The sequence below is a fragment of the Bubalus kerabau genome, chromosome 12 (genome assembly GCF_029407905.1).
Source record: "Bubalus kerabau isolate K-KA32 ecotype Philippines breed swamp buffalo chromosome 12, PCC_UOA_SB_1v2, whole genome shotgun sequence".
NCBI lineage: Eukaryota > Metazoa > Chordata > Mammalia > Artiodactyla > Bovidae > Bubalus > Bubalus kerabau.
This window is the reverse complement of record NC_073635.1, coordinates 61,335,080-61,479,258: the sequence shown is the minus strand read 5'-3', so window position 1 is coordinate 61,479,258 and position 144,179 is coordinate 61,335,080.

Sequence of the window (144,179 nt, the reverse complement as noted above, 5' to 3'; positions counted from 1 at the left end):
CAGTGATTTTGGAGCCCAAAAAATTAAAGTTTGACACTGTTTCCCCATCTATTTTCCATGAAGTGATGGGACCAGATGCCATGATCTTCGTTTTCTGAATGTTGAGCTTTAAGCCAACTTTTTCACTCTCCTCTTTCACTTTTATCAAGAGGCTTTTTAGTTCCTCTTCACTTTCTGCCATAAGGGTGGTGTCATCTGCATATCTGAGGTTATTGAGATTTCTCCTGGCAATCTTGATTCCAGCTTGTGTTTCTTCCAGTCCAGCGTTTCTCATGATGTACTCTGCATGTAAGTTAAATAAGCGGGGTGACAATATACAGCCTTGAAGTACTCCTTTTCCTATTTGGAACCAGTTTGTTGATCCTTGTACAGTTCTAACTGTTGCTTCCTGACCTGCATACAGATTTCTCAAGAGGCAGGTTAAGTGGTCTGATATTACCATCTCTTTTAGATTTTTCCACAGTTTATTGTGATCCACACAGTCAAAGGCTTTGGCATAGTCAATAAAGCAGAAATAGATGTTTTTCTGGAACTCTCTTGATTTTTCGATGATCCAGCGGATGTTGGAAATTTGATCTCTGGTTCCTCTGCCTTTTCTAAAACCAGCTTGAACATCAGAAAGTTCACTGTTCACGTATTTCTGAAGCCTGGCTTGGAGATTGTTGAGAATTACTTTACTAGCCTGTGAGATTAGTGTAATTGTGTGGTGATTTGAGCCTTCTTTGGCATTGCCTTTCTTTGGGATTGGAAGGAAAACTCACCTTTTCCAGTCCTGTAGTCTCTGCTGAGTTTTCCAAATTTGCTGGCGTAATGAGTGCAGCACTTTAATAGCATCATCTTTCAGGATTTGAAATAGTTCTACTCTAATTCCATCCCCTCCACTAGCTTTTTTCATAGTGATGCTTTCTAAGGCCCACCTGACTTCACATTCCAAGATGTCTGGCTCTAGGTGAGTGATCACACCATCGTGATTATCTGGGTTGTGAAGATATTTTTTGTACAGTTCTTCTGTGTATTCTTGCCACCTCTTCTTAATACCTTCTGCTTCTGTTAGATCTATACCATTTCTGTCCTTTATCAAGCCCATTTTTTGCATGAAATGTTCCCTTGGTATCTCTTATTTTCTTGAAGAGATCTCTAGACTTTCCCATTCTGTTGTTTTCCTCTATTTCTTTGCATTGATCACTGAGGAAGGCTTTCTTATCTCTTCTTACTATTCTTTGGAACTCTGCATTCAGATGCTTATATCTTTCCTTTTCTCCTTTGCTTTTCGCTTCTCTTCTTTTCACAGCTATTTGTAAGGCCTCCCCAGACAGCCATTTTGATTTTTTGCATTTCTTTTCCATGGGGATGGTCTTGATCCTTGTCTCTTGTACAATGTCACGAACCTCAGTCCATAGTTCATCAGGCACTCTATCTATCAGATCTAGTCCCTTAAATCTATTTCTCACTTCCACTGTATAATCATAAGGGATTTGCTTTAGGTCATACCTGAATGGTCTAGTGGTTTTCCCTACTTTCTTCAATTTCAGTCTGAATTTGGTAATAAGGAGTTCATGATCTGAGCCACAGTCAGCTCCTGATCTTGTTTTTGTTGACTGTATAGAGCTTCTTCATCTTTGGCTGCAAAGAATATAATCAGTCTGATTTCGATGTTGACCATCTGGTGATGTCCATGTGTAGAGTCTTCTCTTGTGTTGTTGGAAGAGGGTGTTTGCTATGACCAGTGCATTTTCTTGGCAAAACTCTATTGGTCTTTGCCCTGCTTCATTCCGTATTCCAAGGCCAAATTTGCCTGTTACTCCAGGTGTTTCTTGACTTCCTACTTTTGCATTCCAGTCCCCTATAATGAAAAGGACATCTTTTTTGGGTGTTAGTTCTAAAAGGTCTTGTGGGTCTTCCTAGAACCATTCAACTTCAGCTTCTTCAGTGTTACTGGTTGGGGCATAGACTTGGATTACTGTGATATTGAATGGTTTGCCTTGGAAACAAATAGAGATCATTCTGTCGTTTTTGAGATTGCATCCAAGTACTGCATTTTGACTCTTTTGTTGACCATGATGGCTAGTCCATTTCTTCTGAGGGATTCCTGCCCACAGAAGTAGATATAATGGTCATCTGAGTTAAATTCACCCATTCCAGTCCATTTTAGTTCGCTGATTCCTAGAATGTCAACATTCACTCTTGCCATCTCTTGTTTGACCACTTCCAATTTGCCTTGATTCATGGACCTGACATTCCAGGTTCCTATGCAATATTGCTCTTTACAGCATCATATCTTGCTTCTATCACCAGTCACATCCTCAAGTGGGTGTTGTTTTTGCTTTGGCTCCATCCCTTCATTCTTTCTGGAGTTATTTCTCCACTGATCTCCAGTAGCATATTGGGCACCTACTGATCTGGGGAGTTCCTCTTTCAGTATCCTATCATTTTGCCTTTTCATACTGTTCATGGGAGTCTCAAGGCAAGAATACTGAAGTGGTTTGCCATTCCCTTCTCCAGTGGACCACATTCTGTCAGATCTCTCCACCATGACCCACCCGTCTTGGGTGGCCCCATGGGCATGGCTTAATGTCATTGAGTTAGATAAGGCTGTGGTCCTAGTGTGATTAGATTGTCTAGTTTTCTGTGAGTATGGTTTCAGTGTGTCTGCCCTCTGATGCCCTCTTGCAACATCTACAATCTTACTTGGGTTTCTCTTACCTTGGGCGTGGGGTATCTCTTCACGGCTGCTCCAGTAAAGCGCAGCCGCTGCTTCTCACCTTTGACAAGTGGTATCTCCTCACTGCCGCCCTTCCTGACCTTCAACTTGGGATAGCTCCTCTAGGCCCTCCTGCGCCCGTGCAGCCACCGCTCCTTGGATGTGGGAAATCAGTCCTGAATATTCATTGGAAGGACTGATGCTGAAGCTGAAACTCCAGTACTTTAGCCATCTGATGTGAAGAACTGACTCATTTGAAAAGACCCTGTTGTTGGGAAAGTTTGAAGTCAGGTGGAGAAGGGGACGACAGAGGATGGGATGGTTGAATGTCATCCATAACTCAATGGACATGAGTTTGAGTAAACTCTGGGAGTTGCCGATGGACAAGGGGGCCTGGAGTGTTGCAGTCCATGGGGTTACAAAGAGTTGGACAGGACTGAGCAACTGAACTAACTGATAACTTAAAGGTGGCTTCCCCAGTGCTTCATTGGTAAAGAATGCCCCTGACAATGCAGATGATGCAGGAGACAGGTATTCAATCACTCAATCAGAAAGATTCCATGGACTATGAAATGGCAACCCAGTCCAATATTCTTGCCTGGGAAATCCATGGAAGGAGGAGTCTGGTAGGCTACAGCCATAAAGTCATTAAGGCATCTGACATTATTTAGCAACAAAACAACAATAGCTTAAAAAAGATTTTTCAGGTAGATATATCCCATAAATTATTTTTTTCTAAATTTGTTTAATATAAGTAAATGCGGGCAAATGAGATTAAATCTGCTGAGAACTTTTATTCCATAGATTAGGATCCTTCCTTGAGGAAATGATATTAGCTTGTTTGCCAGGAATTCTGTTGTTTGTATGTATACAAGGAGATTAATTAAGCTACCTTCTTTTTATTCCAGAAGTGATCCCATAGTAAAAGGAGAGGATCAACAGCTCATTGTTTAATGCAGGAACTGCAAAAGTTGGGACAGTGGGAATATGTATAAATTTGGATTCGCCAGAGAAATATAACCAATCTAATCAGTCAAAAGAAAAGCTTTGAAAGCAAAAATTGAATTTTCTGGAAAAGAAATTCTGCAACCTTGAGGCTACCCAAGCTCTGTACCTGCCAGCCTGCTATAGAAGATTTCAAATTTACCAGTCCCAACAATCGCTTGAGCCTATTTCTTAATTCTTTTCTCCAAGAAGGTCAGTTTTTGCTCCTAAGGCTTTTCAGCCAATTGAATGAGGCCCACCCACATTATCTAAGGTAATCCTATTTAAAGTCAACTGATTGTAGGGGGTATACACACATACAAAACCCCTCCACCACAAAACTGAGATTAGTGCTCAATTAAACAGAGTGCCATAGCTAAGCAAAGTCTACACATAAACCATCACAGAATGTGGGTCCTCTGCTGATACAAATGATTCTTTCATTGGAAAAGTATTCAAACCTTTTTCTAAACACAGGAATCTCACTTGATGATGGATTTCTGTTGACAAGCCTAATTTTATGTTATGACAGGTTAGAAACTACTCTGTTTGCTATACCTAGTTTCAATCCGTGCAGAGTCCATCTGGAAACTCATAGTCTACTGGTATTTAAAATATTTTTTGAGAGATATCTCAAAAAATATTGCCTATATTGCCTATTATAGTGTGGCTTTGCTCTATCTGGTTTCCCTGGTGACTCATATGGTAAAGAATTTGCCTGCAATGCAAGAGTTGTTGTTCAGTCGCTCAGTTGTGTCCAACTCTTTGCAACCTCATGGACTGCAGCATGCCAGGCTTTTCTGTTCTTCACCACTTCCCAAAGCTTGCTCAAACTCATGTCTACTGTAGAGTCAGTCATGCCATCCAACCATCTCGTCCTCTGTTGTCCCCGAAGTGCAGGAGACCTGGTTTTAATTTCTGGGCCTGGAAGATACTCTGGAGAATGGAATTGCAACCCACACCAGTATTCTTACTTGAAGAATTCCATGGTTGGAGGATCCCGGTGAGCTGCAGTCCATGGGATTGCAAAGAGTCAGATATGACTGATTAACTGTACTCTATATGGTGGTGCAAGTGGTAAAGGACCCCCTGCCAGTGCAGGAGACACAAGAGACATGGGTTTGATCCCTGGGTCAGGAAGATCCCCTGGAGAAGGGCATGGCAACCCACTCCAATATTCTTACTTGGAGGAGCCTGGCAGGCTGCAGTCCATAGGGTCACACAGAGTTGGACACGACTGAAGTGACTTAGCACACACTCAGCACACACATATGCTATTTTGCATTTTCAAAGGATGGCCACAGTAATATCATCCATCTCACATACATTCTACTTTGTTATCATGACATTTCTCCCATTGAGAATAATTTAAAGGAAAAAGCTATTATATAATTTTATCAAAATATTGGTTTTGGGATGGATAACATATCTTAATGTTAAGATATTTAGCATTTTAGTAATCTAGTACATGTTTTTTAAATTGCAGGTTTTCTCTTTATGTTTTTGTTAGATTTGTGTGTGTGTGTGTGTGTGTGTATATATATATATATATATTTGTAATATGCACATATATATTTGTAATATACATATATATTTGTAATATACATATATAATATACATATATATATATATATAAAACTATCCTTAAAGTACTTAATCTAAAAATTTTAATATACTTCTCTAGCTTTTGGACTCAATTCTAAATGTCACTGTGTTGTGTGCCTATTAGTGTCTGACTCTTTTGAGACCCCATAGACTGTAGCCCACCAGGCTCCTCCAGCCATGGGATTATATAGACAAGAATGCTGGAGCAGACGGCCATTTCCTACTCCAGGCATTCTTTCCCACCCAGGGATCAAACCTGTGATTCCTGTGTCTCCTACAGTGGCAGGAGGATTTTTCACTGTTGCGCCACCTGGGAAGCCGCACATGTCACTATTTCTAAGGTATTTTGTACTAGGTGTTCTCAGGTAGCCCAAACTTTTCTGCTTTATGACTCTCTGTGACTATGAAAAACTCTGAGCTTTTGGCTCCTAGTGTCATTATCCTGTAAACTGGCAAATGCCTCGGTGGAAATGATTTCTAGAACACTATTTATCTCTGTTATTTTACTTCTCTATAGGATTTTATTTAGCCCTTCATTTCATGAATTTTCTCTTATTTTCTATTTCCTTTTACTATTGCTTTATATCAAGGCTTAAGCAGAACACCTTTTTCTCTTTAATGTTAGACATAATTCCCTGAAATTAATAATGCTTTATGTTCCATGTTTATATAAAACAAAACACTATAAAGATGACTGAAAATTTTGTGTGTTGTCAGTGGCTTTGTTACACAGCTTTTTAATCATCCTCATAGCCATACTGGTCAATGTGTTTTCCCATAGGTTTTTTTTTCAAGTAGGGAATCCTAAATCTTAGTCTACTGTATAAAATCTGGCTGCCATGTTCTGGAATATGAGAGGAAAAATGGGACTGAGGGACAGTCCTATTTAACCTTACATCACATATATTCCTTCCTCACCTATATTTAAAATAAACCTCCAGAATCTTGCTAAGTTTGAATATTTATTTTCACTTGGCATCCTGGTTTAGAAGAGGGTATTTAAGAATCTTATTAAAAATCCTTATTAAAAAAAAAAGATCAACTTGTCTGGGTTCAATCTAGTTTTTAATTCAACCTGTGTGAGTTGAGGACTTGACACATCTAAGTTCTGAGCACGGGGGGATGAGGGAAATGGCATGTCTTTGGGGCAGATTGCTTAACTTCCCAGGGGTCCCATTTCTTGTCACTTTAGATTACATCTTTCCCTGGCTTCAGAAAACTGTGTATCTAATTTCTAGCTTCTTCTACTGTCTGTTATTTTATACTCACCTATTTGTCTTTCTGGGTTCTTGATCTTTTATTCCAAATGGTCACTGCAGTAAGTTTCTCTGATGGAAAGGTTACATTACTTTAACTAATCCATCATAATTAATTATAACTCTGCCTTAGACATTCACCTGACATCTAAAGACCAAAAAAAAAAAAAAAAAGCAACAAACATAACTATGCATTTCCAGTTATACAGGTAATACTCAAGTCATGGAGCCTTTTATAACCAAGCCTTTATTTAAAATATAAATAAAAAGTAATACAGAGACAGAAAGAAGTTAAGTCTAAATAAAACACTTTGTCGAGCAAACATGGCATGTGCTGTGTTTTCTTGGCTTCTGTTTTTGTCCATTTCAGTTCCGTTCAGTCACTCAGTCATGTTCGACTCTTTGCAACCTCATGAATCGCAGCATGCCAGGCTTCCCTGTCCATCACCAACTTCAGGAATTTACCCAAACCCATGTCCATTGAGTCTGTGATGCCATCCAACCATCTTCTCCTCTGTCATCCCCTTCTCCTGCCCTCAACCTTTCCCAGCATCAGGGTATTTTCAAATGAGTCAGCTCTTCTCATCAGGCGGCCAAAGTATTGGAGTTTCAGATTCAACATCACACCTTCCAATGAACACCAAGGCCTGATCTCCTTTAGGATGGACTGGTTGGATCTCCTTGCAGTCCAAGGGACTCTCAACAGTCTTCTCCAACACCACAGTTCAAAAGGATCAATTCTTCAGCGCTCAGCTTTCTTTATAGTACAGCTGTCACATCTATACATGACTACTGGAAAAACCACAGCCTTGACTAGATGGACCTTGTGGACAAAGTAATGTCTCTGCTTTTTATTACGCTGTCAAGGTTGGTCATAACTTACTTTCTAAGGAGTAAGCGTCTTTTAATTTCATGGCTGCAGTCACCATCTGCAGTGATTTTGGAGCCGAGAAAAATAAAGTCTGACACTCTTTTCACTATTTCCCTATCTATTTGCCATGGAGTGATGGGACCAGATGCCATGATCTTCGTTTTCTGAATGTTGAGCTTTAAGCCAACTTTTTCACTCTCCTCTTTCACTTTCATCAAGAAGCTTTTTGGTTCTTCTTCACATACTGCCATAAGGGTGGTGTCATCTGCATATCTGAGGTTATTGATATTTTTCCTGGCAATCTTGATTCCAGCTTGTGCTTCCTCCAGCCCAGCGTTTCTCATGATGCATATAAGTTAAATAAACAGGGTGACAATATACAGCCTGGACATACTCCTTTTCCTATTTGGAACCAGTCTGTTGTTCCATGTCCCGTTCTAACTGTTGCTTCCACTTGCATACAGGTTTCTCAAGAGGCAGGTCAGGTGGTACGGTATTTCCATCTCTTTCAGAATTTTCCACAGTTTATTGTGTTCCACACAGTCAAAGGCTTTGGCATAGTCAATAAAGCAGAAATAGATGTTTTTCTGGAACTCTCTTGCTTTTTCAATGATCCAGCAGATTTGGCAATTTGCTCTCTGGTTCCTCTGCCTTTTCTAAACCCAGCTTGGACATCTGGAAGTTCACGGTTCACGTATTGCTGAAACCTGGCTTGGAGAATTTTGAGCGTTACTTTACTAGCATGTGAGATGAGTGCAATTGTGCGGTAGTTTGAGCATTCTTTGGCATTGCCTTTCTTTGGGATTGGAATGAAAACTGACCTTTTCCAGTCCTGTGGCCTCTGCTGAGTTTTGAAGTGTGCTGGCAAATTGAGTGCAGCACTTCCATAGCATCATCACTTAGGATTTGAAATAGCTCAACTGGAATTCCATCGCCTCCACTAGCTTTGTTCATACTGATGCTTTCTAAGGCCCACTTGACTTCACATTCCAGGATGTCTGGCTCTAGGTGAGTGATTGCCCCATCGTGATTATCTGGGCTATGAAGATCTTTTTTGTACAGTTCTTCTGTGTATTCTTGCCACCTCTTCTTAGTATCTTCTGCTTCTGTTAGGTTCATACCATTTCTGTTATTTTATTTAGCCCATCTTTGCATGAAATGTTCCCTTGATATCTCTAATTTTCTTAAAGAGATCTCTAGTCTTTCCCATTCTATTGTTTTCCTCTATTTCTTTGCAATGATCAATGAGGAAGGCTTTCTTATCTCTTCTTGCTATTCTTTGGAACTCTGCATTCAAATGGGTATATCTTTCCTTTTCTCCTTTGCTTTTTGCTTCTCTTCTTTTCATGGCTGTTTGTAAGGCCTCCTCAGACAGCCATTTTGCTTTTTTGCATTTCTTTTTCTTGGGGATTGTCTTGATTCTTGTCTCCTGTACAATGTCATGAACCTTCATCCATAGTTTATCAGGCACTCTATCTATCAGATGTAGTCCTTAATTCCATTTCTCACTTCCACTGTATAGTCATAAGGGATTTGAGTTAGATCATAACTGAATGATCTAGTGGTTTTCTCCACTTTTTTCAATTTAAGTCTGAATGTGGCAATAAGGAGTTCATGATCTGAGCCACAGTCAGCTCCCAGTCTTGTTTTTGCTGACTGTATAGAGCTTCTCCCTCTTTGGCTGCAAGGAATATAATCAATCTGATTTCGGTGTTGACCATCTGGTGATGTCCATGTGTAGAGTCTTCTCTTGTGTTGTTGGAAGAGGGTGTTTTCTATGACCAGTGCGTTCTCTTGGCAGAAGTCTATTAGCCTATGCCCTGCTTCAATCTGTACTCCAAGGCCAAATTTGCCAGTTATTCCAGGTGTTTGTTGAATTCCTACTTTTGCATTCCAGTCCCCTATAATGAAAAGGACATCTTTTGTGGTGTTAGTTCTAGCAGTTCTTGTAGGTCTTAAAAGAACTGTTCAATTTCAGCTTCTTCAGCGTTACTGGTCAGGGCATAGACTTGGATTACCATGATATTGAATGGTTTGCCTTGGAAACAAATAGAGATCATTCTGTCATTTTTGAGATTGCATCCAAGTACTGCATTTCGGACTCTTGTTAAATATGATGGCTACTCCACTTCTTCTAAGGGATTCCTGCCCACAGTAGTAGATATAATGGTCATCTGAGTTAAATTCACCCACTCCAGTCCATCTTAGTTCGCTGATTCCTAGAATGTCGATGTTCACTCTTGCCATCTCCTGTTTGACCACTTCCAATTTGCCTTGATTCATGGACCTGACATTCCAGGTTCCTATGCAATATTGCTCTTTACAGCATCAGGCCTTGCTTCTATCACCAGTCACATCCTCAAATGGGTGTTGTTTTTGCTTTGGCTCCATCCCTTCATTCTTTCTGGAGTTATTTCTCCACTGATCTCCAGTAGCATATTGGACACCTACTGACTTGGGGAGTTCATCTTTCAGTGTCCTATCTTTTTGCCTTTTCATATGGTTCATGGGGTTCTCAAGGCAAGAATACTGAAGTGGTTTGCCATTCCCTTCTCCAGTGGACTACATTCTGTCTGACCTCTCCACCATGACCTATCAGTCTTGGGTGGCCCCACCGTGGCATGGCTTAGTTTCACTGAGTTAGACAAGGCTGTGGTCCATGTGATCAGATTGGCTAGTTGTCTATGATTGTGTTTCTTTTTGTCTGCTCTCTGATGCTCTCAGCACCTACTGTCTTACTTGGGTTTCTTTTACCTTGGATGTGGGGTATCTCTTCACGGCTGCTCCAGCAAAGTGCAGCCGCTGCTCCTTACCTTGGATGTGGGATAGCTCCTCTCGGCCACCACCCTTGACCTTGGACGTGCAGTAGCTCGTCTCAGCTGTTCCATTCCTGTGTTGTTGCTCCACCACTTGGCATTCATTAATTACATTGCCAAACTGATGGTCAAAATTATTTATATTCCCTGTGCCATCCAGTGTCCATAATCATAACCATTCTTTTATCTCATTCTTGCATGCCAAGCCATTATTTCCCCTGTCCTAAATCAACCAGGTCCAGCTCTGAGACAAACTGAAGACCACCCGTATAGCTCAGAGCTCACCTACATTATTCAAATAATCAAATCGTAAGCCATTTCTTCTGCCCTATCCTGCCATTCTGGCAAAGACTCTGGCCTGGGATAACCTTTGTTTCTCCTCTCTGCTTCCTGACCATACCCATGTGTCTCTGTGCCATAGTGAGCCCTCTCCATGCCATGGTGTGCAATTTCCTCTTAGGAAATTTCAGTAAAAAAAATCTTTCAATAACATTAGTTCTTCCACATCATCATTCAGGTGCCTCTCTGAATTAAATATTCTGATGATGCAATTGCCACACTGTCAAAAGAACATTGCTGGTGAGCATGAAATCCATAAAAAAATGTTTTTTTTCAAAAAGTGGGAACTTCATTATAACAAAATTTATATATACTTGTTTTAATCTATATGAAACAAAAAATAATATGAAGACATTTAATCTTAGAATCAAATATTGATCACTACAGCTGAATTAGGAAATATTTGCCAATATCTAATGTATATTGTCACCCTGCTTATTTAATTTATATGCAGAGTACATCATGAGAAACGCTGGACTGGAAGAAACACAAGCTGGAATCAAGATTGTCAGGAGAAATATCAATAACCTCAGATATGCAGATGACACCAGCCTTATGGCAGAAAGTGAAGAGGAACTCAAAGGCCTCTTGATGAAAGTGAAACTGGAGAGTGAAAAAGTTGGCTTAAAGCTCAACATTCAGAAAACAAAGATCATGGCATCTGGTTCCATCACTTCATGGGAAATAGATGGGGAAACAGTGGAAACAGTGTCAGACTTTATTTTTCTGGGCTCCAAAATCACTGCAGATGGTGACTGCAGCCATGAAATTAAAAGACGCTTACTCCTTGGAAGGAAAGTTATGACCAACCTAGATAGCATATTCAAAAGCAGAGACATTACTTTGCCAACAAAGGTCCATCTAGTCAAGGCTATGGTTTTTCCTGTGGCCATGTATGGATGTGAGAGTTGGACTGTGAGGAAGGCTGAGTGCCGAAGAATTTATGCCTTTGAACTGTGGTGTTGGAGAAGACTCTTGAGAGTCCCTTGGACTGCAAGGAGATCCAACCAGTCCATTTTGAAGGAGATCAGCCCTGGGATTTCTTTGGAAGGAATGATGCTAAAGCTGAAACTCCAGTACTTTGGCCACCTCATGCGAAGAGTTGACTCATTGGAAAAGACTCTGATGCTGGGAGGGATTGGGGTCAGGAGGAGAAGGGGACAACAGAGGATGAGATAGCTGGATGGCATCACTGACTCGATGGACATGAGTCTGAGTGAACTCTGGGAGTTGGTGATGGACAGGGAGGCCTGGTGTGCTGTGATTCATGGGGTCGCAAAGAGTTGGACAGGACTGAGCAACTGAACTGAACTGAATTGAATGTAGAAACATGCATTAAAATAAATATGGGAAAACCCTTAAGTTATTCATTCATATCTTAAGTTATCACAAGTTATGCAAGTTATTCCAATAATTTTTTACAACTGTAGTGGAAATTATTTTAAGTAGCTGATAACACTATGTAATGAAGCTAATGAAGCAACCTCTGCATGAAATGTGGATTCTTTATCTCTTTTTAAATACAAGTATAGTCAATATATAAACTTTGATATGTATATATCATGATTTTATTTTGTAGAAACCTTTCTTTCTTCCACTAGTTCCCTCTCTCTCTCTCTCTCAATGTAGTCATTGAATATAGGGGTAAGTGATATTGGAAAGAACATAATAATTAAAAGGCATTACATGCCTGTGTGTTGAGTTGCTTCAGTTGTGTCCGACTCTTTGTGACTCCATAGGTCTTACCCGTCTAGGCTCCTCTGGCCATGGGATTCTCCAGGTAAGGACACTGGAGTGGGTTGCTATTCCCTCATCCAGGGGATCTTCCTGAATCAGGGATAAAATCCATGTCTCTTTATGTCTCCTTCTTTGGCAGGCGGTTCTTTAATTCCAGTAATTTTTTATAAACAGTGAAAGTTTTAAGAAGCTGATACATTATATGATGAAGCTAATGAAGCAACATTTATTTGAATTTTGGACTCTTTAACCCTTTCTTAATACAAGTAGAGTCAATATATAAATTTTAATGTATACAGTTTAAGGAAAAACATACGCTTGAGCAAGATGAGTTGTTTTGTTGTATACTCATTAGCTCTGGGCTTAAAGAAAAAGACAAAATGTTTTATGTGACTAAGCAAAGGAATGTAGGAACAACAACAAAAAAAAGTGTGTCCTTTTCTTCTCCTCAAGAGCTCTAGACCCCTTTTTCCCAGTGGGGGACCCCTGACTTCTTATCAACCTACCTGAGAATGAACTCTCCGATTCCATAGTCACCCCTTTTTCTTTTCTTTTAAACCACTGGCACGACCTGGGAAGCCCTACAAGACATTACACTAATAATTAAATGAAGGAATTTTTAGAAGATAAATATCATCAGAACTGATAGTGTTGATAGAGGTACACATATAACCTTAACTCCATGGTAACTGCTGAACTTCTTTTGGGTCTGGTGTTTAAGTAAGTTTAAGAAGTTGGTTGTACACACACAACTGATGCCCAAGGATTTGGTGTAACACTTAGGGTTGGCCCTTGTGTGGCAGACAGGATACTAAAAAAATGAGGCCTACAAGAGCGGCACCATTAGGGAGTGCAGAATGAGTTTACCATTATTTCTCTTGACTTCACCCCTTCCTTTCTGTCTTCAGTTCTAAACTCTCCTACCTGGAAACATATGACAGACATTTTGAAACATATAATAGGCATTTTGTGTAAACTTAAACTCTGATTCTGGGAAACTAAGCCACTCTACCTCACTGTGACTGACACACAATACCTCAATCCCAAATCAGTGTGGTTCTTCAAAGAGACATTTTTCAGAACCAAAGAAGAATTATAAATGCATGTCCAGAGACTTGCATTTTTTGTGTAAAAAAGTTTTCTTATAAAAAAAAATAGCTCTGTCAAATAGAATAGCTAAAATCTTACATTATGTCTTCTTTAAGTTTTACCTTTCTAAATGTGGGAAGGGTGCTACTTAACACTGCTAATTATGGACGTTTAATACTAATCCACGAGACATGGGGATTTGTACAATTTACTTGATGGTTACATAAAATTTTATGCATATTCATAAGAGCATAAGTAGAAATTAACTTTTGCAATATGTCTGGGTCTTTTAAAATGCATTCTTTGTTGTTCAGTCACTCAGTCATGTCTGACTCTTTGCAACCCCATGGGCTACAGCACACCAGGCTTCCCTGTCCTTCACTATCTCTCAGAGTTTGCTTGAACTCATGTTCGTTGAGTTGATGATGCCATCCAACCATCTCATCCTCTGTCATTTCCTTCTCCTCTTGCTCTCAATCTTCCCAGGATAATGGTCTTTTCCAGTGAGTTGGCTCTTCACATCAGGTGGCCCAAGTATTGGAGCTTCAGCATCAGTTCTTCCCACGAACATTCAGGGTCGATTTCCTTTAGGACTGACTGGTTTAATATGGGCATTGTTTCCACTTTGGTTCAGTTCCTTTATTCCTTCTGGAGCTATTTATTCACTCTTTTCCACTAGCATTTTGGACACCTACTGACCTGGGGGGCTTATCTTTCAGTGTTATATTTTTTTGCCTTTTCATACTGTTCATCAGGTTCTCAAGGCAAGAATGCTGAAGTGGTTTGCCATTCCTTTCTCCAATAAAATACATCCTAATATTCCACTTTTGGAATTTGCTTATTTAAGCAAAACAACATTGAATTAGTTTTGAGTAGTTTCTAGATAATCCAATTAATTATCAAATATTTTGAATAGCCTAAAATCTCTTTTTCTAGATCCAGTTTTCTGACATGATATAAATATCCTGGGGTATCAAAGAGGAATGCTAAAGTATAACTGGGATATTGAACAGTGAACTAAAGCATATAGTGCTGGGAGCCGGCATATTGCATATTGAGTGAGGATCTGGAATAGCTCAACTGGAATTCTATCACTGCCGGGAGCCAGCATGAGGCACTCCGCCCATGACAAAGGTCATGAGGAAGGAGGCTCGGCATACACAAAGGCGGGATCGAGCCTCAGGAGTCCCCCTGGAAATTCTCGAGCATCTACCCCCAAAACCAGAGTCTGCCTACTTTCTGCTTTGTGCTTTCACCTACACCTCTGACTTTACGGGGGGCTGTCTCCCACTACCTCTCTCTGAAAAGAGAGTTAGCTTACAGCTCCAGTTAATAATTCCTGGATGTGACAGTGTTTCAACCTACAAACTCCTTTGGAAATCCTCTAGCCTGCCTGAATGGGTTTTTCCGGCCACATGTGATTGTTCAGAGCCTCCCAACTGTGAGAGGCAGGAGATGTTCTAAACTGCCTAAACACAGATTCCTTTGAGTAGTTAAAAGATTGATTAGAAAATGTATTGGTGAAGGGTTTTTCACTTGTTGGGCCAATGTTTGCTGCTAAGTCTCCATACTCCTTACCTACTGTGTCCTTGGCAGTGTATTGATTGATATAATGGGTGTATAGAAATGTAAAATGCAGCTTTGTCTAATGCTTTTTGGAAGGCTGGTGCCTGACTTTGGAATAATCACCTTTAGAGAAAAATAAGTTTCTTAAAATGTTAACAGGCCTCCGGGCAAGAAGATGATGTCAATCACCTGAACTTTTGCATATGATAAGTTTGAAAGCCTGGCTTCGATTAGGACCAGGAACTGCTGTCCTTGCATGACTCCACCCCTTCCCCCATTATCCTCTATGCACAACTTTAGGTATAAAAATTACTTTGGAAAATAAAGTGCGGGCCTTGTTCACTGAAACTTGGTCTCCCCATGTCATTCTTCCCTTTAACTTCCGGCTGAGCGTCCATCTGGAGCGCGGATGTCCTCTGCGACCATTTATTTGCCTGGGCTTCTAAGACCCACTCGAGAAGGTGTCTAAGGTGGGGCACCTTCCGCTATTCGAGAGGGCGCCTGCGGCCTCCGTGGTCAGAGCTAACCTGGTGTCACGGGTTATATTGATTTTCTGCGTAAACCAAGCCACTCAGCTTCTTTTCTCCACTAAATTTTCCTACTGAGCTATCCTTATTTCAGCCGCTTTTCTCCACTGAATTTCCTCACTGAGCTATCCTTATTCTATTAACTCTTTGTATCCTTAATTAAAGTGTAATTAAGCAGTTGTTCCCTGACCCTCGCCTAGCCGTCTCTCCTTCGAATACCCTGGATCAGCCGGGGCTGGTCCCTGGCAATATAGTATCTTCCAAATGTCTATGTTTAAAGTTTTTGGTATGCTTATCTTATTTATTATGGTTCTCAATTCATGAAAGATGTCAACTTTACTTTAAAACAGATAACAATTGTTTAGTGATGTCATAGAGAAGAAATCTAAGAGAAAGGGTATAATGAGGATGTTCAAGAATGCTGGAGAAAAATAAATTTCTAGGAAAGGGAATTATAAAGTGGATAAAGTGCTTGAGGGCCATGGGAGTTGAACAGATTTCAAAAATGGAAGAGGAACAGAAACATCGAGAAAAACACTGAACATAGGTATCCTAGCAGTGTCTCTTAAGGAGGCAGAAGCTTTTTTGGATGAGTGAGCTGAAATCTTTGAAAACAATTTGTTAGTTAAAGAGAAAGAATTCTTTTAAGGTGTAAAAAACACTGCAAAAGAGAGTGAAAGAGAGAAATGGAAAGACTGAAAGTTTTGCTAAGTAAAGAAAATTCAATTTTCTTGTGGACAGAGGTCCAGTGTGACTATTAATTACATTTATCAAACATCATGAGATATGTATGACACCCTCCCTTATCAATTCCCCTTGTCCCGTTGTTCCTGTTATTACCTTTCCCTCTCCTCTTTCATGAAATTCTGGCATTGGGTCAATATCATTTGGAAATTACTGCTGCTGCTGAATTTCATTTAGAGAAAGTGACAACACACATCTGTGACTATGACATTTAACCTACTAAAAATAAAAGTAAAAGAGCATATTAACAAATGCCATCACCATCACAGGAATAAAGAGAAAACTGGCTCAGGTTATACTGAGAATATTTAAAAACACAAATGTATTATAAGCCTGAAAATAGGCTCTACAGGAAATTATATTTTAGTTCTATGGTAATTTATTCACCTTAAGTGAGGAGTGACCCACTATATATAGTTTATGGGTTTATAATTTTTGTAATTAATTCTTTAAACTTTCATGACACTTTAGTTTCTCTGATTTTCAAATTATTTTACATTCCATTGAAATCATACATTACTGGATGGGGACAATCAGTAATTTATTTATATTGATTTATGTCAGAGAAGGTATTGTTTTGATGTCTGAGGTGAAATAAAGCACTAGGAATCAACAAAAGCTAATTTTGTTACTGCAGTCTTAAATAATTGTTCAATGTGAAGGAAATATGCATGTAATTCAAATATCTCATTCCTATTAATGTAGAAGGTAACTGAATCATTACCACCGTCTCATCAATTGGGCTTTAGAAGCACTTGCCAGATAACTTCATTTATACAGCCAATTTAAACTTTCTTTAGCCTTGAATCATTGAACAGTTGAATTTAGCACTTTGTAATAAACTGGGATTTTAAAAGGAAAATTGTATTGGTTTTTTACTTCTTGACACATACCCTTGGAATGGAAGACTGTTGCATATCAGGAATTCTCCTTCATAGGAGAGATGTAACTTATGATAAAAATAGTTGTTTAAGAGCCCCTTTTGAACAGTTTCTCAGTTGTGCGAAATTCCATGTATCTTAATTAGCCATAGGGTCTAAGAAGTGTATTTGTTTATAATTTCACTTAATATGATTAATGTAAAGCCAACTATAGCATACCATACCAGTTTCTAGACTCGGAACATTTGTATCTCCTCCTTAAAAAGCTAAAAAAATTTAGTTTTTAACATTGAAATAGCTTAGAAGGAAAAAGCAGGGATGTGAATGAGACAGGTCTCATGCATATTTCCTGCTAAAATTTTAGGTAGAAAATTCTATCAACAATTTGCCTGGCTGCTTTCTATTACTTAGCAACATATAATTAATAAAATATTACATATCTGATTTAATCCTGCTGAAAATTCAGTTAGGCTTTTTATTAATCTTACCAGGTCTGACAGAAAGAAAAGGCACAATCAAAAAGTTATTTAAAGATAATTTAATGAAATTCTGTTTACAGCAGTAGATGCAGAGTTATTGTTGTTCAGTTGCTCAGTCGTGTATGACTCTTTGCCATCCCATGGACTGCAGAACTCAGACTTCCCTTTACTTCACCATTTCCCAGAGCTTGCTCAAACTCATGTGCATCTAGTCAGTGATGCCATCCAACTGTCGTCCTCTATCATCCTCTTCTCTCCTGCCTTCAATCTTTCCCAACATGATGGTATTTTCTAATGAGTCAGCTCCTCAGATCAGTTGGCCAAAGTATTGGAGTTTCAGCTTCAGTGTCAGTCCTTCCAATGAACACTCAGGACTGATTTCCTTCAGGATTGATTGGTTTGATCTCCTTGCAGTCCAAGGGACTCTCAAGAGTCTTCTCCAATATCAGAGTTCAGAAGCATCAATTCTTCGGTGCTCAGATTTCTTTATAGTTCAACTCTCACATCCATACGTGACTACTGGAAAAACCATAGCTTTGACTAGATGGACCTTTGTTGGCAAAATAATGTGTCTGCCTTTTAATATGCTGTCCAGGTTGGTCATAGCTTTTCTTCCAAGGAGGAAGTGTCTTTTAATTTCATGGTTGCAGTCACCATCTGCGGTGATTTGGGAGCCCAAGAAAGTAAAGTTTGTCACTGTTTCCATTGTTTCCCTATCTATCTGCCATTAAGTGTTGGAATTGGATGCCATGATCTTAGTTTTTTGAATGTTGAGTTTTAAGCCAGTTTTTTTCACTCTCCTGTTTCACTTTCATCAAGAGGCTCTTTAATTCCTCTTTATTTCTCCCACAAGGGTGGTATCATCTGCATATCTGAGGTTATTGATATTTCTCCTGGCAATCTTGATTCCAGCTTCTGCTTCATGCAAGCCCAGCAATTTGCACGATGTACTCTGTATATAAGTTAAATAATCAGGGTGACAGTATACAACCTTGATGTACTCCTTTCCCAATTTGGAACCAGTTCATTGTTTCATATCCAATTCTGACTGTTGCTTCTTGATCTGCATTCTCTGGAGGCAGGTAAGGTGGTCTGGTATTACCATCTCTTGAAGAATTTTCCACAGTTTGTTGTGATCCACACAGTCAAAGGTTTTAACGTAGTCAATGAAGCAGAAGTAGATGTTTCTCTGGAATTGTCTTGCTTATTTTATTATTCAGTGGATGTTTTCAATTTGGTCTCTGCTTCCTCTGCCTTGTCTAAATCCAGGTTGCACATCTAGCTGTTTTTGGTTCATGAACTGTTGAAGCCTAGCTTGGAGAATTTTGAGTATTACTTTGCTAGCATGTGAGATGCGTGCAATTGTATGGTAGTTTGAACATTCTTTGGCATTGCCTTTCTTTGGGATTGGAATGAAAACTGACATTTTCCAGTCCTGTGGCCACTGCTGAGTTTTCCAAATTTGCTGGCATATTGAGTGCAGCACTTTCACAGCATCATCTTTATGGATTTGAAATAGCTGAGCTGGAATTCCATCACCTCCACTAGCTTTGTCATAATCATACTTACTAAGCCCACTTGAGTTTGCACTTCAGGATGTCTGGCTCTAGGTGAATGATCACACCATCGTGGTTATCTGGGTCATTAAGGTCTCTTTTGTATAATTCTTCTATGTATTCTCGCCACCTCTTCTTGATATCTTCTGCTTCTGTTAGGTACATAACATTTGTGTCCTTTACCATGCTCATCTTTGCATGAAATATTCCCTTAGTAACTCTAATTTTCTTGAATAGATCTCTAGTCTTTCCCATTCTATTGTTTTCCTCTATTTCTTTGCACTGAACTCTTAGGTAGGCTTTCTTACCTCGCCTTGTAAGAACTCTGCATTTAGATAGATATACCTTTCCTTTTCTCCTTTTTTAAGCTATTTGTAAGGGCTCCTTCAGACAACCATTTTGCCTTTTTGCATTCCTTTTTCTTAGGGATGGTTTTGATCACCACCTCCTGTACAATGTTACAAAACCTCTGTCCATAGTTCTTCAGGCACTCTATCAGATCTAATCCTTTAAATCTGTTTATAACTTCTACTGTATAATCATAAGGGATTTAATTTAGGTCATACCTGAATGGCCTAGTGGTCTTCCCTACTTGTGTTGTTGGAAGAGGGTGTTTGCTCTGACCAGTGTGTTCTCTTGGCAAAACTCTCGTAGCCTTTGCCCTGCTTCATTTTGTACTCCAAGGCCAAACTTGCCTGTAACTTCAGGTATCTCTTGACTTCCTACTATTGCATTCCAATCCCCTATGATGAAAAGGACATCTTTTTTTGGTGGTAGTTCTAGAAGTTCTTGTAGGTCTTCATAGAACCATTCAACTTCAGCTTCTTCAGGATGCATAGTCGAGTAGACCTGAAATGAATGGTAAGACTCCCAGGGACATTCAGTAACTATAATCTATGACCATACCTAGCTTTACGGGGGAAAGAGTACTTTCCTTAGAGCTTAGCATTACAGCCATTGATGTGCAGTCATCTGAATATCACTGTGACCATAGAGAATGCAGCCATTGACCAAAAATGGCCCAGGATTAACAGAGCAGGGCTTCCCTGATCAGCTCAGTTGATAAAGAATCCATAGGCAATGCAGGAGACCCTGGTTGGATTCCTAGGTCAGGAAGATCCTCTGGAGAAGGGATAGGCTACCCATTCCAGTATTCTTGGGCTTCCTTGTGGCTCAGCTGGTAAAGAATCTGCCTGCAATGCGGGAGTCCTGGGTTTGATTCCTGGGTTGGGAAGATCCCCTGGAGAAGGGAAAGGCTACCCACTCCAGTATTCTGGGCTGGAGAATTCCATGGACTGTATAGTCCATTGGGTCACAAAGAGTTGGACATGACTGAGTGATTTTGCTTTCACTTTCAAATGTCTCTTTCCACCTACAATTTGGCCAAAAATATAACTGATGGTCAAAGGATCTAAAGGTTAATCTAAAGTATAGAGAAGTCAGAAAAGGGTGGAAAATAGTTCTGCACAGCAACTCAAGTAAAGTTATCACAGTAGTATAGTAAAATTAAAAAATAGTACAAATCTAAATACTAAATATTTAAGTTGAGAAAAGCTCATACACATATTGAAACTCTCTTGATAAAAAATTATTTATTAAGGTTAAATGATTGCATACATAATTTTAAGAGATATGCAAATCATAGTTCAAACAATTTAAAAATGTATTATATGTATTTTACTTTCAATAACAGCTACCTAATAGAAGAATAAAATGAAGAGACTCATTGCTACTTCACAAGTTATCTCAGAGTCCATTTCTATAAAGAAAATGGACAATGGAATATATTTCTAAATTTACTGTAAGAACTCTATGTGGTCATTAAACAAAATATTCAGCAAAAAAAATGCAATAAAATCTTAAATATGTGTTATATAATATTGAAATAGCACTAATAGAAGATTTACTTTAGGCAATACATCAGAGCAAATGTAATGGGAATCCTATTACCATAAAATGAATGAATCTTAATTAATTACTATTAAAGTAGATGAATCTGTATCTAAGAAAAGTCAGCAGTACGCACATGAAGATGATGTAGTTTCACTGAAGGATGTAGAATTTAGAAACAAAGGTTAGAAGTAGGCAAGGAATCAAACACAAATATTGAACAATATATTCAGAAAAAAGAAAACATAGTTCAGTGTAAAACAAAAATAAAGACTCTCTCAGACAAAGAGAAACAGGAAATTAATCATTAAGAAAACTGTCTTTCAAAAAATGTTAAAAGAAGTTCTTCAGGAAGAAATAAATGATTTATTTATTTACAGGTAAAAAAAAACAAAAACAAAAATCACTGAGCATCCATAAAGAAAGCAAGAATTTTGGAGAAGGAAAAAGGAAGGTAAAATGAAATATTTCATTCTTCTTATTTTTGAGATTAAAAAAAAAATAAAGTCCACCTAATGACAATAATACCAGTGTACTGCATGTTTTGAGGATATGACTAAGTTAAATGAATGGTGATAATGTAATAAGAGGTGGGAGGGATGAAGTGGAAATAGGCTAAATTAATGCTTCTGCACGACACATGAACCATGTTATTTGAAGGTAGAATTTGATTAGTTTAAAATTTATACTGAAAATTATAAAGAAACTTAAGAAATAAAACACAATGAAGTAAAATTGACTTGCTAAGACAGTAGACAATAGGGAATTACATAAGATACCCAATTAAAACAAAAGAAGGCAGAGGGGACCTAACAATAGGTGTATAAAAAATCATATCTTTTACAAAAAGTGGATTAATAACATCAGAGAATGAAAAATACTACATACATTTTTCAAAAGTATAATATGTTGTTTTCAAATGGTAAAAGTGAGGAACAGATATATATGAAGGATGGAAATACACTCATAGTGGCTTAATAAAGAAAAAATAAATGTTGGAAAAAACAATATTTGAGCCAGTAGGTATTATTTGGGAGAGTAAATTTTATCACGCCATAATACATGATTTATTTAGATATTTTTATAGTTTTAAATAATTCTTTACAGTCTTAACCTAAAAGGTAACAATAAAGTATGTTGCAATTTGACAAATCTCCTGTCTTTCAACACAACTCACACAATTAGATAAGAAATAAACAAATATCAACTGAAAATGTTTTAATTAAATGAAAGATCTTGATTGAAAAACATTCATAGAAATCAGCAATGTGAAAATACACATTTCCAAGCAAGAAGTCATGAACTATGTGTGGAGAATAAAAATATATATTTGAAAATTATGAAAATAATTCTAAACTAATTTCAGTAATTCATTCATTAAAAATAGTATGAATGATAAAAGGCAGACAGTTAATGATATTGTAGCTACATCAATAAAGACAAGATCAGTAGATGTGCCTCCCTGATACATATTGGAGGCCCCCAATAGCGTAGAAGCCTGAGTGATATAAGCAGTCTACCTTTCAGCCTCAAGTGCTAGCAATTGTTGTGCCTTGCTAATGCTAAGTCACTTCAGTCGTGTCTGACTCTGTGGGACCCCATAGACGCCAGTCCACCAGGCTCCCCCATCCCTGGGATTCTCCAGGCAAGAACACTAGAGTGGGTTGCCATTTCCAGTGCCTGATCACAGCTGATTAAATAAGCTTCATTTCAAATATGACACCTGGGGCATGGCTTTGGTTGCATAATAAGTTATTGCAACTATAAACTACTTAAAGAGGACAGATTCTTATTAAACCTGTGCAAATAACCTTGTTGCCATGGAAATACAAACTCTCAACAAGTGATTCCAAATTCTGGAGGAGTCAAGTAGGAAAAAAAAGATAAATGGTTCATTTCTATTTACAATAGCATGGTCCACTACTGCTGTGAGTTATGGACAGTTTCAGAGAAAGGTGTCCCTTGTATCCAGAAAATAAAATGTTAAGACATCAACAATTTTTGTAATAAAAAAGCTGCAGTCATCCCCTATTGGTTCATTTATTTCTTTGTAATTAATTTTTGTTTCATTGGATCTTGGAATATTAATCTCATGGTCCTTTCTCAGTTGATGTTCTGGATATTCTGATTCAGACTAATGGTATGGTCTTAAAACTACTTAAGTGGTGTCCTAAGAAGCTATACCAAAGTACCTGGCACACTGTTTCCAACAGGACTGTGAGACAGTCCTTTGTTGAAGATGCCTTCTGACAAGCAGCTGATTAACAAGCATTGCCATGGAAGCACCCTGTACAAACAAACAAACAAACATCTACCTGAAAGTAGATAACAAGACTCAAAGTGCTATACTTAAATTATGGCTGATGGTTATCAAAAGCGAAAGATCTGTTGAGAACTCAACTACAAGTTTAATATGACAAAAAAAAATGAATAATGCAGTTGACAAGGGAAATTGTTTTCTATGGCATGTCAGTCTATAAGTTTTAGGCAAAATATTTATGATTAACTATATTTTCAAAAAGTGAATATATCAAATTTATAAAAATGGATAAGCATAATACAAAGAAAAAGTATTAAATGTAAAGGTAATTGTGAGACACAGTATATAATTAATATATTAAATACATAGCATAAAATAATATCGGAGAAGGCAATGGCACCCCACTCCAATACTCTTGCCTGGAAAATCCCATGGACAGAGGAGCCTGTTGGGCTGCAGTCCATGGGGTCGCTAAGAGTCGGACAGGACTGAGCAACTTCACTTTCACTTTTCACTTTCATGCACTGGAGAAGGAAATGGCAACCCACTCCGGTGTTCTTGCCTGGAGAATCCCAGGGATAGGGGAGCCTGGTGGGCTGCCGTCTATGGGGTCGCACAGAGTTGGACACGACTGAAGTGACCTAGCAGCAGCATAAATATAATATATGGGCTTCCTCAGTTGCTCAGCAGTAAAAAAAATATCCACCTGGAATACATGAGACTTGCAGAAGATGTGGGTTCAATTCTAATTCAGGAAGGTGACCTGCAGTACGAAATCACAACCCACACCAGTATTCTTGCCTGGGAAATCCCACAAACAGAAGAAACTGGCAAGCTGCAGCCCCTGGAGTTGCAAAAAGTCAGACACAACTGAGCCACTAAACAACAACATTGCTAGAGTATACCAAGAATATATCATCAAATAAGGAAATTCAGTAAGATGGAGTAGGTCATACACACACACACATAAATATATGTATTGGTATATTAATGAAGTTTCATATTTTCATAGTTAAGTGATGTAAATTCATAGTTAAAAACTAATGGCCTAGAGTATACTGGATTCAAAAAAATAAAATGATGATCAAGTTAATATTTTAAAAAATAATTAAATTTATAATTGATGACACTAAAATGTTGTTATGTAATGCGAGAAGCAGCATCAATACTTTGATAAATGGAAACATATTGAAAATGTAGAAACTGACATAACTCTAGTAACTTCCCAGATTCTTACCAACTGAGCTATCAGGGAAGCCCAGTAATTTCCCATGCAGCATAATATTCAGAAATACTTATTTTATCAATCACATTTAACTTCAGAAAGGCTGAGCAGCAATCTGAATTAATGATTAATAATTAATTAATAATTAATTAATGAAACATCAATAATAATTTTAAAATCCCATATGCTACATGCGTGCTTAATCATGTCTGACTCTTTGCGACCTCATGAACTGTAGCCCTCCAGCCTCCTCTGTCCATGGGATTATCACAGCAAGAAAACTTATCAATAGCAATAGCAACATATCAAATAAGCCTATTTCTATCATCTCTCTTTTTTAAAAGTAAAAAATATTTCTAGTGCTCTAGGAGCTGGAATTCTGAAAAACAGTTTTGGTCCAAAAGATACTATTTAGAACATGAATTTGAAAAGGCAAAATATTAAAATTTGTCAGGAAGTTCAAATATTTGATTCAATAAGAGCTTAGTTTATTAAAAAACAATTCTTAGCTACCTATTCAATGAAAATGACAACAAAAGATATTAAAAGTAAATATAGGAGGCAACATGATTGTAAGGAAATGAAGCTCATTCAGAAGTGAGAAGTCTTTGCTTTCTCAAATAATATGATAAAGTCAACATAAAACACAGGAAATTAAACTAAGTCAAAAGATTATTGCATTTTATGCAGATTATTCCAAAGGTAAAGAAAAACCATTTATAAGCTTTTATTAAAATAAGATCAATAATCTGAGACTTTTTAATAAAAAATTAATGGCAAGAATATTTAATAATATTTAATACTAAAGTTCTTTTTGAAAATTTTATAAACTCATCAAATCTTAGCCATTTTTGACCTAGAAAAATAAAAATCCATTTCCATGAATCTTGTACAACTTTACATATCTACTTAGGTTTGTTCTGCACTTTTCTCTGACTCTGGGACAACCAATCATTTCTCTTTGGGACAAAACTACTCTGTTTTTTTTCACCCTTGAAAAAAAAAAAAAGAAAACCCACCATATACTTTGTATATAAAATTGTTCCTTTCTGCTACTAACACTTCTATTCATATATATTATATATAACTTATAACCACAGTAGTTCTTTCACAAGAAAACTTGGATAATTGTGGACTGTCATACATCAGCATTTTATAGAAGACTGGAAAGCTTATGAATATACAATTCACACGTTTTTATAGAAACATATGTCACTTATATTACTGTACATAACATGAATAAGGACATGCACCAATCCAAATAAATGTACTCTATAAGAATAAGACATAAAAAGTACATCATTTTTTAACATTACAAAGTTTGTAAACAGATGGTGCTTTTATATGAAATTATGTATTGCAGTTTTATAAATAAATTTATAATTTTATGAAAGACTATTCAAAGCAGCTACTCTAAATTCTTATGAATTTGACATTATATTTTTAAATTCAGTTAATGGAAGATTTTCCAAGGCAATCTGAGTATAAAATATATTTAATGTTTTATGTTTTATTCTTCTTTTTAAGCAGTAATATTTTTGCTAAACCACATATAATTGTTATCTATTCAAAGCCAAATATCTGCAAATAGCTTTGGTATGAAAAAAACAGTTAACTACCAACTACTTCATCTACCTTATCTGCAGGATTTACAAGTGTTTCTGTATTTTAAAATAATTATGTAAGAACCCTAAAATACTATCAAAAATATCATTTTAATAATTTTATTACTTTTTAAAAGTAAGCATATATATTTTTTAAAAGAGAATTCCATTAATTCATGTTGTCACCAAGGTACAAATGAATCTCAAAAGAAATATTAGAATTAATTTTTTTCAAGTTTACTGCTGAGATGTTCGCAAGCCATATCTAATAGTCTATCTTGGGAATAATTACTGGTAATGGGAATCCTAGGGAAATTATTGCCTGCTGCTGTGAATTAGGAGTGCCACAGGTGGTGTGCATCAATTGGAATGGGTTAGAGGAGAGTAGTAGTCTGAGCCAAAACTGCTTAAGCTTGATTTGTGGAATCATTGTCTCTGGGTGCTTCAGACATAAACTGGCTACTTAGAGCAAGGCCTTTTTTTTTTTTTTTTTTCAAACAAAACAAAATGGTGCATGTATAAAACAAAACAAATTGACCATTATGTTTTTAATATGTAACAGTGAAATACCTTCAAGTTGTGAAAGAAACATACTTTAAGGCAGATTTCTGAGTGAATATAAACTGTTTTTGTTTTTTTTTTGGTATTTTTATTTTTTTGTATTTTTTTAATTTTATTTTATTTTTAAACTTTACATAATTGTTTTAAATTAAGGTTAACAACTTTTCACTTTCATGCATTGGAGAAGGAAATGGCAACACACTCCAGTGTTCTTGACTGGAGAATCCCAGGGATGGGGGAGCCTGGTGGGCTGCCATCTCTGGGGTCGCACAGAGTTGGACACGACTGAAGCGACTTAGCAGCAGCAGCAGCAACAATGGATATTACAAGTCTCTGGTTTGTTTTGCATAGATTTAAAATAATCATTAACAAATTGCATTGATTGGCTAATAGTATGTCCTCCTGTTACATTTCAGGTATCCAGTACGTTTATAAACAGCACTATTTGACTCTATTATTGTTAACTATTTATCACCCTAGTTGAAGAAAATTTATGACTTATCACCAGTAAATTGCCTTATGATGGTCTGATGGCTCACTATATATAAATACCTGGGGATTATTAATTGGGTTTTCTTTATAACAATAAAATGATTATTTCAAATATTTCTAAATGGATTTGTCTTAATCCTATGTTTATAAATTATTTTCAGAGAAAATATTTTAGATAAATATCAGGTCAGTCTACTAATTTAAAGTAAATAAATTTAAAATGCCAAATACAGTATCCCTATGATTGTTGATAACTTTACTTGAAATATAACTTTGAATCAGAAGAAATAATGAATACATGCACTGTAATATTAAAACTGAAAAACTGGAGTACCTATAGACTGGAAAAAATAAAGAAAACAAAACAAAAAACTAGATAAGATGTTGATTCCCATTTACCTCTGCCATTATATCCATTCATGACAAATTAATGCAAAACTAGCTAAATTTTGAGGTCTAAGATAATTTTGGACTGCTTTTCAGAGATAAACTAAGTACCTTTGTGAAAGGAAACTATTGCAAATGTGATTTAAAGAAAAAAAAGGGGGGGGGGAATGTTAGAAAAAATTCATAGGGCTAAGCAAAAATTCAAAATAGTGAGAATAAAAGGTTAAAATCCCATGAGTGATTTTTACTGAATTGCTTCCCATGTTATTTGGTAAAACTGATAAATAATGACTCATTTATGTGACCCACTTGCATGCTGGAAAATGAAAATACAATTCTTGCCATTCAAATAACTTGGTGTTAAAAACGTTTGATTATTTGAGATTAATCTGAGCTGTATAAAGTCAAAGTAGATGTAATAAAACCAAAATGCGCTGAGATTTTTTAATAAGAAAAAAAAAACAACTTTCTGAGACAATATTTTTTCATAGGGTAGTTAATGCAGTTTCTCAGAAGTGCTTAAAAGTACTATCTCAGCTATAACATGATTTAGTCAACATTAGCAAAAGATCATGCAGGGATTAAACCTGAATCGCCTGCATTGCAGGTGGATTCTTTAACCACTGAGTCAATGAGGAAGGCTAAAGTGAAAGTGAAAGTGAAGTAGCTCAGTCGACGTGTCTGACTCTTTGCAACCCCATAGAGTGTAGCCTACCAGGCTTCTCTGTCCATGGGATTTTCCAGGGAATAGTACTAAATGGGGCTGCCATTTCCTTTTCCAGGGAATCTTCCAAACCCAGGGCTTGAACCCGGGTCTCCCGCATTGTAGACAGACGCTTTACCATCTGAGCCACCAAGGAAGTCAAAGAACATAAACTTTAAAAAGGAATTTTTTTTTTGTTTAATTGTAAAGAGAACTTACAACCACTGTGGGGTCTAATGGTAGTGTTCCTATGAAATAATTGTAATTGTTTCCATAAAAATAAGTTATAAAATGATATTAGTAAGATAAATTTAGATAAATACTAATTTTTCAGAGTCCTGTCAGAAAGAAACCTGAGTATTTATTAATAACAAAGGGAATTTAACGCAGAGAATTACAGATGTGGTAGCTTAAGAAGGTGAGTCAGTGTTTGTGAAGAAATTCAGACACAGAAGTCAGGATACTTCTTCAATTCTTAAGACGGAGGGACTGATAGAAGATGGAGTGTTACAAAAGCCCAGAAGCCAGAGTCATTTGCAGAAGCTGAAGTCATGATAGACCTATCTGAAAGGAATTATGCTGTAGACTAAGTTCTTATATTGAAGTTCATATGAAAACCCAGATTCATATGTTAAATCTTAGTCTCCAATGCAGTAGTATTTGTGCATGCATGCTAAGTCACTTCAGTCATGTCCAACTCTTTGCAACCCCATGGACTATAGCGCGCCAGGCTCCTTTGTCCATGGGGATTCTCCAGGCAAAAATACTGGAGTGGTTGCTGTGCCCTTTGAACCCATGTCTCTTAGGTCTTCTGCATTGGCAGGTGGGTTCTTTCCTGCTAGCACACCTGGGATGCCCATTTGGAGATGGGGCCTTTGAAAGATCATTAGGTCGTGAGAATAGAGCCCTCACAAATTGGGTTAGTGTCTTCACAAAAGAATCCCAGAGACCACCCTTACCCTTTTAGCCATGTGTGAACACAGGGAGAAGAGAGTCATGCATGAATCAGAAAGTGGGCTCTCACCAGATACTGAATTTGCTGATGCTTTGATCTTGGAATTCCCAGGCTTCAGAACTAAAAGAGATCATTGTTGTTTAAGCCACCAGATGGTGGTTTTCTTTATTATAGAGTACCCGACAGAGACAACCTACAACCACAGAACTTTCCCTGTTATTAATACTGCTAGAGATGCAATCAAAGGCAAAGAACAACAGAGAAATCCATGGATGCCCCCCTTCCTCATATTCCCCAACTTCCCACACTCACTTTCCATTGACCTAACACTGCCAGATGCCAGCTGAAATCTCTGTTCATCCTGAGATACAGCACAGAGCAGAAGGACAGGACTGTTATTGAGGAAAAAGAAACACAGCTCTAGCAGAAGTATAAAAAACACACAATATTAGAAAGGCAAAAACAAATTTTAGATAAGGTAGTAAAGGCAAGCTTTTCTGAGCAAAAGATATTAAGGTGATTCCTGTAAGGCTTTCCAATTTTTACTTAACTGTTCTTACATTGTTGGATTGGTTCAAAATTCTGGTCTCAGAAACTGTGCTGTAGATGAAGCTAATTTTTTTTTTTCTTTCCTCAATTCCTTCCTCACATATAATTGCTGAGTCAACTTACTAAGAACCTTTACATATATAATATAAAAGCATTTCAAAAAAAAATTAGCAATTTACACTCCCAACAATCTAGGAATGTGTCAGATTTTTAAACCTTCAGTGACATTGGATATTTTTATCACTGATGTATATACGTGCAGTTCAGTTCACTCAGTTGTGTTCGACTCTTTGCGACCCCATGGACTGCAGGACGCCAGGCCTCCTTGTCCATCGTCAACTCCTGGTGTTTACTTAAACTCATGTCCATTGAGTTGGTGATGCCATCCAACCATCTCATCCTCTTTTATTCCCTTCTCCTCCTGCCTTCAATCTTTCCCAGCATCAGGATCTTTTCAAATGAGTCAGTTCTTTGCATCAGGTGGCCAAAGTATTGGAGTTTGAGCTTCAGCATCAGTCTTTCCAATGAATTGGAATATTTACAATTGAGAGCCAAACCCTGCTCCAGGTATAGAAAATACCCTATGCCCATAGAAAATTGAAGACTCTATTAAAGAAATATTTTAAAAAGTTGGAAATTCTACCTGTTTCAAGGTTCTGAAATAAATTGGTTATAGGATATTTATCCAGTTCTTAAATGAAATGTTAAAGGATAGTCCTCCATAAAATGATGATCCTAAGCTTTGATTATGAATTACTTCTAAAATTCACTCTAGAAAGGCTATTTGGCAAAACTAATACAATTATGTAAAGTTTAAAAATAAAATAAAATTAAAAAAAAAAAAAAAGGAAAGAAAGGACAGCTCTTTGGGGTTAGTTACAAAAGAATTCCCTGGAGGCAAAGAATGGTACCACTCTAACTTTTCCACTTTGTCATTATCAGTACAACTAGTATAGCATTATTAGTACTTCCTATTCAACGTATTACTGCTGGATTCCCTCTTATTAGAGGATGGCTAAGGATTTGATGAGACAAGCATTTATTTCCCTCAGCAGTGAAAGCTTTATGATTTGCTGGCTTCTGCAGATTTCACCAATAACTACAGTTGACCTTTATCTCAATGTAGCACTCCCTATTCATCCATAGTGAAATGTACCATGTTGGTAATCATTTTCTTTTGAAATCATTTTAGTTTGTCAAAAGGGCAAGCTTAAAGAGCAGGAACAATCCCCCTTAGAGTCTGTATAGATGGCCTTTCACACTATTCAACCTTTCACTTACAAAGGCCTCTTTAAATTCCAAGTTTCACACCACATGCATCACAGAGAGTACGAAACAATGCCATCTGTCAGTCATTTCTTTTCAATGGTTGAAGGGACGCCCCATTATGAACTGCATGTTTGAAAATAAACCTGCAGAGATAATGTCACTGAAGTATGTCCTTAAAAGGAATTTCCTAATAAATGTGTTATATCATTTAGATAATATTCATGCCAAAATTGATAAAGCCACATATATTGATGGACAGATGTGTTATAAATTCAAAGGACATTCATTGCTCCAATTTCATAATTCAAAAATATTTTGTCTTAAGGATAAATGTTTGTAGCTTCATTTTCAGTTTTTGGTCATCACATTGTACTTTTTCAAACAAATCTGAAATTTTTTTATCTTAATGTAAGTTTATTCTCACTGCGAAAATAAGGACAATTACTTGGAAAAAATTTTACTACTAGGAAAAATGGATGGGAGATAAAGCTTGTGTTGGGTTAGGGAAAGCTACTATATACTGTTGCTTTCAAATAGATTAAATAGAAAAATATATATATATATAAATCCCATCCCTCAGATACTGTGTTCCTACTCATGTCCACCTAGAACAGTACTATTTTACTTGCTTTCATTAACTTACTTGTAAGATTAAGAAGAGTATGATTAAGGGTTCTGTCTCATATGTAGTATGATAATGAACTGAGATGGAATTTCACTTGGGGGCAAAGTAATATGCACAAATCAAATCATGAAGTCAGAATGACCAGGTAAGTGTATGAAGTCATAGGGCCAGTTTAGGATGCAACACAGAAGGACTATAGACACAGGCAGAGAAAAAAGGGATCTGTATGAGTTTTAAGACTTGAGTAGAAGTACTGGGAAAGGACTCTGATGCTGGGAGGGATTGGGGGCAGGAGGAGAAGGGGACGACAGAGGATGAGATGGCTGGATGGCATCACTGACTCGATGGACGTGAGTCTGGGTGAACTCCGGGAGTCGGTGATGGACAGGGAGGCCTGGTGTGCTGCGATTCATGGGGTTGCAAAGAGTTGGACATGACTAAGCGACTGAACTGAACTGAACTAAACTGGGGCCAAATTTTACTAGTGTGAATTACACTCACTATATGAGAATTAACTCTAACTTTTAATTTTGTTGATTTTGAGTAATTTTTGAGAAAAACTAAAAAAAATATTTTTATGTAAGTAATTTGATTTATAACATATACATTTCATGTGTACAGCATTATATTACTACTTCAAGGTGCTTACCTCCAAAAGTTTTATTTCCATCTATCACTGTACACTTGATTCCTTTTACTCACTTCTTCCCTCCTCTTTGATAACCAGTACTCTCTTTTCTATGTGTTTGTTTTTGTTTGGCTTGTCAGTTTTATTTATGTTTTAGAATAATTACCTTAGTTTTATTGATATTTTATATTGTCTTTTTAGTAATTTACTTGTGCTCTGATTTAATTTTTTTCTTATACTAACTTTACATTTCACCTGTTCTTATTTTTCTTGTTACTTTAATTTAAGGTTAGACTGTTTGAGATTTTCTTGTTTCTCAAGGTAGGATTTTGTAGGTTGCCATCTTTCCCCCCACCACCCCAGCTGTTTTTAAAATTGTCATTCACTTTTGACAATTTTAATATGTGTGTCACAGAGAATGTTTTTTTGCATCCAGGTAACTAGATGTTAGCTTGCTGAATTTTTATATCCACTTTCTTTCCCAGATTTGGACATTCCCAGTTATTATTTGTTAAAATAAACCCTCTGCTCTTTTCCCCTCCCTTCTCCTTGTAAGATACCCAGATATTCCCTTCCCTAAAACTTTCAGAAAGATCTTGTAGATTTTCTTTATTTTTTTACTTCTTATTTATCTTTCTTCTACATGTATCCTTTCTAGCTTTCTCTTCAAGCTCTCTAATTCTCTTTTACACAATATGCTCTATTTCCAATGCTTTTAATGCATTCTTCATCTATTAGTTACTCAGTTCCAGAATTTCTGTTGGCTTTAGATTTTTAATCTCTTTAATAAATGTTGCCATTTGTTCATTAATTTTATTCCAGTGCTCACTGAATTACCATTTTGAGTTTATTGGTCACTTACTGAATTTCTTCATCACACATATTTCAAATTCCATATCAGTTACACTGCAGTATTCTGTGATTTTAAGTTTGGTGTCTGGAGAATTGTCCTTTTCTTGCTGTGATACAGTGTTACTGTGGTTCTTCATGGTTCTTGCTGAATTACTTCTCTGCTGGTGATTTGAAGTTTATATTGGCAGTTGGAGTTTTTCTCTTGTTTTCCAGCAGATGGTGCGATAGCATAAGGTTTTAGTTTCTCATAGCTGTGCTGTCTTTGGTTGGAGAGTGGCACTTTGCATCCACTACTGTCTTTGTAAGAGGTATGCCTCTGTGTCTTTGCCATCACTTCTTGCCCTCTGGAGTTCTGGCTGTGTTGCTTCTCCCAGAGCCACTGTCAATCACCAGGATGGTGGGCTATATTCCCTTGCCTCTGGAATTCCCTGAGTTGCAGGCATGGTCTGCCACTGATTGTGGGGTAAGGGGGATATTTGGAGGGGAGCCGGTGCTGTTCAGAAACCTCTACTGTGCCTGTTGTTTTAAGGTTTGAAGGCTCCGCTACTGTGGATGGAGTTCAGGAGCCTGGGGGTGGGCATCTCAACATCTGAGCGGATGGGATCCCAGACTCCATTGCCACTGCTGCCCTAGTTATCTGTGGCTGTGGGTGCCACAGAGGGTCGGGGGCCAGAGTCATGTGTGCTGCCTACCTTGATGCTCCTGGGTTCTCTAAAGCTGTGGGCTCAGCTGTCATGGTCAGAGGGATGAGACTGTAGGCACTTACTCCATTGTTTCCTTGGTTGTGTCTGCTCTGTGTGTTCCAATTCACCCATCTTTACAGGCACTGATGTGTGGAATTCTCCAACATCCTAGTGCGTTGTTTAGAGAAACCTTTGTTAAACTGTGGTTTGTTGTTGTTGTTGTTGTTTTACTGTTCATATATTTAAGGAACAGAAAACGGTGGCTTTCCACTCTACACACTGCTGACTTCACTCCTTGAGAAGAACGTCTCAAGTCAGTAAAGATGGAAATAGAAAATTCATTTACAATTAATTCATAAAAATCACACCTTTTTAATGGAGTTTATAATATTGAATAATAACACTGTTTGGGATAAAGTAAAAATCTTCCAAGACTAGAGTTTGTCAACAAAGATCATGTAATAATGAAGCACTCACTCTATTTCAGCAACTCTACAGCCACATGAGGAAAAGCATCACAGATGTAGAAATGTACAATATAGTTTAACAATCACTATGTAGAAAAAATATATATAGAAACTATAAAGCACAGCTGTTGAGTAACTTACCCCATTTTTATTGGTCGTTCTCAAAAACACATTTGCACAGATACTCTAGAGTTGATTCCCTTTATATTAAGCCAATATAAGTCAAATTGCAAAAATATGTTAGAAGTTATTTCCTGAGATTTCTAACTAACCTCACTTAGATGTTGCACTATATTAATCCAGATCATATTGAATTTTATCTCTAATTCATCATGCTTAAATGAACCATCAGTTTCATATTTCAAAATATTTAGTTGATCATCAGTAAATGTATTTACATGCAGATGTTTTAATTGTGAATAAATTATCCTGATAGAAAAAAAAAAATATATATATATATATCCTATGTATGTGACAGTAATAGTATTCTTGTGTAATAATTCATTTTTATTAATATATTTATACATTCATTCCAAAATATTTATTAGGCAGATATAACATTAAAAGCACTTTCTACAGGCTGAGTGCAAAAGTGTCCCTGAATTCTATGGAATTTAGGTGTAAGGGATAACGTGCATAAAATAAGACACAAATAAATGTGTATCAATGCATACTTTGAAAGAGATTTATTAAAAACTTACTTTAATGTAAGCGATGATGGAAAAATATCCATCTTTTGTTCCTACAATGTTTTGGCTTTGGTATGCTTTACTGAGTAATCAGTCCAAAGAGGCTGAGATCAAATTCATTGAATTTGTTCATGCAGTATTAAATTTAGGCAAATATCAACAGGATTTTGAGAAACAGAATGTGGCCATACTACAATGTTGACTTCAACTCTTCCTCCCACATTAAGTTGCTGAATATAGTAAATAAAAATACGGATTGCACATAACAGTTAATGTAAGTATGCACCATATGTTACATGGGACATACCTATGTGAAAAACATTATTTGTTGTTTACCTGATATTCACATTTAAATAAACATCCTGTATTTTATCTGGTAAACTCATCCCCAGGGTCTCCAAACTAAAGTAGCTGCACAAATCACATATCATTTGGTCCTACCTTAGGAATCCAAGTGAATTTCTTTTTAAGTTTCTCTTATCGATATTTACTTTGGTCCAATGCATTAATACAGTATATGTCAGCAATGCATAGACTTTTCCTTGAACTATAAGGAAATCTAGGGAAGTTGTATCCTCTGTTAAAACCATGAACAGAAAATTAAGATTAACCTGAATTAATTCCATGGCCAAGGTAAAGAGCATTAATCACTTCAGCCAAAGAAAGGTAAAAAAGTAGAACTGTTTTGGAGAGATCTCCATATTTATTAAAGATTCTATTGTGGTGCTTCTTTACGTCCGTTATGACCATTCTTGAGGTGCAAGCTACCATGTTTTTCAAGGAAGGAAGGAAGTGAATGCCTGATTTCCAAACAAGAAATACAGACCCAGGAGTATTCATGATATCCCTGGAATGAGAGAATCAGTAAGTTTGGAGAATGCCTAAGTATTGGCGTTAATCACTCAGTCGTGTCTGACTCTTTGCAATCCCATAGACTGTAGCCTGCCAGTCTCCTCTGTCTGTGGGATTCTCCAGGCAAGAATACTGGAGTGGGTTGCCACTTCCTTCTCTAGGTGATCTGCCAGATCCAGGGATAGAATCTGTGTCTCTCAAGTCTCCTGCATTGCAGGTGGATTCTTTACCACTAAGCCATGAGGGAAGCTCTGGAGAACCCCTAAAGTGTCATCCAATGATTCATAAACACAGATTGGAAATACCTTACATGGGGCCTTCTAGACAGCTGGTAGGCCTCAGAGGTCCCTGTTCAGTTAATAATGGAGTCTAGATCTTGGATTTAGAAAGCATGTGTACTTTGTACTGTTTGCTCACATATTCAGCAAGGCAATATTTGTTTGCCATGGAATGACATGCAAAGGAGTGATCAGACAGGTGTCTTGTAGATGTGCAGAAACTCGGGCCATCACCTCCTGTTTGTGAGAGACTCCTTGAGAAGGCTAGGTCATATCATGATCAGAACTGCCTGGTAGGGGACGAAATACTTAGTGGTCACTATAATTTGAGGTTCATGAAACACTGGAAAAATTTCTCCAGATGTTTTCCTTAATAAGGGGCAATACACAAAGATCACTCATGCCCTCCCTCACCTGTTTCTGTCAGGGTCTAAGATATTTCCTCTCCATTGACAAGTCTGTTGTTCTCTCTCTAAATCACTAAATTTATTTCTCATTCAAATAGCTAATTTTTCACAATCATCCCCTACTTACACCTACATTTGGTCTGAATAGATCAGTTATGATTATTTGGAAGGACGTTTCTATAAATCATTCAGAGATCCATTGTGACTAGTGTAGGAGGAGAACTCAGTGAGGGGTGCATTCAAGATGCTATCTTCATGATCTAAGACCATTCAATCCACTGAGGGAATCAGACGAAGAACCAGAATTATGTTTTGAATAATTATGAATCTTGTAAGGCCCCTTTAGGCCAGGCTGCCACTAGTAAGATGTAGAAACTAGTCCAGTTTGGGGATGCTGTTAAATAAAAGGTTGCTATTAAATACATCCTATCCTAGGCTGAAAATTTGGAATTCCAGACTTTCAAAACTGATTTAGATAACTTATCACCAATTTTGTTTTAATAAATAATTAGGAAGGAATCTGGAAATGAATTATTTCTGTGGACATCCAAATTAAATGACTAGACTGCCTGACCTAGATATGTTAAGGGAGTTCAAGTCAGGGTTCATTTTAGTTGCTTTTGAATCATGGAGCATGGCAGCTTCCTTGAAAACTTTGACCGTGGTTGTGTTGTTTTTTCAGTGAAAGGCATGCTCTGGTCAGATTGAAAGCAGCACTGGTTGCTGAAAGCATGACTTTTTCCTTTCAGGGCTATAATAATATGCCAGAGTTAACTGGTCAGACTGAACCAGTGACACTATAACCTAGAAAACAAGTCTGTAGCAATGACTTCTAAGAAAGTGTAAGAAAGTTCTGATGGAGTTTTCTGTCATGACTCAACAGGAACCATGTGCCATACGGTGTGGCCTCCAGAGCCACAGCAGGTGGCTCACAGATGAAAGTCTCAGTGCTATATAAATAATTCTTAACTGCAGCCCTCCACCCCCAAAAAACTTCCCCAGCCCTATATTTAAATCAGACAAAAACTGAAGAGATGTTATAAAAATGTGACAGCAGGGGGGCGGTCCTAAGATGGTGAAGGGAGAAGACAGGGAGACCACTTTCTCCCCCACAAATTCATCTAAAGGTCATTTTAACGCTGAACAAATTCTACAAAATGACTTCTGAATGCTGGCAGAGGACACCAGGCACCCAGAAAGGCAACCCATTCTTTTTGAAATGAGGTAGGACAAAATATAAAAGATAAAAAGAGAGACAAAAGAGTTAAGGATGGAGACCTGTCCCTGGGAGGGAGTCATGAAGGAGGAGAAATTTCCAAACACCAGGAAACCCTCTCACCAGCGGGTCTGTGGGGAGTTTCGGAGTCTCAGAGGGCAGCATAACCGGGAGGAAAAAAAAAAAAAAAAAAAACCACAGATTATGCACCTAACCCCAACTCTCAGCGGAGAAGTAGCCTAGATGCTCGCGTCCACCAGCAGCGAGTGGGGGCTGAACAGGGAGGCGCGGGCTGCATGCTTAGGGTAAGGACCAGGCCAGAATGCCCTGAAGACAAGCTGAAGGAGCTAACGTGAGATAGCAACCCAAACTGTGGGATAGCGAAAGAGAGAAAGAAAAAAAAGAGAGACAGAGAGCAAGAGAGAAAACTTTCTCACGAAAAGCTCTAAGGCACAACCTGGCCCACTCACAAAACAAAGGACTAAGTGAATACCAGAGGAGAACCAGCCAGCTGCGGACCAGCCCCTCCCCCCACCAAAGGCAGAGAGGCAAGCAGGTGACAGCCAGAGCCGGAAGGGAGGGTCAATCTCGGCTCCAGAGATGGCATCCTCCACCAAACTGTGAGCAGGCTCCCAGTTGCTAACAAAGTCTTTCTGGGATCCTGGATGGTTGACATCCACTAGGAGGGTCGCAGTCAGAGATCATCTATCTCCCTGCAGGAGACACACAGCACACCTGAGATGGCGCTCCAGCTGCGCACCCAGGAAACTGAGCAGCTGGGACAGAGTAGGTGATAAGACACACCGCCCCACCTGGGGAGTGTGTGCTCGCCAAGCACCTGGTCGCCTGAGCTGCTCAGACCTGCTAAGTCACTTCAGTTGTGTCCGATTCTGTGCAACCCCATAGACGGCAGCCCACCAGGGCTCCCCCGTCCCTGGGATTCTCCAGGCAAGAACACTGGAGTGAGTTGCTATTTCCTTCTCCAATGCATGAAAGTGAAAGGGAAGTCGCTCAGTCGTGTCCAACTCTTCGCGACCCCATGAACTGCAGCCTACCAGGTTCCTCCACCCATGGGATTTTCCAGTCAAGAATACTGGAGTGGGGTGCCATCGCCTTCTCAGACCTGGGAAGGGCACAAAAACGCAGGGCCAACCGAGTCTGTGACTTTGTGGAGTACCTGAACCTGAGTGGCTTAGACCTGATAAGTGCACACAACCCAGGGCCCACTTTAGACAGTTCCCCTGCAGAGCACCTGGAGCCTGAGCAGTGTAGACTAGGAAAGCACACATGCCATGAGTGGGGGCAAACCCAGTGTGACCAGATAACTGCAAGCACATGCCAGTGATAATTGTTTGCAGTGTTCCTCCCTCCCCACAGCACAGTTGAACAAGTGAGCCTAAATAAATGAGCAGCTTCGCCCCTTTGTGTCAGGGCAGAAATTAGACACTGAAGAGTCTTGCAAACAGAGGAAGCCAATATAAACAATGAAGAGGGAATGGCTTTGGAAGAGACAGGTGCAACAGATTAAAATCCTGAGGTTAGCATTGACTATATTGGAAGGGGCCTATAGACCTTGAGAAGAAGTATAAACTGGAACAATGAACTATCTGAAATGGAACTGACCCCACATTGCCCTCAACAACTCCAGAGAAATTCCTAGATATATTTTATTTTTAAATTTATTTTTTTTTATTTTTAAGTTCTTTATTATGCCTTTAATTTTCATTTTTAAAACATACAATTACCTTGCAGAAACAAGACCCTATTTTTAAAGCAAATTTCATATATATATAATTTTTGTGATTTTTTTTAATATTGTATGTTTGAGAGTCTAAACTCTACTCTAGATTTTTAATCTTTGGTTTTGGTGTTTGTTATCAATTTTGTACCTTTTAAGAATCCAATCTTCAGTACCCATTTTTACTTAGGAGTGTGATTACTGGCTTGACTGCTCTCTCCCTTTTGACTCTCGTTTTTCTCCCTCAGGTCACCTCTATCTCCTCCCTCCTGCTTCTCTTCTGTACTTAACTCTGTGAATCTTTTGGGGTGTTTCAGGTTGTGGAGAACATGGAACTGATTATTGGCTAGATTGGTCTCTCTCCTTTTGACTCCCCCTCTTCTTCTCCTGGTCACCTCTACCTCCTTCATCCCTCTTCTCTTCTCCATGTAACTCTGTGAACCTCTCTGGGTGTTCCTCACTGTGGAGACTCATTTCACCATTAACCTAGATGTTTTATCATTGATGCTATATGGTTAGAGAAGTCTTGAGGCTACTGTAAGAATAAGACTGAAAGCCAGAGGCAGGAGGCTTAAATCCAAATCTTGAGAACCCAAGAAAACTTCTGACTCCAGGGAACATCAATCAACAAGAGCTCATCAAAAGCCTCTGGAGAGAAGAGGCTCCACCCACCAGAACACCAACTCAAGCTTCCCTAACCAGGAAACCTTGACAAGCCACTCATCTAACACCACCCACAGGCAGCAACCTCCGCAATAAAGAGTATTCACAAACTTCCAACATGCAGAAAGGCCACCCCAAACACAGCAATCTAAAGAAGATGAAAAGGCAGAGAAATATTCAGCAGGTAAAGGAACATGATAAATGCCCACCAAACCAAACAAAGAGGAGGCAATAGGGAGTCTACCTGAAAAAGAACTTAGAATAATGATAGTAAAAATGATCCAAAATCTTTAAAACAAAATGGAGTTATAGATAAATAGTCTGGAGACAAGGATTGAGAAGATGCAAGAAATGTTTAACAAGGACCTCAAAGAAATAAAAAAGAGTCAATCAATAATGAATAATGCAATAACTGAGATCAAAAGCACTCTGGAGAGAACCAACAGTAGAATAACTGAGGCAGAAGATAGGATAAGTGAGGTGGAGGATAGAATGGTGGAAATAAATGAAGCAGAGAGGAGAAAAGAAAAAATAATTAAAAGAAATGAGGACAACCTCAGAGACCTCTGGGACAATGTTAAATGCCCCAACATTCGAATCATAGGTGTCCCAGAAGAAGAAGACAAAAAGAAACCTCATGAGAAAATACTTGAGAAGATAATATTTGAAAACTTCCCCAAAAATGGGGAAGGAAATAGACACCCAAGTCCAAGAAACCCAGAGAGTTCCAAACTCGATAAATCTAAGGCAGAACACCTGAAGACACATATTAATCAAATTAATGAAGATCAAACACAAAGAACAAATATTAAAAGCAGCAAGGGAAAAACAACAAATAACACACAAGGGGATTCCCATAAGGAAAAAAGCTGATCTTTTGACAGAAACTCTTGAGGCCAGAAGGGAATGGCAGGACATACTTAAAGTGAAGAAAGAGAAAAACCTACAACCCAGATTACTGTACCCAGCAAGGATCTCATTCAAATATGAAGGAGAAATCAAAAGCTTTACAGACAAGCAAAAGCTCAGAGAATTCAGCACCACCAAACCAGCTCTTCAAGAAATGCTAAAGGATTGTCTCTAAATAGGAAACACAGAAAAGGTTTATAAATTCAAACCAAAAACAACAAAGTAAATGGCAATGGGATCATACTTATCAATAATTATCATAAATGTAAATGGGTTGAATGTCCCAGCCAAAAGACAAAGACTGGCTGAATGGATACAAAAACAAGACCCCTATATATGCTGTCTATAAGAGACCCACTTCAAAACAAGGGACGCATACAGACTGAAAGTGAAAGGCTGGAAAAAGATATTTCACACAAATGGATACCAAAATAAAACAGGAGTAGCAATACTCGTATCAGATAAAATAGACTTTGAAATAAAGGCCATGAAAAGAGACAAAGAAGAACACTACATGATGAACAAAGGATCAATCCAAGAAAATATAAAAATTATAAACAAATATGCATGCAACATAGGAGCACTGCAACATGTAAGGCAAATGCTAACAGGTACGAAAGGGGAAATTAACTGTAACACAATAATAGTGGGAGACTTTAATACCCCACTCACACCTATGGATAGATCAACTAAACAGAAAATTAGCAAGGAAAAAAAACTTTAAATGATACAATGGACCAGTTAGACCTAATTGATATCTGTAGAACATTACCCTCAAAACAATGAATTTCACCTTTTTCTCAAGTGCACATGGAACCTTCTCCAGGATAGATCACATCCGGGCCATAATCTAGCCTTGGTAAATTCAGAAAGATTGAAATAATTTCAAGCATTTTTTCTAATCACAGTGCGGTAACATTAGATGTCAACTACAGGGGGGAAAAAAACTATTAAAAATACAAACATATGGAGGCTATTACAACATGCTTCTGAATAACCAACAAATAACAGAAGAAATCAAGAAAGAAATTAAACTTTGCATAGAAATGAATGAAAATGAAAACACAACAACCCAAAACCTATGGGATTCAGTAGAGGGGAAGGTTCATAGCAATATAAGCTTACTTCAAGAAACAGGAGAAAAATCAAATAAATAACCTAACTCTACACCTAAAGCAACTATAAAAAGAAGAAATGAAGAACCCTAGGGTTAGTAAAAGGAAAGAAATAATAAAAATTAGGGCAGAAATAAATGAAAAAGAAACAAAGGAGACCATAGCAAAAATCAACAAAGCTAAAAGTTGGTTCTTTGAGAAGATAAATAAAATAGACAAACCATTAGCCAGACTCATCAAGAAAAAAAGGGAGAAGAATCAGATCAACAAAATTAGAAATGAAAATGGAGAAATCACAACAGGCAACACAGAAATACAAAGGATCATCAGAGACTACTATCAGCAACTACTTGCCAATAAAGTGGACAACTTGGAAGAAATAGATGAATCTTAGAAAAGTATAACTTTCCAAAACTGAATCAGGAAGAAATAGAAACTCTTAACAGACCCATCACAAGTACAGAAATCGAAACTGTAATCAGAAATCTTCCAACAAACAAAATCCCAGGACAAGATGACTTCACAGCTAAATTCTACCAAAAATTTAAAGAGCTAATACCTATCCTACTCAAACTCTTTCAGAAAATTGAAGAGGAAGGTAAACTTCCAAACTCATTCTATGAGGACACCATCACCCTAATACCAAAACCTGACAAAGATGCCACACACACACAAAAAAAAGAAAACTACAGGCCAATATCACTGATGAATATAGATACAAATATCCTTAACCAAATGCTAGCAAGCAGAATCCAACAGCATATTAAAAAGATCATACATCATGACCAAGTGGGCTTTATCCCAGGGATGCAAGGATTCTTCAGTATTCTTAAGTGAATCAATGTGATACAGCACATTAACAAACTTAAAGATAAAAACCATATGATTATCTCAATAGATGCAGAGAAAGCCTTTGAAAAATTTCAAAACCCATTTATGATAAAAACATCCAGAAATCAGGCATAGAAGGAACATACTTCAACATAATAAAAGCCATATATGATAAATCCACAGCAAACATTATCCTCAATGGTGAAAAATTGAAAGCATTTCTCCTAATGTCAGGAACAAGACAAGGATGCCCACTCTCACCACTACTATTCAACATAGTTTTGGAAGTTTTAGCTACAGCAATCAGATAAGAAAAAGAAATAAAAGAAATCCAGATTGTAAAAGAAGTAGTAAAACTCTCACTGTTTGCAGATGACATGATCTGTCCTCTACATAGAAAACCCTAAAGACTCCACCAGAAAATTACTAGAGCTAATCAATGAATATAGTAAAGTTGCAGGATATAAAATCAACACACAGAAATCCCTTGCATTCCTATACACTAACAATGAGAAAATAGAAAGAGAAATTAAGGAAACAATTCCATTCACCATTGCAACAAAAAGAATAAAATACTTAGGAATAAATCTACCTAAAGAAACAAAAGACCTATATATAGAACACTATAAAACATTGATGAAAGTAATCAAAGAGGATGCAAATAGATGGAGAAATATATTTCATGGATTGGAAGTATCAACATAGTGAAAATGAGTATACTACCCAAAGCAATCTATAGATTCAATGCAATCCCTCTCAAGCTACCAATGGTGTTTTTCAGAGAACTAGAACAAATAATTTCCCAATTTGTATACAAATACAAAAAACCTTGAATAGCTAAAGAAATCTTGAGAAAGAATGGAACTGGAGGAATCAACCTGCCTGACTTCAGACTATACTACAGAGCTACAGTCATCAAGACAGTGTGGTACTGGCACAAAGACAGAAACATAGATCAATGGAACAAAATAGAAAGCCCAGAGAAAAATCCACACACCTATGGACACCTTATCTTTGACAAAGGAGGCAAGAATATCCAATGGAGGGTGCTGGGAAAGTTGGTCAACCACTTTTGAAAGAATGAAAGTAGAACACTTTCTAACACCATACAAAAAATAAACTAAAAATGGATTAAAGATCTAAATGTAAGACCAGGAACTATAAAACTCCTAGAGGAAAACATAGGCAAAGCACTCTCTGACATAAATCATAGCAGGATCCTCTATGACCCACCTCCCAGAGTAATGGAAATAAAAGGAAAAATAAACAAATGGGACCCAATTAACAGATGGCTAAAAAACGCATGAAAAGATGCCCAACATCACTCATTATCAGAGAAATGTAAATCAAAACCACAATGAGGTACCATCTCACACTGGCTAGAATGGCTGCTATCAAAAAGCCTACAAACAATAAATGCTGGAGAGGATGCAGAGAAAAAGGAACCCTCTTACACTGTTGGTAGGAATGCAAACTAGTACAGCCACTGTAGAGAACAGTGTTGAGATTCCTTGAAAAACTTAAAACAGAACTGCCATACGACCAGCAGTTTCACTGCTGGGTATGCACACAGAGGAAACCAGAATTGAAAGAGACAATATGTACCCCAATGTTCATCGCAGCACTGTTTATAGTAGCCAGGACATGGAAACAACCTAGATGCCCATCAGCAAATGAATGGATAAGAAAACTGTGGTACATATACACAATGGAATATTACTCAGCTATTAAAAAGAGTGCATTTGAATCAGTTCTAATGAGGTGGATGAAACTGGAGCCTATTATACAGAGGGAAGTAAGTGAGACAGAAAATCACCAATACAGTATCAGTTCAGTTCAGTCGCTCAGTCGTGTCCGATTCTTTTCGACCCCATGAATCGCAGCACGCCAGGCCTCCCTGTCCATCACCAACTCCCAGAGTTCACTCAGACTCACGTTCATCGAGTCAGTGATGCCATCCAGCCATCTCATCCTCTGTCGTCCCCTTCTCCTCCTGCCCCCAATCCCTCCCAGCATCAGAGTCTTTTCCAATGAGTCAACTCTTCTCATGAGGTGGCCAAAGTACTGGAGTTTCAGCTTTAGCATCATTCCTTCCAAAGAAATCCCAGGACCAATCTTCTTCAGAATGGACTGGTTGGATCTCCTTGCAGTCCAAGGGACTCTCAAGAGTCTTCTCCAACACCACAGTTCAAAAGCATCAATTCTTCGGTGCTTAGCCTTCTTCACAGTCCAAATCTCACATCCATACATGACCACAGGAAAAACCATAGCCTTGACTATACGGACCTTTGTTGGCAAAGTAATGTCTCTGCTTTTGAATATGCTATCTAGGTTGGTCATAACTTTCCTTCCAAGGAGTAAGCATCTTTTAGTTTCATGGCTGCAGTCACCATTTGCAATGATTTTGGAGCCCAGAAAAATAAAGTCTGACACTGTTTCCACTGTTTCCCCATCTATTTCCCATGAAGTGTTGGGACTTGATGCCATGATCTTCGTTTTCTGAATGTTGAGCTTTAAGCCAACTTTTTCACTCTCCTCTTTCACTTTCATCAAGAGGCTTTTTAGTTCCTTTTAACTTTCTGCCATAAGGGTGGTATCATCTGCATATCTGAGGTTATTGATATTTCTCCCGGCAATCTTGATTCCAGCTTGTGCTTCTTCCAGTCCAGCGTTTCTCATGATGTACTCTTCATATAAGTTAAATAAGCAGGGTGACAATATACAGCCTCGACGTACTCCTTTTTCTATTTGGAACCAGTCTGTTGTCCCATGTCCAGTTCTAACTGTTGCTTCCTGACCTGCATACAGGTTTCTCAAGAGTCAGGTTAGGTAGTCTGGTATTCCCAATTCCTGAGGAATTTTCCACAGTTTATTGTGATCCACACAGTCAAAGGCTTTGGCATAGTCAATAAAGCAGAAATAGATGTTTTTCTGGAACTCTCTTGCTTTTTCCATGATCCAGCAGTTGTTGGCAATTTGATCTCTGGTTCCTCTGCCTTTTCTAAAACCAGCTTGAACATCTTGAAGTTCACGGTTCATATATTGCTGAAGCCTGGCTTGGAGAATTTTGAGCATTACTTTACTAGCATGTAAGATGAGTGCAATCGTGCAGTAGTTTGAGCATTCTTTGGCATTGCCTTTCTTTGATTACTGCATATATATTGAATTTAGAAAGGTGGTAACGATGACCCTATATGTGAGACAGCAAAGGAGACACAGATGTGAAGAACAGACTTTTGGATTTAATGGGAGAAGGCGAGGGTGGGATGATTTATGAGAATAGCGTTGAAACATGTATATTATCATATGTGAAATAGATCACCAGTCTAGGTTCCATGCATGAGACAGGGCACTCAGGGCTGGTGCACTGGGATGACCCTGAGGGATATGATGGGGAGGGACATGGGAGGGCAGTTCAGGATGGGGAACACATGTACACCCGTGGCTGATTCATGTGAATGTATGGCAAAAACCACCACAGTATTGTAAAGTAATTAGCCTCCAATTAAAATAAATTAATTAATTAAAAAAAATTTTACAGATGTTGCCAAAAGCCCCTCTATAAGGGGTGCCCAAGTTTTCATTCCCACAAAATATATGAGAGTGGCTATTTCCCCATAAAAACAAAACAAAACATTGTGAGAGCAAAATGTTCCAGATTGAGATGGAGTTCTCAGACAAGTCAACTTTTGGCAGGAGTTGCAATTCTTGAATGTACTGTTAGATCTTCCATCAAAAACAGTCTTTTATGTCCAGTTTGTAATTAAAAGTTCCTCATGTATCTCTAGTCAGAAGAGGCTAGCATTGGTGGGCCCAGATATATGCTTGAATTAGAATGGATTGTTTACAGGTTGAAGTGCCTGAGCTTGGGAAACCTGAACATTTTGCAATGCCAGTTAACATGTCAACTCCTTGGTCAGGAGGGAGACATTTTTCTTTCATTGTACAATAAATATGCCTGTCCTTTGTGCCACAGGAACACACTATATCAATCATCCAAAGCCATTTGCTATAAGATTTTTCTTGAACAGATAGTTTGATCCAAAGGCTTCCATGTTATGACAGAAACAAAGGTTAGCAAGATGTGAAGAAACATGACAGAGTTGTAGAGAATTCTCTCCCAAAATACCATTCTCATGGTAACATGAATCCCATAGAATCAAGATTAAATGACTTATTAAACAGTTTATTGCTTCATAAATGTGTTGTCAGTATCTTGTTACCCTGAGTATATCCATTATTTTCAGTATGCTTGCATATACCAGAATCTTACTCTGGGTCTCTTGTAAAGATTAAACTGAAAGTGGGTTGTAGTAGGTTCTTACTACAGCCTAAATTGTGACACTGAGAAAATAGAAAAGAAATTAAAGAAATGTATACATCAGCTTGGAACATGATATTACCTTGAAGGCTACTACTTCAAAATAAATCATCACATGCACACAGCAGATCACTGAGCAAGGGTATCCTATCACAGTATTTCTGTGTAACTTGTTACAGTCAAGTTTTTCTGCTCCTATTTTATACTCTTGGCCATTTTATGCATATATACAGTTGTCCAGTATCTGAATTTCAAGTATGTGAGTTTTCACACTAGTCTTCTAATTTTATTTTGCTTCATATATCATAACAGTTTTATACTTTAAGCAAATATAAAATTTTGAAATATAGGTCTGAGAATTATTTAGAAATGAAAAAACTAAGCTATTTGTGTGTTAAAATGATTTAATATGGGTTTTGTAGATAGGAATAAAGGGTGAGAGTGATACATTTCTTGTAAAAATTGAAAAATGTTTTGATAATATTAACAATAGCTAATATTTATTGGTAACCTTTAATGTTTTATGTACATTACTGTGCATTTCCCATCTTAATTATTTACCACAACACTATAAATTAGCTATCACTTTTGTATTTTAAAAATGAATAAACTGGGTATATAGTTAGGTACCTTACTATGCATTTCCCATCTTAATTATTTACCACAACACTATAAATTAGCTATCATTTTTGTATTTTAAAAATGAATAAACTGGGTATATAGTTAGATGCATGAAAGGATAAGATTAGTGGGAAGGTATATGGTCAAATGTATAGGTGAGTTGGGGGTAAGTGAATGTATGTGTAGGTTTGTAGACAGGCAGATAAATGAATGGATGGCTACAAGGATGGATGGATGAATGCATAGGTTGGTGGGTGGATGGATGGGTGGATAGCTAGGGGAGTGGACTGGTGGATGAGTGGGTGGGTGGAAAGAAGGAAGAATAGAAGAATGGGAGAATCGAAGTCTGGGAGGGTGAATGGTGGTGGCTGTGTGGGCACATAGATGGCAGGTGGGTAAGAGTAGATGGATAAATTGATTCTTCTCAAAGATGTTGTATCTTTAATAAAGTTGCCAATTGGTGGTTTCCTAGCGTGCCGAAGAATTGATGCTTTTGAACTGTGGTGTTGGAGAAGACTCTTGAGAGTCCCTTGGACTGCAAGGAGATCCAACCAGTCCATTCTGAAGGAGATCAGCCCTGGGATTTCTTTGGAAGGAATGATGCTAAAGCTGAAACTCCAGTACTTTGGCCACCTCATGCGAAGAGTTGACTCATTGGAAAAGACTCTGATGCTGGGAGGGATTTGGGGCAGGAGGAGAAGGGGACGACAGAGGATGAGATGGCTGGATGGCATCACTGACTCGATGGACGTGAGTCTGAGTGAACTCTGGGAGTTGGTGATGGACAGGGAGGCCTGGCGTGCTGCGATTCATGGGGTCGCAGAGAGTCGGACACGACTGAGCGACTGATTTGATCTGATCTAGCTAAGTACGACAAGTAGCATGTCTTATTTGACTCACTCCATACTCTTAAACATTGACTCTCAATCTTAGCTAAGCATTAGAATCAATTGGGGAACTTATAAAAATCCTCCTGCTCAGGCACCATCACCCACATCAATTATGTTACAGTCTCTGGGGATGATACCTGATGTCACTATTTTTTAAAATTCTCTCATGATTCGAATACAGCCAAACTTGAGAACCAATATAAATACAAAGGAAGAAAATAAAGTAAATGAAGAGATTAAAAGATTCTTCAAATGTAGTTTTGTGTGACTCCAAAGTGAAAGTGAAAGTCGTTCACTTCTCTCTGACTCTTTGCAACCCCGTGGACTATAGGGTCCATGGAATTCTCCAGGCCAGAATACTGGAGTGGGTAGCCGTTCCCTTCTCCAGGGGATCTTCCCAACACAGGGATTGAACCCAAGTCTCCATCATTGCAGGCAGATTCATTACCAGCTGAGCCACCAGGGAAGCTCCTGATTCCAAAATGTATGCTAGTACTGCTTTCATATATATACATACATATACATATATATATATATATATACACACACATATTTATAAATTAAAAAATACATGATTTCAGTAAATATAAATATCATTTTTTAAAATATTACTTAAATACATTTTATTTCATTCAATAGTTGATAATCAATTCTTCAAACATGATTTTCATGCCACATTAATCAACATTTATTTTCATTTTAATAAACAGAAAAATCATCCAACCTAAATAAAAATAAAAAATAAAGGTAATTTCTAGAGTAACAATTACAAGAACAATTGCCATTTCAGTGATGCAGGGCTCAGAAGGAATCTTTAATGCACTTAAACCTTAACTGCCAGAAACTGTGCTTCTCAGGTTAAGTATCAATACAGAGAATCTGATTTCCAAACATGGATCAAATATCCCTCTGCTTTTAACATCTGGGAAACTAGGAAACAGAGAGGAAACATAGATGCCAGGCAAGCACTTCTTTACTTTGATCAACATCCTCATTCAGAGAAAGGCTGAGTATATATTCCAATAATGTCTGTTGTATAAATAGTCATGTAATATAGGGCAAACTGACAATAAGTGAAAGAGCAAATATGGATATGATCAAAAGTATTCTATAAAAATGTAACAAATAGTTATTCTGAAATAAGTTTCAATTGTTATCTCTATTGGAGAAGGAAAAGTCAACCCACTCCAGTTTTCTTGCCTGGAGAATCCCAGGGATGGCAAAGCCTGGTGGGCCATCTATGGGGTCACACAGAGTCAGACACGACTGAAGTAACTTAGCAGCAGCAGCAACTATTGCAGGAAGACAAGACTGTTTTAAAAGTAATCTTGTAGTAAAATAAATATGTCTACAGGCTGTATTCAAAAAACCAGTATGGTGATTAAAGGACTGAGTATCCATGATCTTAGGATGCCCTCATGCTGCCACTGAACCAACTGCAATGTCTACATTTCTATTTCAAAATAGAAGATTAAAAAAAAAAAAAAAAAACACAATGGGCCAACTGACTTCAATGGAATTGTTTTGTATCTTGGATGATTAACTGTATCCTGATTTTTCAGATCTCCAAGTATAATCTGTGTCTGTCTGCTCATATAGACCTGAAATAAGTGGATTTTAAAAATTTTGGAAAAATGTTAAAAATTACTATCAAATATGTTGTTATAATCCTTGTATGAGTCAACTGAATTGAATGCTGATTTTAGTACCATACTATCTGGGTTCAGGTATTTTTTTTCTTCTTTGCCAATATATTTGTTTGGACAATATATACATATATATTATCACTTTGTGCCTGAGTTTCTTCATCCCTAAATTGGGATGATAACAGTACTATTTTAAAGATGTACTGTAGGTACAGATTTTGTTTCTAAAAAAATTTCACTATAAAGTAATTATTTTATTTCCTGAGAAACTTTGTGGAACTTCTAGTTCTTAGAAACTGAATGCATTTATTCCAACTATATGCATAAGAATAGCATTTTTTTCAAATTCAATCATGAAGACTAGAGAATAAAATGTATAATAACTCTCATGGTTCCTCGAGGAGAGGTATATTTATTTCAATTGACTGAATCTCCCAGAGGGCATAACAGAATACGGAATTCATTTGCTCGATTTTAAGAAGCCCTCAACAGAAAGGATTTTAAGAATTTCCCTCTTACTTTGTAACTGAAAAAATAACTTGGTTGGGGAAAACTTGAATTCCTTGAACACTTGACTAGAAAATCTGAGATCACAAATGAAACAGGTAATCATATTTGTTCCTTAAATCCTGCTCCAAAATTATTGCTTAATATTAATCTTTTGTAGCAAACACACTGCTGCTGCTGCTGCTAAGTCGTTTCAATCTTGTCCGACTCTGTGCGACCCCATAGACGGCAGCCCACCAGGCTTCCCTATCCCTGGGATTCTCCAGGCAAGAACCCTGGAGTGGGTTGCCATTTCCTTCTCCAATGCATGAAAGTGAAAAGTGAAAGTGAAGTCGCTCAGTCCTGTCTGATTCTAGCGACCCCATGGACTGCAGCCTACCAGGCTCCTCCATCCATGGGATTTTCTAGGCAAAAGTACTGGAGTGGGGTGCCATTGCCTTCTCCGATAGGTTCAGTTTTTATAATGTAACCTAGTACATGACAGGCACTTAGTAAATATTTGTCAAACAGGTGAATTAATTAATCTTTGAAGTTCCAAAGTTTTATAAATAAGTAGAGCATGTATTAGAAAATCCATTTATAAACAGGTAATTTCAAGTATAAATTTTCAACAATCCTTACACTTCTTTCTTTGAAGTCAACATTGTTTATCATAAAAATATAATGATAAAATAAAGGGCTTATGTTTCATAAGTTTTAAATATATTTATACACATATGCAGATATTTAATTAAATTTATGGACAAATAAAATATCTTGAAATCATTTGCTGAAAAATCATAAAACATGCTCTGGTATTTTACACAATATTCATGGCATATTTGGTCCATGATAGCATATATTTAAATATTATGTTATTGAATATTTATGTAGAATATTCCCAATGACAAATTTTAATATTTACTTTTTTCAGAAAGCAAAAAATTAAATATCTTACATGCCAACACCATAATTTCCAAGTATAATACAAATATTATTTTAATGTCAATTCAATGGTTCATTGTCATGATTATTCTTTGAAATGAGATAATCTTTGTAAAACATTATTATTACTAAATTAATTTCATGAAGAGCCACAGCAGACAACCCAAGACAGTACGGATTGAAAACATGTTTGGAATATAATTTTATTTATTTTATATATATAAGTGGGTGATAAAATGTGTAATACTTGCTCCTACAAGGAAAACTATGACTAACTTAGTGTATTAAAAAGGAGACGTATCACTCTGCCCAAAGATCCATATAGTCAAAGCGATGTTTTTTCCAGTAGTCATGTACAGATGTGAGAGTTGGACCATAAAGAAGGCTGAGGAATGAAGAACTGATATTTTTGAATTGTGGTGCTGGAGAAGGCTCTTGAGAGTCTCTTGGACTGCAAGGAGATCAAACCAGTTGATCCTGAAGGAAATCAATCCTGAGTATTCATTGGAAGGACTCAAGATGATGCTCCAATACTTTGTCCACCTGATGCAAAGAGCCAACTCATTAGAAAAGACCCTGATGCTGAAGAAGATTAAAGGCAGGAGGAGAAGGGGATGACAGTGGACTGGATGGATGGATGGCATCACCGACTCAATGGACATGAATTTGAGCAAACTCTGGGAAATAGTGGAGAACAGAGGAGACTTGTGTGCTATAGTCCACAGGGTCACAGTCTGACATAACTTACTGACTGAACAATGAGAGCCAGGTCAACCATATGTTATTTTTCATAACTATACAAATATATTTATTATACTCTTTTGAACACTCCTTCAAATAAGATAACAAATTATTCAGTTCAGGTCAGTTGCTCAGTCGTGTCTGACTCTTTGTGACCCCATAAATGGCAGCATGCCAGGCCTCCCTGTCCATCACCAACTCCCAGAGTTCACTGAGACTCACGTCCATCGAGTCAGTGATGCCAACCAGTCATCTCATCCTCTGTCGTCCCCTTCTCCTCCTGCCCCCAATCCCTCCCAGCATCAGAGTCTTTTCCAATGAGTCAACTCTTCACATGAGGTGGCCAAAGTATTGCAGTTTCAGCTTTAGCATCAGTCCTTCCAATGAACACCCAGGACTGATCTCCTTTGACTGGACTGATTATTATTAGCATTATATAAATAAATAAAGATAGGTTCTTAGGTTATCTGACTCTGTATCCTTGCTTTGAGAAAAATACACCCAAAAGCCTGATAAATACTGATTGATCACAGCAGATTTTGACTGTGAGAATCAGCTTAGCAACATGTCTGGCTACAAAGGAATATGAAATTTAGTGATTATCTTACATGATGTACCATTAGTGTTTACTTAATAATATTAATTTATCTGTCCTACAAATATTATCACTGCCTCTGCAGGATACAATGTGTCCACAGTGGTCAGCTGCTTGTCCTGAGGGAGAATGCCATATCAAGAACTCCAAATCTAAGGCTGAACATTTCTCAGTGGCAATAATTTGATAAGTCATGGTAAGGGTAGCCCTTTCTATCTGACCATGAGTAGCGTCTACATTAACTGCCATGACTTCTCTGTGCCTTCCTGAACTTACAGCTTCTCCTTATGATGAATATCTCAAAATGTAGTTGTTTGGTTGTACTGTTACATAATCATCACCTTTGTCTAGTTCCAAAATGTTTTCATTACTACAGTAGAAAATCACATATTCAATTTGCAGTCAATCCCTACACCTTCCTCCTTCCAGCCCCTAAAAAGCATCTAATTGATTTCTGTTGCTAACCTATTCTGGATACTCATATAAGTGGAATCATACAATATATGGCCTTTTGTGTCTGTGTTTTATCATTTAATATAATAGTTTCAAGTTTCATCCGCACTGCAGCACATATCAGTACTTCATTATATTATTTGATAAGCAATGTTCCACTGTATTGCTAACCAAACTTTTAGAAATGGATACCTGATTGAAATATAAAAAGGTGTTTTTTGGGGATTAGGACTGCAGTCCAGATTTGAAAAGCACTTGAATTGTCTTCAGCCAGACTGAAAAATGGAGAGAGGCTTATGCAGGCAAAAAAAAAACACACACAAGGTTGCAGCTAGTTACATGAATTGTTTATCAGGAATTATAACTGGAGGTGACAAGAAGTAAGAGGTAAGTTATCTGTTAAATAAGGATAAGCAGGGGCCCATATTGTTGCATAGTTAGAGGGGGAAACCTTGAGACTCTAAGGTTGAGGCTGGCAGGTATTCTGAATACAGCGGGTGGTGTCCTTCTATCTTCAAACAAAGTTAAAGTTCTCAGTGGCAGAGATGCGATTGAGGCCAAATTTTCCATGGCCATCAGATTCTATTTGTGTATGCTTGAACTGTGAATGGGCTTTACAGGTGGCTCCATGAGGTTGCTAAGAGTCAGACACAACTGAGTGACTTCACTTTCACTTTTCCCTTTCATGCATTTGAGAAGGAAATGGCAATCCACTCCAGTGCTCTTGCCTGGAGAATCCCAGGGATGGGGGAGCCTGGTGGGAGGCCGTCTATGGGGTCGCACAGAGTCGGACACGACTGAAGTGACTTAGCAGCAGTAGCAGCAGCAGCAGCAGAAGGGAAAGAAACTGCATTCAATGAAGGAGACCTGGGTTCAGTCCCTGGGTTGGGAAGATATCCTGGAGAAGGGAATGGCTAATGATCGAACTGCCAATATTCACTGGATCATCAAAAAAGCAAAAAGGTTCGAGAAAAACATCTACTTCTGTTTTATTGATTATGCCGAAGCCTTGACTGTGTGGATCACAACAAACTGGAAAATTCTTAAGGAGATAATACCAGACCACCTTACTGCCTCCTGAGAAATCTGTATGCAGGTCAAGAAGCAACAGTTAGAACTGGACATGGAACAGCAGACTAGTTCCAAATTGGGAAAGAAGTACGTGAGGGCTGTATATTGTCACCCTGATTAACTTATACGAAGAGTACATCATGAGAAACACTGGGTTGGATGAAACACAAGCTGGAATCAAGATTCAATAACCTCAAATATGCAGATGATACCACACTTATGGCAGAAAGTGAAGAAGAACTAAAGAGCCTCTTGATGAAAGTGAAAGAAGAGAGTGAAAAATTTGGCTTAAAACTCAACATTCATAAAACTAAGATCATGGCATCTAGTCCCATCACTTCATGGCAAATAGATGGGGAAACATCGGAAACAGTGACAGACTTTATTTTTTTGGCTCCCTAATCACTGCAAATGGTGACTGCAGCCATGAAATTAAAACACGCTTGCTCCTCGGAAGAAAAGCTATGACCAACCCAGACAAGCATATTAAAAAACAGAGACATTACTTTGCCAATAAAGGTCTGTCTCGTCAAACTGTGGTTTTTCCAGTAGTCATGTATGGATTTGAGAGTTGGACTATGAAGAAAGCTGAGCACCGAAGAATTGATGATTTTGAACTGTGGTGTTAGAGAAGACTCTTGAGAGTCCCATGAACTGCAAGGAGATCCAACCAGTCCATCCTAAAGGAAATCAGTCCTGAGTATTCATTGGAAGGACTTAATTCAAAGGAAGTAATTAAACAAGGAATACATGAAATGTCTGTTTCCCTCCTCTAATTGTCTTTTATTACAGTTGTCTTAGCTAAAAACTTAGGTTGAGGGAAAATTATTTTTCCTGCCCTCCGCTGGCAGGTCTGCTTGTTTTTGCCTTTCAGCCCCAGTATTTTCCCTACAGTATAGCCAGACTTACATTTCTAAAAGCATAAATCATGTATTTCTTTTCATTAAAAGCTTGCAATAGCTTCTGATAAGTCTAGAATTGAATCCAATGTTTTCAATATATCTCTCAAAGTGCTAAATGATCTGACATCTAACCCGCCTTGAGTCGATTTATGCAACACTAATGCGTGTGGCACTTCAGCCACACAGACCATCTTCTTGTACCAAACCTGCCAGTTGCTTACTGATTTAGGTCGTTTACACTTGTTACATCTTCCTTCTTCCTTTTACAGTTTCAAATGGCTCATGTTTTTATGTTCATTTGTTTCAGAATTTCCATTTTACTTCCTCAAAGAGAGCTTCAATGATAACTCTTTATAAAATGGCATTCCATCACCACCAGTCTCTCCTTTTTTTTCTCCACTATTTAACAATAGTTGACATTTTTCTGTTTAATCATATTTTTTCTTGTTTATAACTTGTTTATTTCATCAGCCCATACATAACTCATGAGAGAAAGGACTTTATCACACTCTTATTAATAACTAAAAGAGTGACTGTCACATGGAAAATACCAAATAATTGTTTTAATAATAAGTCATTTACTAATTTTAAAACCACTCTTGAACTCTATTTCAATATCTATAGGTAGAACACATTTTAAAGCAATATTTGTGATAAGAAATAGTATACTTAAAGTGCAGCTTTTTATTACTGACAACAAAATAATTGTCTCTAGACAGTTCAGAGAAAGAGAAATGAAATCATTTTTCAGTTTATAATAATATACTTTTTTTCACTTATAATAAAAAATGAAAATCTAAACTATAAAATATCCTATTTCTTACCTATTAGCATGGCAGAAATCCAAGTGTGACAATATGGGTTCTTGGTGAACACTGAGGAAATAAGAATACGCATAACATTCAGGCTTGGAATGCAAAATGATTTAACCCTTATGAAAGGCAGTTTGCTAACAAATAGCCAAGTTGTTTATACACATACTTAATAGCATTTACTCTATTTGTAATGACAACAGAGTAGCAAGAGCCCAAATGTACTTCACTAGAGGCTGAATCAGATTCCTTGATACATTCATAAAACAAGTAGTAGGAAAAAGCACAACCATTAAACAAAGAGAAATATTTGTGTAAATTATTATGAAATGATGACCAGGATATTTAATTAAGTGATGAGAATAAAAATATAAATAAAGCAAAGTTTATTATGCTATAATTATTCTGAAAAAGTAGCCATAAATACAAATTTGATTACAAGAACACAAAAAAATAAGTCATGAAATAAAAGAGATTTGGATGAAAGATACTATGACAGATGCTAGGCCTCTTTAATTATAGTTTTTTAAACAACTGTATACAAATTAATATTTTATGCAAGTATATAGGTAAATTAAGTTTAAACTGAAATAACTAAAAGTTGAATGCAAGATGTTACCCTATTCATATATCTAGTTGGTAATATAACCACAGATAAGAGTTACTCCAACTTACCTTAAAATATGTATTTTGTTTTTATATACCTAATATGTCTTAGGGACAAGATAAGCTATAAAAATATTATCAAACTACTTAGAGTAGGCCTATTTTTTTGTGATAACTTTGGTATTATTTTTATGATAATTGACAATACATGTATTTTTGGCTCAGCTGGTAAAGAATCTGCCTGCAATGCAGGAAACCTGGGTTCGATCCCTGGGTTGGGAAGATCCCCTGGAGAAAAGAAAGGCTACCACTCCAGTATTCTGGCCTGGAGAATCCCATGGACTGTATAGTTCATGTGGTCACAAAGAGTCGTACACAACTGAGTGACTTTCAATCAATCAATCTGATCAAAGAAATGAATAGTTATGTTGCTGTTATTAAGAATTCAGATTTTTGAAAAAGAAGACATACATGTATTGTCTTCTATAAATAAGGTTCTAAAAGATGGAATTTTAAAGAAAAATGCAAGAAGTATAGCACAAAAGTTAGGCACAATACAGAGATTTCAAACCAAATCTCTATAAACTACCTGCTGCTGCTAAGTCGCTTCAGTCGTGTCCGACTCTGTTCAACACTATAGACGGCAGCCCACCAGGATCCCCCATCCCTGAAATCCTCTAGGCAAGAATACTGGAGTTGGTTGCCGTTTCCTTCTCCATATAAACTACCTAGTTTCATAAAATTATATAATGGCATTTAACACAGCATTATATGAAAGCTTGATATATTTTATATCTATTATAAATAAATTTATATTTATAATAAATATATTCCAATTTAATACAAATATTTCCCTAAAGAAAATTGTTGTTTTGATACTATGATGTGTAATTTCCTGACAAGTTGCTGTCATGACTATGAAGTCTCCATAGAAAATTTCCATATGACTCAATCTTCTTGACATATTTCAGTGTGTATGGGTGAGTTCCTTTGCTATCTACCTTAAAGTATTACAATCTAGTTAATCAGTTATATTATTAATACAACATAAAACAAAAAGTTAAAAATAAGCAAAACAAATTATGTTGTCTTGCAGCATTTCTAAATATAAAACTTATGATCTAGTAGGATAGAAACACAATTATAAGAAGCTATTACAAAAATATTGTGACTGCATGCTGCTGCTGCTGCTGCTAAGTCACTTCAGTCGTGTGCGACTCTGTGGGCCCCATAGACGGAAGCCCACCAGGCTCCCCTGTCCCTGGGATTCTCCAGGCAAGAACACGGAGTGGGTTGCCATTTCCTTCTCCATGTGACTGCATAAGAGATACCAAAATATTTTGTTGGACTGATGAATTTATATTTATCTATTCAAATAGGAAAAGGAGTACATCAAGCTGTATATTGTCACCTTTCTTATTTAACTTATATGCACAGTACATCATGAGAAACGCTGGGCTGGAGGAAGCACAGCTGGAATCAAGATTGCCAGGAGAAATATCAATAGCCTCGGATATGCAGATGACACCACCTGCATAGTGGGGAAGTGGAAGAAAGTAAAGAAAAACTAAAGAGACTCTTGATGAAAGTGAAAGTGGAGAGTGAAAAAGTTTGCTTAAAGCTCAACATTCAGAAAACTAAGATCATGGCATCTGGTCCCATCACTTCATGGCAAATAGATGGGTAAACAGTGGAAACAGTGTCAGACTTTATTTTGGGGGGCTCCAAAATCACTGCAGATGGTGACTGCAGCCATGAATTTAAAAGACGCTTACTCCTTGGAAGGAAAGTCATGACCAACCTAGATAGCATATTCAAAAGCAGAGCATTACTTTGCCAACAAATGTTCGTCTAGTCAAGACTATGGTTTTTCCGTGTTCATGTATGGATGTGAGAGTTGGACTGTGAAGAAAGCTGAGTGCCAAAGAATTGATGCTTTTGAACTGTGGTGTTGGAAAAAACTCTTGAGAGTCCCTTGGACTGCAAGGAGATCCAACCAGTCCATCCTAAAGGAAATCAGTCCTAGGTGTTCATTGGAAGGTCTGATGTTGAAGCTGAAACTCCAATACTTTGGCGACCTGATGCGAAGAGCTGACTTATTTGAAAAGACCCAGATGTTGGGAAAGATTGAGGGCAGGAGGAAAAGGGGACGACAGAGGATGAGATGGTTGGATGGCATCACCAACTCAATGTACATGAGTTTGGGTAAACGCCAGGAGTTGGTGATGGACAGGGAGGCCTGGTATGCTGCGGTTCATAGGGTCTCAAAGAGTCATACATGACTGAGCGACTGAACTGAACTGATTTAAGAAAAATTATTGGATTCACTGCCCTTTGATGTACTTGTCAAGGCTAAGATTTAGTTACTGAAGACATAATTGGAATTCATGGTTGCTAAACAGAAAAGCTGAGGCTGTCATAGTTCTCTGTTATCTCTTGACCTATATGCCCAATGAGAATAAGGATCAGATTTTGTTTTTTCTCAACTCTTTTCACTGCTTCACATGGTCTGTTATATAGCATAAGTAGATATACGCACACAATACCTATGTATATGATAACTGCTGCTGCTAAGTCACTTCAGTCGTGTCTGACTCTTTGCGACCCCATGGACTGCAGCCTACCAGGCTCCTGTGTCCATGGGATTTTCCAGGCAAGAGTACTGGAGTGGGGTGCCATTGCCTTCTCTGGTGTATAATAACACTAGTATGTATATACACAAGTATATGTATGTGTGTATGTGATGTATATGGTATGACCCCTCCTGATATGGTCAGTGACGGAGTGCCAAGATGGGTTTCTGTTGTAGTTAAACTGGGTACTCAGGTGGTATTGCACAGGTCTCATTTGCTCAACTGAAGGTCATACAGGTCACACCAATGAAAATTCTCATCCTTCTCCTATGCACAGTTAGAGGTATGTTATGCATAGAGAAAGTATCAGTCTTAAGGTCATAATGGTGTGCATTTTCATTCTGAGCATTCTTGAGAAAGTCAATCACAAAACACTTTCTGAACTTTCAATTCACCTATCACCCAACCTTGCATTTTTTAAATTGTAAAACAGCTAGGCAATCTAATTCATGACTGCTCATGGATTATGTTGATTCTGACCTCAGACATCTTTTTTTTTTTAATTTCTGGCAAGTGAGTAAAATCTACAACTCAAACTGTTACACTGCAATTTCCATCCTGAATTGTCTTTCAAGGTGCTCACTGACTGTACCTGTATAATAGCAGCAGTCCACTTCCTGGTTTTGCTATCCTATCATGTGCAGTCCTCATGAATTTTTTCCTGCTTGGTTCATTTACTCATAGAGAACCTCCCATTGCTAGAGCTGTGGGTTGAAGAGCTGAGCAGTGCAAAAAACAGACACATGAGGAAGTGAGTCTTCTGCACATGTAATTTTTTATGGTCTCTGTGTTTGTTTTGCCTAGGTTATGTTCCCATGCATACATATTTCACTTGATAATGGAGCTTCATTGCCATAAACAACTTTATGAATAATTTGACACATTTTTTTGTGAAGAATAGTATATGCTAAACTTTTCTAAAGAGTTAATTCTGAAATCAGACTTCTTAAATTATAGATTCATTGACATATCAGACAGGGCATATTTCTTAATTTTACCTTACATTAATTCCCTTGAGTATTAAATAGGTATATAATATTAATCTTTTAGACATTATTTATTAGGCAATACAGTGAATAAAACTTATTACTGCCCTCTTTAATAGTGCTTAGCACCAAGTATACACCCAGTGTACATTAACTCTTATTAGGAGACCTGAATACACATTAAACACACACAAATACCACATATACCTAGATTAAATAATCACTGAAAATCAAAGTATAACATACCTAGAATAAAAGAATAATAACATATGAATTAAATATTGATTAAATTTATGGATTGAGGTTAATAAAATAGAAATAACTGATAAAAAGTATCAACAATAGCAACAAGACTTCCCTGCTGGCTCAGCAGTAAAGAATTTGCTGGCAATGCAGATGACCCAGGTTCGGTCCCTGGGATGGGAAGATCCCTGGAGAAGGAAATGGCAATCAGCTCCAATATTCTTGCCTGGAAAATTCCATGGATAGAGGAGCCTGGCGGGTTATGTCCATGGGGTTGCAAAGAGTCAGACATGACTAAGCAAAAGCACCAATAGCAACAAAAGACTGAAATTAAAAAAAAAAAAATGTTAATGACTTTTTTAAGGGCTACTATACTTATAACAATTGATGCTTTTGAACTGTGGTGTTGGAGAAGACTCTTGAGAGTCCCTTGGACTGCAAGGTGATCCAACTGGTCCATTCTGCAGGAGATCAGCCCTGGGATTTCTTTGGAAGGAATGATGCTAAAGCTGAAGCTCTAGTACTTTGGCCACCTCATGAGAAGAGTTGACTCCTTGGAAAAGACTCTGATGCTGGGAGGGATTGGGGGCAGGAGGAGAAGGGGACGACAGAGGATGAGATGGCTGGATGGCATCACTGACTCAATGGACGTGAGTCTCAGTGAACTCCGGGAGTTAGTGATGGACAGGGAGGCCTGGCGTGCTGCGATTCATGGGGTCACAAAGAGTCGGACACGACTGAGTGACTGATCTGATCTGATACTTATCAGCAATCACATAAATGCAAATTAATACCAAGGGAAAATGATTCACACTCACCAGCCTAGGAAATTTTCTATATCTTGGTAATACCCTAAGTGATAATGAGGCTGTAAAACAATGAAAACTCTTTTGTACTGAATGTAATCTGGTACAACTAATCTGAAGAGGAATTTGGTAGTTAATTTGGTAATTAATAAAAGTCATCAAGTCATAAAACAATTTTGTCTCTAAGCAGATGTTTAAAGGAACTCTTTCACTTCTGAGAAGATACGTGCAAACATGTTTACATAACTATTATAAAATCAAAATTAAAAATGGAAAGAGTGTAAGCAAAATCTTATTCTTGAGGATGTAAACAAATGTGAGAAATAAAAGCAGATGCTTGTGTATTGTTAAAACCAAATGCAGGATAGAATTGTCTCTGGGCTGTAAGTAGCTACCAAAGGTGAGGATGTAAATGGAGAGTGATAGTCACAGAAAGCCCCAGTTCTATTGTTACAAGTTTATTTATTCGATTGGTTGTTGAGTACATAGTTATTTGTTGTATTATTAATAGCTTCATGTAGAGTTTCATGCTGTACTGCATTTTAATAGAAAGAAAAGAATGAGATTTCCTGAAAGGAAATATATAAGGAGTGTAAAACATTACCTATGAATATTTAGGAGCTATTAAATTTAACAAGAGGGAGAACAAAGAAACATCAAACACACTGCCTAAGAATTTCCCATAACTGTTACAAATGCCACAATTTGTATGTGTTACAGCTAAATCTGAAATTAAGTTTTCATATTTCATATTCTTCCTTTTTGCAATGTGTTAGGGAAAAAAATCTTTTAGGGTATCATTGAAAAGAAAGCTGTTTCAACAAAAATCAAATGTAAGCTACAATGATTCATTAAACTCTTTGGAAATAATAAGACAGTCTTATGACTCATGAGGACAGCTTACAATAAAACATGTGAGATAGATGCTGGGAGCAGAGAGAGACTTGGTTTATGTGAGTGGAGGTCACAGGTTGTATGGGTCATGGGAGGCTAGATGTTACAATGTTTAACAGACACCCTGAAAATGTACTGCTTCCTCATAAGCAAATTCATTGTGGGTTGGTAAGGAGGCTCTTGTTAACATAATCAAATTTAGTGGCTAGTGGCAACCATAGATGGTCACAGTGTTCCTTACTGTAGCACTGAAAACATATCATGGTGAAATTACAGTGTTACTCTTAAACCTGGAAATGATGTTATCATTTTTACTAACAAGTCATTCAAAAAGCAAGTCACGTGACTACATTGAATTCAAGTCAGAGCAGAAAAATACAATACCTCTAAATAACTGGAGCAAGAGAGTCAATATATATGAATAACCCTAATGATACTATAATGGCAATAAATTGAACCTCAGGTACAAGAGATGCAAGTAAATATCATCTTGCCTTCAAAAGTTTCCATACAATTTACTACATAAAATGTATATTTACTCAATATTTTCAAATATATAAGGTTATTTATAAGTGGAAAACTTAATGAGGCAGGTTATATTGTTAGGTCTGTATAAGCTATTAAGTCATTCCCTCAATTTCATTCTGATATCAAAAGTTTTTACTACTTCTCTACCAAATATATGACAACTCCATGATGGAAGTCAAAGCTCCTGAAGGCACCTTGAGAATCTCCAGTCCTTTAAGAATGGATGGATAATGAGAACGAGAGCTCTAAGGAGTTACAATCTATAGTGAAAGACAAGTATTAGGCAATATGTAGGCTGAGAAAAAAAGAGAGTATATGGAGATACAGTCTAATAATTTCTAAAACAAAAGTTATTTGCATATTATAAAGAGCTATTTTAATTAATTAATCCAGGAAACTTATGCCAAAAATTGTAGATTTTCTACGAATATTCAAAAATATAAATAGCATATGAGCAAATAAAATAGTCTAGGATTTCTTTAAAAAGCTGCTAAATAGACTCAATATTGTATTTTATTTTTCCATGCAGAAATTCCTATGCATGCATTATTATAAATTTTTTCTTAAATGCTTATTACTTTAACATTTATATATAACAAAGATCTCAACATTCAATATAAAAAAGATTAGAAGAATGGAAAACAAAGATAACAAATTACCTGAAGCAAATTTAAATGTCTTTATGCCTGTTAGTAAAATTATATATAATTGTACAAAACATATGGTAAAATACTATCCAGTCATTAAAAACAAATTGAGGCTATTCTGTTTGGCTTTTATCTTGAATGAAAAATTACTGCCAATTTGAGTAAAAAAGGATTTGTTACTCTGATTACAGGAATCAAGTGGAACAAATAGACTTTCTAAAAATTTTTTACCAGTTGTCTGAACTTGGCAATGCTAAGTGGTAAATTTTTCAAAGACAAAATTGAAGTAAGCAAAACTTAATTAATATTCCTTTATACATATTACACAACACTTTCAGGTGGAATTGATTTATCAATTTCTCTAATATGTAAAAAGCTGAAGACAGTATTTTACAGTGTTATATGTCAAGGACACATTATGTGTTTTAATTATGAAGACTGAATAAATTAGGATCATTTTAAAACTATTTTTGCTAATCTTATATGAAACTTCCATTTCTATTTATGAAAAAAAAATCTTACCCCAAGTCAGAAATTCATTAATTCACTCAAACACCATTTTCTAATGCAAAGCACAATTCAGGTTGAAAAATGAGGAATTCATCTTTGTCTTTCACTTTACATTATGAGCATTGCAGTTATACATGAATTTAGACATTGAATTTTTAAATATTCTGAGATTATTTAATACTTTCAAATAATCAAATTTCATGATGATGGAACTTTAAGTGACTATTTTTCAGCCAGCAGTTAAGTCATCAGTAAGCCACTGAAAAGTAAAATTAGCCTTCTAGTTTCAGAATTCAAGTTATGGAGTTTGGAAAGTGGAAAGTGAAAGTGTTAGTCATTCAGTTCTGTCATACTCTTTGGCCCCAATGGACTGTGTCCACCAGGCTCCTCTGTCCATGGACTTCTCCAGGCAAGAATATAGGAATGGGTTGCCAGTCCCTTATCCAGGGGATCTTCCTGACCCAGGGATCGAACCTAGGTCTCCAGCATTGCAGGCAGATTCTTTATTGTTTGAGCTACCTGGGAAGCCCCCTTACAAATTTTCCCCTGAATTCTTAGCTTACATAAAAAAATCCAAATTATTTAAATGTAAAGCGAAAGACAAATATACATTTTATGGGAAGCCAGGGAAATGAGATTTTCACAGGTACCCTGGAACATTTGCAAGCAGATCCAATAATATCTGAAGGGACTATTAGCAATTATATACTAGTTCTTTTTTGCTCTAATTATCCCCAATAATTATCTAATTATCCTCAATTGTGTTTTATTACTCAATGGACGTGAGTCTGGGTGTACTCCGGGAGTTGGTGATGGACAGGGAGGCCTGGCGTGCTGCGATTCATGGGGTGGCAAAGAGTCGTACATGACTGAGCGGCTGAACTGAACTGAATGCATGCTATTTCTTTTTCACAGTTAAACTACCCAGAGATGAATAAATAAACTAGTGAATTTTCATGCTCCAAGTAATTTAGTAAATTAAACTTAGTGCAAGGCCTTTACTAATAGGTTGCAGTAGCCATAGGATACAGTTAAAACATGGAGCATTATATATATATACACACATACATATATATATTTACATACATACACACTGATGCCCTGTATTCCATATTTATTTCTTAATAAAGAAATTCAATGAGGTCTGTATCTAGTCCATAAACCTTGAGAGTGACATACAGTGTTTAACTGTAAGAAATCTATAGTAATAGTGGACCAAAAACAAACCAACGAAATATTCAGCACTATGCGTAACACACTCTCCTAGGCAGAATTTTTCCATTCCTGGGTATAATCTTCACAGTTATGGAAAACAAATCTACATTTCCTTATGTCACAAATCAAGAAAGTCAGTTCAGTTCATTTCAGTCGCGCAGTTGTGTCTGACTCTTTGCGACCCCATGAATTGCAGCATTCCAGGGCTCCCTGTACATCACCAACTCCCAGAGTTCACCCAAATCCGTGTCCATCAAGTCGGTGATACCATCCAGCCATCTCATCCTCTGTCATCCCCTTCTCCTCCTGCCCCTAATCCCTCCCAACATCAGAGTCTTTTCCAATGAGTCAACTCTTCGCATGAGGTGGCCAAAGTACTGGAGTTTCAGCTTTAACATCATTCCTTCCAATGAACACCGAGGGTTTATCTCCTTCATAATGGACTGGTTGGATCTCCTTGCAGTCCAAGGGACTCTCAAGAGTCTTCTCCAACACCACAGTTCAAAAGCATCAACTCTTCAGTGCTCAGCTTTCTTCACAGTCCAACTGTCGCATCCATACATGACCACAGGAAAAACCATAGCCTTGAATAGACGGCCCTTTTTTTTTTTTTTTTTTAAATTTTATTTTATTTTTAAACTAGACGGACCTTTGTTGGCAAAGTAATGTCTCTGCTTTTGAATATGCTATCTAGTTTGAGGACAGTTCAAATTACAATTACTAAAATCACTGTTTTTTGGCACATACACTTTTTATAATTTACCATAATACAGAGATTTTTGTGCAGAAGCCATTAAAAATATGCCTACCAATAGGTCAATGAGATTTAGTCAATGACATCAACTATTGATTCCATGCACAGTGGCTGATTATATGGGACACACGCACACACACACACAGGCTTTCCAGGTGGCTCAAAGGTAAAGAATCTGCTTGCTAATGCAGGAGGTGCAGGAGACACAGGTTCGATCCATGAGCAGGGAAAATTCCCTGAAGGCGGAAATAGCAAACCACTCCAGTATTCTTGCCTTAAAAATATCCCACGGACAGAGGAGCCTATCAGGCTACACTCCACGGAGTTGCAAAGTCTCCGATGTGACTGAGCACACAGTGCATACCAACACATACACATGAACACATATCTCACAGATTTAAAAATTAACATTATTTCTTTAAAAATCTCTTATAATACAGTTAAAATTAAATATGTAAGTACAAGTTATTACTATTTTTAACATTGACACTATTTCTATTTATAAACAGTATTCATTTAAGTGAAAATAATGGAAATTAGTTAATTAAACAAAAGTCAAATGGGAACTGCTGTTGTTACAAAGCATAAACCTATAAACTGTTTCTGAAATGGTCTACTTAACAAGCTATCTGAAAAGTAAAAATTTTACTCTTCATCCTTTGTTCAACAATCTATATCAAATTAGAAAGTATTTTTCTGCTTGATTTTACTTACTTTGATTTTAAATAAGCATGATACCATATGATTTTATTCTGTATTTGACACATTTTCTAGTTAAGGATCATATTCATTTTTAATATTCTGTGGTACAAAATTTCATCATGCATTAGTAATTAAGTGATTTAAATAATACACAGGGGACAAATTAATGTAGCATCTGTCTGTGTGGCAGCCATTAATTGACAGTTTAATTGTGGACTAGTTTCACTATTCATTGTGGATAATTTCTGAAAGATTTTTACAATCAAGGCTATCATGAGCAGAATGTTCTGGAGATCATATATGATCTATTTCTCTCTATATATAATAACTAATAATTTCAGTGTTCTTGAGACCTAACCACTAATTACATAAATGAAGCTTACTTTATGTTATGATTGGTCATTTAAGTAACCATTTTCTAGTAATTCATTGCTGAGCTTGAAGAAAATGACACCGTTCTATCTAGCTTCCTATCTATAGATAGAGATACCAGGAAATATATCTGTAATTTTATATAATGACATTTCATTTCAGAAAATAAGCAAACTTATACCAACCTTAATATCTTGATTTGTGAAGAAATATTGTCTTGATGCTTAAGACTGTTATTAAAAATTTCTAACACCATACACAAAAATAAACTCAAAATGGATTAAAGATCTAAACGTAAGACCAGAAACTATAAAACTCCTAGAGGAGAACATAGGCAAAACACTCTCTGACATACATCACAGCAGGATCCTCTATGACCCACCTCCCAGAATATTGGAAATAAAAGCAAAAATAAACAAATGGGACCTAATTAACCTTAAAAGCTTCTGCACATCAAAGGAAACTATTAGCAAGGTGAAAAGACAGCCTTCAGAATGGGAGAAAATAATAGCAAATGAAGCAACTGACAAACAACTAATCTCAAAAATATACAAGCAACTCCTACAGCTCAACTCCAGAAAAATAAATGACTGAATCAAAAAATGGGCCAAAGAACTAAATAGACATTTCTCCAAAGAAGGCATACAGATGGCTAACAAACACATGAAAAGATGCTCAACATCACTCATTATCAGAGAAATGCAAATCAAAACCACTATGAGGGAGAAGGAAATGGCAACCCACTCCAGTATTCTTGCCTGGAAAAGTCCATGGACAGAGGAGCCTGGCTGGCTGCAGTCCATGGGGTTACATGACTGAGCATGTGTGCATGAGGGTGGAGGGTCATGGGTTGGTAGCAATAAACTGGTAGAACTAAAAAAAAAAAAAAAAACAAAAAAAAAACCACTATGAGGTACCATTTCACACCAGTTAGAATGGCTGTGATCCAAAAGTCTACAAGTAATAAATGCTGGAGAGGGTGTGGAGAAAAGGGAACCCTCTTACACTGTTGGTGGGAATGCAAACTAGTACAGCCACTATGGAGAACAGTGTGGAGATTCCTTAAAAAACTGGAAATAGACCTGCCTTATGATCCAGCAATCCCACTGCTGGGCATACACACTGAGGAAACCAGAAGGGAAAGAGACACGTGTACCCCAATGTTCATCGCAGCACTGTTTATAATAGCCAGGACATGGAAGCAACCTAGATGTCCATCAGCAGATGAATGGATAAGAAAGCTGTGGTACATATACACAATGGAGTATTACTCAGCCATTTAAAAGAATACATTTGAATCAGTTCTAATGAGGTGGATGAAACTGGAGCCTATTATACAGAGTGAAGTAAGCCAGAAAGAAAAACACCAATACAGTATACTAACGCATATATATGGAATTTAGAAAGATGGTAACAATAACCCTGTGTACGAGACAGCAAAAGAGACACTGATGTATAGAACAGTCTTATGGACTCTGTGGGAGAGGGAGAGGGTGGGAAGAATTGGGAGAATGGCACTGAAACATGTGTAATATCATGTATGAAACGAGTTGCCAGTCCAGGTTCGATGCACGATACTGGATGCTTGGGACGACCCAGAGGGATGGAATGGGGAGGGAGGAGGGAGGAGGGTTCAGGGTGGGGAACACATGTATACCTGTTACGGATTCATTATGATATTTGGCATAACTAATACAATTTTGTAAATTTAAAAATAAAATAAAATTTAAAAAAGTTAAAAAAAAAAGATCTCTGAGAAGAAAAAAAATAAAAAGTACCAGTAGACAAATAACAGAAAATTTTATCTTGATGTTATGCCCAATATATATTCACTCAGGTTAAGAGCTGCATAAAAGCAAAACAAAACCATACAGAGAGTTTTTGAATGAAGAGGAAAATGGAAAGCTAGATGTTGGCATTTCTCCATATTTCTCATTGCCATGCGCTGATTTATTTTATTCCTGTGTAGCAGTGAAAATATCGCACTCTATAAAGCTTTGTTTTCCTTATTGAAATCAAAATAAAATTTCAAGCTATATGACAAAGGAAAAAAAAATATATATATATATTATAGACTGAGGAGCTTATATACAACAGAAGTTTATTTCTCACAGTTCTAAAGTCTGGGAAGTCCAAGAAGAAACACTCGCATGTGACATTCTGGTGAGGACTTTCTTGTGGTTCATTGCCTGCACATTCTCACCATGTCCTCACGTGGTGGAAGGGTGAGAGATCTCTGTGGGATCTTTTGTGTAAGGGCACTATCTGATTCATGAGAGCTCCACCTTGATGACAGAATCACCCCACCAAGGCCCAACACCTCTGGCTATCACATTAAGTATTAGAATTTCAACATATGAATGGGGGGGTGTGATATGAATATTCAAACCAAGCAGATATCAAAGTAAGATTTTCAAAAACACAAAGAAAGGTAGACCAAGAATTGAAAAACATTTAAGGCAACAATACAATTTTGTTTGAGAAAATAAATTTTGATATGTGCAACAACCCATATCATTTATTTGGGAATACTCGTTCTTGACTTCTGACTAGTATTCTTCACTTGATTTCAAAGAAACCTATCAGAATGAAGTATTTCCTGAAAACGACTGCTATCACATTGGTGAGATGACATAAAAATGTATATTATGAAGAATAAATATGAATCTTGAATTATGAGTTGCACCAAAAGAGAAATTTACAGTAATAATACCTTGGGTTTATTTTCTTTTTTTTAAGTATTACACAGAGAGTAAGTATTTTATTTTAAAAGAAGTATTTTATTTTACAAATAAAAATAGATATAATATAGATGTTAGAATGTTGGTGAGAAACCATCTGGATAGTTAGTGTCACCATATAGTGTAAAACCAAACCAAGCCAGTGAGAAAGAAAGAATACTTACATGAGGAGGAGAAAGAAGAAGAGGAAGAAGGGGAGAGAAAGAAGAGATGGAAAAAGTGGGGGCTGGATGAAGAGGGAATGAAGAGAAGGAAAGAAAGAGGAGGAGTAAGAGATAGATGATAAAAAAGAAGGGAAGAAGACAATTCTTTCTTCCCTTTGGGGAGTAAGGAAAACTGTATGCCTCAAATTGACACTGTATTAATTATTTAGGTATTTTTGTTTAAAGAAATTTGTCTGATTGTATGAGTGAGAAGCAATCAAAATAAAAGCAAAAAAAGTGATGTTTTTTTCTATCTAGGAAAATATGAATATTATATTAAATCATTTCTGACATAATGCAGTGGGTGATCAATAAATACAGTGTATGATATAAAAGAAAAAGCATAATAAATTTATATAGGAGATATGAAGAATAATATAATATAAAGCTTTTAAAATATAAAGCTAGTTGCAATTTTCAACTCATAAACATATATCTCAATGTAAAACACATAAAAAATCTTAAAGATTTGTAACTCATTTTTATACCCTGTTTCCAACTCAAATAACTTTAAAGAAGTGTTTTCAATGTGAAAAAGATCAAGAACAAATCAAATTTGTAGTCAAACATCAAGAGAGATTAATACAAATGCAAAATAGGCTGAATCTATTGAACACAGAAACCTAGTTATCAGAGAATCAACTAAGTATACAACAAAACTTTTCAGAACAAGTAAGATTCCTAGAAAATTACAGTAGATAGGATAAGGGAGAACATCCTTACAAGGACAAAATAATTGAATTTTCAATATTTACCAACAGCTCAGGATCTGCTGATTGATAGAGAAGCTGTACAGTAAACAAGAGATTTGATTAATATTATCTACTTAGTGTGTGTTCTGATTAATATCTGCTCCATACCCAAAGCAGTGAAATGTGAAACAGAAAAAAATATATTGTGGAGCTAGAATTTAATGTATATATTTCTATGATATATTGCTGTTCTACACACACACACACACACACACACACACTGCTATGAATTAAAAATGGAACCAAAAACACAAAGTGACTTTTGGCATGTAGATAAGGCAATGAGAGATAGATAGTGAGGTTCTCTAATGTATTCTATGTGATCATATGCTCCTTTAATCCACTCTTACCAAAGGATACATTTCTATATAATGAGCCACATACATAGCTGAAAATATTACCTGAGTTTCTAGACTGTGGAAAGTAGCAGGTTTTAAAAGCAACAGAGATAAATGTGTAGTTAGATACATGTTGGCATTACCAGTAGATCTGTGGATCCCCATGGGATAGCAAATCCATAGGTACATCATACCTATTACTAGTTACTAGTTTTGAGGTAGAGATCTACATAGCTAATGGAGGTTTCACAGTTAAAAGTCCTTATTTACCTTAAAGAGTGGGGCTGGAATGCAGCCTTCTAAAGACTTTTTCTCTTAAAATGATTCTCCTTCTACTTGTATTTTACTATGAAGAAATTGTTTGCTTTGAGTATAATTAACAAAATTGGAAACTAAACAAAACAAACATTAGATTCCATACTTTTGACAAGTCCTACATGGATTGCCCAGACCTGCCAAACAGAAATATTCTATATCCAAACTGTCCATAAAGATGTCATATTTGACTAGTGCAATTAATAAATCAGATTTTAAATTTAAAATTTAAATTTCAACTACCTATTGGCTAGTGATCACCATATCAGGAACTGCAGATCTAAAAACTTACATTTGAATACAGGGGTAGATGTGCTAAGCCATGCCCGTGGAGCAACACAAGATAGGTGGGTCATGGTGGAGAAATCTGACAGAATGTGGTCCACTGGAGAAGGGAATGGCAAACCACTTCAGTATTCTTGCCTTGAGAACCTCATGAACAGTATGAAAATGCAAAATGATAGGATACTGAAAGAGGAACTCCACAGGTCAGTAGGCGCCCAATATGCCACTGGAGATCAGTGGAAAAATAACTCCAGAAAGAATGAAGGGATGGAGCCAAAGCAAAAAAAAATACCCAGCTGGGATGTGACTGGTGATAGAAGCAAGGTCCGATGCTGTAAAGAGCAATATTGCATAGGAACCTGGAATGTCAGGTCCATGAATCAAGGCAAATTGGAAGTGGTCAAACAAGAGATGGCAAGAGTGAATGTCGACATTCTAGGAATCAGCAAACTGAAATGGAGTGGAATGGGTGAACTTAACTCAGATGACCATTATATCTACTACTGTGGGCAGGAATCCCTCAGAAGAAATGGAGTAGCCATCATGGTAAACAAAAGAGTCCGAAATGCAGTACCTGGATGCAATCTCAAAAACGACAGAATGATCTCTGTTCGTTTCCAAGGAAAACCATTCAATATCACAGTAATCCAAGTCTATGCCCCAACCAGTAATGCTGAAGAAGCTGAAGTTGAACAGTTCTATGAAGACCTACAAGACCTTTTAGAACTAACACCCAAAAAAGATGTCCTTTTCATTATAGGGGACTGGAATGCAAAATAGGAAGTCAAGAAACACCTGGAGTAACAGGCAAATTTGGCCTTGGAAGATGGAATGAAGCAGAGACTAATAGAGTTTTGACAAGAAAATGCACTGGTCATAGAAAACACCCTCTTCCAACAACACAAGAGAAGACTCTACAACATGGACATCACCAGATGGTCAACACTGAAATCAGATTGATTATATTCTTTCAGCCAAAGATGGGGAAGCTATATACAGTCAACAAAAACAAGACCAGCAGCTGACTGTGGCTCAGATCATGAACTCCTTATTACCAAATTCAGACTTAAATGGAAGAAAGTAGGGAAAACCACTAGACCATTCAGGTATGACCTAATCAAATCCCTTATGATTATACAGTGGAAGTGAGAAAATAGATTTAAGGGCCTAGATCTGATAGATAGAGTTCCTGATGAACTATGGAATGAGATTCGTGACATTGTACAAGAGACAAGGATCAAGACCATTCCCATGAAAAAGAAATGCAAAAAAGCAAAATAGCTGTCTGGGGAGGCCTTACAAATAGCTGTGAAAAGAAGAGAAGTGAAAAGCAAAGGAGAAAAGCAAAGATATAAGCATCTGAATGCAGAGTTCCAAAGAATTGCAAGAACAGATAAGAAAGCCTTCCTCAGCGATCAATGCAAAGAAATAGAGGAAAACAACAGAATGGGAAAGACTAGAGATCTCTTCAAGAAAATTAGAGGTACCAAGGGAATATTTCATGCAAAGATGGGCTCGATAAAGGACAGAAATGGTATGGACCTAACAGAAGCAGAAGATATTAAGAAGTGGTGGCAAGAATATACAGAAGAACTGTCAAAAAAGATCTTCATGACCCAGATAATCATGATGGTGTGATCACTGAACTAGAGCCAGAAATCCTGGAATGTGAAGTCAAGTGGGCCTTAGAAAACATCACTATGAAAAAAGCTAGTGGAGGTGATGAAATTCCAGTTGAGCTATTTCAAACCCTGATAGATGATGCTGTGAAAGTGCTTCACTCAATATGTCAGCAAATCTGGAAAAGGTCAGTTTTCATTCCAATCCCAAAGAAAGGCAATGCCAAAGAATGCTCAAACTACTGCACAATTGCACTCATCTCACATGCCACTAAAGTAATGCTCAAAATTCTCCAAGCCAGGCTTCAGTAATATGTCAACTGTGAAATTCCAGATGTTCAAGCTGGTTTTAGAAAAGGCAGAGAAACCAGAGATCAAATTGCCAACACCCGCTGGATCATGGAAAAACCAAGAGAGTTCCAGAAAAACATCTATTTCTTCTTTATTGACTATGCCAAGGCTTTGACTGTGTGGATCACAATAAACTGTGTAAAATTCTAAAAGAGATGGAAATACCAGACCACCTGACCTGCCTCTTGAGAAATCTGTATGCAGGTCAGGGAGCAACAGTTAGAACTGGACATGGAACAAGAGACTGGTTCCAAATAGGAAAAGGAGTACATCAAGGCTGTATATTGTCACCTTGCTTATTTAAGTTATATGCAGTGTACATTAAGAGAAACACTGGGCTGGAAGAAACACAAGCTTGAATCAAGATTGCTGGGAGAAATATCAATAACCTCAGATATGCAGAAAAGCCTCTTGATGAAAGTGAAAGTGGAGAGTGAAAAAGTTGGCTTAAAGCTCAACATTCAGAAAGCGAAGATCATGGCATCTGGTCCCATCACTTCATGGAGAAGAGATGGGGAAACAGTGGAAACAGTGTCAGACTTTATTTTTGGGGGTTCGAAAATCACTGTAGATGGTGACTTCAGCCATGAAATTAAAAGACTCTTACTCCTTGGAAGTAAAGTTGTAACCAACCTAGATAGCATATTCAAAAGCAGAGACATCACTTTGCCAACAAAGGTCCATCTAGTCAAGGCTATGGTTTTTCCATATGGTCATGTATGGATGTGAGAGTTGGACTGTGAAGAAGGCTGAGCGCCAAAGAATTGATGCTTTTGAACTGTGGTGTTGGAGAAGATTCTTAGACTGGAAGGAGCTCCAACCAGTCCATTCTGAAGGAGATCAGCCCTGGGCTTTCTTTGGAAGGAATGATGGTAAAGCTGAAACTCCAGTACTTTGGCCACCTCATGGGAAGAGTTGACTCATTGGAGAAGACTGATGCTGGGAGGGATTGGGAGCAGAAGGAGAAGGCGACGACAGAGGATGAGATGGCTGGATGGCATCACCGACTCAATGTACATGCGTCTGAGTGAACTCTGGGAGTTGGTGATGGACAGGGAGGCCTGGCATGCTGTGATTCATGGGGTCGCAAAGAGTCAAACACGATTGAGTGACTGAACTGAACTGAATTGAACTGTGTTTTATAACTTCAGACCAATGTGTAAGATGTTAAGATGCACCTCAGGTCTTCAGTTTCAGTAATTAGAATCATGTCAATCTTTATGGTGTAAAATACCATAAAGCTAGAAAAATATACAAAACTACTTCTAAGAGTCATTGAAAATGACTAGAATAGGCAGTTTGAAGGTCTAAGATATCTAGATACCTTGAAAAGAGTGGCAAATGAGAGCGGCACATTCATATTTTTTTAAGACATTGATTTTTTTGTTGATTAATGGCTGAAGGAAATACAGAAAAAGTTGAGAAGAGCAACAGGATGTTTGCAGCACTCTCTGTAAGCTGGGGATTTACAATACGTGTTCAAGGTGTTTTCATGGAGGTTGAGATTTGAAGATGAGAAAATGTCCTAGAGAAGGTGCCTAAAGCACTTAACGTTATTTCTTCTCAAGTCATTTTCCAAAACTTAAATGGAGTACAGGAACATGAATCTTCCCCAAATCAAAGATGAATCCTAAACACAGACAAAAACCTTAAGATCCAGAATGAAAATGCTTCAACTATATACTTTGTTGCAGAAAAATGATACAATATAACAGAGGTATGAAAATAGCTAATGCTATGCTATGCTAAGTCACTTCAGTCATGTCCGACTCTGTTGGACCCCATAGAAGGAAGCCCACCAGGCTCCCCCTTCCCTGGGATTCTCCAGGCAAGAACACTGGAGTGGGTTGCCATTTCCTTCTCCAATGCATGAAAGGGAAAAGTGAAAGTGAAGTCGCTTAGTCGTGTCCGACTCTTAGCGACCCCATGGATTGCTACCTAACAGGCTCCTCTGTCCATAGGATTTTCCAGGCAAAGGCTGCATCAAACTAAGGGTTAAGAAGAAGCCAAGTGTAAATTTCAGCCTCCCTTTGAAGGAACCATGCTGCAAGAGTTTTCTCTCTTGGATGGAGAACTACTGGTATTCATGGAACAACTCAGAATCAGGGAGCCCAAAATAAAGTCACATCCAGAATTCCTAGTACCCTGCTGTCTAGAAGGTATATTCTTGCTATGCAATAAGCCTTCAGTGGCAGAGCCCATAGAATACTCACTGAGAACAGGTGCAAATCATGAATTTCACGGTTATCCATAAAAAAAACACTGTCAAGCTTGTACAAAGCACCCCATATTTCTTTAGACCCAGAATTACAGAACACACGATTAATCAGAAAATTTTATGTCTTCACCAGGGGTCTGTGGCATTGAGATACATATCACATTTCAATAAAACAACTCAGCCAAAGTGTAGGCCAGCTCACTTACCTTTCCTGCACACTGGAAGAATAAGAAGCTGAGCAAAGATTTCAACAGATTCAGAATAGGGCAAATTGGAAGCACCCTGAAATGTAACAGGATTTCTATTTTGAACTTACAGATTTTGCTTCCTGCTAAGATGTAGTAGTATCCATATTTACTGTAAATTTACTTCTCTGACACTCAAAAATGACAGTGTCAGTGCAAATCAGTGATCCTAAAGACATGGCAAGCAAACAGTGTGAGGCCAGTACTCACCCAAATTTACTGCCTTTAGAGAATTTTCAGGAGTAGATCAAGGAGGGAGAACCAGGTAGAGTCTAGTTGACATCCTGAGTAGAGAAAATGGAGCTGATGATGAGAATAGGACAAGGAAGCTAGAATTTAGGGAAGACTAATGTAGAGGAGAGAGTTACACAGAGAGAGAGATCCAGGCATCTTCAGAGTCTTCCTTCGTTATTCATTAGAGTACTGATCAGAACATGCATGTGAGAAAACAACTTGAGTCTGGGGAAGAGCCACCCAAGCCAATTAGAGCTAACATTTTTAAAGCATCCACAAACAGCTGGGTACACTGCTTTTATTTTTTTATTTTTTTTGTAAATAGCCAGAGAGCAAAACCTTTTGACTCACAGATCGCAGAAACTCAATAAACACCAAGTACAAGAACTATAAGACAGCTATACCAAGCCACATCATGATGAAATTACTCCAAACCAGTATTAAAAAGAAAATCTAAAAGCAGTCTGAGTTTAAAAAGACACATCACAGTACACAGAAGAACAAATATAAAGATGACCTTGCAGATAAGCCCCTCTGGACTAATTTAATGTCCTGTTATTGCTTTTCCATGAGAATGTATAGCAGTAATTGATGTGCTATACTCCTGTAATTCCCCATCTCATAAGTGTCAGAAAGAATTATATTGATAGGAAAGGGCTGTATGTACAGAACTGCATCTCTAATGACCCATTTCAACTCTATGAAACTGATTTTTTTTTTTTAATTGTAACTTCTGAAAGCAGCCTTCTCACAGGTATCTCTTGGAGTCTGGGCTCCTAGCCTCCATAACAGGACTCAGCTATTAGCTTATGAATGGGGTCATTTTACAATTAGAATGCCAGATCCAGGAGACCTTTTGATTCTCTGACCTGCTATTTAAGTTCTTGTGTGGGAATGGCATCAGCCTACAGCACTTTGCTTTTTTAGCATAAAAGTAGATTAATCTGCCAACCATAACCCTTTTGAAAATAAGGCTTCTGTCTAGCACAAATCTGTCTACTGTACTGTCATTCTACTGAGAAGTAATCCCCCAACACACCCAAGACAATGGATCCATGAAAATGTCAATATATTGAAATACCTATGAATATTCACTGAATTTATTTTCACTCCTTGGCTTTAATTTATCTTTACGGAGCATTCAGGATATCTAACAGACATCCAAGTAACAACAAATTCTTTTCACCAGAATCACTTGGAATGTTATCAATTTAAAGATCCAGTAGGTTGCTATATAGAATGTCAAGTCCATCAAAATGCTATAGACTGTAATAAGGCAGATAGCAGGATAGGTAAAATAATCTTGAGGATAAGACAGTGCTGTGCTTCTGTCTTTTTATTCCATTGGAAAACAAATTCCTTTTGATTCTCCCTGCTGAATATTTGAAATAATACATTTATAGAATCAGTGATTACATATTTAAATAAATCAGTAGCTGCATATTTCATTGACTTATTCTGGTGAAGACCCCATACCCAGCAGAGTGAGTCAGTGAGGACAAGACTTCATTGTGTAGGTAAACACCATCATTTGCTTTGACCCATTTGGCTTTCACAGACAGCCAATAGGTGAAGACATAGAAATGCACTGGTGTGAGAAGAACTGCTATCTTTAAGTAGCTCAATGGTCTTTTTTAGACAAGGGCTGATGAGAAGAGATGTTGGAGAACTTGATTTCCCAATGGTAATGGAGTTGATAAGATCCCCCCGACCCCAACAACAAAAAAAAATAATGGAGGTCAGGTGTTGGTACTTAATCAGATAAAGTGAAATGAATTCAATTATTGTAATAAGTAGAGATACAAAACTGACAGGATGGCTTGACCCCCAGAGAGCTATGGAGATATTTAATAGAACATGGACTTCCCAGGGGTAAGAAACATTAACAGTCAAAAAGGATAATGCTATGTGTAAAACACAAAATGCATTCAGGTAGATGATCAGGAGGCAACAGGCAGCAGTGCCAATAAACTGGCATAAACTTTTGCTGTTTTTAAGCTTGAACCACTAAGAAGCTCAGAAACCCACTGACTGAAGGGAAGTCTTTCTCTGAGAAAGGATGCTGAAACACTGTAGCAAGAATGAACAATAATAATTCTTCTATTTGTTCCACCAAGTATGCTATAGCTATTTACTCAGGCAAACATACATAAGTAAAAAGGAAATACCAAAACATACTGGATACTGGATTTAAGGACTCAAAGCATCATCATTTCACCCTTATTAGAGTAGGAGTTTACAGTACTTAGGTGATCAATGGAGCTTAGTTCTATGTCCGATTCACAGTGAATATAGTGAATCTATGCGTGTACTTGATGGCACTTTTCCCAGTGCTTGAATATATAATTGGAATGGGTACACTTGTAAAGTGACAGAATGACTACATTGGTTGCTTGGTCTATTGAATGAGAACTATTAGAGTGGAGAAGATAAATACAGAAACTGAGTTTTTAGTTGGCTAAAAAAGTAAAAATAATAATTTTATCCTTGCAGGAAGGCAATGCTTAGTTCAGTCACTCAGTCATGTCTGACTCTTTGCGACCCCATGAAGCAGCACGCCAGGCCTCCCTGTCCATCACCAACTCCCAGAGTTCACCCAGACTCAAGTCCATCGAGTCAGTGATGCCATCCAGCCGTCTCATCCTCTGTCGTCCCCTTCTCCTCCTGCCCCCAATCCCTCCCAGTCTTTTCCAATGAGTCAACTCTTCTCATGAGGTGGCCAAAGTACTGGAGTTTCAGCTTTAGCATCATTCCTTCCAAAGAAATCCCAGGGCTGATCTCCTTCAGAATGGACTGGTTGGATCTCCTTGCAGTCCAAGGGACTCTCAAGAGTCTTCTCCAACACCACAGTTCAAAAGCCTCAATTCTTTGGCACTCAGCCTTCTTCACAGTTCAACTCTCACATCCATACATGACCACAGGAAAAACCATAGCCTTGACTTAGATGGACCTTTGTTGGCAAAGTAATGTCTCTGCTTTTGAATATGCTATCTAGGTTGGTCATAACTTTCCTTCCAAGGAGTAAGCGTCTTTTAATTTCATGGCTGCAGTCACCATCTTCAGTGATCTTGGAGCCCCAAAAAATAAAATCTGACACTGTTTCCACTGTTTCCCCATCTATTTCCCATGAAGTGATGGGACTGGATGCCATGATGTTCGTTTTCTGAATGTTGAATTTTAAGCCAACTTTTTCACTCTCCGCTTTCACTTTCATCAAGAGGCTTTTCAGTTCCTCTTCACTTTCTGCCATAAGGGTGGTGTCATCTGCATATCTGAGGTTATTGATATTTCTCCCAGCAATCTTGATTCCAGCTTGTGCTTCTTCCAGCCCAGCGTTTCTCATGATGTACTCTGCATATAAGTTAAATAAGCAGGGTAACAATATACAGCCTTGACGTACCCCTTGTCCTATTTGGAACCAGTCTGTTGTTCCATGTCCAGTTCTAACTGTTGCTTCCTGACCTGCATACAAATTTCTCAAGAGGCAATGCTTACTGCCCCCTTAAATTACTTTATTCAGGCACAGTAATCTCCTCCAGATCGTCACTTAAATCACCACACTGGCACGAAGAAAAACCTAGCAGATCCCTATTGAACAAGAGGACCATTTTGTGTTTCACACCAGAAATACACTTAAGGATAAAGAAATACACTAAGGATAAAGTTATCTATCTTCTGCTCTTTCCCCGTCATAATATCTTCCAAATATCTAAGAACATCCACATTTTGAGTATATATCTGAAGGGTGTAAAAACATGGAAAGTTTTCATAAGACATACAGTGGGTGGAGGACAAATGAAATGTTAAGGATGTGTTATATCAGAAGAAAATTTAATGTTTCTAGTGGGACAACCAAATAAGCTCTCCAAAGTAGACAATCTTATAACATCCTATGCCTTACACTACTAAGAAAGAATCATAATATCTAGAAATCCCCTTTGGGTACTAGAAGTAATAATATATTCTACACTTGAGAATACTACCTCTACCAATTTATAGGAAAGACAAAAGTGAAAGTGTAGGAAAGACAAAAGTTAAAGTGAAGTTGCTCAGTCATGTCTGACTCTTTGAGACCCCGTGGACTGTAGCCCACCAGGCTCCTCCATCCATGGGATTCTCCAGGCAAGAATACTCGAGTGGGTTGCCATTGCCTTCTCCAGGGATCTTCCCAACCCAGGGATCGAACCCAGATCTCCCATATTGCAGGCAGATGCTTTAACCTCTGAGCCACCAGGAAAGCCAACCTAACTTTAAATATTACCTAAAGTAAAAAATGATTCTGCTATGGGTGTAGCCCATAGTGTAAACAGACCAGTTGTTTGGGCCAAAGTATCAGCCAAACACTATGGTTATAGAAGAATCTGTGATGAGATATGATACCATGTGGCAATGATGGAAACATCCAAGACAAGAATCAAAAAATATATGTCTAGGGTATTGGAGCAAAGCCATGCCATCTGCAGTGGAAAGGTTTGTATCATTAAAAATACAATCTCCTGACAGTATACTGGACTCGACATAAAATATCAAGGGGCCATGATACTAGAGTGGTGTATGCTCATGAGCTGGATTCTTTCACACTCACTACATCAAAAGATATGATACTTTGAGTAGCAATACATCATAAGATAAAAGTGGTACGTCTATAGTCAAGCATGTGAAAAGCCAGAGGGCACAAGCAAGATTCATATTTAGGTGGTCCAAATTCCCGTGTTATCCTCAAAATTTCCACAAACAAGTTCCCCTCAAGTCACACTTTTGACCATATGCAGTTGGTATGTATGACAAACTGATGAAGTAAAAAAGTAGCTGAGCTTGGTTCATGCATTAGTCAGCTCAGGATGTAGCTTCAAGTTAAAAATGGGCTGCTTCACTATGGCCTTACATAAGAGTGCCTCAAAAACTCAATAGTGGGGTTAATTCTTTGAATGAAGAGAGCTTTGGGAAGTCTACCTGGTGTCTAATGTTTATGGAAAGAACTGTCCGGAATTAAGACTATATATAAATATCAGTTCAGTTCAGTTGCTCAGTCATGTCTGACTCTTTGTGACCCCATGCACTGCAGCACGCCAGCTTTCCCGTCCATCACCAAGTCCCGGAGCTTGCTCAAACTCATGTCCATCAAGGCAGTGACACCATCCAACCATCTCATCCTCTGTCATCCCCTTCTCCTCCATTTATAAATATACTGAGTATGTTTATGTATTCATGAGAACTGGCAAACAGATGTGTAGAACAAAGAATGGAAAATCAGGAACATATGAATGCACATATGGGGATAGGAAAAAATTGAAATAAATTTGTATTGAACATAAACTCCCACAAAAACACCATTTACCATAGGAAAGCAATAAATGGCCAGTAGAAAGAATTATAATACCTAATCAGTTAAAATAGGCAAAATGGGTGCATGTTAATGTCCTTTCTTAGGGAAAGACTTCACCCAAGGAAAGGACACTCATACATATGCCCAACCACTTTGCCTCAAAACTGAACAACTTTTAATAGGCATCCTAGTTTCAGAGATCTCCATAGCAACAGTTAAGACCTTTGTTGCAACTGCATCATGATTTGGCTCAGAGGTGCTGCTCTCAGATCAGTCCCCAATTATATTTTTTCATACAAATTTGAGTATTTCCTGTTTACTTAGTAAATTTAAACATTATTGTTACAATTATTTTTCTAGATAATCAATGTCTTTCTGGCAATTTAGCTCACTTTTATTGTTCTTTTCATATTATTCTGTCTTCTTTTTTTAAAAAGAGGCAACATTCCTTTATCTTCTATGTGTTTTCAGTGAGTGTTTAAGATTTCTTTATGTAATATATTTTCTGTCATGAATTAGATATTCAGAGTAATTTTAAATCTTAATCTTCATGATAAAATGTATTTTGTGCATGAAAGTATAAGGGAAACCTATAGAATGGGAAAATATCTACAAATCATTTATCAAATAAGTGGTTAATATGAAAATATACAAAGAACTACTATAACTAAACTGCAAATATAACCTGATTTAAAAATGGGCAAATAAATACACAATTCTCTAAAGATGAACAAATAGATAACAAGCATATGAAAATATGTTGAGTATCACTAATAATGGTGAAAATGCAAATCAAAATCACAATTATATATCACATCACACCTGTTAAGATGGTCACTATCAAAAAAATAAATTTATAAATAATGGGTGCTGGTGGGGATGGCAAGAAATTGGAACTCGTGCACTATTAATGGAAATGTAAAATGGTGCAGCCACTATGCAATACTACATGGTGATTTCCCAAAAAATTAAAAATAGAATTATCATATGGTCCAGCATATTTTTCAACCTTATAAAGGGAAGATAATTCTGGTATAAGTGACAACATGGATAAACCCTGAGGACAGTATGCTAAATAATATGAGTCAGTTACAAAGACACAATTATTTTTAAAGTATGAGTATATTTGCATTAATAAGGTAGTTAATTAATAGTTGTATGTGCAGCATTCAATTCCTTACCATGATTCTGGAAGGTTCTTTACCTTTTTTTTTTAATAGAATCATCATGTACATAGAATGAAATACACAGATCTTAAGTGTACAATTTGATGAATTTTGACAATTATATAAGCTCACTTGCCGCTGCTACAGCTGCTAAGTCGCTTCAGTCGTGTCCGACTCTGTGAGACCCCATAGACGGCAACCCACCAGGATCCCCCATCCCTGGGATTCTCTAGACAAGAACACTGGAGTGGGTTGCCATTTCCTTCTCCAATGCATGAAACTGAAAAGTGAAAGTGAAGTCGCTCAGTCATGTCCGACTCTTAGTGATGCCATGGACTGCAGCCCACCAGGCTCCTCCGTCCATGGGGTTTTCCAGGCAAGAGTACCGGAGTGGGGTGCCATCGCCGTCTCCGATAAGCTCACTTAACCCCAACCAATACATATATAGCTTTTAAATCACACACACACACAAAATAGTTGTATGTGAAACTAAAGTAGATTCTAGTTATCTTAAAAAAAAAAAAAGCCCCACAGAGTGGTTGAATCATGCAGGATGCTGAGTAATTGTTTGCTATGCAGGGACTCTCTGGCTTCTGTACTATAAATGCCAAGACACAATTTCTGTACCAACTTAACCATCCCCACAGGTTTCCCATAAGCCCTCTTGCTGGATATACTACCCAACTGAAAACCTTTTCTCTCTCATTTTGTTCATCATAATCTACTAAGAGTTTATGTCCATTGTCTGACTCTTCAAGAAACTGAAAAAAAAAAAAAAAAAATCTGAAAAGAGATAGCTGTCACTCTGGATTTTATATCTCCATGACCTCTCATTAACACCTAACCCACAGCTGAATTTCAATAAATATGCTGTTGTTTCATTTCTAAGTTGTATCTGACTGTTTTGCGACCCCCATGGGTTTTAGCCCACCAGGCTTCTCTGTTCATGGGATTTCCCAGTCAAAAACACTGGATGGGGGGTCCTTCTCCAGGAGATCTTCCAGACGTAGGGATCAAACCCACAGCTCCTACATTGGTGGGTAGATTCTTTACTATTGAGCCACCTGGAAGCACAAACCTATAGCTGAATCTCAGTGAATATGTGCTGAATGATAATAATTTAAAGAAATGAATTGCATAAGTACCTTCCAGAGTTATCTAAAAGATCAGATATTAGTTAACAATAATGATCTCAGGATTCTTCAGGTCCACATTGTATAGATTTGCATTCAGAATCTGTGGCAAAGTTGAACCTTCTATTCAAATTTGTCAAATTTTACAACTAGTTGTTTTCTCTTTTCCCATTAAGACATTACTGAGTTTCCATTTTGTTTCTTGACTTTCAAGTTAAGGAAATAAATTTGCAGGAAAGTTTAATTTGCTTTATGAGATTCCCTTTTATAAACTTTTAAAGATAATGCCAGTAATGCCAGGATAGATACCTGAGGTGATTGGGCCTGAATTTACTCCTTCATCACCAAAGACTAAATAAAAAACATGTTTTTATAATTATCACATTCAATATATTCTCTGTATGATACACAATTTAAAATTTCTATTAGAAAAGCCTTCTATACATAGGAAAATTTCATTATATTTCCTTAGTTGTAATTACAAAAAGCATCCAGTCATGAAAATATTTCTGTGGCATCAAAGTATAATGCAGGAAACTATGTATTAAAACTATATTTTAATAAATTCTTTAATGTGCCAAAATGATAGAGAAAATATGGAACCTCCTATTCAAATTTGTCAGATAAAATTTATTACTACAATTTTTAATTTGAATTTATTTTAAAAGTTTGTACAGTAATATCTCTGCTTTCTTTCTTTATATTGAGTACAATGACACTTTATTTATAGTCTATGTTCAGTAAGTTGCCAAACAAAATATATTATTATAGATATGAAAGCATAAATGGCCCTATGTTGCAGTGAATTTTCTTCTGATACCTGATAATGAAATAACATCTAACTGAGAAACATTCTGCCGCGTGGTCTCAGATTTGAATACATATGCCAAACATTGAAACAAGGTTGTTCTAGAGGTTAATAAAATGTCTTCTAAAGATAGTTTACAGAATTTTTTCCATCTCTACAACCTAGGTTATTGAAGTTGTAAGTAAAGAAAGGTTTCACCAAGGCACCTCTGGTATTATGTATCATCCTGGAAGTTAGGATCAGTTAAGGTTTCATTCTGACACTGCCTGAATGCTGTAGCTGGGTTATCAGTGGCAGGATGGGACTTCTCATCCCTCCTGGGTGTAGCTGACTCCAGTTAATTCTGGTAGATGTAGATATGGCATATCTCTTTTATACTGTCTTTGTCTGTCATTGCTGCTCTCTTATCTAGTTTAATTTCCTATTTTTGTATTTGTGTGTCACAGTGATTTTATCTCCAAGGGAAAAAAAGTTTAGAATGTAATAAGGTTATGTTCACTATCTAGGTGAGGTTATACTGGCCACTCTGATGGAAATTTGAATAGTTTCAGTATTCACCAATGTACTGTCAGGCTGATTACAAGTTTATATCATTGTAAAAATCAAAAGTATATGTTACCCATGGGGAACTATAGGCAACTGCAGATTTATCTTAATGTGTATGATGTTTACATAGCAATGCTTAGAATATAAATAAGTTGCAAAATATCAAAATGTTTTATATTCTGACATTTTAGAAAGGCATACTTTTTTTTTCATTAGTATAATTTTTAACTGAGTTGAGATATAGAAACTTGTGATTCTTTTCTTTTCTTTTCTTTTCATATATCTCCTCCCTTTTGAACCTCCTTCCCATCTCCCTTCCTACACACTCCTCTAGATTGGTTCAGAGCCCCTGTTTGAGTTTCCTGAGCCATACAGCAAATTCCGATTGGCTATCTATTTTACACATCTTTCCTGGAAAATTCCATGAATGGAGGAGCCTGATAGGCTATAGTCCATGGGGTTGCAAAGAGTTGGACATGACTGAGTGACTTTACTCAATGTAAGTTTCCGTGTTACTCTCTTCATACATCTCACCCTCTCCTCCCCTCTCTCCATGTCAATAAGTCTATTCTCTATGTCTGTTACTCCATTGCTGCCCTGCAAATAAATTCTTCAGTACCATTTTTCTATATTCCATATATATGAGTTAGATGGGGAAACAGTGGAAACAGTGGCTGACTTTATTTTTCTGGGCTCCAAAATCACTACAGATGGTGACTGCAGCCATGAAATTAAAAGACGCCTACTCCTTGGAAGGAAAGTTATGACCAACCTAGATAGCATATTCAAAAGCAGAGACATTACTTTGCCAACAAAGGTTCATCTAGTCAAGGCTATGGTTTTTCCTGTGGTCATGTGTGGATGTGAGTTGGACTGTGAAGAAGGCTGAGCACCAAAGAACTGATGCTTTTGAACTGTGGTGTTGGAGAAGACTCTTGAGAGTCCCTTGGACTGCAAGGAGATCCAACCAGTCCATTCTGAAGGAGATCAGCCCTGGGATTTCTTTGGAAGGACTGATACTAAAGCTGAAACTCCAGTACTTTGGCCACCTCATGCGAAGAGTTGACTCATTGGAAAAGGCTCTGATGCTGGGAGGGATTGGGGGCAGGAGGAGAAGGGGACGACAGAGGATGAGATGGCTGGATGGCATCACTGACTCGATGGACGAAAGTCTGAGTGAACTCCAGGAGTTGGTGATGGACAGGGAGGCCTGGCGTGCTGTGATTCATGGGGTCGCAAAGAGTCGGACACGACTGAGTGACTGATCTGATCTGATCTGATATGATATGATATTTATCTTTCTCTTTCTGACTTACTTCACTCTGTATAACAGGCTCTAGGTTCATCCATCTCATTAGAGCTGACTCAAATGCATTTCTTCTTATGGCTGAATAATATTCCATTGTATATATGTACCACAACTTCTCTATCCATTTGTCTGTCAAAAGACATCTATGTTGCTTCCATGTTCTAGCTATTGTAAACAGTGCTGTGATGAACAGTGGGATACATGTGTCTTTTTCAATTTTGGTTTCCTCAGGGTATATGCCTAGAATTGGGATTGCTGGGTCATATGGTGCTTTTATTCCTAGTTTTTAAAGGAATCTCTATACTGTCTTCCATAGTGGCTGTATCAATTACATTCCCAGGAACAGTACAAGAGCATTTGTGATTATTTTCTGAAATAATATTTTAAATGCCATTTACTCATTTTCTCTTTCTCAATAAATTATTTAATCAAATAAGTTTCAAAAATGAAATTTATATTTGCATCAAAGGAAAAACAACAAAATTACGGTTTTAGGAGGGATTATTAGTTTTAAATAGAATTTTGAGAGTCCCTTGGACTGCAAGGAGATCCAACCAGTCCATTCTGAAGAAGATCAGCCCTGGGATTTCTTTGGAAGGAATGATGCTAAAGCTGAAACTCCAGTACTTTGGCCACCTCATGCGAAGAGTTGATGCTGGGAGGGATTGGGGGCAGGAGGAGAAGGGGACGACAGAGGATGAGATGGCTGGAGGGCATGACTGACTCGATGGACATAAGTCTGAGTGAACTCCGGGAGTTGGTGATGGACAGGGAGGCCTGGCGTGCTGTGATTCATGGGGTCGCAAAGAGTCGGACACAACTGAGTGACTGAACTGAACTGATTGTATTTAAAATAGAAAAACTAAATATTGGTTAAATTATAGCCATAAGGTATGTTTGAAACAATGATATAAATTAATATTTAAACAGTAACTGTAAATTTTGAGATCAATAAAAATGTGAAAGGAATATTAACAAATATTTCATATTTAATGAAATTATATTTAACAAACCATCTACCTGTTACACTTACTTATAATCAAAGAAATATGAATAAAACAATAGCACACAGTGAAATTTTAATGTAAAGAAAATGAAAGAAAGTGAAGTCGCTCAGTTGTGTCTGACTCTCTGTAACCCCATGGACTGTAGCCTACCAGGTTCCTCTGTCCATAGGATTTTCCAGGCAAGAATACTGGAGTGGGTTGCCATTTCCTTCTCCAGGAGATCTTCCTAACCCAGGGAATGAACCTGGGTCTCCCACATTGTAGGCAAATGCTTTACTGTCTGAGCCACCAGGGAAGTCCCAAATGTAAATTTGGCAACAAAAATAATAATACGTAAAAATTAAAAAATGAGTTTTATAGAATTAAAGTTATAAATGCATGAATAATACCCAAATTGCTATATCTTCTTTACAGGATAATTCTGTAATATATATTTAAATAAAAATAAAAATACACATGCATTTGAATGCTAAGTTCCGCTTTATGTCTTTAACTCTATTGGCATAATCCCACTTATGCCAAAAGAAAAAACATATTAATTTTATTTTCCTGGGCTCCAAAATCACTGCAGATGGTGATTATAGCCACAAAATTAAGACACTTGCTCCTTGGAAGGAAAGCTGCAACAAACCTACACAGCATATTAAAAAACAGAGACATCAATCTTTGCCAATAAAAGTCCATACAGCCAAAGCTATGGTTTTCCTGTAATTGTGTACAGGTGTTTGAGTTGGACCATAAAGAAGGGGAGCACCAAAGAATTGACGCTTTCAAATTGTGATGCTGAAGAAGACTCTTGAGGGTCCTTTGGACTGCAAAAGAGACCAAAACCAGTCAATCCTAAAGAAAATCAACCATGAAAATTAATTGGAAGGACTAATGGTGAAGCTCCAATACTTTGGACACTTGATGTGAAGAGTCGACTCATTGGAAAAGACCCTGATGCTGGGAAAAATTGAAGGCAGGAGGAGAAGGGGATGACAGAGGATGAGATGGTTGGATGGCATCACCGACTCGCAGGACATGAATTTGAGCAAGTTCCAGGAGTTGGTGATGGACAGGGAAGCCTGGCGTGCTGCAGTCCATTGGGTTGCAAAGAGTCAGGCACAACTGAGCAATTGAACTGAACTGGATTTAGACAGAAAAATCTTTAGAGATCAGATTAAAAATATTTATTGAGTTTCTACTAGTGATTCAATTATCCTCTGGACTCTCAAAGAACAAAATGTATGGATTGTCTTTTAAGGAGATCATTCAATGGTCAAACAAACAACATAGTTTCAAAATATTATGTGAAACAATATGATAAACATACATGCAAAGGAGATAAAAATTAGATACCACATTTATGGTAGTACTGTCCTTAATATATAATGCATATGGTACAATTTAGTTATTGTTCACTTGCTAAGTTGAAGAAGTTGAAATGCAAGCCAAAAGACTTCTCATCGCATCCTTAATATGGATTTATTTGTTGCCATGACATGTATGCATGATGCTCAGTTGTTTTAGTACTGGAGTGGGTTGCCATGCCCTTCTCCAGAGGATCTTCTTGACCCAGGAATCTTACCCACATCTCCTCCAACTCCTGCACTGCAGGCAAATTCTTTACCGCTGATCTACTAGGGAAGCCCAGGTCAAGGAAGCTGTTAGAAGTGGAAGGGTATGCATAGGAATATTAGCTTTTTCAAATGAAAATTCAACAGATGTCTAGCAAAGTCCTTTCCTTTTGTTATTCCACTATATATCATGTTGTTACTCAAAAACATTTCCAGGGTGATTGGAATCTAGTCATGCAATGCCATGGCAGCTGCCATGACCTTCTCTGTGGGCAGCAGTTGGGAAAGAGCTATTTTTGTGATATTACTCATACAGATCTTCCAAACTCTAGTTAGAAACTTGTGCATATTAAATCCAGATACTCAACACAATGTATAGATATTAATACTTTCTGAATTATTTCATAACTGTTACACAGTCTATCAATCTTTCCTTCTACTTTGTCAGTCCTCATGACACACTTTCTCTCCATTAAACAATCTAATAATGAATATCTGTTAAGTGTAACAAGTGAAGTGTATATATGGCACTGATATTGGTTTTTGTATTTACAAAAAATTAACTAGATGAGAAAGGAATATACACCAGAATTTCAGTTTTACAATAGTGGTATATGTATACGACTGCACTATACATTGTTTTGGAGATACATCGCTTAAAATTATCCCACAATATTTTATTCTTTATTCATCTTTTTATTTTATTTTTTAACTTTACAATATTGTATTGGTTTTGCCATATATCTTTATAAAGCCATTTTTTTTAGTGGATTCACATACTATCACTTTACAAAATATTACCTTTGGCTTAACTTTTCCAAGCCAGCATCTTTTGTTTGTATACACAAGAAAATCTCCTGGCATTCCTGGTTTCCACTTTAAAAACTCAATATTGAATTTGCATTTTTTAATTGTGGGTATCCTATAGCTTATATTTGCCTGAAATAAATTCTGTGGGTTATTTTTTGCTGCTAGAAAGAATGCTGTGATTTGCCTTGACTGGCAGTGATTTTTACAAACACCTGCATAGGAAACACCTGCAGTTACCTAGCTTTGAGAAGTAATAGACTTTTAAGCAGAAACTCTAGGGGTAAGCAGGAGGATTTCCAAACTCCAGATGAGTAATCAAAGGGGAAAAAGACTTTTAAACAACATAACATCTATTATATTTTTATTTCTTTACCCAGATCTAGACTGTGGGTTGTTTGGTAAAATACCAGCAATAAAGCTGCAAATAAGCAAATGTAATAACACAATCAGTGTGATGATCTTGAGAAATGTTTAGGAATTATTAATAGAAATTTTGTCTTGACAAATGCATTCTATGGAAAATTTCTTGGTTATCAATCATATCTAGTTCGCTGGACTTTTTACACATTCACATTGAAATCCAAATTTGAAACTAGAAAAACCAATGTAAATTATAAATTGAATGTTTAATAAAACCATTAACATGACCTAAGGCAAAACCTTTCAAAGTCAGCACATATAATACATTAAAAACAACTCACTGAGATTGGGGAAAGAAAAGTTAATTTTAAGGTGCAAAAAGGAACTTTGTAGACTTCAAAACACAGATGAAATATCATCTCTATTATATCCTGACTAAATACTAATTTTGTGATAATGAAAGAATATCACTAGTGATATTGAGTTCATATGTCACAACAATGAAAGTATTACTAAGTTTAATATACTTAGCATATATTTAATCACGTTGAAGAGAACGGAACTCTTTCCTCTAAATACAATAAACTAAAACAAACAGCATATATTGTGAAAATAACCCTCCAGCAAGATTTACTCCAGGGAAACCTTCCTTCTGTAGGCAGATTATCCTAGTATCTGGCTTGTAGCCTTGAAATATAATTTACAGATCAGCCTTTTAATTGGATATGATTTTAAAAGTGTGTTACACAGAACATTTCTTAAAATAATTCATTCTTCTTTAAGAATAGAACCACAAAATGAACGCTTGATCTGAGCATATGTTCAAAATTCTAATAATCAATATGAGAATTAACCCTTACAAATTTTATAATGAAATACAGGATAGGTCACATCAACATGTAATAAATTCTGATATGTTCTTGAATAAACTCACAGTGACAAGAGGATAAACACACTTCTCTATATTCTAAAATATTTAAATGCCTTTTGTCTAATCTGTGTTTTAGCACGTCCTTAGATTACTAGGGCTGGGAAACATGTAACCCAGTGCTAGTATACATAAAGAAACATACTGAATTAGAAATCAGTTCTGTATCATCTTTTTGGTTAATAGGCAGAATTATATAATCGTCATACATTAGTCAAGAATACTATTTGTATATTAAAATAAGCTATAATATACTATAACTTGTATACAATACTTTATATACAAATATTTGTATACAAAGTATATAATACATTTTTTATTGTATACAAAGTATACAATACTTTGGCCACCTGATGCGAATAACTGACTCCTTGGAAAAGACCCTGATGCTGGGAAAGATTGAAGGCAGGAGGAGAAGAGGATGACAAAGGATGAGATAGTTGGATGGCATCACCGACTCGATGGACATGAGTTTGAGTAAACTCTGGGAGTTGGTGATGGACAGGGAATCCTGGCATGCTGCAGTCCATGGGGTCACAAAGAGTCAGACACGACTGAGTGAACTGAACTGAACTGAATTGATAATATATTTTACATACTATTATGTATACTGTAAACTCAAGTTCTACAGTGTAATATACTGTACACCATAGCATATATTATACAAGGTGGCACTAATGGTAAAGAAGCCACCTGCCAATACAGGAGACATAAGAGATAGGTTCAATCCCTGTGTTGAGAAGATTCTCCGGAGGAAGGATTAGCAACCTACTCCAGTGTTCTTGTCTGGAGAATCACATGGACAGTGGAGCCTGGCAGGGTATAGTCCACAGGGTCACAAACAGTTGGACACGACTAAAGCAAGGTAACACACACACACACACACACGTACTACATACTATATATATAGTATGCATGTAGCATATACTATAAAGTAGGCTATATACACCATTACTATATATCTTGGTGTATACACCAGTGGCATGAGTACTACTTGGGAGCATTTAGAAATGCAGAATCTCAGCCTAATTTCAGATCTACTGAAGTATAATCTGCATTTTTAACAAAGCCTTTTTGGTGATTCATATGTATACTAAACTTTGAGAAGCAGAAACATACATTCTGCAATAAAATCTTGAGCCTGCATGGTATACTTTATTTCTCAAAAGCAAATATATAATGCTTTTTCACTGTAGTGTTCTAGGTGAGGGAGGCTGATATAAAAACTATGCATGGGCATTTTTATTATACATGCAATCCTTGCAACGCACTTATCAAAATAAAACTAGTTTCTGGTTGTTGTGGGGATTATTTATGGATATAGAGGAAAAATGAGCAAATTTTGAATGTATTCTTATTGTTATTAGCTTTGAGGTGTGGAAAATGTAAGACGTGACTAAATTTTAATTGAGAAATAGGTTTGAGAGTGATGGCGCGTGCATGCTAAGTCACTTCACTCGTGTCCAACTCTTTGTGACCCCATCGGCTGTAGCCCATCAGGCTCCTCTCTCCCTCCATGCGACTATCCAGGCAAGAATAATGCAGTGGGTTGCTATTTCCTACTCCAGAGAGTGATGGACTCCTAGTTAAAAACATATGTATTTCACCTTTATTTAGAATAGCAAAATGGGGACAGCCTGTAATTGAAACGAAAAGAGAAGACAAGCACTAAGTCACTTACACTCCAAACAAGAGACCAGTCATAGTGACTTTAGATTTTTTGCATAACTTTATAATTTCTAGCCACTCTAATCTTATTTTAGTTAGTTTTATATACTTGAATGATTTTAAATGGCCATCAGGAAAATTCCGGCCAGCTGCTGTTTTTAGTATATAAGGTTTTGCTGATCTTACATGTGTTGTCTATGGCTCCTTGTGAATTACAAAAACAAATCTGAGTAGCTGAAATAGAGACCGTATGATCTGTGAGAGCTAAAATATATACTTTTCTTTACAGAAAAAAAAATTGTTGACCTACATGAGAAATTCAAATTATCTTCATTTATTTTAGAACATTTCCTTTTCACTGTTTCAGTATCTAAATATCTTTCCTAAATATCTGTCTTAGGTTACCATCATAAACTTCTGATGGAACTCTAAAAATGAATGATGCTTAAGGACAAAGGATCTTGGAGGTACATCATTATGTCCCTAAAAATACTGTTGTGTATCTGACATTTAAAGGCTCACAAGGAAACATGTTGTTGTTCAGTAACTAAGTTCTGTCCAACTCTTAGCAACCCCATGGACTGCAACATGCCAGGCTTCCCTGTCCTTCACCATCTCTGAGAGTGTGCCCAAGTTCATGTTCATTAAGTCACTTGATGCTATCTAACCATCTCATACTCTGCCGCCCTCTTTTTCTTTTGCCTTCAATCTTTCCCATCATCAGTGTGTTTTTCAATGAGTCAACTTTTTGCAACATATTGGAGCTTCAGGTTTAGCATCAGCCCTTCCAATGAATATTCAGGGTTGATTTCCTTTAGGATTAACTGATTTGATCTCCTTTCTGTCCAAGGGAATATCAAGAGCTTTTTATAGCACCACAATTAAAAGCACTAATTCTTTGGCCTTCAGCCTTCTTTCAGATCTGTACATGACTACGGGAAAAACCATAGCTTTGACAATACAGATCTTTGTAAGCAAAATGATATTTCTGCTTTTTAATATGCTGTCTATTTTTGTCAGACAAGGTTCGATTTGATGCTGTAAAGAACATTATTGCATAGGAACCTGGATTGTTATGTCCATGAATCAAGGAAAATTGGAAGTGGTCAAATAGGAGATGGCAAGAGTGAATAGCAACATTCTAGGAATCAACAAACTAAGATGGACTAGAATGGGTGAATTTAACTCAGATGACCATTATATCTACTACTGTGGGCAGGAATCCTTTAGAAGAAATGAAGTAGCCATCATAGTCAACAAAAGAGTCAAAATGCAGTACTTGGATGCAATCTCAAAAACGACAGAATGATGTTTGTTTCCAAGGCAAACCATTCAACATCATGGTAATCCAAGTCTATGCCCCCACCAGTAACACTGAAGAAGCTGAAGTTGAAGTTCTATGAAGACCTACAAGACCTGCTAGAACTAACACCCCAAAAAAGATGTCCATTTCATTATAGGAGACTGGAATGCAAAAGTACGAAGTCAAGAAACACCTGGAGTAACAGGCAAATTTGACCTTGGAATACAGAATGAAGCAGGGCAGAGGCTAATACAGTTCTGCCAAGAGAAGGCACTAGTTATAGCAAACACCCTCTTCCAACTACACAAGAGAAGACTCTACACGGGAACATCACCAGATGGTCAACACCAAAATCAGATTGATTATATTCCTGTCAAAGATTGGAAAAGCTCTATACAGTCAGCAAAAACAAGACCAGGAGCTGACTGTGGCTCAGATCATGAACTGCTTATTGACAAATTCAGACTGAAATTGAAGAAAATGGGAAAAACCACTAGACCATTCAGATATGACCTAAATCAAATCCCTTATCACTATACAATGGAAGTGAGAAATAGATTTAAGGGACTAGATCTGATAGACAGAGTGATGAACTATGGATGGAGATTCATGACATTGTACAGGAGACAGGGATCAAGACCATCCCCAAGAAAAAGGAATGCAAAAGAAGCAAAATGGCTGTTTGAGGTGGCCTTACAAATAGCTGTGAAAAGAAGAGAAGCGAAAAGCAAAGGAGAAAAGGAAAGATATACCCATTGGAATGCAGAGTTCCAAAGAATAGCAAGGAGAGATAAGAAAGCCTGTGTCAGCGACCAAAGCAAAGAAAAAGAGGAAAAGAATAGAATGGGAAAGACTAAAGATCACTACAAGAAAATTAGAGATACCAAGTGAATATTTCATGCAAAGATGGGCTCAATAAAGAACAGAAATGGTATGGACCTAACAAGGAGAAGATATTAAAAAGAGGTGGCAAGAATACACAGAAGAACTGTACAAAAAAGATCTTCATGACCCAGATAATCACGATGGTGTGATCATTCACTGAGAGCCAGACATACTGGAATGTGAAGTCAAGTGGGCCTTAGGAAGCATCACTATGAACAAAACTAGTGGAGGTGATAGAATTCCAGTTGAGCTGTTTCATATCCTGGAAGATGTTGCTGTGAAAGTGCTGCATTGAATACGCCTGCAAATTTGGAGAACTCAGCAGTGGCCACAGGACTGGAAAAGGTCCATTTTCATTCCAATCCCAAAGAAAGGCAATGCCAAAGAATGCTCAAACTACCGCACAATCACACTCATCTCACACGCTAGTAAAGTAATGCTCAAAATTCTCCAAGCCAGGCTTCAGCAGTACGTGAACTGTGAACTTCCAGATGTCCAAGCTGGGTTTAGAAAAGGCAGAGGAACCAGAGATCAAATTGCCAACATCCGCTGGATCATGGAAAAAGCAAGAGAGTTCCAGAAAAACATCTATTTCTGCTTTATTGACTATGTCAAAGCCTTTGACTGTGTGGATCACAATAAACTGTAGAAAATTCTGAAAGAGATGGGAATACCAGACCACGTGACCTGCCTCTTGAGAAACCTGTATGCAGGTCAGGAAGCAACAGATAGAACTGGACATGGAACAACAGATTGGCTCCAAATAGGAAAAGGAATATGTCAAGGCTGTATATTGTTATCCTGCTTATTTAAGTTCTATGAACAGTACACCATGAGAAACCCTGGGCTGGATGAAGCACATGCTGGAATCAAGATTGCCAGGAGAAATATCAATAACCTCAGATATGCAGATAACACAACCCTTATGGCAGAAAGTGAAGAAGAACTAAATGGCCTTTTGATGATAGTCAAGAGGAGAGTGAAAAAGTTTTCTTAAAGTTCAACATTCAGAAAACTAAGATCATGGCATCTGGTCCCATCACTTCATTGCAAATAGATGAGGAAACAGTAGAAACAGTGGCTGACTTTATTTTTCTGGGCTCCAAAATCACTGCAGATGGTGATTGCATCCATAAATTAAAAGATGCTTACTTCTTGGAAGGAAAGTTATGACCAACCTAGACAGCATATTCAAAAGCAGAGACATCACTTTGTCAACAAAGGTCCATCTAGTCAAGGCTACGGTTTTTCCAATGGTCATGTATGGATGTGAGAGTTGGACTGTGAAGAAAGCTGAGTGCCAAAGAATTGATGCTTTTGAACTGTGGTGTTGGAGAAGACTCTTGAGAGTCCGTGGACTGCAAGGAGATTCAACCAGTCCATCCTAAAGGAGATCAGTCCTGGAGGTTCATTGGAAGGACTGATGTTGAAGCTGAAACTCCAATACTTTGACCACCTGATGTGAAGAGCTGACTCATTTGAAAAGACCCTGATGCTGGGAGGGATTGGGGGCAGGAGGAGAAGGGGACGACAGAGGATGAGATGGCTGGATGGCACCACTGACTCGATGGACATGAGTCTGAATGAACTCCAGGCGTTGGTGATGGACAGGGAGGCCTGGCGTGCTGCAATTCATGGGGCCGCAAAGAGTCGAGCGACTGAACTGAACTGAACTGAATGCTCCATTTTGTATATGTACCACAGCTTTCTTATCCATTCGTCTGCTGATGAACATCTAGGTTGCTTCCATGTCCTGGCTATCATAAACAGTGCTGTGATGAACATTGGGGTACACGTGTCTCTTTTCATTCTGGTTTCCTAGGTGTATATGCCCAGCAGTGGGATTGCTGGTCATAAGGCAGTTCTATTTCCAGTTTTTTAAGGAATCTCCACACTGTTCTCCATAGTGGCTGTACTAGTTTGCATTCCCACCAACAGTGTAAGAGGGTTCCCTTTTCTCCACACCCTCTCCAGCATTTATTACTTGTAGACTTTTGGATCGCAGCCATTCTGACTGGTGTGAAATGGTACCTCATAGTGGTTTTGATTTGCACTTCTCTGATATTTATGTTGAGCATCTTTTCATGTGTTTGTTAGCCATCTGGATGTCTTCTTTGGAGAAGTGTCTATTTAGTTCTTTGGCCCATTTTTTGATTGGGTCATTTATTTTTCTGGAATTGAGCTGCAGGAGTTGCTTGTATATTTTTGAGATTAGTTGTTTGTCAGTTGCTTCATTTGCTATTATCTTCTCTCATTCTGAAGGCTGTCTTTTTACCTTGCTTATACTTTCCTTTGTTGTGCAGAAGCTTTTAATGGAGGAATCAACCTGCCTGACTTCAGGCTCTACTGATAATTCTTTTTAAAATTATGAATTTGAAATATGCCACTTCACCAATTAGTTCAATTGTTCACCATCTTTCATTAAAGCCATTCACTCAGTTGTTAATGTAATCTTTTGTATTTTCATTTATGGGTTTCCCTAATGGCTCAAAAAGCATTTACCTGAAATTCAGGAGAGAAGACACAGGTTTGATGCCAGAGTAAGGAGGTCCCCTGGAGAAGGAAATGGCAACCCACTCCAGAATCTTGCTTGGGAAATCCCAGGGACAAAGGAGCCTGGTAGGCTACAGTCCATGGGGTCACAAGAGTCAGACACAACTTATCAACTAACTAAACCACCACCACAATTTTCAGTTATACAATTTATTTTTTTCTATTATGTATTTTTAATTATTTGTTATAATCTCTATTGTGTAGGTTAATTTCTTATCATATTAATTGTAATTAACTTTCATGATTGGCAACACCAATATTTAGAATTATTATGAATTTGTTCTATTTTGCTTTTTTCCTTTTTAAAATTCTTATTTTCCAATAGATTATTTTCTTCTAAAAAATAGAATTCCAGACCACAGGAAAGAAAAATTCAAAATAATGTAAAATTCTAGATGATCCTAATTTTCACAAGTGTTTTTAATTTCAGGAGGCAGCTAGAATTAAGACAGATATTCTTAATGGACTCAGGTATTAAGATGGTTTGACTCTGGATTCCGTTATTGTCGCGGGTGGTCTATTTCCAAATCCCTACTACTCATAGAGTATGGCTCCTAAGGTCACTTCTAAAAGCCTGGTGTATTTACCTAAGCCCTCCAAATTAGTGCCACAGATGAAAGCTCTAATCACTTACTCATCCTCTTAGTTAATAATTTTTCTGCTGGGATCTGCAATTGCCTTGAGAGGAAAAGGCCTTTTTTTTTTTTTTTTTTTTTTGACTCCCTTCTCTTTCCATATACTGGCTCTTTTTTCTTTCGACCTCTCTAAATCCTAACAAACAATATATCTGTGTTATGTCCAACTTTCTGGATTAGTCTCTATGAGAATATTGACCTGAAAAAACAAATTTCCTACCCATTGCCTAATGCAGAATTTCTTAAAATTTAATCTTATTCATAATCTATCATTCAAATTAGTAACTGTATTAATTACTGGCTTAATGACCTGGGTTTAAATAGTCTTTACTTTTTATATCATTATAAACATTGAGAAAGGGATTTACAATATGGTATAAATTAAAGAATATTTAACTCAAAGTGATTTGTCTCACAATTTTACTTAAATTAAAACTCCTAAAATGAGACACCCATTTCCCATTTAGTATTTCTTCTTTTACAGAAAAGACTTGCTAGTCATATTATTCCATTTTGTATTTATCTCATAGGACTACTATTAATTGTGTTCTATGGTTTTCACAAAATGTGAAAAATATTACAAATTTAAAAATGGGTGTTATAAATATAACTGTTTAATGTTATTATCACTTCATAGTGCCTTTAAATATAATAAGAAACATTTTTCAAAGGCAGAAGTTTGCTTGTAAACTCTATTAATTACCTTGTTGGAACCTAAGGTTATAGCAGAATGGAAATACATTCAACTTTATTTCCATTTGGGTCATGATTATCTGAGACACTCAGTAGATTTCTACTTTCCTTTGAAATAGGAGAAAGCACAATACAAATTAGAAGAAAATGCTTTTAAGAATTATACAGTTTTTTTCTATACCTCCTGATTGAATCAGGAGATATATATTGAAAGAGCTTTGGCACTAACAGATAACACACAGGATTTAAAACGCGTCAGATATCATTATAGAAGCTAGCACATTGGTTATCAAATAAAAATGTTGAACAATGAACTATCTATATTCTATTTGATGTGATAATAAATGTTCCTACTGTTCTTAGAAAATAATTATTTTCCCTTGCCAAGATAATATATAACCACTGAAACTAGTTTATATTCATTTCATAAATCAATGACAGGTCACATCAATGAGCACTTCTGTAAGTCAGCCAATAAGCAACACCAACAATCCATTAAATATACTTCTACAGATAAAAGTCAACCATTCCTAAACACTTCCATTTCTGAAAGTCTGCCAATCCCTGAACTTCATTCATGCTTCTCCAAGCCCTATAGAAGATCAGCATTTTTGATGTGCTCAAAGACTGGAACTTACAAGCACAGCTTTTTCCCTTTATAATCAAACAATACATTTTGCTTGTTTCAGATATTAGAGCATCAAAAATAAAAGGCTTCACTAATATTTTGTTTTGTTTTGAAGACCATCTTTTTGCAATTTTCTTCTGAAGAAAAAAAAGGTGTCCAGAAGTTCTTTCATGTCCCAGTAGTCCTTCAGATTTGGTACCAATGAGTCTTTTCAACAACATGAACTTTGATTTGTTTCAATAAGATTTTGTTTCTTAATTTATACTGTTATCCTATAATTTACAACCAAATAAGTCCTTCTATAACGTAATTAGATCCCTAGATCAGAGAGCACTATCTGTAAATAGTCTTGGTATTAATCTGTTTATTCTTTCATTGATTGCTTTATCCTTGCTTTTCTTATACTTTAAGGAGAGTTTTAGATTCACAAAAAAAAAAGGAAAAAAAAAAGTAAAGTTAGTACAAAGAATTCTCACATACTCCACATTGAGTTTCCTTATTAGCAACATCAATTAGTATGGCATATTTGTTACAATTAATGCATATATTGTCATTGTTTAGTTGCTAAGTCATGTCTGACTCATTGTGACCCTATACAGCACTCCAGGTTTCATTGTCCTTCACCATCTCCCAGAGTTTGTTTAAACTCATGTCCATTTAGTTGGCAATGCTATCCAACAATCTCATCTTCTGTCACCCCCTTCTCCTCCTGCCCTCTATCTCTCCCAGAATTAAAATCTTTTCCAATGTGTCGGCTCTTCACATTAGGTGGTCAGAATATTGGAGCTTCAGCTTCAGCACCAGTCCTTCAATAAATATTCAGGGTTGATTTCCTTTAGGATTGACTGGTTTGATCTCCTTGCAGTCCAAGGGACTCTCAAGAGTCCTCCCACTCAAAGTACTAAAGCATCAATTCTTTGGAGCTCAGCCTTCGTTATAGTCCAATTCTCACATCCATACATGACTACTGGAAAATCCATAGCTTTGACTTTACAGACCTCTATCTGCAAAGTGATGTCTTTTCAGTACTTTATGTAGGTTTTGTCATAGCTTTCCTTCCAAGGAACAAACATCTTTTAATTTCAAAGTTGCAGTCACCATGTGCAGTAATTTTGGAGCCCAAGAAAATAAAATCTGTCACTGCTTCCACTTTTTCTCCTATTTGCCATGAAGTGATGGGACTGGATTCCATAATTTGTTTTTTGAATGCTGAGTTTTAGGCCAGCTTTTTCATTCTCCTCTTTTGCCCTCATCAAGAGACTCTTTACTTCCTCTTAGCTTTCTGTCCTTAGGATGGTATCATCTGCATATCTGAGGTTGTTGATATTTCTCCTGGCAATCTTGAGTCCACCTTGAGAGTCCTCCAGCCCAGCATATCCCATGATGTACTCTGCATGTAAGTTAAATAATCATGGTGATAATATACAGCCTTGATGTTTACTCCTTTCCCAATTTTGAACCAGTTCGTTGTACCATGCCTGGTTCTAACTATTGCTTCTTGATCTGAATACAGGGTTTCTCAGGAGACAGGTAAAGTGGTCTGGTATTCCCATCTCTTTAAGAATTTTCCACAGTTTGTTTTGATCCATGCAGTCAAAAGGTTTAGCATAGACAATGAAGCAGAAGTAGGTGTTTTTATATATTGATACATTAATAATTATTTCCATAATTTACTCAAATGTTCTTACTTCTTACTTAATATATATTTTGTTTCCATATCCCATTTAAGATACCACATTTTATATTATATGCAATTTTACATTATACTATTTATTCCTAGGATACTTTTGTTTGTGACAGTTGATGCTTCTTTTTTATTTGTCTAATTGTACAAAATCTCATCTTCTTTATTTGGTTTAACATTTAATTATCTTGTCTCTGTTGAGTTTTTGAGGAAGTTCTTCATAAGAATGGATAAATGCATAGATCTGATAAGTCTCATATCTAAGTCAGCACAAAATCCCACAAAACCCCAATATTTTAATTATATTTGTTAATTCACACAAAGTCAATTGCTTAAACTTTGCCTTGGATTCCTCAACAGAAATTCCAGAGTATTCTCTCACTTGAGAAATCACATCTGGGTCATTTTGCTTAGTCTAAATTCTTAGATCAATGATAGTTGAGAAATTAATTCTAATATTGATTCTTGCCTCTGCTTAGCTGGGAAATGGAAACCTCTTTTATAAGTATACATGTTAGAAGTGTACTGGCTTCCATCCTTTGTGTCATGGTTTCATCTATAAGAAAGCTGAAATCTTCTATACATAGAGGCAAAATTGTTTTCTTAAATATACTCTCAATAAAAGCTTAGCTTCTTTACTTACCTTAATTTTACTGACAAAGTATTACTAAAACTTAAATAGGATGAAAATATGGGAGTTTTTTTGCCATGTTAAAAATATCATTTAACAACTTTAGAAAGGAGAGAAAGTAAAATGAAATAAACAATCGGATCAACTTCATGTGATCTATGTCCTGAGGTCTCAAAATATCCTCTCTTCATTACTATGTATGGATGTCCAAATAAAATAATTCACACTAAAACCAATTTAAACTTTCACATTTTAAAATCTGTCTCCCTCAGTCTTTTTTTGTTTGTTTGTTTGTTTTGTTTTCATTCTACCAGCCACATAAATCTCTCTCTCTCTCTCTTTTTTTTTCTGTTCTTCTCTAGATCTCTGTAAATGAGCCATCCATCCATTAGTTTTTGCTCTAAGGAGAAGGAAAGTCTTACTGCACATATTCCATTAGGAATTCTGGACCAACTGTTGGATCTATATAAGCTGCATTTAAACCTTGGCCTATAGCCAAGTCAAGGTCAATGATTAAAAATTATCTTAAACTTCAGGAAGACAGACAGAAATTTCCTTCTGAATTAAGGATTTTGTTAATGCTTATTTAATCAAATAGCTCACTTAATTGTTAGTGCCTGAGAGGGAAATGTTGTTAAAAGCAGCTGAGTGCAAAAAGCCAGTACAAGGTTTTAAATAGCATAGCTGTTCATAATTCAAATAAATGTTCTTGAAAAGTATGATATGTACCATGTAATGCTATTTCAGAAACCTTTCCATTAAGGGTACATGGAGCAGAGATTTTAACTTGTAAAGGAAATATGGAAGAGGTAATAAATGAGTGAAATTTGACTTTAGAGAAAAATTATTTTTTTTTAAATACTGAGTGAACACCTATACTTAGAAAGGAAGCTTCTCTTTGAAATAGACATACAGAAAGAAAAAATGGAATTGGAAATTGGCTTTTAAAATGTATGGCTGAACACTTCAAAGGAATAATGGAGATTAAACAAAGAAAATCAGAAGAAATTTGTGACTTATCAGACAAAATAATTGGTCTCCAAATAAAGAGACTACAGAGAAGTCTTCCCTTAGCTATCAATTTTGAATTTATTAAGAGGGATCCCTTAGAATATGCAACCTTCCGGGCAACCCAAATCCTCCAATACTCAGGTCCTTTATGTGAAATGGCTTAGTTCATTGGGCCCTTCTGTATCTGTGGGTTCTGTGTCTGTAGATGCAACCAACCATGAATACATCTGTGCTTGGTTGAATCTGAGGATGTGGAATCCAGATACAGAGAACTGGCTGAGGTAGCCTATAACAAGTTAAAGATATACAAAGGTAAAGCAGTTAGCTAGCTGTGTTTCCTCTATCTCAGTTAATGAAGGACATATTTAATTAACAAAATAATATTTGACTCATTTATTTAAAACTTTTGTTGCATTTTCTTCAAAAAGATAACTTATTTTCATTTGGAAGGTAAATGCTCCATGAAGAGAGTAATTCTGAGTTTTTGGCACCTTACAATCTAATTATTTTGTTCAAAGAAAAGTGTGTAAGTTACACAAAACACAATATACTTATTACTCATAGTTGAAAATTTCCCAAAAGATCATGTTTCTTAGTCACTGGACCTTACTTTTTCTTATATGTAGCCTCCTTGTCTCATTTTAATATGATGGTTTTCACAATTTTATCATTATATTATCACTATTATATACAATTATAATTTTAAAATATTTTAAAGCTATATCACAGCTTTTATTATTAAGTCACTAGCCTAAGATTACAAATCACAACCTTACTGAATTTTGTGGCTAGGAATTAGCTGTGATATTCAAAGTTTGTACCATCTTAGACACACCATTTGACATCTCTGTTTCTTAAACTCTTTATTCAAAAACTAACAAAAACAGTAGTTAGTGTTGTGAACCCCAACAACTCCTTATAGTCAAAGGATGCCAAAGAAAGCCTGGTATCCTTTATCAATCAATCAGTCATTCACTTCAGTTCAGTCACTCAGTCATGTCCCATTCTTTGCGACCCCATGAACCGCAGCATGCCAGGCCTCCCTGTCCATCACAACTCCCAGAGTTTACCCAAACTCATGTCCATTTACTCGGTGATGTCATCCAACCATCTCATCCTCTGTTGTCCCCTTCTCCTCCTGCCCTCAATCTTTCCCAGCATCAGGGTCTTTTCCAGTGAATCAGCTCTTCGCATCAGGTGGCCAAAGTATGGGAATCTCAGCTTCAACATCAGTCCTTCCAATGAACACCCAGGACTGATCTCCTTTAGGATGGACTGGTTGGATCTCCTTACATTCCAAGGGACTCTCAAGAGTCATCTCCAATGCCACAGTTCAAAAGCACCAATTCTTCGGTGCTCAGCTTTCTTTATAGTCCAACTTTCACATCCATACATGACCCCTGGAAAAACCATAGCCTTGACTAGATGGACCTTTGTTGACAAAGTGATGTCTCTGTTTTTTAATATGCTATCTAGATTGGTCATAACTTTCCTTTCAAGGAGTAAGTGTCTTTTAATTTCATGGCTGCAATCACCATCTGCAGTGATTTTGGAGCCCAGAAAAATAAAGTCAGCCACTGTTTCCAGTTTCCCCATTTATTTGCCATGAAGTGATGGGACTAGATGCCATGATCTTAGTTTTCTGAATGTTGAGCTTTAAGCCAATGTTTTCATTCTCCTCTTTCACTTTCATAAAGCAGCTCTTTAGTTCTTCTTCACTTTCTGCCATAAGGGTGGTGCCATCTGCATATCTGAGGTTATTGAGATTTCTCCCGGCAATCTTGATTCCAGCTTGTGCTTCCTCCAGCCCAGCGTTTCTCATGATGTACTCTGCATATAAGTTAAATAAGCAGGGTGACAATATACATCCTTGACATACTCCTTTTCCTATTTGGAGCCAGTCATTAATCACCAGTAAAATCATCATCTTTAGCATAATTATAAGTATGAAAAATTACAGATTTCACTTCATCTAAATTGTGACTCCCGACCTTTTTGGCACCAGGGACTGGTTTCATGGAAGACAACTTTTCCACCAACCAGGGTTGTGAAGATGGTTTCAGGATGATTCAAGCACATTATATATATTGTGCAATTTACTGCTATTATTATTATATCTGCTCCACCTCAGATCATCCAGCATTAAATCCCAGAGGCCAGAGACACCTGGTATAGGCTATTTACAAATGTTAAAAATTTTTTCCAATCTTGTACCTCATTTTCCTAACTTAACTAATTTACTTTTTATAATACATTTATTAAGATTCACCACAACCTATTTTACAAACACCCACACAAACACATACACTTAGAACACACACACACTAGTTGCTGTTGTTGTTCAGTCATTAAGCTATGTCCAGCTCTTCCAGACCCCATGGACTGTAGCCCACCAGGATCCTCTGTCCATAGGATTTCCCAGGCAAGCATACTGGAGTGGGTTACCATTTCCTTCAGGGATCTTCCCAGACCAGCGATCAAACCTTCATCTCCAACATTGGCATTTTTAAAGATGATTCATGATTTTAAAGTCTAGTTTACAGCATTTCTTCTTTGATTATCTAAGGAATCACTTATGCACTGTAAAAATAAATTTCCTTTTATAGGGCAGAGTTTTATATAATACATCAATAAGTTATTGTGGAAACTGACCGATGTGATTTACATTTTGGAGCTTTAGTATTGTCCAGACTCTGTAACAGTCTTGTGCCTCTGTTGAGAGGTAAAATATGTATCTTAATGCCAGAGCAGGGCCTGGTGGTCACTTGAAAAGATGGCAGTTGTCTTACATAATATAAGATTTTAGATCTGTGAGAGAGTAAAAGTGTAAGGAAGATATTCTGAGGCTTATAGTTAGTCCAGATCTCACTGTGAGTGTAAATGGGTTAAAGGAAAAATTAACACTCAGTACTCTTAAAAATGCTGTCATTGATATGGAATCTGTGCTGTCTTATTATTTCTCTTTCAAAGCTAGAATGAGGTATATACTCATTTGCCCTTTTATAAGTAATATGAATAGATATATGAAATAAATAATGTGCTTCCAGTGGTTCTCAGAAATAAACTTTTATCTAGGTCAAATCATCAGTTTAATAGTAATTAGAAGGTTCCCATGTAAGAAGTCAGTTATCAGTTTTAATTTAATTCTGATGTCTTATCCTTAGTACTCTTACTCCCATTTTTCCCCCTTTATTGTTTTCCCTTCATTTTTTTCTCAAAATTGAAACTCAGTCCTTGGATGAATTTAAATGATTTTATAGGGTACACTAAAGGTGTTTTGGGGTATAAGCAGTGTTACAGAACAAAATCGTCTCTGTCCTGAGGGTGACATCGCAAACTCTGCTCTGCTGTAGTTTCTATTACTTGCCTGAGTGTCTGTCCCTGAGAAAATAGCACTAAGCCAATGGGAAAATCTTACACTTGCCTCATATGAACTGGTTTTATTTACAAATAGTTGCAACTCAAGCCAGCTGAAAAATATAATTTAGCAGTGTTTGGAATTTAATTTGTAATTTATTAATCTGCACCTCCATCTGACCTGGAGGATATTTTTATTAATTATATTAATAAATAACCCGACAGCACTATTTTACTTCAGCACTGTCTAAGTCAATCCTATTTATGTTGGTATTGATGTCTTTGGGCTTCCCTTGTGGCTCAGCTGGTAAAGAATCTGCTTATAATGCGGGAGATCTGAGTTTGATCCCTGGATTGGGAAGATCCCCTGAAGAAGAGAAACGCTATCCACTCCAGTATTCTGGCTTGGAGAATTCCATGGACTGTATAGTCCATTTTGTCTTTTTTCTTAAAGTAATCTAAACTTTAATTTATATTTGATAAATACAGTGGTCTTACATATAGTCTTTCCTATAAAGAACACTAAGGTGTGGCATCTATAAAATTTCCCTCTTGCCTATGTAATTTTCCTGTTAGTATGCCATCTTTCAATTTAGTAACAAATTACAAATTTAGGGCTTCTATCATGTTAACATGGGCTACCAGGTGGTGCTAGTAGGAAAGAACCTGCCTGCCAATGCAGGATCCCTGGGTAGAGAAGATCCCCTGGAGAAGGGTATGGCAAACCACTTTAGTATTCTTGCCTGGAGAATCGCCATGGCGAGAGGAGCCTGGTGGGCTACAGTCCATGGGGTCACAGAGAGTTGGACACGACTCAAATGACTTAGTACATATCATGTTATGGTTTTACACCTTAAATTTATAAAAATGTCCAATAGCTTTGAAGTTCACTGTTTTCTTCCACATGTGTAAATTAATGTTGATCAAGTACTGGATATATAATTCAGTTCACTTCAGTCACTCAGTCATGTCTGACTCTTTGTGACCCCATGGACTGCAGCATGCCAGGCCTCCCTGTCCATCACCAACTCACGGAGTCCACCCAAACCCATGTCCATTGAGTCAGTGATGCCATCCAACCATCTCATCCTCTGTCATCCCTTTCTCCTCCTGCCCTCAATATTTCCCAGCATCAGGGTCTTTTCAAATGAGTCAGCTCTTCGCATCAGGTGGCCGAAGTATTGGAGTCTCAGCTTCAATATCAGTCCTTCCAATGAACACCCAGGACTGATCTCCTTTAAGATGGACTGGCTGGATCTCCTTGCAGTCCAAGGAACTCTCAAGAGTCTTCTCCAATACCACAATTCAAAAGCATAAATTCTTCGGCTCTCAGCTTTCTTTACAGTCCAGCTCTCACATCCATACATGGCCACTGGAAAAACCATAGCCTTGACTAGACAGATTTTGTTGACAAAGTGATGTCTCTTTAATCTGTAAAAGCTCTTTTACAGCTTTTTAATATGCAGTCTAGCTTGGTCATAACCTTCCTTCCAAGGAGTAAACATCTTTTAATTTCATGGCTGCAGTCACCATCTGCAGTGATTTTGGAGCCCAGAAAAAATAAAGTCTGACACCGTTTCCACTGTTTCCCCATCTATTTACCATGAAGTGATGGGACCGGATGCCATGATCTTCATTTTCTGAATGTTGAGCTTTAAGCCAACTTTTTAATTGGAGGACAGTAATATTATTTGTAAGAAAGCAACCCAAATTACAGAGATTGAGGACTCATTAATGCTTCTAGTCACACTAATTACTGTTATTTTTACTAAATATTCAAATACCTCTTCCATCACTTTCAGACTGCCAAAATGTAACATAGTCTCAGTTTACATGTGCTTCATTTTGAGGAGATATCTACATCTATATATAGATCTATATATATGAGAAAGATATGTATCTTTATCTATCTACCTATCTGTGTAACATCTTTTATGCTTTAATCTGTTGGTGTACTCTTAGGTTGCTTCCGTATTTTGCCTATTGTAAGTAATGGTGCCATGAACATAGTGTACATGTCTTTTCAAATTAGTTTTGTTTTATTCAGATAGACATCCAGCAATAGAATTTCTGGATCATATGGTAGTGTAATTTTTTTTGTTGTTGTTTTTTGAAGAAACTCCATACTGTTTTCCACAATGGCTGCACCAATTTACAATGCCACCCACAGTGTACAGAGTTCCATTTTCTCGGTATCTTCACTAACATTCGTTACAGGTCATTTTAACAATTTTTGAGGAGAAATTGAATAACGAGTTTAACTTTGCTTTAATAATAGAAAAGTTATGATGTCTACCAAAAAGTTATCTGAAAACAATGATACACTTTCAAATAAGTTCTCATACAGTCTGTAGCTTCTCACATAATCTATACTGGTTCTCTAGCTCTACAATTTATTTTCTAAGTGTCTTTAAATTCTTAAGGAATGGTTGCATGTTTCAAGGACAATTTTAAGGGTATTTCTATCACTAATTTAATTTTGAGTAATAGAGTTATGTCAAGGAAACAATTATGCCAAAGGAAATCAGAATTAGAGTACACACTAAAATGCATGTTCAAAGGACAATAGAAACTGTACCTGTGGTTTAAAGAACCTTTTGGTTCCTTTTAAGAACCATTTGCCTGCATTTTAATTTGCTCTCTTGATCCCTTAAGTTGGCCATATGAAAAATTATACTTGTCTCAAATGTTAAGAAAGGCTTATTTAACTAATCAAATCAAATTTGCCCAGAAATTGCCAAGATGTCTTGAAAGTATACCCCACAAAATTGATCTCCAAGATGCCAACAGATTTAGTCATCAGATCAGATCAGATCAGTCGCTCAGTCGTGTCCAACTGTTTGCGACCCCATGAATCGCAGCACGCCAGGCCTCCCTGTCCATCACCAACTCCTGGAGTTCACTCAGACTCACGTCCATTGAGTCAGAGATGCCATCCAGCCATCTCATCCTCTGTCATCCCCTTCTCCTTTTGCCCCCAATCCCTCCCAGCATCAGAGTCTTTTCCAATGGGTCAACTCTTCGGCATGAGGTGGCCAAAGTACTGGAGTTTCAGCTTTAGCATCATTCCTTCCAAAGAAATCTCAGGGCTGATCTCCTTCAGAATGGACTGGTTGGATCTCCTTGCAGTCCAAGGGACTCTCAAGAGTCTTCTCCAACACCACAGTTCAAAGGCATCAATTCTTTGGCGCTCAGCCTTCTTCACAGTCCAACTCTCACATACATACATGACCACAGGAAAAACCATAGCCTTGACTAGATGAACCTTTGTTGGCAAAGTAATGTTTCTGCTTTTGAATATGCTATCTAGGTTGGTCATAACTTTCCTTCCAAGGAGTAAGTGTCTTTTAATTTCATTTTAAACTCATAATGATGCATTTTATTATAAGTACAGTGATATTTTTAAGATAAAGGGGATATATAAAATAATTTAAGCTTATTTTCAATAGTTTGTGTGAAATTCTTATTACAATAAACAACTAAAAAACTGTAACTATAATTAAGAAAACCAATATACATGATTTTTAGCCAGAGAAAATAGTTTGCCTGTCTTCTTATGGTTTATTTTTACCCTGTATCTGAATTCTAGCTGGTGAAATACAAATATATTTATTTCTCTCATTTACAGGTGAAACTCTTGTAACATAAGGATAGGCTCCTCTCTTTCACTCTTTTTAAGAAAAAGTGGACCTGGCAATTAAAAGTCATGCTTTGATAATGGTAGATTCACTGTAATAAATGTGGAATATAATATCTTGTTTTAGACTCTTGTTTTAGACTTTTGGTTTTTTAGATTAGACACAGCAGGCAAAATTTGGTACAGAGAGGTAAAATATTGTTATATTAATAGATCATACAGATTTTATAATCTGTATTTTAATGACCATGTAATATTAGGAGGGAAGATTTCTTACTATAAATTTGGAGAAAAGTATTCCTTGCTAGCAAAATCCTAAGTGAAGCAAATTTCTCTTTTTTTTCTCCTCTTCTCTTCTCTCCTACCCTCTTTTCTTCTCTCTCAGTATCCTTGTCTCTTTTTGGCTTTATTCTATTTTTATTCTAGATCAAACTTCTACATAAATTGAGTCTTCTTTCTTGGATCATGGCTTACATTTTATTTCTTGCCAACTTTCAAACCATCTCTCAAAACTGTACAGAGTTTCCATGGAAGCTATTATTTCAGGTGAAATTTCCATTCTAGATTCTATCCTCATCCTGGTCATTTGCTTATACTTATTATTTTAGGTCACCTAGAAGATGTTTGTTATATTTAATTCAGGATTTCAGATGTCTTGATTAAGGGAAGTTTTTTCATATTATTGAGTAAAATTTTCATATCTGTAAAGAAAATAACATTCTAATGTTATAATTGCAGGCATCTGAATGGTTATTGAGGGAGATATTTTATGCAAAACAATACAAATCACATTTAATGCTGAAAATCTTCTATAAAACTGAAGACTAGCAGTATTATTTTTTCATAGCTTGTCATGAAAAGGAAAGAAAATTTATTTGTAACTCAATTTTTGTTCTGATTGGCATTATATCATGTCCTTACTGCTTTGTGGAAGCTAGCTAAAGTTGCTGAAACATTACTTTATTAATATGTAAAATTGCATTTTTTTCTTTGTTGGAAAATAAGAATTAGATATATTATCTCTTTTTAATTCTCTAGCACTTACTTTTCACCATTATATAGGCTGGGAAATTTGGTTAGGCTAAGTAGCTCTCATTCAATTTAAAGTTAGCATTTTAAAACAGCTGACAAGATTTCCATCACATTATGCCCTCTGTCCCATAGTTTCTTCTTCACTGGAAATTTAAAATTTATTCCACCATTTCTGCATAATAGTGGCACCTGCACCTTATAAATTAAGATATAGAGTCAAAAATAATCTAATTGCCTTGCTCAGGGACACATAATAAATCAATGGTAGAATCCAGTAGTAAGTGGATCCCCTGGTCACAAATAACCACTCTTTCCTACAGGAACATAAAGTTAATGTAAATTAAACTTTAGTCAGCCTAAATAATAATAATTAAAAAAAAAAGCTATAAAATCCAATGTGTTTTAAAACAGCTGAGCCAAGTAGAAGAGGCTATTGAAACAAACATATATTATCTCTTTTATATGTTATTCCAGAAATAAGTGTGGTATTATTCCTGAGTAAAGCATACTATTTTCATTATTGAGAATAGACAAAAGTTCACATATTTTACATGATTAGCAGGACTAAAAATTAATTTTAACAATTCTTGTATAATTTAAAATTACATCTTAAATAAAATTAATACTCCCCTTCTCATTAAGTCAAGCTTTAACTTTTTTTTTTACCTCTGGCATTTAAATAAATAATATTCAATTATTGTTTTATGTATTTAGAATTATCCAAAATGTTAAGCTGTTTTTATAGTTATTTATAAATGTTGACTTTTTAAAAGTCTATATGAAGGAAACATGCCAAGAAAAGTTACTTGTTTTTCACTATCAATATTTGGTTTTAAACCTTTATGTAAACTCTTGTAGAGGACATGGGTTAGACATTATTGAACTTTCCATGGCTCTATTTATGCCATTGAAATACGGACTTGATTAAGGACTTGTCAGTTATTTACATTATAAAGATTATAGCAAAAATGCTTCTCTTCGAAGCCAACAGAGAGACCCCCTTACTTAGCAGGTGAGTTATTACAAAAAAGATTTCAAAAAGGACAAGAGGGCATCATCCTTTCCAAGAAGAGAAAGGACTCTCTTCTGGATGGCCTAACCCTTCTGCAGTAGATCTTCCCAATCCAGGAATTGAACAGGGCTTTCCTGCATTGCAGGAGGATTCTTTACCAACTGAGATATCATGGAAGCCCTCCGAGAAGAGAAGACCACACTAGATGCTCTACAGGTAAAACATCCTCTTGCTGCCATCACTCTCTCAACTACTGCGGTCTCATTTTGCAAAGGTTTATGAGCATTTGCACTAGGTCAAGGAGGGTCTCAGGGGTTCAGATTTCTCATCAGCTGCAGAAGCAGCTATGAATGGTCAGCTGACATCCCAATAAAATTCCCATGATGATGCGTAACTGGATGAGAGACAAGGCTGGGCTTTTCAAGAGAAGATGCAGATTTCCATGAGCTATTAAGGACAAGGAGAATGTAGCTGTTTACATACCTCATGTGTCACTGGATTGCATTTTGAATCATTTTTCTATATTCTTTTGAAATATAGCTTGTTTATATTAGCAGATATGTTATAACCACTTAAGGACACCTGAAATTTCAGCCTTTGAAACTGGCAGCATTTTTCCTACCCATCATATTATACCTCTGAGTATAGAAGAAGAAAAATTCTCTTTTAGTGATTCTCTCAGGATACTCAGATTCTCCAGTATCATGGAGAGTAACTGGCATCCATGCATCATGCTACGTTAATCTCTTTTCATGTCACATTTGCCACAGAGTGTCTTCTATAACTTATCCCTCTGAGTTAATAGTCAATACTGCTGCTGCTGCTGCTAAGTCACTTCAGTCGTGTCCGACTCTGTGCTACCCCATAGATGGCAGCCCACCAGGCTCCACCATCCCCGGGATTCTCCAGGCAAGAACACTGGAGTGGATTGCCATTTGCTTCTCCAATGCATGAAAGTGAAAAGTGAAAGTGAAGTTGCTCAGTCGTGTCTGACTCCTAGCAACCCCATGGACTGTAGCCCACCAGGCTCCTCCATCCATGGGATTTTCCAGGCAAGAGTACTTGAGTGGGGTGCCATTGCTAGTCCAGATCTATTAAAATTCTGTTTTTTAATTATTATTATTATTATTATTATTTTTTACTTTACAATATTGTATTGGTTTTGCCATACATCAAAATATATCCGCCATGGTGTACACGTGTTCCCCATCCTGACCCCCCCTCCCACCTCCCTCCCCATAGCATCCCTCTGAGTCATCCCAGTGCACCAGCCCCAAGCTTCCTGTATCCTGCATTGAACCTGGACTGGCGATTCGTTTCTTATATGATATTATGCATGTTTTAATGCCATTCTCCCAAATCATTCCCCCCTCCCTCTCCCACAGAGTCCAAAAGACTGTTCTATACATCTGTGTCTCTTTTGCTGCCTTGCATACAGGGTTTTTGTTACCATCTTTCTAAATTCCATATATATGCGTTAGTATACTGTATTGGTGTTTTTCTTTCTGACTTGCCGGGAGCCAGCATGAGGAACTCCACCCATGGCAAAGGTCATGAGGAAGGAGGATCGGCATACGCAAAGGCGGGATCGAGCGTCAGGAATCCACCTGGAAATTCTCGAGCATCTACCCCCAAAACCAGAGTCTGCCTACTTTACTGCTTTGTGCTCTCACCTACACCTCTGACTTTACAGGGGGCTGTCCCCCACCACCTCTCTCTGAAAAAGAGTTAAATTACATCTCCAGTTAATAAAGTTCCTGGGCGTGACAAAGAGTGTTTTAGTTCACAACTGTGAGAGGCATGAGATGTTCTAAACTGTCTAAATACAGATTCCTTTGAGCAGTTAGAAGATTGATTAGAAATTGTATTGGTGAAGGGTTTTTCACTTGTTGGGCCAATGTTTGCTGCTAAGTTTCCATATCCCTTACCTACTGTGTCCCTGGCAATGTATTGATTAATATAATTGGTGTATAGGAATGTAAGTAATAGCTTTAATGTTTGTAACCTTGGACCCTTGAGTTAATTCTTTTTCTTGTTATAGCCCACCACACCTTTGCTCTATAGGAATGCAAATATATCTAATGCTTTTGGAGGGTGACGCCTGACTAATTACCTTTAGAGAAAAATAAGTTTTCTGAAGAAAGGGTCTTAAAATGTTAACAGGCCTCTGGGCCAGAAGATGATGTAAATCACCTAAACTTTTGCATATGATAAGTTTGCAGGAAGAAAGCCTGGCTTACTGCTGACTCTACCCCTACCCCCATTATCCCCTATGCACAACTTAAGGTAAAAACTACTTTGGAAAATAAAGTACGGGCCTTGTTCACCGAAACTTGGTCTCCCCATGTCGTTCTTTCTCTCACCTTCTGGCTAAATTGGAGCGTGGAGACTCGTCAAGCCTACTGATTATGCCTGGGCTTCTAAGATCTGACCAGGGAGGCCTTAGTGTCTCCCCTCCTTAGGGAGAACAGGAGGACGCCTGTGGCCTACGTAGGTGACGTAAATTCCTAGCCTTGGAATTTTATTAGCTTTCCACATAAACCAAGTTATTCAGCCTCTTTTCTCCACTGAATTTCCCTACTGAGCTATCCTTATTCTATTACTCTTTATATCTCTAATTAATATTTAATTAAAGCTATTATTTCCTGATCGCCGACGCCATCCCTGTTTTGAATTCCCTGGATCCACTGGGGCTGGACCCCGGCACTGACTTACTTCACTCTGTATAATAGGCTCCAGTTTCATCCACCTCATTAGAACTGATCCAAATGTATTCTTTTTAATGGCTGAGTAATACTCCATTGTGTATATGTACCATAGCTTTCTTATCCATTCATCTGCTGATGGACATCTAGGTTGCTTCCATGTCCTGGCTATTATAATCAGTGCTGTGATGAACATTGGGGTACATGTGTCTCTTTCAATTCTGGTTTCCTCGGTGTGTATGCCCAGCAGTGGGATTGCTGGGCTGTATGGCAGTTCTATTTCCAGTTTTTTAAGTCATCTCTACACTGTTCTCCATAGTGGCTGTACTAGTTTGCATTCCCACCAACAGTGTAAGAGGGTTCCTTTTCTCCACACCCTCTCCAGCATTTATTGCTTGTAGGCTTTTGGATTGCAGCCATTCTGACTGGCATGAAATGGTACCTCATTGTGGTTTTGATTTGCATTTCTCTGATAATGAGTGATGTTGAGCATCTTTTCATGTGTTTGTTAGCCATCTGTATGTCTTCTTTGGAGAAATGTCTATTTAGTTCTTTGGCCCATTTTTTGGTTGGGTCATTTATTTTTCTGGAATTGAGCTGCAGGAGTTGCTTGTATATTTTTGAGATTAGTTGTTTGTCAGTTGCTTCATTTGCTATTATTTTCTCCCATTATGAAATCTGTCTTTTCACCTTGCTTATAGTTTCTTTTGTTGTGCAGAAGCCTTTAATTTTAATTAGATCCCATTTGTTTAAAATTCTTATTCTAATAAGAATTTAATAAGTTTTTGGAAGCATAATTATCCTATATCTATTCTGTTTCCCAGCTATACTAAAAAGAATGATATTCCTGAAGTGATATGTTGATTCTGTCAAGACACTTACTTTCCTGATATCTCTTATGGTCTTTAACTGCTTCATATAAAATCAAAACTTTAACCAAAGATAAGAAAGGCTCTTTGTTAAATTATTTACTAAAATACTCACATTTTAAATATTTTTCTGGTCATATCACTAACTTCCGCTCAATAAATATCACTACTTACACTTTCAGTTCAGTTCAGTTCAGTCGCTCAGTCGTGTCCAACTCTTTGTGACCTCATGAACCACAGCACGCCAGGCCTCCCTGTCAATAACCAACTCCTGGAGTCCACCCAGACTCATGTCCATCGAGTCGGTAATGCCATCCAACCATCTCATCCTCTGTCATCCCCTTCTCCTCCTGCCCTCAATCTTTCCCAGCATTAGGGTCTTTTCATATGAGTCAGCTGTTCACATTAGCTGGCCAAAGTACCGGAGTTTCAGCTTCAACATTAGTCCTTCCAAAGAACACCCAGGACTGATCTCCCTTAAGATGGACTGGTTGGATCTCTTTGCAGTCCAGGGACTCTCAAGAGTCTGCTCCAACACCACAGTTAAAAAGCATAAATTCTTTGGCACTCAACTTTCTTTTTTTTTTTTTTTGGTTGAACTTCCCTTTTATTTTTTTAATATAAATTTATTTATTTTAATTGGAGGCTAATTACTTTACAATATTGAATTGGTTTTGCCATCCATCGAGATGAATCCACCAAGGGTGTACACGTGTTCCTCATCCTGAATGCCCCCTCCCACCTCCTTCCCTATACCATCCCTCTGGGTCATCCCAGTTCATTGGCCCCAAGCATCTTGTATCATGCATCGAACCTGGTCTGGCGATTCATTCAGCTTTCTTTATAGCCCAACTCTCCCATCCATACATGACCACTGGAAAAACCATAGCCTTGAATAGATGGACCTTTGTTGGCAAAGTAATGTCTCTGCTTTTTAATATGCTTTCTAGGTTGGTCATAACTCTCCTTCCAAGGAGTAAGTGTCTTTTAATCTCATTGCTGCAATCACCATCTGCACTGATTCTGGAGCCCAGAAAAATAAATTCAGCCACTGTTTCCACTGTTTCCCCATCTACTTGCCATGAAGTGATGGGACAGGATGACATGATCTTAGTTTTCTGAACGTTGAGCTGTAAGCCAACTTTGTCATGCTCCTCTTTCACTTTCATCAAGAGGCTCTATATTGGACATTTTCAAAATTTTGTTTAAATATCACTTTATTTGAGAAACTTAAATTTTAACACAGATTTTTGAAAACATGTCTCTGTTCCAATAATGGCATCCTTGTCTTTTGTCAGCAAAATGAATTTATCTGGAATTGTATTTTTTCCCCTAAAGCCAGAAACATAACATCTAGTTAATATTTTATTAATGCGTATCCAGGATTTTACTTATTTTCAAGTTTTTAAAGTGATTCCAGAGCAGTGCACTCAATTAGGGAACTCAAAGGCCATGTATCATTCCAGATATTCTAGAATGAGAAAACACATGTCACTTCATTAATAAAGTTGCTCTGGGCAAGCTTATTTGCCTTTGCATATGTAATTCTTAAACAGACAGAATGAAAACCACAATCATAAAAAAAAAAAAAAAAAAACTAATCAAACTGATCACATGAACCACAGCCTTGTTTAAATCAATGAAACCATGAGCCATGCCATGTAGAGCCACCCAAGATCGATAGGTCATGATGGAGAGTTCTGACAAAATGTGGCCCACTGGAGAAGGAAATGGAAAACCACGTCAGTATTCTTGCCTTGAGAACCCCATGAAAAGTATGAAAAGGGAAAAATAAATGACACTGAAAGATGAACTCCCCAGGTTCATAGGTGCCCAACATGCTACTTGAGAAGAGTGGAGAAACAGAAGAGACAGAGCCAAAGCAAAAATAATGCCAAGATGTGGATGTGACTGGTGATGGAAGTAAAGTCTGATGCTGTAAAGAATAGTATTGCATAGGAACCTGGAATGTTAGGTCCATGAATCAAGGCAAATTGGAAGTGGTCAAACAGGAGATGGCAAGAGTGAAAGTCTACATTCTAGGAATCAGTGACCTAAAATGGACTGGAATGGGTGAATTTACTCAGATAACCATTATATCTACTACTGTGGGCAGGAATCCCTTAGAAGAAATGGAGTAGCCATCATAGTCAACAAAAGAGTCCAAAATGCAGAATTTGGATGCAATCTCAAAAATGACAGAATGATCTCTGTTTATTTCCAAGGCAAACCATTCAATATCACAGTAATCCAAGTCTATGCCCCGACCAGTAATGCTGAAGAAGCAGAAGTTGAATAGTTCTATGAAGATCTACAAGACCTTCTAGAACTGACACCCAAAAAGATGTCCTTTTCATTATAGGGACCTGGAATGCAAAAGTAGAAAGTCAAGAAATACCTGAAGTAACAGGAAAATTTGGCCTTGGAGTACAGAATGAAGCAGGGGAAAGGCTAATAGACTTTTGCTGAGAGAAGCACTGGTCATACCAAACACCCTCTTCCAATAACGCAAGAGAAGACTCTACACATGGACATCACCAGATGGTCAATACCGAAATCAGATTGATCATATATTTGCAGCCAAAGATGGAGCTCTATATAGTCAGCAAAGGAGTTGTTGTGGCTCAGATCATGAACTCATTACAAAATTTAGACTTAAATTGAATTAGGTAGGGAAAACCACTAGACCATTCAGTTCAGTTCAGTCGCTCAGTCGTGTCCAACTCTTTGCAACCCCATGGACTGCAGCATGCCAGGCCTCCTTGTCCATCACCAACTCCTGGAGTTTACCCAAACTCATCTCCATTGAGTCAGTGATGCCATCCAACCATCTCATCCTCTGTCATCCCTTTCTCCTCCCACCTTCCATCTTTCCCAGCATCAGGGTCTTTTCAAATGAGTCAGCTTCTTGCATCAGGTGGCCAAAGTATTGGAGTTTTGGCTTCAACATTAGTCTGTCCAAATGAATATTCAGGGCTGATATCCTTTAGAATGAACCGGTTTTATCTCCTTGCAGTCCAAGGGACTCTCAAGAGTCTTCTCCAGCACCACAGTTCAAAAGCATCAATTCTTTGGTGCTCAGCTTTCTTTATAGTCCAACTCTCACATACATACATGACTACTGGAAAAACCATAGCCTTAACTAGATGGACCTTTGCTGGCAAAGTAAGGTCTCTGCTTTTTAATATGCTGTTTAGGTCAGACCTTCAGGTATGACCTAAATCAAATCCCTTACGATTACATAGTAGAAGTAACAAATAGATTCAAGGGATTAGATCTCATAGACAGTGCCTGAAGAACTATGGACAGAGATGTGTGATCATTGTGCAGTGATCAAGATCATCCCCAGGAAAAATAAATGCAAAAGGGCAAAATGGTTGTCTGAGGAGGCCTTACAAATAGCTAAGGAAAGAAGAGAAGTGAAAGGCAAAGGAGAAAAGGAAAGATAAACCCATGCAGAGTTCCAAGAATAGCAAGGAGGGATAAGAAAGCCTTCCTCAGTGATCAATGCAAAGAAATAGAAAAAGACAATAGAATGGGAAAGACAGGATGGGGAACACATGTATACCTGTGGCGGATTCATTTTGATATTTGGCAAAACTAATACAATTATGTAAAGTTTAAAAATAAAATAAAATTAAAAAAAAAAAGAAAATTAGAGATATCAAGAGAATATTTCATGCAATGATGGGCTCAATAAAGGACAGAAATGGTAGGGACCTAACAGAAGCAGAAGATATTAAGAAGAAGTGGCAAGAATATACAGGATAATTATACAAAAATGATCTTCATGACCTATATAACCGTGATAGTGTGATCACTCACCCAGAGCCAGACATCCTGGAATGTGAAGTCAAGTGGGCCTTAGAAAGCATCACTATGAACAAAGCTAGTGGAGGTGATGGAATTCCAGTTGAGCTATTTCAAATCCTAAAACATGGCGCTCTGAGTGTGTTGGACTCAATATTCCAGCAAATTTGAAAAACTCAGCAGTGGCCACAGGACTGGAAAAGTTCAGTTTTCATTCCAATCCCAAAGAAAGGCAATGCCAAAGAATGCTCAAACTACCACACAATTGCACTCATCTCACACACTAGTAAAGTAATGCTCAAAATTCTCCAAGCCAAGCTTCAACAGCACATGAACTATGAACTTTTTGATGTTCAAAATGGATTCAGAAAAGGCAGATGAACCAGAAATCAAATTGCTAACATCCATTGGATCATCGAAAGAGCTGAAGAATACCAGAAAAACATCTAATTCTGCTTTATTGTCTATGCCAAATCCTTTGACTGTGTAGACCTCAATGAACTGTGGAAAATTCTTCAAGAGATGGGAATACCAGACCACCTGTCCTGCCTCCTGAGAAATCTGTGTGCAGGTCAAGAAGCCACAGTTAGAGCTGGAAATGAAACAACAGACTGGTTCCAAATAGGGAAAGGAGTACATGAAGGCTGTATATAGTCACCCTGATTATTTAACTTATACGAAGAGTACATCATGCAAAATGCTGGGTGGATGAAACACAAGCTGGAATGAAGATTGCTGGGAGAATTATCAATAACCCCAGATATGAAGATGACACTACCCTTATGGCAGAAAGCGAAGTATTAAGGAGCCTCTTGATGGAAGTGAAAGAGGAGAGTGAAAAAGTTGGCTTAAAGCTCAACATTCAAAAACAAAGATCATGGCTTCTGGTCCCTTCCTTCATGTCAAATAGTTGGGAAACAATGAAATCAGTAAGAGACTTTATTTATTTATTTTTCTGGGCTCCAAAATCATTGCAGATGGTGACTGCAGCCATGAAATTAAAAGACGCTTGCTCCTTGGGAAAAAAGCTATGACCAACCTAGACAGCATATTAAAAAGCAGAGACATTTGCTGAAAAGGTCCATCTAGTCAAAGCTATGGTTTTTCCAGTGTTATGTATGGATGTAGAGTTGGACCATAAAGAAAGCTGAGCACCAAAGAATTCTTGCTTGTGAACTGTGGTATTGGAGAAGTCTCCTGAGAGTCCCTTGGACTGCAATGAGATCATCCAGTCAATCCTAAGGGAAATCAGTCCTGAATATTCACTGGAAGGACTGATATTGAAGCTGAAACTCCAACACTTTGGCCACCTGATGCGAAGAACTGACCCATTTGAAAAGACCCTGATGCTGGGAAAGATTGAAGGCAGGAAAAGGTAACAACAGAGGATGAGATAGTTGGATGGCATCACTGACTTGATAGACATGTGTTTGAGCAAGCTTCGAGAGTAGTGATGCACAGGGAAGCCTTGTGTGCTGCAGTCCATGGGGTCACCAACAGTAAAACACAACTAAGTGACTGATCTGACCTGATGTACCTTTTAATTTTAGTGTTCTGCTTTTTTTTTACACTCATATTGAAAATGTGCTAGTTTTTCTATATATTGCTGGCCATAGTACATTGCCAAAGTGGCAATTCAAATTGTCTTTTTGTTATTTATTTCTTCTGTGCCTTTAATTTGCTCCATCTTTTATTCATTGAATATAATCTGTGATTTCATAATGAGAGCTAATAAGCAAATGATGAAAAGTACAACTTTTCATTACTCCTAAATGTTTGAGATGACTGTGGTTAGAGGTTAAGTTGGAGTTGTTGATTGAAGTAGGAGAGAAAATTATAGAGTTATTTCACTACTCAGATTCTCAAAAACCCATGGAGAATAGAGAATGTGAAAAGAGGTAATTACCAAAGCAGAAATGTAACAGCTACATGTAAGGCCTCAAGTTGTAATTACATACATTCATCTTTTTAGGTAATTATGTCTGAATCTATTGGTTTATAAAGAATTAGCAGTTTATACGGTACTTTACCCCCACCAATTAACTGAAATTTGCTGATATGTAAGCCCCTTTTAGAGTGCATTAAATGAGATATGTCATGTTCTATTAGCTGACATATACTACAGAGAAGTACACTGCATATTTTCCATGTTTCTAAAAATAAAGGACGTCATCAAGCAAATTGCAATTTCAGTTAACTACACAGATTAATATAAAAGTATCCCATTAGTTATATTCCCTAAGACAATGAGGAGAGACTAATCTATTCAATAAATGCTATTGGGAAAGATGGACAGCCACGTGGAAAAAAAAAAAAAAGAAAAGAAATTTGAACCATAAATTTTACTCTAACATAAATCAATCGAAGTGGATTAGTAAGACTGGAAACCAGAAAATGTGTGACAAATGCTGAACGAATAAAATAATATAAGCTCTCTTTCATGCAACTTTAAAACAAATATTGGTGCACTGTTAAGAAGTTTAGCTCAGCATTTCAATTAAATCTCTCTTGGGAATGTTTCCAAAATGCTAAGTGAGTATGTGATTTTTCTTTTTCTTCTGAAAACTCCAATTTCAGATTTTTGCTTGTTTTCATTATCTTCTGAAATGAATAATAGGAATATGTTAGGCAGGTAAGTTCAAAATGCTATGTGATATTATAGATAATATCACATAGTATACTTAATATCATACTATAGTTAATATCACATCATTATCCAATGAAAAATTTCATGTCTATCACATTAAAGTTCAGTCACTTTTGCAAACTTTATTTGTGCCAAAATCTGGCAAAATAGCCATAGTGGAAGAAAAAAATTCAGCAGCTGTGTTGTAAACTTTAAGCCACTACATTAGTCATTTTTAGCAAATTTGGTAGGTATAAATAAATGAAAAACTGTAGCTGAATTTCTGACAATTACATAAAATTATTTACATTTTGAGAATTCTGACATTTTTAAAAACTTCGTGTTATTAGTAACTTACTCTATGATGGTCAAAATAAACAAACGTCCAATTACAGAATAATTGAATCTTGAGAATGTAATATACAACATGGTGACTATAGCTTATAATACTTTATTTTATATCTGAAAATTGCTAAGGGAGTATACAGATAGTAAATGTTCTTATCACAAGAAAAAAATTAATTTGTAACTCCCTATGGTGATAAAGGTTAACTAGAATTATTTTGGTGATCATTTAGCAATATATACAAGTATAAAATCATTAAGTTGTACACTTAAAACTAATACATCAATTGTATCACAATAAATAATAAACTATAACAAATTTTATCTTGAATTAGTAACTTTTGTTTAATACCTAGTTTGTTCTAGCATAGTTTTAAAATCAGCCCAAGCATTATATTCTATAAAAATGTGAATAATACTTATATAACTTAATTTGAAGTGACAGTTCTGTTAAAAACAACGTATTTTTTATTTTATTTATTTTTTGGCAGATTTTCCAGGATCAATGATCATTATTACTTATAGCATAGATATGCAAATTTTATCTTTAAAGCAACAGACAGTAAATAATTTAGGCTTTGGGGAACAATTGGCTTATGTCACAATATTAAAATGTAATGCCATAATGTGGAAAGAGCCATAGACATAAGATGGCTGAATTCCAAAACATTTTATTTATAAAAACAGATAGTAGATCAGATCTGACTCATGGGCTATAGCTTGTAAATCTCTGATTTAAATCATCCCATATATTTTTATACAGCAAACAGTTGAATTTCAGGAATTACATTTTTTTTTAAGAAACAGGTAGTATTAAGGATGTTTCTATTTAATATCTGTCTAAAAATAATTTAGGAATAGACTATAAATGATTAAATGAATGAACTGAATAGTGAGACTGGATATCTTCCAAAAGAATAAAAATATACTGAACACAATGAAGAAAAAACGAACTGAGAGGAGTTATATCATAAACCGTATTTTCAGAAAATAGTTGTAGGGTATATTTTATGAAACAGGAGGAGCATTTTTTTTTTCTTTAACTAGAAAATAAAATACATGGACATATGGGACTTCTAGCTTCCAATATGATGTCTAAAGAGTCTGGAAGCAATCACCTCCAGTGTCACAATACGAAAAAAAAAATACTGGACAAAGTGAAAACCAACAGCTCTTTTGAATCCATCAGATAACTAAGGTCACAGGCAAACAGCTGCCCTGAAAACTGGGCAGACAAGCAGACACAGAGAATTACAGCCTACATGGAGCAGAATCCCAGAGCTGAAACTAGTACAGAATGAACACTTGAAGCTGTACTGAATGAATTACCAAAGGCTCAATATAGATTACTTTGAGAGTTAAAAAGTCTGAGGAGTACCTTTGTGAGTTTTACCCCCAGGAACTATACCAGGTTCTCAGAATAAAAATTAGAATGCTAATCCAAATCTGAGAAAGTTAGTGTCTGACTCTGTGCGACCCCATAGACGGCAGCCCAACAGGCTCCGCCGTCCCTGGGATTGTCCAGGCAAAAACACTGGAGTGGGTTGCCATTTCCTTCTCCACTGAATATCAGTACACTTATTCAAAAGTTTATATCAAAAGCAAAAGGGCATAGTAGCCATCATAATGTTTAAGAAATTCAAAGCTGGAGGATTGACACTTCCTGACTGCAAACTACAGTGATGTATACAGTCTGCTATAGGGGGAAAAAAAAATGAACAGATGAATTGAACAGAAAAGAGAGCCAGAAATAGACCTACACACATGTAATAAACTGATCTTTTAGAAAGAAGCAAAGGCAAACTTATGGAAAAAAGATAGTCTTTCATCAAATGGTGCTGGAATATTTGTGCAAAGGTCAAAAAAAAATCTGGTCACAGACTTTTGTGTTTCATAAAATTTGCCACTAATGTTTAAAGCACAAAAGTGTGCATAGGAGAAAATTCAGATGAACTTGGAGATGACAATGACTTTTTATATGAAACATAAAAGTTAAATATCTCCTGCTCTCCAATAGACATTGTCCACAGAATAAAATAATATGTCACAGACTGAGAGAAAATATTTGGAAAAAATTATATTTGATAAACACTGGTGATCAAAATATGTAAAGGACCAATAAAGCTTGAAATTAATAAAATGATTTAATTTAAAAATGGGCTGAATATGTCAACCAAGGAAGATAGATTACAAAATATCATACAAAAATATTCATATCACATGACATTAAGGAGCTGCAAATTAAAATGAGATAAAACTGTATACCTATCAGAATGGCTAAAATCCAAAACATTAGCAACAGCCAACACTGATGAGCATATCAAGCAATAGAAACTCTGATAGACTGCTGGTCAGCATGAAAAATGTTAAAGCCACTCTGAAAGACAGCTTAACAGTTTTTCACAAAGCAAAATACAGTCAGAATGCTCTTAGGAATTTACACAAATGATTTGAAAACATGAACACACAACTTTAAGAAGCATGTCTATAGCATCTTCATTTATAATTGACAAACTAGTAATAATCTACTAATAGGAGATCAGTCCTGGGTGTTCTTTGGAAGGAATGATGCTAAAGCTGAAACTCCAGTACTTTGGCCACCTCATGCGAAGAGTTGACTCATTGGAAAAGACTCTGATGATGGGAGGGATTGGGGGCAGGAGGAGAAGGGGACGACAGAGGATGAGATGGCTGGATGGCATCACCGACTCGACGGACGTGAGTTTGAGTGAACTCTGGGAGCTGGTGATGGACAGGGAGGCCTGGTGTGCTGCGATGCACGGGGTCGCAAAGAGTCGGACACGACTTAGCAACTGAACTGAACTGAACTGAATAATCTACTGGTCAGAGAGGAATTTTTAAAAATCAAACAAGACATTAAACTGAATGAAGACAAATACCAAAGGCATGGATGATTGTCAAAGCAATGCTGAAAGGGAACTTTGTGCTATTAAATGCTCAAATTAATTTAAAAAAAGGATTATATCAGTAATCTAAACTCCCACTTAAACAAAGAAAAAAAATTCAAAACTGACAGAACTAAGAAAATCATAAAAACAAAAGCAGAACTCAGCAAAATTGATTATAGAAAAAACATGGAAAATGAAAACTAAAGCTAGTTTTTTAAAAAGTCAAAACAATTGACAAACCTCTAAGAAGATTTATAAAAAAGAGAAAAAAGAGAGAAATTACTAACACTAGGAAAAAAATAAAGGATGGCATTAGGACCATAAAACATAAAAAGGATTAAATTAATGCTATAAAAAGTTCTATATACATAAATTTGACAGTTAAAAGGCATTGATTTCAAGAAAAGTAAGTACTATCACAAATTTCTTAATATGAAATATATATTTAGAAAATCCCTATAAATATTAGGAAAGTTGAATTTTTCATCAAAAATATGCCCCCAAATAGTATCTTCAGAAGCAAACAATTATATTAAATGTTTTAAGAAGTAGCACCAACTGCAAGGGGTACAAGAAAAATGAAGCAACTTTTAATAGAATTAATGGTAGAAATTTGGTTGTATATCTTACAATACAAAAATAAATTAAAGGTATTTTAAATACAAAACAATAAAAAGTCAGCCAAAAAATCCCTTAGTGTGAATGTACAATCTTAGAGGAGGAAATACACTATTAACTGAAAAAGCATAATTGACAAACTAAAATAAAGACATTTTCTTGTCAAATAAAAATATCATGATAGTAACTAAATGAGCAGATTCACAAAATATTTAAGAAAACCATACGTACTACAAAGTGTGTCTCAGGAACAAGGCAGAATCCATAATAAAAAAAATGGCAGGAATGTGGAAATATAAGTCACATTATAGCAAATCTGAATGAACAGCAAATTCAAATACAAATTCCAATGTGATAAGATGTTGAAATGCATTCTTGGCAAAAGAAATGCAAGTTAAAGAAAGTGTAAAGTATCACTTTATACCATCAGACTAACAAAATAAGTGATAACATCTACTGTCAACAGGGATGTATGTACCTTGCTCATACAGATGTAGATTGTTAAAAATAAAATCCTAAAAAGCCATCTGGCAAGCTCTATAAAAATTGAAAATACATTTATACTTTGCACCAACAATTCCATTTGGAATCCATTTCTCAGTATTAAAAAACTGCACTTGGAAATGAGGATAGAAGCTCAAAGTAGTTCTGCCACATAGTTTTTAGCAGCAAACAAAATAAAATGGAAATAATAGAAATATTCACTGACCAGTTCATTTGTAAAACTACTGAAAAGAATGATCAATTATGAAATAAATTACACCTAGCATTAAGTAATAAAATATAAAAATTTGTATAAGAACTATGCATTTTTTAATAAGTCTATGATAACATCTCTATGTACATGACTCTAAAGCCAAATGAAGAAAAAGAACAAAAGCTACTTTAGTTGACTGACTTTATTTTTCTGGGCTCCAGGGTCACTGCAGATGGTGATTGCAGCCATGATATTAAAAGACACTTTTCTCCTTGGAAGGAAAGTTATGACCAACCAAGACAGCATATTAAAAAGCAGAGACATTACTTTGCCAACAAAGGTCCATCTAGTCAAAGCTATGGTTTTTCTAGTGGTCATATATGGATGTGAGAGTTGGACTATAAAGAAAGCTGAGCGCAGAATTGATGCTTTTGAATTGTGGTGTTGGAGAAGACTCTTGAGAGTCCCTTGGACTGCAAGGAGATCCAACCAGTCCATCTTAAAGGAGATCAGTCCTGGGTGATCATTGGAAGGACTGATGTTGAAGCTGAAACTCCAATTCTTTGGCCACCTGATGTGAAGAGCTGACTCATTGGAAAAGACCCTGAGGCTGGGAAAGATTGAGGGCAGGAGGAGAAGGGGACAATAGAGGATGAGATGGTTGGATGGCATCACTGACTTGATGGACATGGGTTTGGGTGGACTCCAGGAGTTCATGATGGACAGGGAGGCCTGGCATGTTGCGGTTCATGGGGTTGCAAAGAGTCAGACATGACTGAGTGACTGAACTGAACTGATGTTAATAGGTTACTGGATACACTGGTATGGGTGGGTGCTAGAGGAAAAGGGGAAATGTAAGTAATAAGGGGAAAAAATGAACTAAATGTGTCTATTTAAAAAAATTATAGAAAACGATAAATTAGATAAAGCTTATCGTGGAGGTGTTTTAGAACTGATATGGTCAGGGAAATAAAAGTAAACTATTCTGGTAGGCAAAGCGTATGCAACCACAGTCTTGAAGTAAACACATTATAGAAAAGCTTTTCTTCAGGGCCAAATTTTGGGTACCTTTGGTGACTACAGTCTTTAAATAGAAATTAGCTCTTGAGCAAAAGTTTAAGTTTTAGAACAAAGATTCAGTGCATTTACACAAAAGCTTCTACAGTTAAATCTGTCAGTTTATATTGGCATCATTTTCTTAATATTACTATGATCTCTTTCTTGATCAATATGTTCTGAGAGATATCCATAGAAAATTTATCTTAAGTAAAATTATATAAAATTTGTAAAAAATAAATACAAATATTTAGCAGAATGACACGCTTTCCTTAGATGTATACTGAAATAGTCATTATATTTAATAATATTTCAGTTGTTTATTTGAAATAACTTCAGGCATAAAAATTATAAAGAAAATCCTTTAATTTTGTTCAGCTAGGTATTTTAATTTCCTGTTTTAAAGACTAAAGAAATTGCAATTGTAAAAATAATGCTTTGGAGATAATAATGTATCTTCAGTGTGAACATTAAAACTTTTTTTTGTATTTAGAAGACTCAAGTGACCCAAGTAATAATCTTTTCAGGAATTCTTAGGTGTCCTTGACAAGGAACGCAACTAATGTAATTTGCAGATATATCAAAATCTCATTTTCTGAAGCACACTTTTGCAGTTCCCACAGTATATCCTAGGAAAGACAATAAGCCATATGGGCCTTAAGAAGGAAGTATTACTAGAAATGCAATTCCTATCAAAATATATAACAAAATTACAACAAAATTATATATCACAAAAGCATATCAAAAAGAAACTATGTGATAAAAAGTTACAAGGTTTTTACACAAATGAAATAAAAATTCATCTGCTGGTATCTAAATATTTAGAATATAAAGACAATGATACAATATTCAACAACGTTTGAAATAAGGGATTTTATTCAGTAATCTCTAAATCATAATGATCAATTGACAATAATGAAGTGATAAAAATTAAAATGCAAAGTGTTGGCTAGGAAGATTAGCTGTAATCCGTTCAGTCACTCGGTAGTGTCCCACTCTTTCCAACCCCATGAACTGCAGCACCAGACCTCCTTGTCCCTCACCAATAAATAAAATATTCCCATTCACACACCACTATGAATATCTAACTAATGGCAGGGAAGGTTTCATCACTCTTTTTCTAATTTGTCCCAGAGAGTCACACTGATATCTTTTGGTGCATCCATTCTGGAATTATACTTTCAAGAAGTGTAATTGTGATATGGAGTGAATAGATGATATTGTTTGTATTCTGAATGAGAAATCTCCATGTAGGGAATTTCCCAATTTCTGCTATTGTGTCAATGAGAAAGTCTGAAGTTTGGAGTATCTCATGAATTATTTATGATAATAACAGATATCAGGAAAGTCTGTACACTATAATGAGTCTTCTACATGAAGACTTGAGAGAGTAGTAATCTGTAGCGATGTTAGATGATAGAAGATACTTTTAGGCAAAAAGCAGATCTGGAGATATTTATTTTTTACAAAATGAGTGAGTGGCTTAAAAAAAGTGAGAAAATATTTTGTTATAATTGAAAGAAATATTACAGTTGAAAAAATATAAATAATACAATCTCATAAATTTCTGCTGCTACTTCTACTTCTCTACAAAATTCAAAGAAACACATACTTCATATAAGAAATTCAATAAAAGAAAATAATTGATATAAAAAAACTCTTACAATGATGGAAGAAATATTAAGTTGTATAGAGACTGAAAAGTGACAATAATATCCATATTAGGAGTAGTAAAGAGCAGCAGTAGCTTTGTTTGAAAAGGAAGTTAGAAAAAATAGAAAAATATAGATAAAGAAATTGTGCTGCTGAAATAAACATATTGGTAGAAAAATAAAGCTCTAAGTACACAGACTAACATGGTAGATAGAAACAGTGAGACAAAAAATATAGATTATTATTAAGAAATTATAAAATATTAAAACTAGAATGATAAATTTAAAATATACCTAAAGAGAATTCCAGAAAAACAGGATAATTAATGAGGGAAAGATTGTACATGAAATTCTTATTATTTTAGAGAACTTTTTAAAAGGACATAAATGTGTGAATTGAGAACTAAGGAATAGGATGAGAAGGAAAATAATGCTAGAATTATAACAGTGATATCACAGTTTCTCAAAGAAAAAACAAAAATTAAAAAACTGCAATAGAGTAAACACATATTACTCTAGAGAAACATTTCATATGACCTGGGTGGCGGGTAATTTGTTTCATAACCTAGAATATTTAAATTTTTAAAGAAAAATAATTGTAACTTGGAAGTTTGTACCTAGTTAAAATGTAATTTATGAAACACAGCAATGTAGATCATAGATGATAGGTAGTTGAACAGAGTTTCTCTCACAGAAATCTTCAATTAAGTTAAAATTAAAGGATATTTCTGAGCAAAACAACAACAACAACAACAAATCATCTAAACCCTGTAGGAAGAATTGGGAAAAAAGAAACAATAACTTTGAACAACAACCACAAAGATACACTTTTTGGTAGACCTAAGGAGGAAAATAATGAAAGAAAAAGGATACACCTTTTTTTTTTTTTTTTTTCCCTACAGAAACAAGTTGGATATAACAAAATATATATAATATGAAAGATTGAAAAGAGTTTTAAAAGGTTTAAACCATATTGTATCATTCAAAAGGAAACTGAGATGTTTCATCCTTTCAACATGTACAACTCTGTGGCTTTTAGCATACTCACAGAGTTCTGAAATCATCTTTACTATATAATTTTGGAACACTTTTATCACTTCATGAAGAAACCTCATACCCATTACCAGCAACTTTCCAGATTGCACCCTGCCTCCCAGACCCTGGTAACCACTAATCTGTGTTCTGTCACTAGGGATTTATCTATTCTGGATATTTTATGTAAGTGCAGTCAAATAAATCGTTTCCTTTTACGTCTAGCAATTTCCACTTAACATTATTCAAGGTTAACTAATGTAAAGACAGACTTCCCTGGTGGCTCAATGGTAAAGAATCTGCCTGCCAATGCAAGAGACATGGGTTTGATCCCTGGGTCTGGAATATCCCCTGGATAAAAAAATGGCAACTCACTCCAGCATTCTTGCCTAGGAAATCCCATTATGGAGACAGTAACCTGGCGGGCTACAGTCCATGGAGTCTCAAAGAGTCGGACATGACTTAGCAACTGAACAACAAGAAAATGAAAATACAACTGATATTAATGTTTCTTAACTTTTGGTGTGAGTCATTGTTTTTCATCTCAAAATAATAATTTGGAAGAAATAATAGCATATATTATGTTTAAAATCTCAAATATAAACCCTTATACTAATTTGTAGAGATACTTGTAATATAGATTAAATGCAAATAGAAATTATATTCTTGAGTATTGAATCAAAATATAAAATTTGATAATATCCAGGGAATGATACAATATAAAAATGGATAAGGAAGTCTTGAACATATCTGTATCTTTCATACAAAAATTTACTTAATATTGTCACTGGAATAACTTATAGTTTTAACAATTAAAAATTATATGTTAAATTATAAAAATTAAGTAAAAGGAAATAGGCTTCATTGCATATCCAACTGCATTAATGAGTGAAATATCTCTGCAAAGAAGATAATTGGCAAAATGAAAAAGGAAAGATTAAAGAAAGTGATCATAACAGAAAATATTAAATATTTATTTGGAGAAGATTAAATACAGCTGTCCCTCAGTATCCAAGGGAAACTGGTTCCAGGATTTTCCCTTGGATAACAAAATCTATGGGTTCTCCAGTTCCTTATGCAAAATAGCATAGTACTTGCATATAACCTACACACATCCTCCTGTATACATTGTTATCTAGATGACATAATACTAAATACAATGTAAATGTTACATAAGTAGTGTAAATACAATGTAAATGTTATGTAAATAATAGCCAGAGCATAGAAAATTCACATTTTGCTTCTTGGAGATTTTGGGAATTTTTAAAATAGTTTTGATTTGTGGTTGGCTGAATCTCAGAAACATCAGGTATGAAGGTATAGCTCAGGAATCTTAACAACCTATTTCCATAATAATGGAATGTGTCCATAATAAAATGTATTGTTTGGGCAAAAACAAAACAAACCAAAATCCATCAAAACAATATCAATATTCTAACTTCAAATCATCAAATATAATCATTTATGTTCACATGGATCATCAATCATTGTGTGTCCAAAACTTAACTCATAACTGTCTTCCAAAATATGCTCTGTCTTATTGAGTGACCGGTATCTTTTTGACCAGTAATTAACAAGCCATTAGGCTCATCCTTGGTGCCATCTTACCATGTTCTCCTGAGTCAATGTATCACTGCTGCTGCTGCTGCTGCTAAGTCGCTTCAGTCGTGTCTGACTCTGTGCGACCCCATAGATGGCAGCCCACCAGGCTCCCCCGTCCCTGGGATTCTCCAGGCAAGAACACTGGAGTGGGTTGCCATTTCCTTCTCCAATGCATGAAAGTGAAAAGTGAAAGTGAAGTCGCTCAGTCGTGCCTGATTCCTAGCGACCCCATGGACTGCAGCCCACCAGGCTCCTCCGTCCATGCGATTTTCCAGGCAAGAGTACTGGAGTGGGGTGCCATTGCCTTCTCTGAATGTATCACTAGCTTCTCCTTAAAATATCTCATCTATCTATTTTTCCATACTCACATTTCCCAACTTTAGACTCCCACCATCTCTTCCCTGGAAGATTCAGGATGATGCTCCTTTTCTCTGCGCTTATTCCACTTGAATTATTTCATCAAAATCTTGTGAATTGAATCAAACTTAATAACTCCATTTACTGTAGTAACACATAATTCTGGTTCCTTATTTATTTTATATTGATTCAAGCTGTTAAATTCAACTTAATTAGTAAAAAATTTAATTTGCTGACATTTTCTGCTCTAATTCTTAAGTGCCCTATGACATAAATACATATATACACATAATTTTGTTTTTTATTTTCTTTTCTCCTTTTCTCTTTATTCTTTTATTAAGCTCAACTTCTTTACTCATGTCTGGTTTTTCATCTATGCTATTATTTCTTTTTAATATTCCAGATTCATCTAGCTGAATTTCGTTTATCTTCTACCACTCTCCATTGCAAATACTGCTCCACTTTTTCTTTCCCATCAAATGACTTTTAAAATCACAGCACACTCAGCTATAAAATGGAATGCATTTGAGTCAGTTCTAATGAGGTAGATAAAACTGAAGCCTATTATACAGAGTGAAATAAGTCACAAAGAGAAACACAAATACTATTAACACATATACATGGAATTTTGAAAGGTGGTAACGATGATCCTAAATCCAGGGTAGCAAAAGAGACACAGGTGTATAAAACAGATTTATGGACTCTGTGGGAGAGGGTGAGGGTGGGATGATTCGACAGAAGAGCATTGAAACATGTATATTACCATATGTAAAATAGATGACCAGTGCAAGTCTGATGTATGAAGCAGGGCACCCAAGGCTGATGCTCTGGGACAACTCAGAGGGATGGGGTGGGGAGGGAGGTGAGAGGGGTTCAGGATGGGGTGACACTGTGTATCCGTGGCTGATACATGTTGATGTATGGCAAAAGCCATTACAGTATTATAAAGCAATTGTCCTCCAATTAAAATAAATTAATTAATTTTTTAGAGTCAAAAAAAAAAAAATAAAATAAAATCACAGCACATATCCTCGTTTAAGTTCATCCCTGGAGTCTAATTACATAGTTTCAAAGGACAAAGATATTTCTAATTTTGCCATGTATCATTATATCACTTAAGGACTTAAGTAGTGTTTTCGTGTATCACACAATCAGTAGATATTTATCAAAGCTATAGCTCAACTTCTGTAATAACTACACTTCATGCACAGGCTTCCCTAATAGCTCATTTGGTAAAGAATCCACCTGCAATGCAGGAGACCTGGGTGGGATCCCTGGGTTGGGAAGATCCCCTGGAGAAGGGAAAGGCTACCCACTCCAGGACTACCCACTGTCCCTGCTCCAGGGACAGTGTAGTCTGTGAGGTCGCAACAAGTTGGACATGACTGAGCAACTTTTACTTTCACACTTCATACTGCTAAGTCATTTCAGTCGTGTCCGACTCTGTGCGACCCCATAGACGGCAGCCCACCAGGCTCCCCTGTCCCTGGGATTCTCCAGGCAAGAACACTGGAGTGGGTTGCCATTTCCTTCTCCAATGCATGAAAGTGAAAAGTGAAAGTGAAGTCGCTCAGTCGTGTCTGACTCTTAGTGACCCCATGGACTGTAGCCTACCAGGCTCCTCCATCCATGGGATTTTCCAGGCAAGAGTACTGGAGTGGGGTGCCACTGCTCACACTTCATGCACAATTATTATTTCAAATACCTGCATTATCTTTAAAAAAAAAAAAAGATTTTTCTCATGAGCCCAGTAGCTCTCAGTAGATAGCATTACCTTTTACTTTACATAGAATTAAGTGGATGGATAATAAACTAATAATTCCTATAATCAAACATATCTCAAAGTCTGTGGATACTCACACATCCGCCCTCCTTCCTATCATGATGCTGGCACTTCTTAAATAGTTTCTGTGCCTATTCCCTTCTCCTATGCTTGGTATCATTTCTCATTCCATCTCCTCACAACTAGATCCTTATTGCCTCTTTTCTTAATATCCTAAGTTTCTCTTTTACAATTCTCTTTTAATTTCATGTGTATGACAACTCATTTATACACCATCTCATTTTAGCTTTAGTCTCCCCATAGCAGCATCTGTTTTTTTTTTTCCCCCAATCCTTCCCCTTCACAACCAAGAAATGTTTACATATATAAGCTTCAATTCTATGACTTCCTTTATTATTCAGTCTTCCAGATCTGCTTTCCACTAAAATTTCAAAGTGCTTCTGGCAGTTAAAACTAGTAGACATAAAATCCAGCACCTGATCTGTAAGAGATTGTTAGAGTTTATCTCTCCCTCTACTGAAACACTCTCTACAACATTTCTGGGTAGATGCATTCACTACTATTCTCTAGAAGTTCTAAGTACCCTTGACTCTATACTTAGATTTTCCTCTTCTGTCATCTTAGAAATCTTAAGATTTTTCTTAAGTTTTCTTTTCTTCTTCTAAATGCTTCTTCAATCTTCTAAAATCCTATGGCTTTGTTTACAGTCTTTATGCTGACAAGCTGTCAAGTTGATATTTCTATTACAATAGATGTCAGAGGCTGTTTTAAAGGCACACATTAATTTGCTTTCAGTGAACTATCTTTCCTAAGACAAACTGTGGTTTATATCAATGTGGCTTATATCAAATAGTGCCATCTCTTGGACCTGAAATTTGGCCTTCCCATGCACATCTCATAGGACTCTAAAATGGTTTTACTTTACCATTTTCTCTCTCCTTTTTTTTTACATTTTATCAATTATGACATCTCTTCAGTTATAATTTTAAATGTATCTATCCATTTTTCTCATCTCTATTGTTCATGTACTATATCAGGAGCAATCCTCTTTCAGTTGAATTACTGAAAATATTATACTAACATTTCTAATGGTGAAGTACCTCAAAATTCTTCCCAGCATGTTTTAACTGCATAGATAAAATTAATGTATTTATCTGGCTACTGTAATACATCATACCTATATATTAATACTATATTGTCATATAGATATTCAAATTCAGAGCAAGAAAGCTCAAAATGTGGGTTTCAAGGTAATTTTTTTTTTACTTAGCACAAGCTGGAATCAAGATTGCTGGGAGAAATATCAATAACCTCAGATATGCATATAACACCACCCTTATGGCAGAAAGTGAAGAGGAACTAAAAAGCCTCTTGATGAAAGTGAAAGAGGAGAGTGAAAAAGTTGGCAAAAAAGCTCAACATTCAGAAAACTAAGATCATGGCATTGGTCCCATCACTTCATGGGAAATAGATGGGGAAAGAGTGGAAAGAGTGTCAGACTTTATTTTTCTGGGCTCCAAAATCACTGAAGATGGTGACTGCAGTCATGAAATTAAAAGACACTTACTCCTTGGAAGGAAAATTATGATCAACCTATATAGCATATTCAAAAGGAGAGACATTACTTTCCCAACAAAGGTCTGTATAGTCAAGGCTATGGTTTTTCCTGTGGTCATGTATGGATGTGAGAGCTGGACTGTGAAGAAGGCTGAGCGCCGAAGAATTGATGCTTTTGAACTGTGGTGTTGGAGAAGACTCTTGAGAGTCCCTTGGACTGCAAGGAGATCCAACCAGTCCATTCTGAAGGAGATCAGCCCTGAGATTTCTTTGGAAGGAATGATGCTAAAGCTGAAACTCCAGTACTTTGGCCACCTCATGCGAAGAGTTGACTCATTGGAAAAGACTCTGATGATGGGAGGGATTGGGGGCAGGAGGAGAAGGGGATGACAGAGGATGAGATGGCTGGATGGCATCACCAACTCGATGGACATGAGTTTGAGTGAACTCCGGGAGTTGGTGATGGACAGGGAGGCCTGGTGTGCTGCGATTCATGGGGTCGAAAAGAGTCAGACACGACTGAGTGGCTGAACTGAACTGACTAACTGATTCCTTTCACATCAGTAATTTGACCATGCTGTAACTGCTGCTTCCTAAATATAATACTTTTTAAAGAATTAATAAGAATATATCTTAATACAATTCTAGAAAGTGTAAAAATTTTCACAGAATATAGTTTGTTTTAACCTAGAGGAAAAAAAAATAAAAGGCACATTGTAATTTAACCTTATGAACATGAATTGTGTGTTCTGTTTTCAAAGCAGTCTAGTCAACCTCAACCACTTGGTTTCACTTGTATGAAATATAGTTATTTGCAAGCAAGACTTCTGACCATTATTTAACATCTACATCCTTTGGGTTATTGTATTCCTGCTTATGATCAGAGAGATTATGTCTAGGATGTCCTAAATATATAATAGTATAAACCCTGAGAGAAGTCCATCCTAAAAGACATTTGCTGTTGTTTTTCAGTCACTAAGTTGTGTCCGACTGTTTGATATCCCATGGACTGCAGCACCCCAGGTCCCCCTGTCCTTCACTATCTTGTGGAGTTCACTCAAATTCATGTCTATTGGATCTGTGATGTTATCTAACCATCTCATCCTCTGCTGTCTCTTTCTCCTTTTGCCTTTTATCTTTGCCAGCATCACTGGTAAAGAATCTACCTGCAATGCAGGAGACCCTGGTATGATTCCTGGGTCAGAAAGATCCACTGCAGATGGGATAGGCTACCCACTTCAGTAGTCTTGGGCTTCCCTGATGGCTCAGCTAGTAAAGAATCCTCCTGCAATGTGGGAGACCTGGGTTTGAACCCTGAGTTGGGAAGATACCCTGGACAAGGGACCAGCTACCCACTTCAGTATTCTGGTCCAGAATTCCATGGACTGTATGGTCATGGGGTTGCAAAGAGTCAGACATGATTGAGTGACTTCCACTTTCACTTTTTTTTGCCAGCATCAGGGTCTTTTCCAATGAGTCAGCTCTTTGCAACAAGTGGGCAAAGTATTGGACCTTCAGCATCAGTCCTTCCAATGAGTAACCAGGTTTAATTTCCTTTAGGACTGACTGGTTTGATCTCCTTGCTGTCCAAGGGATACTCAAGAGTCTTCTCCAGTACTACAATTCAAAAGCATCAATTCTTTGGCACTTCTTTATACTCTGACTCTCACACCCATACATAATTACTGGAAAAATCATAGCTTTGACTAAAAGATATCCCTCTATTTAAAAGTACAGATGTATCACTTCAAACACTCTAGTAAGTTATAGTATTACTAAATGTCTTATCTATAGCTGTAGATGTATATTTCACATATAGAATCTGAAACCAGGAAAATCGTTTAATTCTTAAACATTGTGAATTATAAAACACTTCCCAAGATTCAAATATAAAATGAAATATAGCTACATTAGGATGATATACTGTTAAAAACAATGATTTTATAAAATTCATATTTACAAATTTTAATAAGAAACAGTTTCAGAGAAATGTTTAATAATGTTTGAGTTGTTTGTATAAGAACAAAATCTGTAAATATGAAACAATAAAAAGAAAGAATATTATATAAGTAAACATGTTATATAGAACATGTTTTCATTTCCAGGTATGAGAATTAGATCATGTTTACCTCATGGGGTTTTTTTTTTTTTTTGCATAAAAATGATAGTGTGAGTCAACAAATATGAACACACCTATTATTGTAAGAATGCCCATTCTTGTATTTAAAGATCTCTTTAGAAGTTCACCCTGCTTTGACAATCTTCAAAAAATACATATTCTGAGAGCTGTTCCATCAATGAGGAAGCCTTTCAGCATGGGGCTGTTATCTTGGCTGGCAATACTGATAGCTCTGCCGGCAATAAAAAGCCACTGCTGGGAAAAAACACGTAGTGGTCTCGAGGTTTAAATCTCACTGGCAAACAGAAGCCTATTTTGTGTGAAAGCACTAGGAGAAAAGATTCCAGGCAGTGGGTATGAAATGGCTTACCTTAAAATGATTGCATTTTACAGAGAGAACATAGAAATCTATAGTATATTGTGCTTCCCCTGTTGCATGTCTAGATCAAAACTCCTAACAATCCACATGACACTATATCTTTAGTAGATAGACAATATTATAATTTGATTATTCCAACAAAATTTGGCTACTTCTTCTGAGATCCACCCACAAACTATGCAGGACTCTGCTTCTGATTAATAGCATGCATCCATATTAAGAGTTATAAAGGAAGAAATTGAAAGGAGTGTCAAATGATTCATCATCACATTATCAGCCAGCTGTCTATCACTTATGTTCAAGGGCACTATTTTTGTCTCCTAATATTTGAAACTTTTAAAAGACAGCTAAAATTTGTTCCCCTGTATAAAATCATTTAAAATATAACTTGCCATGTGTCATCTCTTCATTCTCTCTGATCATTTTAATAAACCCATCAACATTTTTTGAGCACATATTTTGCATCTAGTTCTGATCTAGAAACCATTAGAGATTCATAAGAAGCATAATTCTGTATTACTGATTTGAAGAGCTGAAATCTAATAATAAGGACAATATGAGTCACCAAGCAATAGATGATAATGTATAAATGCTAAGCACTGGAATGTTTAAAATAGATACATCTAAAAATACAGTACAGAATCATCAAGGATGGTTGGAATAACGAGTTGAAGTGGTCAGTGATGGAGGAAAATGTGAGCTTGCACTTGAAAAATGAACATAACATAAATAACACTGTGTCAAAAGCATGGATACTTTAAGATAGGAGTACATGACATGTAAGGAGGATAGCACAAACTCATAAAATAATTAACTATTTATTGAGTGAATACTACGTGATATTCCAAGATACAATACAAAGCGACACAGGCCCCATGAATTGACAAAGTAGAGGGAAAAAAAAAAAAAAACTTGTCAATATAATAAAGATATTACAGTTCTCTGATTATGGCAGGTAAAATGCACTATAAAACACACTGTACAGGAATTAACAGTGTGAGAAAGAAAAGTTCCCAAGAGGGGAAGACACAAGATATAAGTTCAGGATAAATAAGTGGTTTCTGGGGAAAATCCTAGTGTTCTGTCAGTTCTGGGCAGTAAACACAATTGCAAAGTAGTGGGATACACAGAGTGAGACCTAAAGGCATCACGATAAAGCCAGACTGGGTCCTCCAGTGTTATGGGTGTTGGAGTAATGGAGTATTCCATTAAAGTGTAACAGCTAGTGACCAGGTGATTAAACTACTTAGTATATTCAAAAGTATGTTGTATTTGAATATATTTGAGAGTCTTTGAAATAACTGTATGAGTGAACTTTTACATCTCTATATTGAGCATTCTTTTCTCATATTCTTTTCAGGAATATTCTCACATAGACGTCGATATATATTTGACACTGTAAAACTATTCTTCGATTATAACTAAGAATATAATGACAAAATAAGAAGGAAGGAGGGCTCTCAAACTCTTCCTTGTCCAGGAGTTGGTGATGGACAGGGCAGCCTGGCATGCTGCAGTCCATGCAGCTGCAAAGAGTCGGACATGACTGAGAGACTGAACTGATAAGACACTAAAAAAATGTTTGAATAAATAGGAACATGTTTTAGGAAACATAATTAAGACATATAAATTGATACAAAATCTTAACCTCATACAGCAAAAGTACCTATAATATATTACAGAGTTAAGATACACTTTTAACAACCACAGAGATTTAGCATCTATAATTCTCATATATTAAAGATGATATATAGTTTTCTTTTCCTTTGTTTTATAAAATTCAATTCATTCACACTGAAAAAAAAATTATTTGAGAGCAAACATCTCCCTCTTCTGGAATTTTTATTAAATTCAGGAATCTAAAGCTTTTATTGGAAAAACTATTTCCCAATGTGAATATATGTGAAAGCATCAATATGTTTTAAATATAACTCATTAACTCTATGAAATTCTATGCAATGTAGATAAATCCATTTTTTCTTTCTTTGCCCTTAATCATTTTATTGTTTTAGGAATATTTAAACTGAGCTATAAAAATAATATTTGCCTGTTTATATTTTAAATTTTTATCACATTCATGGTCTTTATTATGTTCTCTTTAAATTTTCCTAAAGTGATATTTATTTAAATAAAGCTCATCCAATTCTACAGTACTTTTTTTTTTTCTGCAAGTTTTACTGAGATATTTTAACACAGAACTGTATATATTTAAGATGTACAGCATAATGACTTGTGGGTATTACAAGTCTAAACTTATACTTCAGATAATAAAAGATCAAGGCTATATAATCTGGGAGCCATTTACCTTACCTGAAGTCAGTGAATATATTGCTCTGATGGTTGCTTTACTAACAGTAATTCCTCTACATGTCTGTTAATCTCACAAACCTTCATTATTAACTACGTCTCCAAGTAAGGATTTGCTTCAGTGTTTCAGTGTATTTATTTAGGCAGTTTCCGCTTACTCAGAAGCATATAAAATTGTTTGTTTTCATTTGTCTGTCATCTGATTATTTTATGATTGTGGAGCTTATTTCATAATACCAGAACTGTCATATATCTGGAACAGAAATATGCTTATTTTTGCTTTGAAAAGGTAACTTTGGTCTCTATAAGGAAGATGAACTGTGTTAAGATTTGAGGCAGGCGACTCAATGGACATGGGTTTGGTGGACTTCGGGAATTGGTGATGGACAGGGAGGCTTGGCGTGCTGCGGTTTCATGGGGTCGCAAAGAGTCGGACACAACTGAGCAACTGAACTGAATTGAAGAAGTTGGGTAGCTACTGTAACAGCCTAGGTTCTTACCTGATAGAAATAGCTTAAACTAGCATGAAAGGAGGTGGGAAAAAATTAATGGATATATACTGGATATAGTTATGATTATGGAATCAGCTTAACAAAAAAATAAGAAAAGAAATATGATGGTGATCTTCTTGGGGTTTGACTTCAACAACTATATAGATGGTGGTACAATATTTTAAGAATGGGAATACAGAGAGTCAAAGATTTTGTGGGACAGATACACATGAGACCCCCAAACACACTGTAGCAATCTCTTCAGTATCTTCTGTATTGAAATTTTAGTGTATGCTTTAGACCACAGGAAACCTAATCTTTGAGGATAAGCAAACATGCAACATGCATCTTTTACTGTGGCTTCTATGAAAAATCTAGCTCAGAATTTGATATGAAGAAACAAACACATATAATACATTAGTAGCATTATCAAGCATCATTAAGGATTAAAATTTTAATCTACAATTCTATTGGAGCATAGCTAAACTTTATTAACACATGAGTGTATATTTCTGTAACATAAATATCAGTAGAAAATTATATAATCTTTTCAAAATATATTTATGATTTATACCTAAATGCAATTGGTACTGTTCTTAATTAGATGTAGACTCAAAGAGTGATGAATACATGTTAAGCACAGATACAAATAAAACAGGGTAACACTGATTGACAATAAGACCTCTACTGTCTTAGCTTGGGATCTTGTGCAAAGGTTATAAGACATGAGGACTTTTTTTTTTTGTCTGAAATTACTCACATGTTTAGCAGACGTACCTCCATGTGAAATAAAGAATTTGGCATTAAAAAATAATTCTTGCATCCTTCTAAGTTTGATTTGAATTTGTGTCCTGTTTCATATTTAATAAATATCTCCAAGCTCTGAATCACTCTGACATTAAAAAGTGATAAAAACAAACTAAGGTAACTTTTATTAAAAATACTAAATTAGACTACCAGCTAGCTAACAGAGACATCCAAATGAGACTTATATTAGACAATAAAAAGACTAATTGGGAAGCCCTTATGAAGTATATAAGAAATATATTTTTAAATATTCTATTGAGACAGTGTAGGGAATTATTTGTATAATTGATGAAAGTAAAAGAGTGAATAATTTGGCTTAAAACTCAGCATTCATAAAAGTAAGATCATGGCATCCAGTCCCATCACTTCATGGCAAATACATGGGGAAACAATGGAAACAGTGAGAGACTTTTTTGGGGGGTGAGGGCTTCAAAGTCATAGCAGATGGTGACTGTAGCCATGAAATTAAAAGACATTTGCTCTTTGGAAGAAAAGTTATGACCAACCTAGGCATCATATTAAAAAGCAGAGACATTACTTTGCCAACAAAGGCCCATCTAGTCAAAGCTATGGTTTTTTCAGTAGTCATGTATGGATGTGAGAGCTGGACTATAAAGAAAGCTGAGTGCTGAAGAATTGATGCTTTTGAACTATGGTGTTGGAGAAGACTCTTGAGAGTCTCTTGGACTGCAAGGAGATCCAACCAGTCTATCTGAAAGGAAATCAGCCCTGAATATTCTTTGGAGACTAAAGCTGAAGCTTAAACTCCAATACTTTCACCACATCAATACTTTGATGATAAGAACTGACTCATTTGAAAAGATCCTGATGCTGGGAAAGATTGAAGGTGGGAGAAGGGGATGACAGAGGAAGAGATGGTTGGATGGCATCACTGACTTAATGGACATGAGTTTGAGTAACTCCGGGAGTTGGTGATAGACAGGGAGGCCTGGCGTGCTGCAGTCCATGGGATCGCAAAGAGTCAGACATGACTGAGTGACTGAACTGAAATTACTACATGCATGCAAATTATGATGTTTATTACTTTTAAAAAGTGGAAATTTAAATTATTTTAAAGCAAACCTTGATTTAAAGAAAATCTGAAAAATGAAGGTAGAAATTTTGCAATTCACCCAACTAACTATCTCCTTGCACTTACAGGGTATGAATTTAAAAACATGTCTATTCTGTTCCATTAAAGTGAATATACATTGGTAGTCAATTGCTAAGTATGCCCAGCAATGACCTTGATCAAAATATTACACACATACATCAGAGTAAGCAAATACCATGTAAAGGAGACAAGACAAAAAACTCTATCTAATAAGAAATAGCAGGTCCTTATCAATTTCAGATAATCTACTTCTGCTTCATTGAAGACTCTAAAGCCTTTACCTGTGTGGATCACAACCAACTGTGGAAAATTCTTGAAGAGATGGGAATACCAGCCCACCTTACCTGTCTCCTGAGAAGCCTGTATACAGGTCAAGAAGCAACAGTTAGAACCTTACATGGAACAAATTACTGGTTCAAAATTGGGAAAGGAGTATGACAAGGCTGTATATTGTCACCCTGTTTATTTAACTTCTATGCAGAATACATGTGAAATACCAGGCTAGATGACTCAAAAGCTGGAATCAAGACTGCCTGGAGAATATCATCAACCTCAGATATGCAGATGATAGCACCCAAATGACAGATAGTACAGAGGAAATAAAGGGCTTCTTAATGAAGGTGAAAGAGGAGAGTGGAAAAAAAAAAAAAAAAAAAGGCTTAAAACTCAACATTCAAAAAACTAAGAACATGACATTTAGTTCCATCACTTCATGGCAAATAGAAAGGAAAAAAGTGGAAGCAGTGGTAGATTTTTTTTTTTCCTTTGGGCTTCAAAATCACTGCAGATTATGACTATAGCCATGAAATTAAAAGACACTTGCTCCTTGGAAGAAAAGCTATGACAAACCTAGACAGGGTATTGAAAAGCAAAGACATCACTTTGTCAGCAAAGGTCCATATAGTCAAAGTCATGATTTTTCTAGTAGTCATGTATGGATGTGAGAGTTGGACCATAAAGAAGGCTGAGCACCAAAGAATTGAT